The sequence below is a fragment of the Rana temporaria genome, chromosome 6, assembly GCF_905171775.1.
Source record: "Rana temporaria chromosome 6, aRanTem1.1, whole genome shotgun sequence".
NCBI classification, from domain to species: Eukaryota; Metazoa; Chordata; class Amphibia; order Anura; family Ranidae; genus Rana; species Rana temporaria.
The window spans coordinates 56,037,686-56,154,511 of record NC_053494.1 but is presented as its reverse complement, the minus strand read 5'-3'; the positions used below and the strand labels follow the sequence as shown (position 1 = coordinate 56,154,511).

The 116,826-nt window shown below is 45.1% G+C and overlaps 2 protein-coding genes across 2 annotated transcripts; both read right to left on the bottom strand.

Annotated features, from left to right (window-relative positions):
* Positions 1-22,231: 22,231 nt before the first annotated feature.
* Positions 22,232-30,265, bottom strand: LOC120943503. Its single transcript, XM_040356843.1, has 2 exons — positions 29,564-30,265; positions 22,232-23,273 (listed from the first exon to the last, which is right to left on the bottom strand). Exons 1-2 carry the CDS (start codon positions 29,603-29,605, stop codon positions 22,554-22,556), a joined length of 762 nt encoding a protein of 253 aa, XP_040212777.1. The 5' UTR covers positions 29,606-30,265; the 3' UTR covers positions 22,232-22,553.
* Positions 30,266-39,002: 8,737 nt separating this feature from the next.
* Positions 39,003-100,311, bottom strand: CRYM (crystallin mu). The gene is made up of 8 exons (XM_040356842.1): positions 100,095-100,311; positions 93,044-93,194; positions 88,478-88,540; positions 86,285-86,386; positions 77,240-77,423; positions 64,158-64,279; positions 55,878-55,962; positions 39,003-39,300 (listed from the first exon to the last, which is right to left on the bottom strand). The coding sequence occupies exons 1-8, from the start codon at positions 100,265-100,267 to the stop codon at positions 39,227-39,229; spliced, it is 954 nt and encodes a 317-aa protein (XP_040212776.1). The 5' UTR covers positions 100,268-100,311; the 3' UTR covers positions 39,003-39,226.
* Between the last annotated feature and the right edge of the window lie 16,515 nt (positions 100,312-116,826).

Below are 116,826 nucleotides of genomic sequence, written 5' to 3'. Positions count from 1 at the left end.
GAGTCCCCCTAGGTCACGCTCCGTAGGGAGAGAGGGGAAGCAGCCAATCAGGACACAAGGGATCGTGAAGGGTAAGCCAAGGTCGGGGCAATAGGCAGACGAAGACCAAGGGTCAGGGTTACAGGCAAACAGGAGTAGTCGGGGACAAGCCAAAATCAGTACACAGCGAGATTAACGTAGCACACGGCAATCAGGAACACAAAGCTAACAAACAACGTTGAACAGCAAAGCAGACCTGCAGTGCACTAGTTAATATAGAGTTCCTGGGATGGCCTGGGGTGGAGCCATACAGGGACGAGAGATGATAAAAGGCAGCCAGATAAGGAAGTCTGGCCTCTAATGAACACATGGAGAGGAGGTAAGCTGCCAGAAATAGTACACATCCATGACAGCATGTGACTGAGATGTTCTCTCTCTATTTCCTCCTTCTGAGGATTCAAAGCCAACATCCAGGGACAGGAAGTGGATACATAATATTATTATGGGTATTTACAAATTCAGACAGTAGATGGCAGAAAATCCCTACTCAAGTGTTGTAAATAGAAACAATCTGCCCTTCCTCAGGCTAGAACTACTGAATACACAAGATCAAACTGCACATCATATATAGAACATGTTTCCTTTTTCAAATCATCTACAAAGTAAAATAGATACATCAAAATACAAATGAATATATTACAAATGTAATATGCTCCAACATAATAAAACTGTACATAAACAAAATCATATATAAGCAAATCTCTATATTTAAAGAAACAAGTGTAGATCAAAATCTGTATTTAGACCACGGGGTTGTAGGCTATATAAACACTCAATCCAATACTCTTTCTTTTTGTTAAGCAATAATTTCCTATAACCACCTCTTCTATTCTGTGGTATATGATCAATCACCATGAACATCAGTTGTGGGATCAAATGAGAATATGAAAATGAGAACCATGTTCTTATTTGATCTTACAACTGAGGGTCATGCTAATAGACCATATACCAAAGAATAAAAGAGGTGGGTGACAGGGAATTCTTGTGTTACAAAAAAGAAGTGTATTAGATTGAAGATGTAAACATCCTACAATCCAGTGGTTTAAAATCCACATATGGTTCTGAACTTGTTTATTTAGATTTGCTTGTTTATACTGTATGTATATATATACATATATATATATATATATATATATATATATATATATATATATATATATATATATATATTATATATATACAATTTTATTATGTTGGGGTATAACATTTTAATGCATTGGCGTGTGGTGCCATTTCTCTTGTACAATTTTCTATGTTCTTTTTCATGCACTTTTTAGCACTATTTTAATAAATCCCTTGGATTATCTGAACCATTTGGAGCTTTTTTCTTTTTATTCATATTGTAGGAAAAATCAAGCTCCTGAAGATGTGATTGGGTTGTCGCAGACACATTTACCCACCCAGTGTGGGGATAATTCAATTCATAAGTGTGGTATGACCTCTTTAATCTTAGGGTCCACCTACTGGTAAGTGGTTTGTGTTGTTGGAGTGGAGAGTGAGTCACAAGAGGAGTATCAATTGCTCTGCTGAAGCACAATACAACGGGTTTGAAAATTCTTGAATTCATTATTTACACACATTTTTTACATAGTGTGTGGTGTGTATAGTTTACAGAAGAGCTACATTTATATGGACTTCATATCAGGGTCTTGTGTGTGCAGCTCCCATTAGCATTAGGTTCTTGTTCAGATTATTGCAAAACTAAGCATAGATTGTTGGTGTTTTCACAGTATAAAGCTGGCCATAGACAGATCAAAATGTGTGGCCATTCTGGCTCAACAGAAGTTGATAGTTTGATTGGCCCCTGTCAAAGGAGAATGTTTGAAAACTTTTCTCTATCAGAGGCTGCTGTGTATGGCCATATTTTAGTTTAGTCATGAATTTTGTAGGATTAGGGTTTGGGTTAGGGCAATGTTAGGTTAGGTTTCACATTATGGTTACTTTTGATTTTTTTTATATATATAATAATGGTGGTCTCTTTTATTTCTCTATCCAAACTGTTTAGGAAGTCTTATTTGGATTATGTGGTAATTTTTCAGTTAAACATGTTAGTTTTATGGTAATACAGGGACACTCAAAATGCAACAAACCTGCCCCTACAACCAAAATGCACGCATTGTTTTTGGACATTATCAGATATATAGCTAGATTCAGAAAGAGTTAAGCCGGTGTATCAGTAGATACGGCGTCGTAACTCTGAATCTAAGCCGTCGTACATTTAAGTGTATTCTCAAATTGAGATACACTTAAATGTAGCTAAGATACGACGGCCTGCGCCGTCGTATCTTAGCTGTCTAGTTCCACCGGCCGCTAGGGGCGTGAACACTGATTTACGCCTAGAATGCGTAAATCAGCGAGATACGCGTATTCACGAACGTACGCTTGCCCGTCGCAGTAAAGATACGCCGTTGACGTAAGGCGTTTTCAGGCGTAAAGTTAGTCCAACAAAAAGCTGGCCTAGCCAATGTTAAGTATGGACGTCGTTCCCGCATCGAATTTTGAAAATTTTACGTCGTTTGCGTAAGCCGTCCGTGAATGGGGCTGGACGTAATTTACATTCACGTCGAAACCAATAAGTCCTTGCGGCGTACTTTGGAGCAATGCACACTGGGATATGTCCACGGACGGCGCATGCGCCGTTCGTTAAAAACGTCAATCACGTCGGGTCACGATTCATTAACATAAAACACGCCCCCCTGTTCCTCATTTGAATTAGGCGCGCTTAGGCCGGCACATTTACGATACGCCGCCGTAACTTAGGACGCAAGTGCTTTGTGAATACAGCCTCTCTAACTTACGGCGGCGTAGCGTAAATACGATACGCTACGCCGGCTGAAACATACGCCGCCCTACGTGAATCCAGCTAATACTGAATAATGCGTAATTGGTGTTGATTTTTTTAAGCAGAACCTTTCTATACACTCTGTTCTGTCCTCGCTACATGTTTTCCTGTGTGTAACTAGACATGTTGCTAAACCCTCCTATTCTGCAAAAAGCCAGACTGGATATCATTTTGAAGCTTTATTAACAAAACAGAGTGCTTTCAGGGGATGCAAAGAAATGCAAGTCCCAGTCCAACATGGGCTCTGATAGCTGGCTCTGTCTCTCCAGTCTCTAAGATGCAGTCTAAGCTCCAAGGATGCACCTGTTTCCTTTTCTTAGACTGAAGGATGATGGAAACTTTACCTTTCCCTTTCAATCTGCTGTAATTTTCTATAAATGCAATATGACTACATGGAGTTGTTCTGTACACAGAATGTGTACTGACCACTCCCCAGAAACATAATTTCCTGCTTGTGTGATTGGCTCACCAATTTTTCCAGAAGTCTGTCTAAGATTTCAAGCATTCCCTGCAACAAAAATGACATTTTTGCTGAGATATTTCCAATAGGAACAAATCTAAAGGGATACAGGCCCAGCAGCTTTCCTCATTAGTGCCCTACAGCTGCCAAAGCTGAATGATAATTATGACACCACTCCCATTAGACCTACTAAGGCACAGAGGCACAGACAAACACACACGGATTTCTTCAGAATAATATAATATTATCCTTGCAATGTACATAGATCACCCAGAGGGGAATGTTTTTTTCTCACCAAAGTGGAGTTACGCTTGAATAGTTTCTAGAGTCTGCAAAACAGTCAATTCATTCTGTGCTCCATCTAGTGGCCAAATTGAATATTGCAGGCAGAACCTAATGAATAGCCTGCTGGAGGCAGAACACACGCTATAAAGATATCAAGTGTATATTTTCACAATAACATATGAAAATGAAAGCGTATTGTTTTTAACAATGCTGCAAAAGCAAAGATAAACATGTCCATGTTTAATTGTAATACATAAAACAGTTATGAATTATTAGTACATAAATCTGCTATGAACAAAATTATGCAATTTACCATTCAAAAAATGGGTTAATTAATAAATAGATGATACGTTTGCATAATATTGTCATTCAGCATGCTTATTTAACTTTTTTTTATTCCTCTGGCATAGGTTGAATGCTTAGTGCTGAAGACTTCATTTACCATCAGGTATTATTAGTACACCAAGATAAAAATTTCTTTCAATAGCAACATCACCCAAGTCCTGCTCACAGCAGTCAGTAATCAAGACATTTCAACTGCTATTGAATCTAAAACTGTATAGTTCTGTATATCCACACACAGGGCTGTTTATTTTAATACTAAGCTCAATAAAATGGAAAGAAAGGGCTGAAGGAAACTGGTAATAAAAGAAATCTATGGTCTGCAACTGCCGGTCCCCTCCTGTAAATGCAAGCTGTCTAGCTGTCATGCTAATTCAATGGGTATAGTACTTTGTGAGACACTAACCTTTAACAAATACCCAGATAATAGCATTGACTTTCAATTCTTTATTCTAGTTTCTAGCCTGTGATTGAGTTAGGCACAAAGGGCCAGATTCACAGAAGAGATACGACGGCGTATCTCCTGATACCTCTGTGATCCGCCCGTCCAAACTATGCGGCTGATTCATAGAATCAGTTACGCATAGATAGCCCTAAGATCCGACAGGTGTAATTGACTTACACCGTCGGATCTTAGGATGCAATTCTAGGCCGGCCGCTAGGTGGCGATTCCATTGCGGTCGGCGTAGAATATGCAAATGACTAGTTACGGTGATCCACGAAGTTCCGCGTGTTCGTCGCAATCCCGTACGTCGTCACTAGTCGGTTTTTCCCGTCGCAAAGTTACACCTGCTTTAACATGGCTTATCTTTAGATCAGCCATGTTAAAGTATGGCCGTCGTTCCCGCGTCGAATTTCCAATTTTTCTTTGCGTAAGACGTCCGGGAATACGAAACGCCGTAACGCACGTCGCAGTTCAAAAAAAACGTTGGGGCGCCGTAATTTTGCGCGAAGCACGTCGGGAAATTTTAACACGAAGCATGCGCAGAACGTTCGGCGCGGGAACGCGCCTAATTTAAATGGTGCCCGCCCCATTTGAATTAGGCGGGCTTGCGCTAAGCGCATTTACGTTACACCGCCGCAAGTTTACAGGTAAGAGCTTTGTGAATCAGGCACTTACGCTGTAAACTTGCGGCAGTGTAACGTAAATGGAATACGTTACGCCGCGGCTAAGTTACGCGGAGATACGTGAATCTGGCCCAAAGTGTGTAGAGTCAAAATTACTGCAGGTAATTCCTGATTGTGTGAACATTCACAAATAGTTATGACTATGGACAGCCTGTCATTGTAGTGTACAGGCGGGGCGGCTGCAGCTATCCTCACACAGCTTTCTATTCCAGCTACAGGAATCAGTAGAAAACTTTGCAGCCAGGAAAATGCAGTTTTCAATATTTGAGGGTGTCATTATGAATAATGACACCCCCATGTGTTTGCTAACATTATTAATGTGGGTGTGGGAAAGTATGCTATTACATGCAGTCCCCTACCTGCTTATAGTATGAACTTAGCCTTATATATCAGTGTGTCTATCCTATGTATTTATCTGGAGTCTAGAGATACAGAATAGTGAGCAGTTAATCTCGTGAACATTTTGGTAACTTTTAAAAAGCAGTGGTATAGCTATAATGCTTAAAAAACAGACACACACAAGTAAACATGTGCTTTACAAATGTGCATTATGCACCACTAGCTTTGGGAGTTTGAAGCCAATGGAGTTCAATAAAAATGAATGGGGTTGAAATGAAAGACCTGTCAAAATGACATTACTGCCTCTCCTCCATTCAGAGGGTTCTTGACTGCAGTAAGTACCATAGTCTGAATACCAGGGCCAGTATTTTAAAAATGGGTTATACATTTAAATCAGCCCCTTTGTCTTGTATTGAATGTAGGCTGTATTCCCACTATATGGTGTTTTTCAGAATTGTAAAACGCCAGTCACTGCAAGAAGTCACAGAATACAATTGTTTTCCGTGTTTCCCATAAACACGGCAATGCAGCCCGGAGGTGCGCTGGAGCGAGCTGCAATAAAATGCAGACATTCTGCATTTTATCGCATCGCACTGTACCGATAATAACAAAAAACAACCTATGCAACTCAAAAAAAAAAATGGCTGCCAACTAGTACTGTAAGCGATATCTCTTCACCTTATCAGCATAACCCAAAAAAAGACGGCGCTGCCATCTGAATACTTCAATAGATAATAGACATGTGCACACTGAAATATTTTGTTTCGGAATTTCGTTATCATCCGAAAAATACATTTATTTAGTTACTCCCGAAATTCGTTTTTATTTATTTTGTTTCGTTAAAAAATGCATTTGTCCAAAAATCTGAATGAATTGAGGTCGAATCTGTCATTGAAGGCTTATGGTGTCTGTCGAATGTTCTAAGAAGATTCGACGGAGCAGCTAAACTGTACGTCGAATCGTACATTTCCGGCTACAAGCTATAGTAGAATTCTAATGTTGTATGACTAGCAATAATTATATTTATAAATTATTATTACTAGTCAACCGACATTTGTATTCTTCTATAGCCTATGGGCCGAGCATTTGACCGTAAATGTATTATTGCAGCGTCGTACAGTTTACCTGCTTGTCGAATCTTCTTAGAACTTTCGACAGACACCATAAGCCTTCAATGACAGATTCGACGTTTGTATGTTTTTCGCTGCTTCGTCGAATCTTCGTCGTTAATGTCTACACCAGGGGTCTCCAAACTTTCTAACGAGGGGGCCAGTTTACTGTCCTTCAGACTTTAAGGGGGCCAGACTGTTGACATATGGAGTAGAAAAGGTCCCCACATCAGCGGGATAAATTGTGCCCCATCGTTGATGTAAGTGGGAGGAATTGTGCATTATTATCGGTCCCAATTGTTGATGCCATTGTGAGAAATTGTGCCCCATTATTGGCATCAGTGGTAGGAGTCGTGCCCCATCGTTGGTGTCATTGGGCCCAATTGTTGGTGTCATTGGGAGGAATTGTGTCCCATCTTTGGTAAATTATGCCCCAAGGGCCAGATAAAAGCAAGCAAAGGGCCACATCTGGCCCACGGGTCGCAGTTTGGAAACCACTGGTCTACACCAACAAGGTCTCTATAATGTCGAAACTTTTCTCTCTATGCCGAATCTTTCCTCTCTATGTAGAATAATATTGGACTAATAGAGTTAAGGTTAGGCACATTCGACCACAGGTTCCATAGACACAGATTGCTATTGTCAGCGTCATGTCGAAGCTCCTATCTATATCGAACTGTTGTAGCAACGAAAATAAAGCATTTTTTTATGTCAGATCGTTCGAATTTTAGATTCTGCATGTTCGTTTTGATTTGTTAAAACGATAACGAAAAGAATTAGGGGCGGAGCAGTGTAGGGATTGGGTTGGGCAACTGATGGCGAGTAACCCTTGAGGCCTGGCTAGTGGCTCAAGACTTGAAATTTTGAGCCCTGTACTAGGCATTAGAAGAACTACAGAGCATAGATGTCTCATTCACTCAAAACACTAGTAGTGTAACTACATGTGTGAAGAGGGCACAATAACACTAAAGTCTCTGTACTGGTTATTGGAGCATAAAGAAACTGATTTAGTATCAGTTTTTGTAGCTTTGTCATCTTTGAGCCCTAGACTTTATTCCTAGGTGACCGTTCTTTGTTTTGCTTGGTTTTTCCTGTACTTCCTGTCAGTAAGGGGCAGTGATTTGGTTCAGCAATTTGTATGTTTGTTGGGAGGTGCTGGTATGTTGCCTCCTAGGAGCACCTTGAAAGTACTACCAGCCATGATACTCACTATGGTCTCACTTCTGTCTAGGTTTGTACCGCCCTCAAACCAAGGGCTATAGCGTGTTCCAGAGCCCCGCACACTTTACAGAAGGACAGTGCCTTCTTCCCCAACTGGTAGCATGGCCTGTTACTACCTGTTTCCCTGTATATATGCCCTAAAAATGGAAGGTTACACACACACACATGTAGGGGAGACCATGTAACAAAATACATTAATCCCTGCATGCATCAGCCAAAACTTATGTCATAGACACCTGCCTACATTCTAATATTACAGGACTGTATGGCGTGGTTCCTGGGGTATCCATCTATTCTTATCTCTCTGCACCTGTACCATTAGGAGTACAAGTTAGCACTGGAATGCCTTTCCTCCAGGCTGATGGCCCCATGATGTACTCTGGCTGTTTACTGGTAAGTCTTCTCACGTCATTTGTGCCAATAGAATGAAAATTAATTTTGCACCTGTGTGCATGGGCCCTAAACATTTATTTATTGAAATTTTTAAGAATTTCATATTATTTATAAGCAACTTTTGAATATTTATAAAAAAATAAAATAACTGCCACATTTTTAAACATATCATCATACTCTGTGGCACAAACAATACTCCTTTACTGCTGCCAGCATTTATATTTTAAACAAGGTTTAGAACCTACAGAACAGAGATGTACATTATTTATTATGGCTGTCAATAAGGTATTATTGAAATGTTACTTATTAAAGTGGCTATATTCATGACGTGTCAGAAATGGAATTAATAAATATCTCTAGCTGTTTATTATATACAGAATAACTACAACATATTAATATTTGAATAAAAGGTCTGTGAAAGTTTGGCAGGCAGAGAAAACAGATACAATTATTTCATAAATACACTGCAGATAAATATCATGCAAACGTTTTTTTTTTTTTTTGCTGTACCAGAAAGTAAAAAAAGTTGTGAAACTTAATTATGAAATTATTTTTATTTTTTTTAAAACGATGATGATATGGAAAGTGTAATAACCTAAAACATTATTACATATTACAGAAGGCTTTACATAATAGATGCAACCATTCAGATATATGCGTCTTTTTGGAGAGGAACCCAAATTAGTATGTTTTTAGTGTGAAATGAAAACACATAAAATAAAACTTAGACAAAGATAATATGCAAACTGTGTCCCAAATTAAATCTGAATGCAGGAAAACACAGTTGCTACTTATTTAGACCAACCTTTTTAAAAATTCTTGCCCCAGAGGAACCTTTAGGCTACTTTCACACTGCTCCATTGAAAAAAAAACGCATTAAAAATGCATATGAATATCTGGTGCGTTTTCTAGGTGCCTGACTCCTAGCATGAACCTGGGAAACTTGGACATTTGACAAAAAATGCACTAAAAACTAAACTACAGTGCATTTTTGAAGTGATTCCCATTCAATTCAATGGGAAGCTCCCATTTCGGTGGGGTTTTTAAAAGCGCACCAAAGATGTTTAGAAAAATAGCACAGACACAGACAGTACACACACCACGTAGCTTTAGGTGCACACTGCAGAGGACACGGGCAGTACACACACCACGTAGCTTTGGGTGCACACTGCAGAGGACACAGGCAGTACACACCACGTAGCTTTAGGTGCACACTGCAGAGGACACAGGCAGTACACCACATGAGAATACTGAAGCTAGCACAATCACCTGCCTGCCAGGAAATTAGGAAGTGCGGATCTAGCTAAACTATACAGTGTATAAATATATATGAGAAGAATATAAATCGTGCTACCTCTAAAGCAGAAAACACTTATTGAAAACACAAAATTATGAATTTACAAATAGGTGATATATGATGGTATATATAGAACTCACTACTATATAAAAAACATTGGAGTTTGATGGCCACTAGGGTGCACTATACAGCAATCTCAAAACCCCTCAGTAATAATGAAAAAGTGATATAATGGTGACTAATACAAAAAGAAAAAAACATATTACATTTCGATCAAGAAACATATATATACAATAACTGAAAATAAAATATAGTTAAAAAAATAAAAATAATAAAATGTTGGAAATTGTGACAATAAAAGTTCATAAATATTTAACAGATGAGATGTCAAACACCCGTGTATTTGTGCCACATTTCAGATTGGTTGAAAAGCGTGTCCAAAAGAAAACAGTGATGTATCCTCCTTCCACGATCCCTTATGACAGGGGATCATAAACAGCATGTATTAGGTAGTCACTCCCAGTCTCGCAGTTCAGACATATACGGTCCTAATGGGTCTCATTCACAAGTAATTTCACCGGCATCAATGCCCACCCTGTCAGCTGATATTTGAGTTCTAGAAGATTCCACAGTTATCAGGTGATTCAACGAACCTGGGGCAGCTTGGCTCATCACAAATGGAGACGAACAAGGGCAGACCTGATAACTGTGGAATCTTCTATACTCTATATATATTATAAGTTGACTCACTGCTGCTTTTCTTTCCCCAAATGCCTTGTACGTTTTATACAAACACCCTGCTGATGCTGACGAGCTAGAATGGAGATCGGGGGATGGTGAGCAGGCAGATCGCCCATCTCATTACCGCCTGCAATGACACAAGTAATGTGTAATTAAGCTGAATTACACATTACTTGTGTCATTGCAGGCTAGCCCTATTTTTACAACCTATTTTTACAAGATGACTAGCCCTATTTTTACAACCTCTGATAAGATGACTGTATTCTACAAGCCCTATTTTTTGTGGTGTGGCACCATCTATGTGATATTAAAAAGCAGAGCGGTCACTTAATGTATGATTCTCTAATAAGTGCTATTGCTTCTACTCGTGTGCATCTTGTCGATAACAGAGGAGGAGGAGGGTGCTGTGATCCAGGGACACAGGGGGGGTACGGGTATGTAGTGGAATCTGATGTGTCACCTGTGATAAGTCATTGTCACTGCAGGCAGGGACTGGGCTGTATGGAGGAGAAATATAGACCATCTCCTGTACCATGCCCACAGTCTCTGATCATCTCCTGTACTATGCCCGCAGTCTTTGATCATCTCCTGTACTATGCCCGCAGTCTTTGATCATCTCCTGTACTATGCCCGCAGTCTCTGATCATCTCCTTTAGTATTTTTGGAGGGAGAGCCATGCGCACTTGCGCTGCAATCGTGATGCATCGTGGAATCGAATCGAATCATGGACTTGATAATCGTAATCGAATCGTGAGACCGGTGAAGATGCGCAGCCCTACTGAGCAACAGACCAGATCTGTTTTTCTTTAGCCCAGGTAAGACGCTTCTGATGTTGTTCCGCTTTTGGACTTATACCCAGAGGCAAGCCTATAATATTGGTTCCCAATAAAACACTTGCAGTGTTTAGGAGATATTCACAGGTGATGCATCTGGTGAAGATGGAAGCACTGTCAGTGGTTACAGTATGCCTCTGGAGGGCTTTGTTTTAAGATAAGTATTCCATACTTTGCTAGTATAAACCACCAAGGGCCCTTTTTTATATTTTTTAAGAGCGAGTTTACTACCACGTTAAAGTGATTGTAAAGGGTATCTTTTCTATTAACCACTTACCCCCCGGACCATATTGCTGCCCAAAGACCAGAGTACTTTTTGCTATTCGGGACTGCGTCGCTTTAACAGACAATTGCGCGGTCGTGCGACGTGGCTCCCAAACAAAATTGGCGTCCTTTTTTTCCCACAAATAGAGCTTTCTTTTGGTGGTATTTGATCACCTCTGCGTTTTTTATTTTTTGCGCTATAAACAAAAATAGAACGACAATTTTGAAAAAAATGAATATTTTTTACTTTTTGCTGTAATAAATATCCCCCAAAAATATATAAAAAAAAATTTTTTTTCCTCAGTTTAGGCCGATACGTATTCTTCTACATATTTTTCGTAAAAAAAAATCGCAATAAGCGTTTATTGATTGGTTTGCGCAAAAGTTATAGCGTTTACAAAATAGGGGGTATTTTTATGGCATTTTTATTAATATTTTTTTTACTAGTAATGGCGGCGATCAGCGATTTTTTTTTCGGTATTGCGACATTATGGCGGACACTTCGGACACTTTTGACACATTTTTGGGACCATTGGCATTTTTATAGCGATCAGTGCTATAAAAATGCATTAGATTACTATAAAAATGCCACTGGCAGTGAAGGGGTTAACACTAGGGGGCGGGGAAGGGGTTAAGTATGCCTGGGTGTGTTCTTACTGTGGGGGGGGTGGCCTCACTAGGGGAAACACTGATTTTCTGTACATACATTGTATGAACAGAAAATCAGCATTTCCCCTGCTGACAGGAACGAGAGCTGTGTGTTTACACACACAGCTCCCGTTCCCCGCTCTGTACCGAGCGATCGCGTGTGCCCGGCGGCGATCGCGCCCGCCGGGCACACGCACGGGAGTCGGGGGCGAGCGGGGGGCGCGCGCGTGCGCCTCCGGCGGCGCGCGTGCGCCCCTAGTGGCGGCTAAAAGGTAGGACGTCCATTTACGTGGTCTCGCCTAGGAGAGCCACCTTGTGGACGTATAATGACGGTGCGGCGACGGCAAGTGGTTAAAGTAATAAACATGTTATACTTACCTGCTCTGTGCAGTGGAATTTTACAGAGTGGCCTCGAACCTCCTCTTATCGGGTCCCCCCACTGGGAACTCCTGGCTTCTCCTTTTCTCGTGGGCCCTCATAGGAAGCAGTTTCCTATTGGGGTCCAGTGTGGCTCGACCCTCCCCTCCCCCGTTCACAGGATCTGATTAACAGCAGTGAAAGCCAATGGCTCCCACTGCTCCCTGTGTCATCCAATAAAGGAGTAAGAGAATAGAGAAGAGCTGCCAGCTGTGACAGCGCTGGATTAAGTGGTGTCAGCCAAGTGTTTGGGGTGGTGGGAATACACAGACAAGAAAAGTATTTTTTTTACCTTAATGTAAAGAGTGCATTAAGGTACAAAAAAACGTTTTGCTTTTACAACCACTATAATATTTGACATAGCAAGTGATGTCCACAACAATAAGGCATTAGTAGCTAGATTCAGAAAGAGTTAGGCCGGATTATCTACAGATACGCGGCATAAGTGTAAATATGCGCCGGCGCATTTTTGTTCCGTACCCACAGAACAAGATACGCCTGAAAATAGGCTTCCTCCGACCGACGCAACTTTTATACGCCGGCCTAACTTGGGCGTATATTTAGGCGCGACACATCTTTCGCTCGCATTGACTTCCTATTCAAAAATGCAAATGAAGGAGATACGCCGATTCACGCATGCAAGTGCGCCCGACGCAGGCTAAGCCTGGTGAGCGCAAGTCGTACCTCAGGCCTAAAGTTATTCCATCAAAAAGGTGGAATAACTTTGCACCAGACGGACACAGGTCAGCTGGAGAGCAGCTACAGCAGCGTTACGGACGAGCTGAGCAACCACACTTGCAGGACAACACATCTGTGTGCCAACATGCCAGCACTACTAATGGGTCCACCGACTCGTAGGAGGGCACGGGAGAGGATATACCGCACGCGCATGAACATCTTTGGCATGGGTGATTCTGAGGTGTATCGCATCTTCAGATTCAGCCCTGATGCCATCCAGGAATTAGCCAGAACCCTGCATGATGACATCACCAGCAAGACACATCGTGCACATGCAGTGCAGCCACTGGTCAAGGTACTGGCAACACTCCATTTCCTTGCCAGTGGCTCGTTTCAGCGTACAAGTGGAGTCATGTCTGGGATGTCACAAACCACCATGAGCAGATGTGTGCACCAGGTTATCCCCGCAAGAGACAGAGCACATATACCGCAATCAGAAGCATTGGCATTCCATCAACGTACAAGTGATAGCCGATGCCCAATGCCTCATATGGCACATCCGTGCCAAACACCCAGGGTCCAGCCACGACAGCTTCATATACCGTCAAAGCACCATCCCAATGGATTTTGAACAGAACGTGTATGGGGACAGCTGGCTGGTTGGTGAGTGACATGGGTGTCAGGCATGTCTGTCCCCCCCCATGATGCAGACATCACGAGGGGCACATGCACGACTAACATCCTCCTGTCTTTTCCCTTCCAGGTGATTCTGCATATGCACTTGGACCCCATCTCATGACTCCATACCGTACTCCCCAAACCCCAGGAGAACAAAGATACAATGCTGAACACAAACGTACCCGTGGAGTGGTGGAACGCACCTTTGGCCTCCTGAAGTCCCGTTTCCGATGCCTGGATAAGTCTGGGGGGACCCTGTTGTATTCCCCAAACTTTGTATGCCAGATCATCGGTGCATGTTGCATTCTGCACAACTTCGCCATAAGAAAGGGCCTGGAGATTGAGTTACGTGATGACCTGACCCCCGAACCACACAATCCCCCCCTAACCGAGGACCTAACCGCCTCACAGAAGACATGTTTGCACGTTAAACACACACATTAATCATGACACAAGGAGAATGCACGCATGCACACCACTGTGGTCCCTAGCACACACACCCCACATCCTCATCAAATTGGATTAGCCCAAAGTACACCGCACGGGACTTGGGAGCAGCAACACCACGCCAAGGCTCCAATTATGTCGCTGTACATTCATACACCATTCACACGGGTCGTCGGGATCACTTCTCCCCAACGACTGAGGGTGACAAACCTTACTGGCAGGAGTGTCACCCCCCACATTCACACACCAGTCACACTGTAGCAGCACTCCTCACTGTGTGCTTTCAAAATTAGAAAAAAGCATCACCTGAGCATAGTAAAAAAAAAACTCATCATCTGTGCATAGTAAAAAAAAGTATTGAAAAAAAGGCACTTATCTTGCCTGACGGCGGCTGCGCCTGCTGACACCTCTCTGGCTCCTCAGCTGCCTGGGTGGAGCCTAGGTTGGGTTGGTATCACATCTGGAGGTGGCTCATCCCCGGGTGGGCCACTCCTGGCAGGTGAGGGCTGCCTGCCCTCCATGGTAAGGCAATCCGGCTGAGGACCAGGTTGGTTTGGGCCTGCATCCTCAGCTGGCGGGTGAGGTTAGCCCGCTCATTTTGTTGCCTCCGTCTCCCCTCCTCCTGTATGGCAGCCATGTTTGCCTTTACAGCCTCAATATGGCTATCAACCCTGCCCACCATGTTGACAGTGGTGGCCTGCAGGTCAACCACACAGGTGGCCAGTGTAGAGCTGTTGCAACTCACATCCTGCACTGCCTCCCGGATTTGGCCAGCATTATGAGCCATCTGCTCCAGGTGCCCGGCTATCTCCCCCATATGCCGGGTCTGCTGGCTCTGGTCCAGGGTTATTTGGTCCTGGACATTAACGGGTACACCCCTCGTCTTCCGCCTCACCTTTCTTGGGGCAGAAGAGGCGATTGAGCGGCTGTAGGGTGAGCCCCTTGAGGTGGTTCCCCTGCTGGTGGGAAAAACAGAGGGGCTTCCCCTGATGGGGGTGGAGGTATGAGAGGGCCCAGCCATCAAAATGGACCCCTCTATAATGGGGCCGATTTGGCCAAGGTCCACAGACTCCTCCACCACCTCCTCAAGAGGAGAAGTGTGTACACTCCCCACCACCGCAGCATCTTGGGGGTCTTCCTGAGGCTGCTCCGCTGAAGATGTGGTGGGACGGCCACCGACACCAGATGGGCCCGCTCCCTCCTGCACATCTGTGGATGACACAAAGCAGTCACATGTTGGGGGACTCACACACTTGTCACATGTTCCCTTTCACCCCCACACATGCTACACACCAGATAGGGGATATAAAACACTTACCTGTCCTCGAGGCATCGTCACGGGAATCAAACCCCTCAACTCCCTCCACCTACTCCCTATGCAGACACCAGGCGACCCTCTCTTCCTCCGGGGTCAGTTCAATATCGCAGGGTGGTCCACCCCTCGTGCCACTCTGGTGCTTCCGAATTTTAGCAAGCTTCTCCCGCACACGAAGCCGCAGATCATTAATTTTTTTATTAATGTCCTTTCCGCTGCGGAGGACATTGCCAAGGGCATTGACCTGAGTGGCAATAATGTCCAGGATCTCTTGCTTCCTGACACGGGTGGTATCCCTACTCTCCGCACCATGGAGGAAACGATCATACTGCTCCATGCCAGCAATAATTATTGCCCTCTCCTGTGGAGAAAAGTTCTTCTTCCTTTTGCTGACGGGAGCAGACATCATAAAGGAAAAGAAGCAATACAATAACAAACAGCAAAATTACCTTGCTCGGGGGGGGGGGGGGAGCAGGATATAATGTTGCGTCAGACGGGCGCATGTCTGGGCGTATTAATGTGCTCGGCGCAAGCCAATAGGCCGGCGTACAACGGAAAGTTCGGCCGGCCTAGTTGCGCGCATGCGCACAAGGAAGCGATCAGACTTAGACATCACTGCGCATGCTCCGTTGAAGATAAGCCGGGCGTAAGCCACTGCACCACGCTCAGACAATCATTTGCATAAGTTCACACCCACTTACACTTACACCAGCTTACACCTTCAAATTTAGGTTCGGCCGGCGCAAATTGGAGAGCAAGTGCTTTGTGAATCATCTATTTTGCTATCCGACTTATGCCGGCGTAGCGCATATACGTTGCGTTACGCCACCACAAAAATGCGCCCATCTACCTGAATCTAGCTATAGGACTTCAATAACCTAGTGTCACCCATTATCCAGTACTTGTTGGGGCAAGGATGGGGACATATAGGTATAGCTTACAGGGCAATACGTATGCAAGATTTTGGGGGGAACAAAAGCACTGTGCAACCTCACCGATTCTTCTCTGATAGGGAAGGGAAAATGATTTGCATATGTGGTTCAACTATTCATTTTATATATTGCAGGGGGCCACAATAAACGATAGGCAGAAATCTTTCCACATATTGCATTTAGGCAAACATTTGCCCATCTAGGGTTAGCCTAAAACTACGGTTGGTTACACAACAGCGTTTTTTGGTAAGGTGACTGTGGTACTGAAATTCCCTCTTAATAATTTCTAGCAATTGGTGCCATTTGTCAAACTCGCCATGTAGCAAAGAAATTGCCATTAATGTATACCCATTCTAGCAACACTGTGTCCGCTTGTAGGGCAGAGGGAAAAATATAGATCTACCATCTGTTTTTACTGCCCCATGGCCGCAAGTGTAAAAGGAGCATAAGGGCAACATTGCATTCTCACATAGAGATCAACACAAAAACTTGCACTATTCAATCAGCTACAGTTTCTAAAACTTAGGGGCAGACTCTCGTCCAGCGGCGTATCTTGGCGGCAGCGGCGTAACGTATCCGTTTTACGTTACGCCGCCACAACTTAGACGGGCAAGTGCTGTGTTCTCAAAGCACTTGCTCCGTAAGTTGCGGCGGCGTAGCGTAAATCGGCCGGCGTAAGCCCGCCTAATTCAAATTTGGAACAGGGGGGCGTGTTTTATGTAAATGTTGTGTGACCCGACGTGATTGACGTTTTTCACGAACGGCGCATGCGCCGTCCGTGGAAATCTCCCAGTGTGCATTGCTCCCAATACGCCGCAAGGACGTAATGTTTTTGACGTGAACGTAAATTACGTCCAGCCCCATTCACAGACGAGTTACGCAAACGACGCAAAATTTTCAAATTTCATCGCGGGAACGACGGCCATACTTAACATTGGTACGCCGCACTTACGCCACCATATAGCAGGGGTAACTATACGCCGGGAAAAGCCTAACGTAAACGGCGTAACTTTACTGCGTCGGCCGGGCGTACGTTCGTGAATTTGCGGATCTAGCTGATTTACATATTTTGACGCGTAAATCAGCGTACACGCACCTAGCGGCCAGCGTAAATATGCAGTTACGATCAGACGGCGTAAGAGACTTACGCCTGTCGGATCTAACAGATATCTATGCGTAACTGATTCTAAGAATCAGGCACATAGATACGACGGCACAACGCAGAGATACGACGGCATATCTGGAGATATGCCGTCGTATCTCCACTGAGAATCTGGGCCTTAGTGTATAATATAAATGGGCTCTGAAGTAACTCTCATCCAGATGAAACTGGTTCTTTGAAATGTCTATGCACCACATATGATACAGCTGCTGTAACTGGCATCCCCTGAAGCTCAGGGGGCATGTCTGATGCCCCGTACACACAACCGTTTTTTCTGTCGAAAAAACTACGATGAGAGCTTTTCGTCGGGAATCCCGACCTTGTGTATGCTCCATCGGACGTTTTTTTGAGGGGGGGGGGGGGGGAGCAGGATCTCTCCCCATTCCCCGTCAGGAAAAAATCCTAGCAGGAAAACAGTTAGTCTGTAGGCTTTTCCGACAGGAAAAAAATGTGCGCATGCTCAGAATCAAGCCAACGCATGCTCAGAAGCATTGAACTTCATTTTCTTTGCTCACCATAGTGTTGTACATCACCGTGTGTATGCAAGGTAGGCTTGACGGGAAAATTGCTTGTGTGTACGGGCCATCAGACAGTCTAAGCTGGTCATACACTGATCGACATTCGACCCGTACAGCAGGGTTTTGGGGGATGTATGCACCAGTGTTTTCCAACAAGCACCAAAGGCAAATAAGACGAAGAAGTGAGGCTGGAGTTTTGCTTTAGCTATTCTAGGCACTGTAAGTATCTTTCTTTCAAAATGAAAATATTTAGACTGTTTTCAATTAAATAAAAATGCAAAAACACCATTATTGTTTCATAAATGGTATTTCAATTTTATTGCTCTTGAACACAATTACAGTTTTATAGAGATTTCCAGCTATCCATGACATATACACATAATGACTCAAACGTTGCATTTAATAAAGATAAACATGTTGTTCCAAAACAAAGCCAACTTATTAGTTCAACAAATTACATTTATTGAGGCTGCAAGAAAATTATGACTTTAATACAAATGGTAAAACAATTGATACATCTCCAGAAATAATAAACATAATAGCACACAAAAACAGAAACTAAGCAGGAGCATGTTGAGGGAAACATTTGAGAGCGTTTAAAGTGGAGTTTCCATCCCAAATTTTTTTTTAATTATTGTGCTCATTAGACCTAAAAACCTACTCATCTGGAAATGCCTGTTGCTATGCGGTCCCACAAAATCTGCCTTTGGAATCACTTAGGATTCTGACATTATCTCCCTCTAATGCTCCTGGGAAATGTGTGTCATTTCCCAGGATGCAGTGGGCTACCCAATTATCACTCCCCATCCAAGACTTCCAGGAAGTAAGTGCTTGTGGGCTTCACAATGCCCACAAGCAAAATGACAAAGGTGTGGACATAGTTTTATAAACTATATTTTTTGAATAACTATGCGGATTGTTATTATAAAAACGCAGGATGAAAGGACATACATTTAAAAAATGCTAATTGTGTGTGGAACCCCGCTTTAACTGCTTACTACCCCGCCTAGAAAAACGGCTGCCAAGCAGTAGTTTTCCCATTTTGGGTGGATGTGACATGCTGCTTGCTTGATCTGTCACCCACTGTGTCCACCGGACACAGCAGATGACAGATCGTTGTACCGGGCCAGCCCTTGTGTCATGTGATCGATGCGGCCACTCACAGGGATCACAGGTCGGTTGTACTCAATGAATGTCTTTCGGTCATAGCCATTCAATGTGTACTTTGTAATAATCACTGTGCTTAATCACAGTGATCACATGGTACAGACAGGATCAATCACAGAGCATTTGTATCATGTGATAGCTGTGAGCAATCACACTGGAAATGGATGAGTGCAATTCATAAAAATGGTTGCTTATAATAGTGATCATCACTGTTATAAGCAATCAGTGTAAAAACAAAAAAACACATCCTGATCACCTCCCCAGAGAAATAGAGTCACTATGGTAACACTGTACTGCTCTGGCAAAAAAAAGTATTCGTTTTAATTTACTCATACTGTCACCAGTTAGTATGCCTGATCACCATGAACCAGTCTGATGATGATGCTATACTGCTCTGGTGACAAGATAAATAAAAGTGATTTGTTTTTTTATTATTTACAGTATTCATACCCCTTGAAATTTTCCACGTTTTGTCATGTTTCAACTAAAAACAAATGTATTTTATTGGGATTTTATGTGAAAGACCAACACAAAGTTGCACATAATTGTGAAGTGGAAGGAAAATGTTAAATGGTTTTCATTTTTTTTTACAAATAAAATATCCTAAAAGCGTGGTGTGCTTTTGTATTTAGCCCCCTTTACTCCGCTACCCCTAACTAAAATCTAGTGGAACTGATTGCCTTCAGAATTCACCTTATACGTAAATAGAGTCCACCTGTGTGTAATTTATTCTCAGTATAAATACAGCTGTTCTGTAAAGCCCTCAGAGGTTTGTTAGAGAACTTTAGTCAACAAACAGCATCACGAAGGTCAAGCAACACACTCGACAGGTCAGGGATTAGTCATACACTCTACAAATCTGGCCTTTATGGAAGAGTGATTTTTTGGAAAATTAAGAAGTTACAGTGCCTTAAAAAAGTATTCATACCCTTTGAAATGTTCCACATTTTGTCATGTTACAACCATAAACGTAACAGTATTTGGCCTGTCCTGGAATCTTAGGGCCTCAAGAAATATGACAGGCAGTCAGTACATCAGGATGGCTCAAGTTTCACATATACATACCATAGTTTGTAGACTAGAACTCTCACACAGACTAAATATTCTAACATTGATTTGGGATATACTCCCGCCCGTAGACCCCAACAGCCACTGGCCAGGGTTGTCAGGAAGAGGCTCTATCCCCATCAACATGGGGGCAAGGTGCTTTGGGGTGGTGGGGGTACAGGGTCCCCCTGCCTCAAAGCACCCCTCCCCCTTCATGTTGAGGGTAGGTGGCCTGGTATGGTCCAGGAGGGGGGGCCACTCGCTCGTCCCCCCCCCCTTTTCCTGACCTGCATGCTCGGATAAGGGTCTGTAATGGATCTTGGGGGGACTCCATGCCATTTTTCTATGGCGTGAGGGTTCCCCTTAAAATCCATACCAGACCCGAAGGGGGAAAAACCCACACCAGTTTTTGTTTTCTTCATTTTGGCGAGGGGTTTCCCTTCAAGATCCTTAGCACACAAGCCGAGCCACAAGTCGGATCATCATGATCTGATTTCTAGTGCAACTTCTATTCAAATCAATGGGCTCCCATAGGGAACCAATGATTTTGAATAGAGGCATGAAAAATGCCTGATGAGGCTTAACGCAGCTGTATCCAGAGTTAAACCAAATTTAGCCGCTTTTACCAGCGTCGGGTGTTTTTAAAGCTCTCACGCTGTGCCTCAGAATGCACTGGTCTTTGTTTTGTTTTTTTTCAACCATAGAATAACATATAGCGAAAAATCAACAATGGATAGCAGCGCAGGTTATAGTATGATAATAAGCAATGCAAGTTCATACGGTAGTCCTTTGAGCATATACAGCTCTGTGTGAAGATGTACAGTCTATATTGGTGGGGCAGCCTTGTGTAGGGAGTTGAAGCCACTCCTGAAATGTAAAAGAGAGAAAACAAAGCAACAGGCGCCTCTTAGTAAGACTGTTTAAAATTTAATAGCATTAAAACACTCACATATAAAAATCTTATGTCAAGTGCAGGGGAGTCCAGTGGAGTCTGCAGTCCGGATGGTAGTGAGCTCTATTTCTCCATGTTGCCAGTGTCCTGTTCCACAGGAGATTTCCGGTATTCGGGCGGGATCCAAAACGAGGCTTGGAGCGCATCTGGACAGTTACAGAGAGGGCTGGAGTGCAGAGTTCAGTAAAGTGACTGTACTGCCGTAAAACAAAGCGTTTCTGAGCATACAAACCAAGGGAATACACAAGGTGCGCGCTCCTTTCTCAAGCTACGGTTAAGGGCGGTATGTGGTCTATTTTGGTGCCTTGATAGCACTGCCACCTAGTGGTGAAAATCGATACCACTAGCTGTGTTAACACAGGCGCAATATATCATTATGATAATGGGAAAAAAATAAAGTGTGTATACATGTATATGCTTCACTATAAACTTTTTCAAGAAATAACATAATATTGGTAATGGATATTATGATACAAAAGCAGAAAACATAATAATAAAAACATATCAAAAAATGACCATACACTTCAAATATTAATTAATAAGATTCAAATATCAATCAATAAAGCGAAATATTAATATATTAAGAAACCTAGATACCAAACGCAATGGCTATGTTATACACTAGAATATAAAATTAGCACTAGATGGGTACTAAGCTTAAATATTATGGCCCCGATTCTCAAAGGACTTACGACGGCGCAGCACCATGTACGCCATCGTAAGTCCTAATCTGGGCGGTCGTATCTATGCGACTGATTCTTAGAATCAGTTACGCATAGATATCCATTAGATCCGACAGGCGTAAGTCTCTTACGCCGTCGGATCTAAACTGCAATTTCTTTTTTGCCCGCTAGGTGGCGCTTCCGTCGATTTCCGCGTCGAGTATGCAAATTAGCTAGATACGCGAATTCCCAAACGTACGCGCGGCCGACGCAGTAAATTTACAACGTTTACGTTAGGCTTTTCCCGACGTAAAGTTGCCCCTGCTATATGAGGCGCAGTCAATGTTAAGTATGGCCGTCGTTCCCTCGTCGAAATTTTAAAAAGTGTCCTACATACATTAGTATGTAGGACAAATAAGGCCATAAACTACAAAGTCAGAACTACAATTATAGAAGTCCCATAGGATATAGGTTTTCCTTTTGTTGTGAATTGCTTCTTGCCATGTTTGACAAAAGAACAAGTCTTACACAGTGGTTTTCTACACTGGAACATGCCCCTTGAAGGAATCAAGCAGGCATGTGCCAATGTGGTCCCCTTTAGTGGCATTAATTTGCTAGGCACATTTTTTTTTTATATTCAGGGCTTTTCTATCAGTAATTCTAAGGTGGTCAGGTAGCAGAGGTCTAAGGTGTGGGTCTTCAAGCAATATTGGCCAGTGTTTCTTGAAGATTGCCTCCATTTTAGAAAAGTCAGTGTGAAATCTAGTGATAAAGCAGCCTGATTGGTGTGTTGTAAATAACGTTTATGGGCCTGGTCTACCAAAGATTCAGGATAGCCTTTATCCTTAAGTTTGTTTCTTAGTAGGCGGCTTTGGTAATCTGATGTTTTGGTGCAGTTTTCTCGTAGTCGACAAAATTGTCCTTTGGGGATATTGTCTTTCCATTTTCGATAATGACAGCCCTTATAATGGAGCAAAGAATTCCCTGTAGTAGGCTTGAAGTAATTTTTTGCATGTATTTCATTGTTTATATGATATAGGTCAAGATCTAAAAATGCTAGTTTATCTCGATCCGTAACAGAAGTAAAACTAAGGCCATATGGGTTGTTGTTACAATGGGAGACTAAATCATCGATGACATCACCCGCCCCATCCCAGATGATTATGATGTCATTGATGAATCTTTCATAAAAAATGAGGTGTTTGAGGTAGGGATTGTTTTGACAAATATGTCTATTTTCCCATAGACCCATGGCCAAGTTGGCGTAGGAGGGTGCGAATTTGGCGCCCATAGCTGTTCCCTGGACTTGCAAATAGTACTGGTCATCAAAACTGAAGTAGTTGTGTGTTAAACAGTAAGAGAGTGGATACCCTGCGCTGCCAGGTGTGCGTAAATGGTAGCTGCTAACACGGCTTATTCAAAAAAGCAAAACAACCAAAAAAATACGTATGTGTAGCGCTAAAATTAATAAATGAATATCAAAATACCAAAAAATGTGTATAGTAAAAAATAAAACACATATAACATTAATAAATGTTAGACACAAATTGTGAAACATGTGAGATTCCTCTGTAGCGAGGGGTGACAACAGTGCCAACTGGCACGTGAACTGATGCACCTAAGGTGGTATCAAACATAAAAACAAAGTCCAACAAAAACTCCTAAGTGTGATGATCCGAGGTATGTAGCAAAGTTCATCAACATCCACAAGTCATTCAAGTGAAAAGGTGAATAAATAGAAAAAGCGTGACTCCTTTAACGTGACAATCCCATCACCGGAAAAAGTGCAGGCTTACCGGAACTTGTTGACCACTGGTGGCATATGCCAAAAGAGGTCAGTCAAGGCTTTATATGACGATTGTCAAACAGCAATCCTTGGCAGGAAGCGTAGGTCCAACTGGTGGGTAGGTCCTTATATGGAATAGGTCCCCAGGAGTAAGCCGGAAGCTATACTGATGTTGGTATCCCAAAACCAATTGGCTCAGTGTGTTAGTGGTGCATAGAGAAAAATAAAGAGAAGTGGCCACATAGCGTAACTCCGTATAAAAGAAAAAATACGTGTTTATTCACAGCTAACAAACTTACATTTGGCTGGAAGTAAAAGAGCTCTTGCATGTAAATGGGGCGACAGTGGAGTCCTCCCGACGCGTTTCGTGGTCAAAAGCACATCGTCTGGGGTGTCTCTCCACTGCAGCCCACTCCAATATATGTGTAGTCCATGTAATCACATCCAATCGAATGAAGATCTGACTCACCCCAAACAATCAGCAATCACAGACAGCACATCACCTATCCAAGATGGCGCTGCAGTTTGCACTCCAAGCCTCTATATGAAACAGGAACCTGCAGTTTGCACTCCAAGCCTCTATATGAAACAGGAACCTGCAGTTTGCACTCCAAGCCTCTATATGAAACAGGAACCTCACAGAGAATATGGGTATAGTGTCTTTAACGTGGCTGTTACATTTGGAATGTAGTCATTAGGAGTGTGACATGGACATACTGAGTAAAATGAAACAAAATGAAATGCACTGGCCATTAAAATACTTGAAATGTATAAAATAAATAATAGTTGAGGCAAACTGTGAAAATTTACCATGCCACGGACGACAGATGCGACCGCGCGTGCGCCAGAGCCAAGCCTCGTTTGCATGTGCTAACAAGCACGGCAGAGCATAGTAACCATGTATTGTTTGTGTGTCGTGGATTACACTATGCTACCGCGCGTGCGCGATAGCCAAGCCTCACTCTGAATAGATAGAGGCTGCCGTGTAGTGTCCAGTGAGAGCGCGCCTGCAGACCAGGCCTCGCTCTGAGGAACCCAGATGTCTGGTAGCTAAAGTGTGCATGCGTGCGCGCCAAGCCTCATTATGAGAGAGGTCATCCGTGATTGGTCAGAGCGGCGCCCGTAGAGAGGAGTCGCATGTCCAATCAAACAAATGAAAAAATGGGGCACAAAAATAAACGGAGAATCACAAAAATAATGTCTATTGCAAAGCGCAGTATAAATGGGTAGTGTTAATACTCCCATCAGCGGCACATCAACTATAAGGGCCAGTCATAAAAATTAAATAAAAATAAAAACTTATAAAAATATCGATTCTGCGCTGGAGATGGAAATTGACATCCACTCCAGATCAGAAACAATTAGTGTTAAAAAAAAGAGTTTATTTAGAACATGCATTTAATATGTTAAAATTGCGATCTTGTATAAATAAATGTATATATAGATTATCGCTAAAAACAAATGTGTTAGAATCGCATATATAAAAAAAACAAAATATATCCCTACTACCTCATGTGATCAAAAAAATGCCTCATGTTTAGTGTGAGTCAGATCACCATATACATTGACTCTCATAGCATAAATGATTGTAAATATAACAGAATCCAGAATAAAACATTAAGCGCGTATATGATTATTGCGCGTATATATTGAATTTCCAAAGACCCAGAAAATAGAACAAATAATATGAATAGCTCATGACATATTAATAAAAGAATTTATATCCCATTCGACGTTCATTCCGAACGGGGTATATGTCTGAAGTTCGTATATCCAGAATGTCTCTAGGCGGGAGACCCCCCTAGTCATGGCTCCACCTCTCCATGGAGGAGAATATTTATCGATGACAACAAATTGTGTCCCTTTGGGGTTTCTATGATGGAATTCCCTGTAATGTCGGAGGACTGGATGTTTGGTGTCCCCGCCTATTATGAGTGCAATATGTTCGCTCACTCTGATCGAGAAAGTGCGGATGGTGCGACCGACATATTGCATGCCGCAAGGACACGTTAGTAAGTATACAATGTACTTAGTCGCACATGTACAAAATGTTTTTATAGTATACTGCTTGTTGGTAACCGTGGAGGAAAACTCCAAGATTTTTCTTGTGGTTAGAGCATTATGTTGACATACCTTGCATTTCCTGCAGGGGAAGAAGCCTACTAAATTATGAAAAAAAGAGCTTTTGACAGGAGGGTTTATTATATTTGGAGCGATTTTGCTCTGTAAGGAAGGTACGCCTTTAAAGACCACTTTAGCCTGTTCAGGAAGCAGTGGACCTAAAATTCTATCCCCTCTAAGGATGTTCCAATGCCTGTTGAAAATACTCTTAATTTGTTTATATTGAGTGGAATATGTAGTCAACATAGCAAATTTGAAACCCTCATCCGTAGGACGCTTGGACTTAACAGATATTAGTGACTTCCTGTTTAATGAAAGGACTCGCTGTAATTCTGAATCTACATCACTAATGGGGTACCCCTTTTCTAGAAACCTAGATTTTAAAATCTCTGCTTGGGCAAGATAGGAGTTATCGTCCGTACAATTCCGACGCAGTCTAAGGAATTGACTGCGGGGAACCGACCGGAGCCAAGATGGGTGGTGGCAACTCCCCGTAGGGATATAACCATTACGGTCGGTTGGTTTAAAATAGGTTTGGAAGTGGAACTTCTTATCAACTATGGTTATCTCCAAATCCAAGAAATGAATCTTAGTAGGACTAAACTCATATGTTAGGGAAATACCCCTATCGTTACTATTTAAAGAGTCAAAAAATGACTTCAATGACTCAGGGCTACCATTCCATAGGAGGAGGATGTCGTCTATATATCTAGCCCATAGGCCCAGAGATGGAACTGTCTGGGCATAGACGACATCCTCCTCCCACTTGGCCATGAAAAGATTCGCTACACTCGGTGCGAATTTGGCGCCCATTGCCACGCCCCTGAGTTGTAAAAAGAAGCGTTGATCGAACCAGAAATAGCTATGTTTTGTAGCGAAATCCAAAAGTTCGATTAAATAGTCGCTTTGAAACGAAGCGAGTGATTCTTCGCTACTTAAAAAGTGTTTTACCGCTTGTATACCTAGATGATGAGGAATGCAGGTGTACAGGGAGGCCACATCTGCAGTGACCATGATGCAACCCTCCTGTACGTCCAACCCCTCCAGAAGGCGGATGGTGTCGCCTGTATCCTTGATGTATGAAGGAGTGCGTTTGACTATGGGCTGGAGGTAAAAGTCTATATAACGGCCTATGCGTGAGGTGACAGAATCGATGCCGCTCACGATAGGCCGGCCTGGTGGTTGTGTAGGATGTTTATGTATTTTAGGCAAGTAGTATATTGTCGGAATTCTGGGTACTTTGGGAACCAAAAAAAGTTTCTCTTTCTTGTTGAGAATCTTAAGATCAAACCCCTTGTTAACAAGGGTCTGTAATTGTTTCTTATATGTGGCAGTAGGATTATTGGGGATTTCTTGATAAGTACCAGGTTCCCCAAGTATACGATGCATCTCTTGCTCGTATTGTGACCTGTCTAGAACAACAATCCCCCCGCCCTTGTCTGCCGGACGAATGATCAAATCCTTGTTATCACACAAAGAGCGAACGCCTTGGCTAGACAAGGGCTGCGAGGAGTGTCTCTTCTCTTTTTGATTTCTTTGTCCAACACAAGTAATCTATTCCTTTTTCTGGAAATGAGAAATCCCAGAAAGTTGGTACCAGCCTCATTGAAATATTTATACCATGATTCTAAATCTGGGTCTCCTTGTTGGGGATGGATCTCCCAACGGAGGCTCCGTGGGACCATTTGTTCAGAGATATATTGTTCCAGGAAGATCAAATCCCACTGGAGATGTATCTCTGAAGTCATGACATTTTTCAAACGCATGAATAACCCGCCAAGTTCAGTGTCATTGCCTGTGACGGTAAAGACACCGTCAAAATTCACGGTGCGGGATGCTCTGTACTCAAATATATCCATATCTCTGTGAATATATCACTGAGAAGGCTGCTGCAGTGTAGATTTTGAATAGAAAAAAACAGAAAGAGAGTGGATACCCTGCGCTGCCAGGTGTGCATAAATGGTAGCTGCTGACACGGCTTATTCAAAAAAGCAAAACAACCAAAAAAATACGTATGTGTAGCGCTAAAATTAATAAATGAATATCAAAATACCAAAAAATGTGTATAGTAAAAAATAAAACACATATAACATTAATAAATGTTAGACACAAATTGTGAAACATGTGAGATTCCTCTGTAGCGAGGGGTGACAACAGTGCCAACTGGCACGTGAACTGATGCACCTAAGGTGGTATCAAACATAAAAACAAAGTCCAACAAAAACTCCTAAGTGTGATGATCCGAGGTATGTAGCAAAGTTCATCAACATCCACAAGTCATTCAAGTGAAAAGGTGAATAAATAGAAAAAGCGTGACTCCTTTAACGTGACAATCCCATCACCGGAAAAAGTGCAGGCTTACCGGAACTTGTTGACCACTGGTGGCATATGCCAAAAGAGGTCAGTCAAGGCTTTATATGACGATTGTCAAACAGCAATCCTTGGCAGGAAGCGTAGGTCCAACTGGTGGGTAGGTCCTTATATGGAATAGGTCCCCAGGAGTAAGCCGGAAGCTATAATGATGTTGGTATCCCAAAACCAATTGGCTCAGTGTGTTAGTGGTGCATAGAGAAAAATAAAGAGAAGTGGCCACATAGCGTAACTCCGTATAAAAGAAAAAATACGTGTTTATTCACAGCTAACAAACTTACATTTGGCTGGAAGTAAAAGAGCTCTTGCATGTAAATGGGGCGACAGTGGAGTCCTCCCGACGCGTTTCGTGGTCAAAAGCACATCGTCTGGGGTGTCTCTCCACTGCAGCCCACTCCAATATATGTGTAGTCCATGTAATCACATCCAATCGAATGAAGATCTGACTCACCCCAAACAATCAGCAATCACAGACAGCACATCACCTATCCAAGATGGCGCTGCAGTTTGCACTCCAAGCCTCTATATGAAACAGGAACCTGCAGTTTGCACTCCAAGCCTCTATATGAAACAGGAACCTGCAGTTTGCACTCCAAGCCTCTATATGAAACAGGAACCTCACAGAGAATATGGGTATAGTGTCTTTAACGTGGCTGTTACATTTGGAATGTAGTCATTAGGAGTGTGACATGGACATACTGAGTAAAATGAAACAAAATGAAATGCACTGGCCATTAAAATACTTGAAATGTATAAAATAAATAATAGTTGAGGCAAACTGTGAAAATTTACCATGCCACGGACGACAGATGCGACCGCGCGTGCGCCAGAGCCAAGCCTCGTTTGCATGTGCTAACAAGCACGGCAGAGCATAGTAACCATGTATTGTTTGTGTGTCGTGGATTACACTATGCTACCGCGCGTGCGCGATAGCCAAGCCTCACTCTGAATAGATAGAGGCTGCCGTGTAGTGTCCAGTGAGAGCGCGCCTGCAGACCAGGCCTCGCTCTGAGGAACCCGGATGTCTGGTAGCTAAAGTGCGCATGCGTGCGCGCCAAGCCTCATTATGAGAGAGGTCATCCGTGATTGGTCAGAGCGGCGCCCGTAGAGAGGAGTCGCATGTCCAATCAAACAAATGAAAAAATGGGGCACAAAAATAAACGGAGAATCACAAAAATAATGTCTATTGCAAAGCGCAGTATAAATGGGTAGTGTTAATACTCCCATCAGCGGCACATCAACTATAAGGGCCAGTCATAAAAATTAAATAAAAATAAAAACTTATAAAAATATCGATTCTGCGCTGGAGATGGAAATTGACATCCACTCCAGATCAGATTAACAGTGTGTTAACAGTGTGTTAAACAGTACCTTGCACAGTCCAGGATGAAAGTAGCTTGTCCATGGCTCATATATGGATCTTCGGAGAGAAAGTGATCAAGTGCTGTTAGACCAAAAGTGTGGGGAATCGAGGTATATAAGGAGTTGACATTTAGGTATATTAGTCTTCCCACCTGTATGGTTTCAATAGGTCCAACAAGTGGGTTCCATTGCGAATATACAACTGTAAACCTTGAGCCAACGGTTGCAGATGGTGATTTATATATTTGGACAATCAAGAGGTAATACTGTCCATGACTGCAATGATAGGTCTCCCTGGAGGGTTTGTCTGGTTTTTGTGAATTTTTGGGATATGGTAGAAGTACGGGGCATGATAGTAGTTTCTACGTAGGAAAGAAGCTTCACTTTTAATGATGTTTTGTTGAATGGCGGTGTCAATGAGTTTATTGGGTTCCGTTTGGAATTCTGGTAATGGATTAGCGCTTTAGTTTGCGTTAGGTAGAGCTATCCATAAGCAAGCGATCTGCTTCCTTAACATAATCAAGTCTATTTTGGATAACGATTCCACCGCCTTTATCGGCAGTTTTAATAATTAACTGGTTTTGTGTTAAAGATTGAAGAGCTGTCAGTTCTTTGGGGGCAAGGCAACCAAGGTTAGTAGTAGGGTTGTCCCGATACCACTTTTTTAAGACCGAGTACAAGTACCGATACTTTTTTCCAAGTACTCGCCGATATCGAATACCGATACTTTTTTTTCAATGTCATGTGGCAGTTTGACAGATGGGGACTGATAGGTGGCACTGACAGGCGGCACTTATGGGCACTGACTGGTGACTGGCGCTGATGGGCACTAATAGGTGTCTGGCACTGATAGTTGGTACTTGTGGGCACTGATAGATGGCACTAATTGCACTGATAGGTGGCACTTGTGGGCACTGATGGCACTAATTGCACTGATAGGTGGCACTTGTGGGCACTGATATATAGCACTAATTGCACTGATAGATGGCACTTGGGGGCACTGATTGCACTGACAGGTGGCTGGCACTGAAATGATGCGAAAAATGACACTGAATTTATAAAAAAAAAAAGAAATGCTGCAACGCCCATCTTGGTACACCCTGCACTCCGCTGCAGCAAGCAGCAGCAGACATCTTGTTACACCCAGCCCATATAGCTCAGGCTGGGTGTAACAAGATGTCTGCTGCTGCTTACTGCAGCGGAGTGCAGGGTGTACCAAGATGAGTGTAAGGACGTTCAGCCGCTAACATGTTACACAGACCCCTCCCCCTACAGTGCAGACCCCCCTCCCCCTACAATACAGACCTCCCCCTTACAATATAGACCCCCCCTAAAATAAAGACACCCCCGTCCTACAATACAGATCCCCCCACTTCAGACCCGTAATGCTGTGCACCTCGGCAGCTCAGATGACCAGTGGGCGGCGACACAGGCTGAAGCCTGGCTTTGTGGGGGGGGGGGCATCCGTCGTCACACCCGGGACCCAGCCGTGGCTCTGACAAATCTGGGATGTGACTGTCTCACAGTCACACAGCCGAGCAGACCGCAGCCGCCTCCCCCTCCTCTGTGTATACTACAAGTGCAGCACTTGTAGTATACACAGAGAAGGGGGAGGCGGCTATAACATTTAAGTTTATAACATTTAAGTTTAGTACCATCTAGTGCCAATTTCATATTCTAGTGCAGGAGTCTCCAAACTTTCTAAACAAAGGGCCAGTTTACTAAATCCTTTAGACTTTAGGGGGGCCAGACTGTGGCCAGTGGGAGTAGAAAATGCCCCAGCGTCAGTGGGAGTAAACAATGTGTCATCGTTGATTTTAGTGGGGGTAATAGTTCCCCATTGTTGATATCAGTGGGAGGAATAGCACCCCATCATTGGTGTCAGTGGGAGGAATAGCACCCCATCATTGGTGTCAGTGGGAGGAATAGCACCCCATCATTGGTGCCAGTGGGAGGAATAGCACCCCATCATTGGTGTCAGTGGGAGGAATAGTGCCCCACCACTGGTGTCAGTGTGAGCATTGGTGCCCCATTATTGGTGTCAGTTGTGGATGGAATGGTGCTCCAAGGGCCAGATAAAGGCAAGCAAAGGACCGCAGTTTGGAGACCACTGTTCTAGTGTACAACATAGCCTTTGTGTTTGGTATCTAGGTTTCTTAATATATTAATATTTTGATTGATGTATTTATTGATTGATATTTGAATCTTATTAATTAATATTTGAAGTGTATGGTCAATTTTTTTTATATATGTTTTTATGGGAAGGCCGGCCGTAGGCTGGCCTGAATTTGTAGGAGGAGTCGGGGGGTTCATAAACCCGCCCTCCTTTCTCCTTCCCCACGGCCGGACCTTTTCGTTTTCCCCGACGTGACGTCATCAGCAAGCGACGTACCGGCTCCACGCGGCGGAGAGGCGGCTCGCACGGCTCCGAGGCTTCACGGCTCCTCGGCTCTCACGGCACTCACGGTCCCATCGACTCCAACGGCTCCTCGATCACGGCAGGTTCCCTTCTCCTCGCTCGGCCGCTACATTCAGGTATCGAGGGGAGGTGTTGTGCATTACTGGCAGCGCAGCGTCACATCGAATCGAAAAGGGGGGGGGGGTTTCTGTGGCTCTCTGGCTGCATGGTAGGTGAGGAGACCTTGGGTGAGAGGGGGGGGGGTTCTGTGGCTCTCTGACTGCATGGTAGGTGAGGAGACCCTGGGAGGGGGGGGGCGCTGTGCTCAGGGCAACCAGGGATTTCTGCAGTATTTTTTCTTACTTGAAGGAGACCATTTCATCTGCAGTTCATGCCTTTTATTCCCTGCGCAGGATGTTTCTGTAAAAAAAAATACTCCATGTGGTTTAAAATTTTTCATACATGTGTCCCAGTTAGGAGATATCTCTTGATCCTCCGCATCCCTCCAAGCTGCAGCTGGTTAAAAGTGTATTACTGGGACAGAGCCCTATAGGTGTCACTTTGAGGTCCTGGTCTCCCTGGGGTGAACCACTCCAGGTGAACGAAGTGCCTTTCCAGGTAAGCCAGCCGAGCGCATGCGTTTGTACGCTTTGATACGCCAGTCGTGGTACAATCTCCATTTCGTTTGTTATCTCTCTCAGTAAATATTGTCATTTTGATACATGTCTATCGTTTTCCTTCATGGCTATCGTTTCTTCTCTGTTTCAGGACTGTTTTCGTGCAGTCTCGTTCACGTAAAGTACAGGGTTTCGTGTCAAAACTGTTGCAGTGAGTGTCAGGCATGTCGTTTCATTTTGCAATTGTTCACACGCAGGGTGCGGGTTCCACGTCACTCAGCGGTCACGCAGGTGTCATCAGTAGAAGGTGGGGTGGAGTCGCACGGACCTTTGCAAAGGGGGGGGGGGTCGTGGTTCCACTGGGGAGTCATCCTCCACGACGGTGGGCTGGTACGGTTTGAGATGTTTCGTTCTTAATTGACTTGGTCGGTGGCAAGTTCTCCTCAACCGGCTGGTATGGGTCACCTTCTCCATCTTTTCATGCTTCACGTGGCACTTTCGTAGTACACTCGTTGTACCTGGTTCGTCCAGGAGGGACTGACGCACTTCAGTCCCTTGCATCTATTGTTTCAGGTACCAGACGCAAGGTTTTCCTGTTAGGTGAAGGACTTCCGGTAAAGGTAAGCCGGGATTCCGGGAACCTAACCCGATCTGTCCCAGGTCATCAAGGGTCTGCCTGCCACTGAGGGTCGCCTAAATCGTTTAGGTTGTAACAGGTTGAGTTGCTTCGTTTTTAATTGACTTGAGCAGTGGCAAGTCTACTCACCCGTTCGGATCCTTTTTCATCACCCATATAGTTACTCAGCAGCTCCTAAAGCTTGGGACCTGTCTCGTTTCAAGGTCCGGGGGGGGGGCCTGAGTGTTTCGTTTTTAATTTGTCTGCGTCGGCAGATGGCTCGGCCCTCCCAGTGGGGGGGGGGGATTAGGGTCGCTCCGATCCAGGTTAGGTGGGTTCAAGAGTGGGGGGGGGGATTAGGCGGTGTTTTTCTTTATTGGTCTGTGGAAGGCTCTGTCACAGTGTTTGTTTTCCATACATTTTCAGGGCATGTCGCAAGCGGCGGATATCGAGGAGTTCGTCTCGGGTTCCCCTGCTTCAGCTAGGGGGTCGGCGAGGGGGTCAGATCGGGGCTCCACGCCTACCTTGAGAGCCTGGACCGTGCCAAGATTGATTGCAGAGTTACGGCGCAGGGGCATTTCCCACCCGGCTTCGGCACGCAAAGCCGAGCTGTTCAGACTTTTGTTCCCCTCCCCGGCCAGTACAGACAGCGCGGAACAGGTCACTCTTCGGGCCATGGCCGCATCCCTGACGCAAATCCATTCCACCCTCAACTCCCTAGCGGGCTCTTTTCAGGACCTGAGGGCCAGGGTGGAAGTGCTGGAGGCCAGCCCAGTTCCTGCCCCAGTGGTCCCGGCTGTTCCGGAGGTCTTGGTAGTCCCCGAGGCTCCCACGATTCCTGGGCCTCCGCTATCAGGTACCAGTCCCGGTGTCCCTTCGGTCACCCCAGCGCATTTCATCCCGGCAGGCATCAGGAATGACATCCTTGATGGGAAGGACGTCAACCTGGCGTCCTTGTTGATAGCCACTCATGACATGGCTGACAACAAGTCCTACGCCTGTGGGGACGTTTCTGTGATTATCAAAGCCAGGGATCATAGACTGAACCGGAAGCTTTCTATCCCCGAGTTCGTGCTGGCGTTCAGCTTGTTTAGGGATGTAGTCTGCTCTGCGAGCCCCCTCAGAAGAGAAGAGTTGGACCACTATCTTTACGCTGTTGTGGAGTTGGGTCACAAATTCGGAGGCTCGGCGTTCTATGACTACCACCGTTCATTTTCCGCCAAAGCGGCCGCTTTGTGGGCCCAGCACCAGGTGGTGGCAGTTTGGAGCCGTGTAGATACGGAACTGTTCTGCCGCCATTTTGCGGGGTTGGGGTCACCGGTTTGCGCCACCTGCCAGTCGTCATCCCATACGGCCTATTGGTGCCCCAACTCGGAAGCTTAGGCCCTCCCGGGCACTTCCAGAGCATTCCCCCGGGTCTCTCCCAGCACCTGCGCAGGCACCCACTGTTGACGAATTGGGCCGGCCTATCCAGTATTTGGGGAAATCCCCTATTTGCAACAATTTTAACCATGGGGTCTGCAACTACGGTCAGTGCCGGTTGCTACATATCTGTTCAGGATGCTTCAGGGCCCATCCGAAGTCTACCTGTTCACTGAGGCTGACAAAAAATAGTTGACTAAGCCACATCAACGTTGGGTTGCTGCAGGACTGGCTGTCCTCCCACCCATCCGCAGAGCTAGGCCCTTTTTTGGTGAAGGGTTTTACTCAGGGCTTCCACACCAGGTTCATTACATTTCCACTGCAGACCTTCGAATGTCCCAATCTCAGGTCATGTTGCGGGGACTTGAGGGCGGTGGACACCTTACTACAGTCCGAACTGGACAAGGGTTTTGTCATCGGCCCTTTCGCTGTGTCTCCTTTCCAGGCTTGGAGGGTCAACCCGTTGGGTCTGGTCAAGGGAAAGTTCTCAAATAAAGATTAATCTATGACTTGTCCGCCCCTCATTGCTCCGCTGTTCCCAGCCTCAATTCATTAATTCCATCGGAAGAGTTTTCCCTTAAATATGCGTCGATAGATCAGGCCATCCAGCGAGTCATCGAGGTAGGGCAGGGCGCCTGGCTGTCCAAGGCAGACATAGCGGACGCCTTCAAACTCCTCCCGATCACGGCGTCACTCTGGCAGTGGCACGGGATCAAGTGGAGAGAGTTGTACTATTTTGCCACCAGACTCACCTTCGGGTCCAAAAGCAGTCCATGGCTTTTCGATGTGTTTGCCCAAGCGCTTGAGTGGATTCTCGTCCATAAGGAGCGATGTCATGCGGTCATCCATTATCTGGATGACTTCCTCCTCATCGAGAGTCCCCGGCGCGCCACCTTGGATTTGCAGAAACTACTGGCAGTGTTTTCTGCACTCAATGTGCCCCTGGCTACCAAAAAACTTGAGGGCCCGGCGTGGACTCTCACCTTTTTGGGGGTCATTTTGGACACCAAAGCCATGCAAGCCAGGCTCCCGGCTGACAAACTCGCCAGGATCAGAGAGTGTATTCACACCTTCTCGGTATCTCGGGTTTTTACCAGGGTGGAGTTGTTGTCTCTCCTGGGCATGTTAAATTTCGCCATGCGTATTATCCCGCAGGGTAGATCTTTTATTTCCAGGTTGTTAGCCTTGCTGCCATCAGCACCAGATTCGGACTCACGGGGCCCGGACTCACGGGACCCGCGTTGGCTGACCTCCGCATGTGGGACGAATTCCTCCAATATTGGAATGGGGTCGCTATGTTCATTCCTGGGGAGTCTTGCTCCTCTCCCCAGGTAGGAACTGACGCGGTGGCCACGGTGGGTTACGCTGCTATTTTTGGCACCCATTGGTTGGCAGGTCCCTGGCCGGAGGAGGTTTTGGCCATTCCGGGGTTCACGGAATCATCTGCCTTGTTTGAGATCTGCCCCATAGTGGCCGCAGCCTGGGTGTGGGGCAGTTCATGGGCAGGGCAGACAGTGGTGTTCTCCACGGACAACCAGGCCGCCGTGGAGATCATCACCAAGGGAAGGTCCCGGTCCTTGGTTATCATGTTCTTGGTACGCAGGTTAATCTGGTTGTCCCTGCGTCACAAGTTCCATTTCCTATGAAGGTTTATCAGTGGGGTGGAGAATGGTGCGGCTGATGCCCTTTCTCGGCTCAATTTCTACAGGTCCCGCATGCCGATGCACAGGCCACACCATCCCCACGGGCATCTCTGCTGATGCTGGACTAGACACCCTCTTGCGCGAAGCGGCAGAATTAGTTGGGGCGTCTCTGGCGAGCAACACCAGGAAGGCTTACGCCACGGCCTGGAAGGCCTTCCTGGTCTTTCAGTCTTTGCACCCCTGTGGCAACGGCATCGATGTCAGTTTTTTGTTGGCGTTTGTCACTCACTGCCACACTCGGCTGAGGTTGTCTCATGGCACCATCAGGACATACCTCGCCGGGGTGCAGCACCACCTGTCCCTGCAGGATCCCAATCGTCCTTCCCCTTTTTCAGCCCACATCATCAAGGCTGCATTAAGGGGTGTCCAGAGGAGGTGTCCTCCAGTTACCACTTGCCGTCTCCTAGTCACAGGGCACATTTTCCGTGGCATGTCCGGGTTGCTGGATGGGCTGCCGTTCGGGAGGTTCCTCAGTGGGGTGCTAAAAGCAGCCATTTACTTAGCTTTTTTTGGGTTCCTCAGGCCAGGCGAATTTTGCCGTTCCGGTCCTGGTTCCCGGGTCCTTACGGTCAGTCAGTTGGGCAGACATCCACACTGTTATAACTTACTTTTGACAGCTTGCAAGACCCAGCAGGTGGGGGCTGGCACCAATGTGACGTATTTCGAGACTGGCGGGTCGTGATGCCCCGTGATGGTACTAGATCAGCTCAGGGCGTTGATTGGCAACAAACCCATGGACAGTCCCTTGCTCCCTTTCCCGGTGGCTTCCCTCACGACGGCCCAGTTCGCCAGCCACTGCCGCACGTTGTGGGCTAGGTTGGGGTTGAACCCAGCAAACCGGTCGGGTCATTCATTCAGGATTGGGGCAGCCTCGGCAGCATCCCGTCAGGGGATCCCGGCCCACATCATCAGAAAGTTGGGGAGGTGGAATTCGGGTTGCTATGCCAGATATATTCCAGATCCGCAGGTTGAGATGGCTCGTGCTTTCATGCACCTTACTGATTAGGTTGTCATTTTCTTGCATTAAACATATTCATCATGTACCCCTGTGTCCTTTGCTTTTTTGGCCCCTTTTAGGCATACTGACCACGTGACCATTCGGCACACTCTCAGGTCTTGTTTAGGTTATCTTTCCATGTTCGCATCCTCAGTCCATGTGGAGACTCCAAGTAAAATGCGAAGGCCGGCCGTAGGCTGGCCTGAATTTGTAGGAGGAGTCGGGGGTTCATAAACCCGCCCTCCTTTCTCCTTCCCCACGGCCGGACCTTTTCGTTTTCCCCACCCTCCCATTCCCCCTTTTTTATTTCTTTTCATTTATTCATTTCATACTTGGGTATGCCCCCTTTTAGGCATACTGACCACGTGACCATTCGGCACACTCTCAGGTCTTGTTTAGGTTATCTTTCCATGTTCGCATCCTCAGTCCATGTGGAGACTCCAAGTACAAATTATGTTTTCTGCTTTTGTATCATAATATCCATTACCAATATTGTGTTATTTCTTGAAAAAGTTTATCGTGATGCATATACATGTATACACACACACTTTATTCTTTTCCGATTATCATAATTATATATTGCTCATGTGTTCACACAGCTAGCGGTATCGAACTTCACCACTGGGTGGCAGTGCCATCAAGGCACATAAATAGACCACATACAACCCTTAACCGTAGCTTGAGAAAGGAGCGTGTACCTTGTGTATTCCCTTGGTGCGCATGCTCAGAATCACGTTGTTTTACAGCAGCAGTGACTTTACTGAACTCTGCACTGCAGCCCTCTCTGTGACTGTCCGGATGCGCGCCAAGCCTCATTTTGGATCCCGTCCAAATACCGGAAGTCTCCTGTGAAACTGTACGCCGGTGAGTTGTCATATTATGCTGCCTATCGCAGAATGCTACGGAAGCCCAGCACAATCAAACTGCTTGCTTGATGCGTTCCAACCGCAAGTGCGATGCGTTCCAAAATATTTACGACAGTACACACCAGTGAACCCATCAGAATAAGTCACGGTGACTTGTCGGTATGATTCCCCTATCGAGATGGTTCTCCGCACCTCGGCCGCCATCCAGGCTCATTCATTAACATCCCTGTGGATTGGAGGATGTTAAAAAAAAGAGCCAGGAGGCCGAGCGACTGGCCACTTTCCTCAAATTCCACGTCGCCCTGGAGATTTCCGTCGGCAAGGAACCATCTCGAAAGGGGAGTCATACCGACAAGTCATAGTGACATATTCCGACAGCTTCACTGTGTACTGTCTTACATCTTTTGGAACGCAGCGCACTTGCGGTTGGAACGCAGCGCGCATGCGCATTTTGATTTTGCAGGCCACAACGTCACTTCCGTAGCATTCTGCGATAGGTAGCAGAATATGGCAACACACCGGCAGCATAGAGAAATAGAGCTTACTATCATACAGACTGCAGAGTTCAAATTCACTCCACTGGACTCCCCTGCGCTTGACACAGATTTTTACATGTGAGTGTTTTAATGCATTTGGCCATTAGATTTTAAACAGTCTTACTAAGGGGCGCCTGTTGCTTTTCTTTCTTTTACATAGAATAATATGGAGAGGCTTTTTTTAAATCACCCATGTGCACGAGGCCTTAGTAGTGGACAGCGCTGCGCTTTGTTATTATCTTCAGTTTGATGCATATGTGGGAACACATAGCATTAGCAGTAGTCCAAAATGTATAGTTTATTATTGTTTTATTTTATTTATTTATTTACAGACACACTTAGGAGGGTCACACATAATTGCGCTGAAGTTTCTAGATTTGAATGTTTTTAATATAATAGTTTGGGAATTTTTTCTCAATATTTCATTTAGTATATGAAGCAGAATTAATCCAGAATAGGAGTTACCAACAGGGCTTTTCAACAGCAAATTTTTCCTGGAATTTGAGAAATGTGTCTTTATATATTGGTGTTACTTTGCACCCAGCAATCATAGACAAGTTTTGCCGACACCGTGTCTTCAATGGCCATGCCTAAAATGAAAATATAAAATTAGATAGATAGATAGCTACATACATACATAACTTTTAATTATATGGAATCTCAGAACGCAGGTGCCTTTTAAATCTAAGAATTCTGATCAGCTCTCTTCAGTAGTTAAAAATGACTTAATATAACTCATAGAATGTTGAAATAATGCCTGGTAATCAATGTAGCCAAGAACAGTCCTCAATCTCCTACAGGTCTTTGTCAAGCAGCTTGTAGCAATATGTAAGGAAATCTCCGAGATCTGCCCTCCAAGCCAGTAATGCCCCGTACACACGGTCTGACTTTTGACAGGCCAAAAATCACATCAGAATTCTGACGGAATTCCATCGGAGTAAAAGAGAATGTTCTCCATCTAAACTCTGACGAAATTTCTCAGAATTTCAGATGAAAAAAGTCCGATAGGGCATACAGATGGCCGGAATTTCTGATTGAAAAAGTCCGTCTGACTTTTACGGGGCATAACCCCCAGAAACAAAAACAAAAAAAAGTCCACCTTAAATACAGGTAAGTGGTAAACAGGAGGAAGGTGAGAAAATTGTCAGTGACAGATACGAATGGTCTGCTAGCACAAAGAGTCTCTACATTGAAAGAGACATAGCATATTTGGTACTAGCAGTGTCAAGAACTTGGACATGTGACTGACCATTGCCCTTAATTTGAGCCTATGGAATGGGAATGGGACCTGGGAAGATGTGTGTCACTATTTGCCAAGCCTGTCCTGAAAGCACATCTAGAAACTGAGACTGGGAGTTAAATATGTCCTATTACTAGGTGGAGGCATTGCTAGACTCTAATCACCTTGATTCATGCCAGTCTGGTGAACCCTGCCAAGCATTGCTCAGATTGAATGGGAGTACTCTGTATACACAGTGGCCCGGATTCAAGAAGCAATTGCGCCTGTGTAACCATAGTTACACAGCGCAATTGCTTACTTGCCCCGGCGTAACGAATGCTCCTGATTCAGGAACCTCGTTACGCCAACTGCAGCCTAAGATATGCGCGGCATAAGGCTCTTATGCCCGCATATCTTAGGCTGCATTCTTGAGATGGCCGCTAGGTGGCGTTCCCGTTGTGCTCAGCGTATAGTATTAAAAAATTGCATACTAACGCCGATTCACAACGTAACGCGAGCCCTGCGTACGCAGTTTACGTCGTTTCCGTACGGCGTTTTTTGCGCAAGGAAACTTTCCCGACGTGAAATTTCGCGACGCGGGAACGACGGGTATACGTAATAGCAGGGGCAGCCAATGTTACGTATACCCGTCTTTCCCGCGTCGCGAAATTTCAAATTTACGTAGTTTGCGTAAGTGATTCGTGAATGGCGCTGGACGCCATTCACGTTCACTTTGAAGCAAATGACGTCCTTGCGACGTCATTTGCCGCAATGCACGTCGGGAAAGTTTCCAGACGGAGCATGCGCTCTACGATCGGCGCGGGAACGCGCCTAATTTAAATGATTCCCGCCCCCTACGGGATCATTTAAATTGCGCGCGCTTACGCCGGGCATTTTGCCGGCGCGCCCACGCAATTTACGGAGCTACTGCTCCGTGAATCAAGGGCAGCGCAGTAAATTTGCGGGGGCGCAGGGCAAAAACGTTGCCAAAAGGCATAAGGAAAGCAGACTGCTTCTGACATTTTGCATATGAAACAGTACATGCATATTTACAATGGCTCTCTAAATAAGGCAGTGTGTATTCACGGATTATGAAGTCATGCTGTAGGGTGAGACTAAAAGGACATCAGGACTTTTAGGACCCTGGGAAGTGTAACAATTCATGGGATAGTTGCACAGGATGCAGGATACAAGAGAGTTGGAGCGAGAGAATTTAATACAATATATAGCAAGGGGTTAGCTCGGTAGCGGGGTGTGTGACCCCCTTGGATGGGTTCACCACACACTGAATTTATACAGACAGGCAGTCGAAGACGGTTGAAAACAAAGATTTTGGTTTATTCTTCCATCTTGCTGGAAACAAGTGCAAGCATCCAAACAGCATAAACAAAATCAAACATAAAATAAACCCTGGCCACTTTGGGCGTCTACCTTCCACACAGGAACCTATCTATGGATTCTAGCACAGCCTACTGCTGGGTAGACAGTGCTGGTCATACAGCAGAAAAAACAATAGTCTTTTGATTTTTATCACACAGAAAAATCAATCCTCTCCTCACCTCCTCAGAAGACTTTCAGTACTGCTCTCTTTCACTCAGAAAGCCTCAGCATGCAGCAAATTAGTGGTAATCCTCTGGACTACTTATAGAGGCCTTAATTGCCTCTTTCTGAACAGCTGAAATTTTCCAACGGCCTTTAGCCTTTTCTGGCTACATTTGCAGCCGACGCCTAATAACAATTGGTGTATTGTCTAAACAAGGCAGAAATGTATGTCCCGTCTGTGACAACACCCACAGATTTACCTGACTTCCTGTCACAATATATTATATATATATATATATAATATATATATATATAAAAATAATTAAAAAATTAGCTGTCAGCTAAGAACAGGAAAATAAAGCTACAATTTACGCAGGCTCACCAAAATTGGACAATAGAAGATTGGACGTTGCCAGGTCTGATGAGTCTTGATTTCAGCTGCGACATTCAGATGGCAGGGTCAGAAATTGGTGTAAATATGAAAGCATGGATCTATCCTGCCTTGTATCAACGGTTCAGGCTGGTGTGGATGATATTTCTCACACTTTGGGCCCCATAATAACAAATGAGCATCATTTAAACACCATGGCCTACCTGAATATTGTTGCTGACCATGTCCATCCCTTTATGGAAGTGTACCCATGTTTCTGATTTTATAGTCTCATCAGACCAGAAAAGTTTTTCATGTGTTTTTTTGATGCGTTTAAAGTGGTCAGAGGAGACCGAAATTGAATTATTTGGCCTTAACACCAAACCATATGTCTGGCGGACATCTATTACAGCTCACCATCCAAATAACACCATTCCTACAGAAAAGCATGGACGTGCGCTAGCGGCTCATCTTGCTGGACGTCATATGACGCCCAGTCTGGATAACGCAACCACTTCCCGGCCATAATTTTGCTATATGGTGGGCAGGAAGTGGTTAATATAACAGCATAATACAGTTATTGCAAATTCATTTTTTAGTTTTCATACATCCGAGGACATAGTGGGATGAGTAGGGCTTCCACAGATTAAAGTTGGAAGGTAACAAAAAAGTGAGAGGGAGCTAAAGTAGAAAGGAGGACTCCAGTCCTGTCAAGCTTGCGCGCAAACCTAAGGCCCCGTACACACGACCAAACATGTATGCTGAAACTGGTCCGCGGGCCAGTTTCAGCATACATGTTCGGTCGTGTGTGGGCGCGAGCGGGCCGAATTCCAGCAAACATTTGCCCGCCGGGCCTTTTCCCAGCAGACAAATATTCCTGGACGTGTTTTAAAACCGTCCGCTGGAATCCTGCCCGCTCGGACATGTACGGTCGTCAGTACAGACCTACCGTACATGTCCAGGCGCCCGCCGTCCCTCGCATGCGTCGAATGACTTCGACGCATGCGTGGAAGCCTTTAAATGGCAGGCCCGCCCACGTCTCCGCGTCATCGTCGCGGCGGCGACGACGCGGACACGCCCCGCGTATTGTTTACGCGCGGACTTCTGTACGATGGTGTGTACAACCATCGTACAGAAGCCCTCTGGCAGACATGTACGGTGAAAACGGTCCGACAGACCGCTTTCACCGTACATGTTTGTTCTTGTGTACCCGGCCTTAGAGAACAATCATAGTTCTTTGCTGCTAGGTATTCTTCTCAATAATGCTAAAGCCCCATTTAAAAATAAAAAAAAATGGATAAGCTGGAGTTACAGATGGCTGAAAACAGTTTGGCTCAAAACAATGATTGTGGTGAATGGATGATGACTGAGGACGATGATAATAAAAACCTGGCTTTATCTGCAAATACTAGATGCAACAATACCGGTTATGTGTGTCTTCCAAACAACTGCCATATAATGAATGAAGAATATGGTAAGAGTAGAGGTGGAGGGCTTTTCATTTACATGTTTAATGACTGGTGCACTGATTGCGCAGTTATAGATCATTATTGTTCTTCCGATTTATTTACCGTATTTATCGGGGTATAGCGCACACCCCTAAAGTTGCCCCGAATTCCTGTGGAAATTTTTTTTTTCTTGTACTTACAGTTTTGGTGTCTTGCGCAGCGTCCATCGGCGGCCTCGTCGGGTTCGGCGTCCGTCTGCGGCTTCGGGTGTCCTCTTCGTCGGGTCCGGCTTCCTCCCCGCTCGTTTCCCGCACCGAGTTTGAATACTGCGCCGACATATACAGAGCGCACTACACTCGTGTATTGTCGGGCAGGCTCGGCTACTCTCGTGCTGACGTCCTGTACGTCCAGGACGTCAGCGCGGGAGGAGCCGAGACTGCCCGACAATACACGAGTGTACTGCGCTCGGTATATGTCGGCGCAGTATTCAAACTCGGCGCGGGAAAGCAGGTATCGGCGTATACCGCGCACCCACGATTTTGCCCTGATTTTTAGGGCAAAAAAGTGCGCCGTATACGCCGATAAATACGGTATTTTAAATAAAAAACATGTTATACTTCCCTCCACTGCAGTTAGTTTTGCACAGAGTGGCCCCAATCCTCATCCTCTGGGGTCCCTTCGCAGCTGTCTAGGCTCCTCCCCGCAAGAGCTAACAGCCCTCTGGGAAGCGCTCGCCCAAGGGGGGTTAGCTTACGCGCGCTCCCGTGTGATACAGTCAGCGGCCATAGCCACCGAGTGTATCACTCAGCCCCACCCTCGGCACGCCGCGTCATTGATTTGATTGACAGCAGTGGGAGCCAATGGCTGTGCTGCCAGCAATCATCCAAAGAAGAGCCGAATAGAGCTCGGTGAAAGCAACGCAGGATCGTGCCCAAGGAGATTCGGGTCTCAGGTAAGTAAAACGGGGGCTCGGGGGGTGGCAGTGACTGCAAGGTGTTTTTTCACCTTAATGCATAGAACACCTGTCAGTTTTTATTGCTGTCCATACCTGTTAGGGCGATTCACCCCCTCTATTGGTCATGTTAACTATTTGACAGTGAAAGTAAAAGAAAAGCCTACATTTTGGGCTGTCGTCCCCCCAGAAAAAAAAAGGGGGAGGGTAAATCTTCCAATGTGGATACTAGTTTAGGCCACCTGGGGGCCCCAAAAGTTTCCCTTACTTTGCAGGGATTTCCTCTTAATTCCTGTTTTGGCAATGGGATAGGAAGTGAAGGGAAGTCACCCAATGGGCACAGATGGCAAAAATAAACTTTACAGTGATTTTAGCCCTCCCTTACTCTATCCAAAAAAAAAAAATTCTTATAGATCTAATTGAACAGCGGTAACTTTAACGGCTATACACTGTCCATAATTTACCAGATGTAAATGTCAGTATAGCTCTTAACTAGCTTTTAAATGCCATAAACAAACAACATTGCGTTTATCCAGATGGAGTTATTATTGCCGGGGATGTTATTCAAGCAAATTGATATACTGTATTGATTAAATAATATTAATTTGTGAGGTTATTGAATAGAGTAAAAAACTACTGGATCAGATTTACTCAAATGTTAAATAAGCGTATAAAGCGCCTTCTTCACATTAGGCAGTGATCAGCTTTCCCTGCACCTTGTTCCAGCACATACTTTCCTTAGGGGGAACACAAAGCCGAACACAAAAAATTATAAAACATGGCTAGAGGGTGCACTCGCTCTGTTGCAGTATTTTTTTAACAGGAAATATTTAAAGCGGAGTTCCACCCACAATTTCACTTTTTAAATATAAATACCCCTGTAATACACAAGCTTAATGTATTCTAGTAAAGTTAGTCTGTAAACTAAGGTCCGTTTTGTTAGGTTGTTACAGCATTTAAATAGTTTATAATCTAGAAATAGACCGTGGCCATCTTAAGTGTGGGCATCATGAAGCCAGACTGTATGACTTCCTGGATTTCAGCTTTGCAGATCTCGCACATGCTCAGTGCACAAGCAATGTAATAGGTTTCAGTCAGGTTTGCAAGGACTACTGGGAAACATGATGCCTATCCCAGAAACCCTTGCAAATAGCCTAGGCAAATAAGGAGGAAGAACTAATGAAGGACTACAAAATAAAGGTATTTACAAGCAACAAATTAAATAAAAATTGTCCATTCTGAACACTATGAGATTAGAGCATGCAGCACAGACAAACATAAAAAAATGGGTGGAACTCCACTTTAAACAGAATATTAAATTTGAACAGAATTTAAATGATCACACAGAACCTGCATTGTGCTACATAAGAGAATTGCCTTGACAAAGTCATGGATAAATGTACAGTATCCAGGTCTTTCTCAACCAGAAACCCTGGATGACTAAGGGAGGTCCGGACTTTCCCAAGAGATAATAATGTCTTCAAGACCACAAATGGTTTGTATAATGTAGCTAGATCAAAACTTGGTATTAGAGAAGCAAAGGGAGCATACGGTGGAATGGAATAGTATTTTAACCACTTGACAACCGGGCCTATTTTGGCACTTCTCTCCTTCATGTAAAAATCACAATTTATTTGCTAGAAAATTAATCAGAACCCCCCAAACATTATATTTTCTTTTTTAGCAGACAGCCTAGGGAATAAAATGGCGGTCATTGCAACTTTTTTCCTCGCACAGTATTTGCGCAATCATTTTTTAAACACCTTTTTTTGGCAATTAAAAAATAAAACAGTAAAATGAGCCCAATTTTTTTGTATAATGTGAAAGATGTTATGCTGAGTAAATAGATACCCAACATGTCACGCTTTAAAATTGCGCACACTCATGGAATGGCGCCAAACTTCGGTACTTAAAAATCTCCATAGGCGACGCTTTAATTTTTTTTTACAGGTTACTATTTGAGTTACAGAGGAGATCTAGTGCTAGAATTGTTGCACACGCTCCAACGCACGCGACGATACCTCACATGTGGGGTTTGAACAGCGTTTACATATGTGGGCGGGACTTGCATGCGTGTTCGCTTCTGCGTGCGAGCTACCGGAGACAGGGGCATTTAAAAAAAAAAAAAAAAAGTAATTTTCTTTTTATTTTACTTAATTTTCTTATTATTATGCCGCGTATACACACACGATCATTTTTCGGCGTGAAAAATACGTCGTTTTTTAAAAACGTCATTTAACCACTTCCATACAGGGCACTTATACACCTTCCCGCCCAGACCAATTTTTAGCTTTCAGTGCTGTTGCACTTTAAATTACAATTGCGCGGTCATGCTACACTGTACCCAAACTACATTTTTATAATTTTGTACCCACAAATAGAGCTTTATTTTGGTGGTATTTGATCACCTCTGGGATTTTTATTTTCTGCAAAAAAAAAAAATTTTTTTTTTTTGGTTTCCGTTATAAAACATTGTAAATAAGTACGTTTTCTCCTTCACTAATGGGCACTGATGATACTGCACTGAGCGGCTCAATATCCTGAGGACGTCATATGACGTCCAGTCAGGATTAAGCAACCACTTTTCCGCCGTCAATCTATCATTGGCGGGCGGCAAGTGGTTAAAATGATTGTGTGTGAGCTACACATCATTTTTCAGGTTCTGAAAAAAAAAATTTGAACATGCTGCATTTTTTAACGTCGCTTTAAACAATGTCATTTTTCGGGTTGTAAAAAATTATCGTGTGTGGGCTAAAACGACGTAAAAAACCCGTGCATGCTCAGAAGCAAGTTATGAGACGGGAGCGCTCGTTCTAGTAAAACTACCGTTCATAATGGAGTAAGCACATTCATCACGCTGTAACAGACAGAAAAGCGCGAATCGTCTTTTACTAACATGGAATCAGCTAAAGCAGCCCAAAGGCGAATGGAACTTCCCCTTTATAGTGCCGTTGTACGTGTTGTACATCACCGCACTTTCCCAGATCATTTTTTTTTAAACTATGGTGTGTAGGCAACGTCGTTTTAATAATGAAGTTGGGAAAACGTTGTTATTTGGACATGCTGAAAAACAACGTTTTTTTTCATGCTGAAAAATGATCATGTGTACGCGGCATTACATTTTATTTTTAATTTTTATTTTTCTTGATCACTTTTATTCCTATTACAAGAAATGTAAACATCCCTAATAGGAATCAGTGCGACAGGTCCTGTTTATGGAGAGATGTGGGGTCAATAAGACCCCACATCTCTCCTCCAGGCTTACAAGCATGAAATCGGTAAAAAAAACATTCACCGATCCCACACCGACAGCCGCGATTGCGGCTTTGTTTACTTCCGGGTATCGGGAGTGACGTCATAACGTCGCGCTGGGGCCTCCGACATAGTCATCTCTATGCTTCCCCAGCCAGCACCGGCTGATTTGCTCTCCGGGCCCCCGATGGCACGGGAGAGCCCGGAGAAGCACCGGATGGTGGCGGGAGGGGGGGGACGTCCCATCCCGCTGCCTATAAGAATGATCAAGCGATGGAACTGCCGCTTTGATCATTCTTATTGTGCACAGAATCGCCGGCTGAAGACGGTGATATCTGAATGATGCCTGTAGCTGCAGGCATCTTTCAGATATCACTGCACAAAGTCAAGGACGTAATTTGACGTTCAGCGGTTGGTTAAAGATATGAACTTAGGCTGGTGTAGAATGGCATTGGGCATATTAATTATTAATATATTAATTATTTGTTTTAACAAAGATTTTAAAATTTTCCCTAACACCATCTATTATTATATCCTGTTTAAAGTCAACAGTTATAACTCAAGTTTCTTCAATGACTGGACAGATTGGTCTTACAATACAGTGCTTGTTTACCCAGGACTTTGTATCCTGATCCATATGCATACAGAGATAACAACATGTCTATTGGGGGCACTATTCCTCCCACTGACACAAAGGGGGCACTATTTATTCCACTGATACCAATGATGGGATACTATCCCTCTTACTAATAAGGGGCACTACTATTCCTCCTACTGACCACCAACCTTGAGGCCATATTTATTTTCACTGATGCTGGGCTCAGGACATTTACTGCCCCTGCAGGCTGCAATCTGGCCCTCCTAAAGTCTGAAGGACAATAAACTGGCCCTTGGTTTGAAAGGTTTGGAGACCCCTATCTAGACCATGGGGGAATGTTATGAAAGCATGATATTCATAGATTACAGTTGAGCCTTAAACACAATTTTTCCAGGTATATTTGGTAAATTGCAGAACTTGGGTGTCCCCCTATTTGTACTTGGATAAGGGACTCCCTTATGAACTGTTCAAAAATAGTCAAACTGGACCCTCGTTGTTCCTCTACTCTAATGCCAAGTACTTCATAAAGCTGTGTGTTGAATCTATAACATGCATTGTACACTGATGACTGGAGCCCAATTCATCATACCAATAATACACAATCACCAAATTTACAGACGACCCTACAGTGGCGGTTTATATTAAAAATCGTAGATGAGGAGGGTTATAGAGCAGAAGTTCAAAAATCGGTTATGTGGGGTTTTGGTAAACAATCTGAAATTAAATATTGTAAAGCAAAAGAGTTTATAACCGATTTCAGGAGATTCGGCCCCTCTCTATATTAATTGGGATTGTGCGGAGAAGATTAACACCTTTATGTTTTTGGGAATCCAGATTTCTAAGGACATATTTTGGTCTGCTAATAATACTGCAGTTGTTAGGAAAGGCAAGCAGTGACTATATTCCATAAGAGCTTGAGAAAGATGGTCTGGAAGGAAAACGTATTGCTTTTCCATACAGAGCGTACTAATGTACTTTATTTCCATGTGGTAAGCTGGTTGCTGCTCAGTAGTGGACAGGTGGATGTGCCCTGGGAAAAAGGGCGATTGGCTAGAAATAATAGGATTTGCACAACAGTTATATAAATTGGTGTTAACAGGAGTATAGTCTACAAGAAAACATTTTAAAGGGCTGGTTAGTGTACTTATATATATACCATTTTTTTTATTATTTTCTTTTTACGGTTTTATTAATTGGCGACAAACTCTCCTACATCTCACGTAAAGGTGGGTAACTCCTCCCACTTTTAGTTCTTTTCTGGGCACGTTGCTTGAGCACATCACTTTGTTGCATGTGCGGCCAACGCCTTCAGCCAGACAACCTAAACTTAAAGCGGTAGTTCACCCTCAGTGTCAACATTGTACCATAAAATCAGGCATTGTAGCGCGAGCTACAGTATGCCTGTCTCGAATTTTTTATCCCCGTACTCACAGTGTACTGGTACATTATAGATTCCGACTCCCGCTGGGAATGGGCGTGCCTATGGAGAGGGAGGATGATTGACGGCCGGCTCTGGCACGTCACGGTCCCCGAAGACAGCCGGAGTAGGTCTCGGCTCTTCACGGCGCCTGCGCACAGGCTATGCGCAGGCGCCGTGAAGAGCCAAGCCTATTTCGGCTATTTCCGGAGAAGCGTGACGCGCCAGAGCCGGCCGTCAATCACCTTCCGTCTGGATTGGAACGCCCATTCCCCGTGGGCAATCGGAATCGTCTATGTACGATTACACAGTGAGTACGGGGATAAAAAATTTGAGACAGGCATACTGTAGCTTGCGCTACAATGCCTGATTTTATGCTAGAAGAAAAAAAAAATTTCTTGTTTATAGGGTGAACCCCCGCTTTAACCCCTTCTTCACAAGTACAGTCCAACACCTCGACAAATTTTAGACTCTCAATATCGAAATAAAGTCTTAGTTCTGTTGCCAGAGGTAACAGCCGATCCCGGACGAGCCCCCACGTGTAGCACTACCCCCGAAGGAGCTGCTGGTTTGTTTTGGGTGGCATGTTACCTCTATTTCTTCGCCGTCTAGGGTACTTGATGAGAGCTGTAAAGAACTTCAATGTCCACACTTTAGGTTTCTTTTTCTGTGCTTTATTACCCAACGGGGTCAAAGAATAAAAGTGGTAGTTCAAGAGGTGGAAAGGGGTAATAGGTAGTAGGTTCAGGTGTATAACTTTCTTCGGAAAAAACTCCTGCTTCCAGCAATGTAGCTTTTGTCGCCACTCTAGCCAGAGTGGGTATTGGGCACCTGGATAGGCCTCTCTCACTAGCCTAGCAGCCAGAGTGTCACACGGAAACTTTAGCAAAGTCTCTGCCACAGACCTTCCCAAAGGTGGAGATGTACTCAGTCCAGAATCCTTCTCAACACAGGATAAGGCACCCCGATCTCTCTTGAATAAACTTTGGTGATTTCAGAACTGACAGGCGACCATCACTCAGCCGCTCAGTAATTGTGCGTCCTTCGATGAAGTTCAAGGCTTCTCCTAAAATACCAGCCTCGTGCTTGGTGCTCTCCCAGACAGGTTCTTCATCGAGCGGCTTCCACCCTCAGGACAGACAGCACAGGACCACTCTGCGAACATAGACCCAGTCTGACTACCAGGCCTACATAGTAGATCACAACCCCGGACCACCGTGGCCCCGGAGCCAGGAACACTCGAACACGCACCCCCTGCCATGAGGGTCACACACGGGGGTGGTGGGACGACAGCCAGCATCGGACACACAATGACGTTGACCACAGAACTAATGACGTCTGTCACTTAAGTACTCTCCCCCAGCATGCACAGCGAGGCGATCAACCCCCACTGATTGGCTGCTGAGGAAAAACACCCAATACACCCTGACTCGACTGCTGCCACCCTTGGCCTGGGGTGGTACCGACACCCCAGACAACAATAGTGGTCACTCACAGTACAGCCATGGCTGGAACAGAGGCCCAAAATTTGGTAAAACAATACAGTCAGAGGTAGTTAAATCTCTGACCACCCTCTAAATTTAAGGCAGCACCAGCTATGAAAGTAGAAAAGTAGCAGGGCGCTACATTATATATATAATTTTTTTTTTTTTTTTTTACGGTTTATTTCATAGTGGGACATAAGGTTTTGAGTGTTTGATGTAGGATTTTTTTGTGTTGTCTTTTTAAAGGCATTGTATAGGAGTATACCATTTAAATTTTTTTTCTGTATTTTGGTATAATAATAATAAAAAAAAAAAAAAAAAAAAAAAGAAGAAGAATTTTCTTTTCTATTCTTTAAATCAGTGTTCTCAGAACTGCTTTTAACCGGCCCTTGGGGCACTACTCCATCAACTGATACAAGACCCTATTCTGCTATCTGACACCAACAATGGGGCACCACTTTTCCCACTGACACCAATAATGGGGTAGTGTTTCTCCCTATAATACCAATGATGGGGCATTATTCCTCCCCCTAATACCAATTGTGGCAATGTTTACTCCCACTGATGCCAGCAAAGTTTCCACTCACACTGGCCACAGTCTGGACCCCCTAAAGTTTGAAGGACAATAACCCGGCGCTTTGCTATGAAAGTTTGTACACCCATGCTTTAAATGGATGGCCCTCAAAATTTTCCCCTATACTGTACAGGGATTTTTTTTGAAGGTTAAAGTGGAGGTTCACCCGAAAAGTAAATTTTTAACCTTAGATTGAGGCTCATTTTGTCAAGCGGAATTGGGTAGTTTTTTTTTTAATCTAAGCAGTACTTACTGTTTTAGAGAGCGATCTTCTCCGCCGCTTCCGGGTATGGGCTGCGGGACTGGGCGTTCCTATTTGATTGACAGTCTTCCGACAGGCTTCCGACGGTCGCATACATCGCGTCACGATTTTCCCAAAGTAGCCGAACGTCGGTGCGCAGGCGCAGTAAAGAGACGCACCGACGTTCGGCTTCTTTCGGCTACTCGTGACGCGATGTATGCGACCGTCGGAAGCCTGTCAATCAAATAGGAACGCCCAGTCCCAAAAAGACCATACCCGGACGTGGCGGAGAAGATCGCCCTCAAAAAAAACTACCCAATTCCCCTAGACAAAATGGGCATTAATCTAAGGTTAAAAAAAAAATTTCAGGGGGAACTCCCGCTTTAATATTATATTAAAATGCTATGGCCAACTGAGAAAATGTTGTGTTCGAACCTGCATTATAAATCACATTTTTGCTTATTAGCAGATTTATACAATCACATGTGTTACTGTGAGAAAGGTTCACATCCAGAAAAAAAGCTTGGATGAGCAAAATATGACAGCTGAATGAAATGTTCTATTCAGTTTATCTAAATAGAAGTGGCATTACAATCTCACTTGCCGTTTGATGATTACATTTTACCTTCAGCCACAAACTCTGTACAAACCCGAATCCTATCCACACATAATTACACATTTGCACTGTTTACTTTACTGATTGCCAATGCATAAAATGTTTACTTGCATAATAAAAAGGAAAGTTTGTGCAAAAGTTAAAACTTATGGATCGCATCGACTAATTATGAAGTCAAAAATTGCTGGCAAAGAAATATGTATAAAGTTTGAGTTCTGTTATTTACATAATGCATGGATTCGGCACACCAAGTACCTTATTAATTAAGGATTTAGAGGTGACATTATTGGATTAGGACTCATCAAAATCAGCATATAACTCCACTTTCAATTATCCAGGAGCTCTGAAATAATGAATATTATAGTCAATTTTTTCTTTAGCAGTCTTCTATAGTGCTAGTGCTTTTAATACCTTACCTGCTTGAAGACGGTTATGCTTAAAAAAAAAAAAAAAAAAAGAATCTCCGCCTAAAAAAGTTTGCGAATGCTTTAACCACTTATCTACCGCCATATGTTCCTGAATGGCAAACTCTGGGGCACCTTTGTTTCTGCAGTGCTCTTTATAAAATGACACTTTCCCTTAACTAAGGGAAACCGGCAGTGAAGCCTCGCAGCTTCAAAACTGCCTTCCCATTGCGCATGCGTGAGCAGCGCAGTCTTCTGGAACTGTTGATGTGTCCCAAAAGGCTGCTGGTGAAAGGGGGGGGGGGGTAAACTGCCACACTGTGGATGAAAATAGGAGCAGGTACCTGTCAAAACAGTTGACCTGCCCCTCTCCCATAAAACGAACCATGCCACTTTTTGCGATTTGGCATTGCATCACTTTAACTGACAATTGCGCGGACGTGGCTCCCAAACAGAGATTTATTTTGGTGATATTTGATCACCTCTGTGGTTTTAGTTTTTTTGTGCTATAAACAGAAAAAGAGCAACAATAAAAAAATAAAATAAAAAAAAAAGCAATATTTAAAAAAAAAAAAAATCGCAATAAGCATTTGATTGTTTTGCGCAAAAGTTACAGGGCTAGATTCAGAAACGAAGTACGACGGCATATCTCCTGATACGCCGTCGTATCAGGAGATGTGCGGGCGGTCGTATCTATGCGCCTGTTTCAGGGAATCAGTTAAGCATAGATTTCCCTAAGATCCGACTGGCGTAAGTGTCTTACACCGTCGTATCTTAGGCGGCATATTTACGCTGGCCGCTAGGTATCTATGCGCCTGTTTCAGAGAATCAGTTAAGCATAGATTTCCCTATGATCCGACTGGCGTAAGTGTCTTACACCGTCGTATCTTAGGCGGCATATTTACGCTGGCCGCTAGGTGGCGCTTCCGTATAGTTACGCAAGGAATATGCCAATTAGGTATTTACGCCGATTCAGAAACGTATGTCCCGCGGGCACATTTTTTTACGTTGTTTACGTTCGGCTTTTTTCGGCGTATAGTTACCCCTGCTATATGAGGCGTAGCGAATGTAAAGTATGGCCGTCGTTCCCGCACCGAGTTTTGAAAATGTTACGTTGTTTGCGTAAGTCGTTCGCGAATAGGACTGTACGTCATTTACGTTCACGTTGAATCCAATACGTCCTTGCGGCGTACTTTAGAGCAATGCACACTGGGATATTTTACGGACGGCGCATGCGGAGTTAAAAAAAAACGTCAAAACCGCGGGGTCAAGTGAAATAAAACACGCCCCCAACATCCTCATTTGAATTAGGCGGGCTTACGCCGCCACACATACGTTACGCCGCCGTAACTAAGGGCGCAAGTTCTTTCTGCATACGGAACTTGCACCCAAAGTTACAGCAGCGTAACGTATCGGAGATACGTTACGCCCGCAGAAAGGTGCGCTCATCTTTCTGAATCTAGCCCAAAGTGGGCTAGATTCAGGTACCTGCGCTTGTTCTTACGGCGGCACAGCGTACCGTATTTACGCTACGCCGCTGTAACTTACAGGAGCAAGTGCAGTATTCATAAAGCACTTGCTCCGCAAGTTGCGGCGGCGTAGCCTAAATGGGGCCGGCGTAAGCGTGCGTAATTCAAATGTGGAAGGGGGGGGCATGTTTTATGTAAATCTATGATGACCTGACGTGATTGACAGCATGCGCCGTCCGTGTACATATCCCAGTGTGCATTGCTCCCAAGTACGCCGCAACGACGTATTGGTTTCGACGTGAGCGTAAATTACGTCCAGCCCTGTTCGCGAACGACTTACGCAAACAACGTAAAAAATTCAAATTTCGAAGCGGGACTGACGTCCATACTTAACATTGGCTGCGCCTCCTAATAGCAGGAACAACCTTACGCCGAAAAAGCCTAACGTAAACGACGCAAATAAGTTGCGCCGGTTGTACGTACGTTTGTGAATTGGCGTATCTAGGTAATTTGCATATTCTACGCCGAAAACAACGGAAGCGCCCCTAGCGGCCAGCGTAGAATTGCACACAATTATACGCCGCCGTATTCAAGTTACGTCGGCGGAGGAAGCCTATTTTTTGAGCGTATCTGCCTTTGAGAATCGGCGTAACGATACGCCGGCGCAGATTTGAAATTACGTTGGCGTATCTGGAGATACGCCGCCGTAACAGGTACCTGAATCTAGCCCAGTGTCTACAAAATAGGGGGTAGTTTTATGGCATTTTTCATTATTATTTATTTTTTTACTAGTAATGGTGGCGATCTGACTGCGACATTATGGCGGACACATCAGACACTTTTGACGCCATTTTGGGACCATTGTCATTTATACAGCGATCGGTGCTATAAAATTACTGTGTAAATGACACGGACAGGGAAGGGGTTAACTACTAGGGGGCAAGGAAGGGGTTTAGTTTGTCTTAGGGAGTGATTCCAACTGTGTGGGCTACCAGTGACACAACACTGATCACTGCTCCTGATGACAGGGAGCAGTAGATCAGTGTCCTGTCCCAAGGCAGAACAGGGAGATGCCTTGTTTGTTTACACTGGGTTCTCCCCGTTCTGCAGCTTCGTGACATGATCGGGGGACGCGGGTCCCACCGACACGGTCACGGAGCTTGCGGCAGCCGTGTCATTTTGCCAACGTATATGTACAGGACACGGTCGGCAAGTGGTTAATTACTGTGATCTGGGCAGTTATCTGATGGCTCACAGTTTACAGAGTTGTTCTGATTAGCTCCGTGCCTCATGATCGCCGAGATGACCGATCACAATGTAAACATCTAAGAGCTTACATCTTCCTCTCACAAGGGAGGAAGGAGGAGCTTAGATCCAGAACGCTGTCAGAGGCAGATTCAGGATAGGGGGGGGCTTGAGAATGTGGGATATTATTTTTAAGTCTTCCACCTTCCTCTCCTGTACATCTGATCTTGATCCTCCATCTATGTATATTAACCCTTCACCACCCTTAAAATGAAGCTTTACTACTATCACTTTAAATCAATAATCTATCTATCTATCTATCACCTACTGACTTACCTACTGACTTAAAAACTGTTGTTTTCCCTGCAAGAACAGGTTTGGTTCCTTTCAGTATTTCACCAATTTCAGCGTAAATAGATGCCTAAAAGACAAAAAAGAGCATAGTTAGGGAATGTTGGGCCCTGCATCAGACTATAGGACAATGATATTCCTACCAAATGTTTACTTTCCTTTTGGGCAATTCCGATCGCTTTGAATCAACCACTATACTATACAAAGACCCGGAGACAATATTTCTGCAGCCCTGGAAAGACATTTTCCCTTTATTTTATTTTTCACAACAGTTTATTGCAAAATCACTGAGTGAGACAAGTTACTCACTCAGAGACTAATGACCAGAACTGATCATCAGTCACGGATGGACTATATTAGCTTATGACACCACACCAACTGCTACAAATACTGGAGCTGTTGACTTTTAACCGCTTAACGACCGCCGCATGTACATATACGTCGGCAAAATGGCACGGACAGGCAGAACGACGTGCCCGCACGTCGCTGCCTAGACGTGGGTCAGGGGTCCGATCAGGAACCCCCCCCCCCCCCGGTACATGCGGTGGTCGGTAAGCCTCAGGGAGCGATCCGGGATGACGCGGCTATTCGTTTCTAGCCGCCCCCTCGCGATCGGTCCCCGGAGCTGAAGAACGGGGAGAGCTGTATGTAAACATGGCTTCCCCGTGCTTCACTGTGGCGGCTGCATCGATCGTGTCATCCCTTTTATAGGGAGACACAATCGATGACATCACACCTACAGCCACACCCCCCTACAGTTGTAAACACACACTAGGTGAAACATAACTCCTTCAGCGCCCCCTGTGGTTAACTCCCAAACTGCAACTGTCATTGAAAATGACAATGGTCCCAAAAATGTGTCAAAAGTGTCCGCCATAATGTCGCAATCATGAAACAAAATCGCTGATTGCCGCCATTAGTAGTAAAAAAAAAAATTATTAATAAAAATGCAATAAAACTACCCCCTATTTTGTAAACGCTATAAATTTTGCGCAAACCAACCGATAAACGCTTATTGCAATTTTTTTTACCAAAAATATGTAGAAGAATACGTATCGGCCTAAACTGAGGAAAATTTTTTTTTTTTATATATTTTTGGGGGATATTTATTATAGAAAAAAAAGTAAAAAATATTGATTTTTTTTCAAAATTGTCGCTCTATTTTTGTTTATAGCACAAAAAAAACCCCGCAGAGGTGATCAAATACCACCAAAAGAAAGCTCTATTTGTGGGAAGAAAAGGACGCAAATTTCGTTTCGGTACAACATTGCATGACCGCGCAATTACCAGTTAAAGCAGCGCAGTGCCAAATTGTAAAAACACCTCTGGGCATTTAGCTGCATATTGGTCCGGGGCTTAAGTGGCTAATATAAAGGACACTTAACTGTCCAGGGAGCCCGTGATGTCGGCACCCGAGTCCGACCTGTCCATCGGCTCTGGGCGCAGGCGCCGGCATCCTTACTAAGGGAAACAGGAAGTAAAGCCTTGCGGCTTCACATAGCCTGGTTCCTACTGAACGTGCGCAAGAAGTGCTGTGCTTTCTGAATGGCCTGCTGTCTTCTGGGACCTGTGTGTCTCCTAGAGGGGTCGAAAATAATTTGGGTACAATTCCGCTTTAACTGTTGACAGTGAAGGGTTTGCTGCTGCATGGAATTGCATTATGTAAAATGTTTTTTTTTCTTGATCTCACGTTTTGTTCACTTTGAACAAGACTGATTATTTTTTTTACTTGCACCCCTTCTTTAACTGTAGCCTGATAATCTACACACTGATAAACATGGGAAATGGTCCTTTTCAATACACCTACAGAACTGAAAAAAATATTTCCAAGACTAAAGCATATAAAACTGGAAGCAGTTTTACGATACCCTAGGCTTTGTTTAAATATAATATGATTATGTTAATATTTTTCATTAAATATTCCTAACAATAAAGGCCAAATATGAATTTAGAAGCAGTATTAGCATAACAGGAGTTTCTGTGTATGTGTAATTTACATACATTTCCATAGAATGTAACTAGGTAATATATTTATGCAGTATTGATCCCAGGGGTACCACCACAACATTGATTTAACTAGTCATGTTTATATCAAAGGGTTCGATCTTATATGGTCCCGACATTGCCTTGCCACACTGCCAGTTTACGTATGTGTAAAGGATGAATGGCCTAGGGATAAAAAGGCTGCCAGGATAAGGTTCAGAAACGACTGCTATAAAACTGGCTAAATTGTTTAGTATGAAAATTAATGACACACCTTTGCAGGATGCACGCAGTTAAAGAGGCTGTAAACCTCAAGAAAAAAATAAATAAAAAAACACACACCTTCAAGACAAAAGGCATAATAAGCTAGTATGCATTGCATACTGGCTCATTATGAATTACTTACCTTAGAACAGGGGTGGGCAACCTTTTGAGCACAGTGTGCCGAAAAATATTTTCAAAGAAATTGAGAGTGCCGATTTTATAACAAAAAAATGTCAACTTCACACTTTCAATCATGAAAATAATTTTTTATAAAGTAAATGCTGTAAACTACTTGGGTAGTAGTGAGGAATTAACAAGCTGCACTCACGCCTTAGATCAGACCCAATTCCTGCAACTCCACACTTCAGATCAGTCCCAATTTATGCACCTTCACACCTCAGATCATTGTCCCCCTTGCACATCTGCCCCACCACTGTACCCCCCTGCACATCTGCCCCACCACTGTAACCCCCTGCTCAACTGCCCCACTAATGTTCAACCTCTCTCATCTGCCCTACCACTGTACCTCCCCTGCACATCTGCTCCACGCCGTACCCCGATGTCTCACCACTAATCACTCATCTGTCCTAACACTGAACTTATCTGCTGATCTGCCCCACCATTGTAACCCCCTTTATCATCTGCCCCACCACTGTACCTCCTGCAAATCTGTCCCACCCCTGTTCCCCCTGCTCATCTGTCCCACCAATGTACCTCATTTCTCCTCTGCCCTGCCACTGTGCCCTGCTCTTCTGCCCAACCACTGTAACCCCCTGCTCATCTGCCCCACTAATGTTCAACCTCTCTCATCTGCCCTACCACTGTACCTCCCTGCACATCTGCCCCACCACTGTAACCCCCTGCTCATCTGCCCCACTAATGTTCAACCTCTCTCATCTGCCCTACCACTGTACCTCCCTGCACATCTGCCCCACCACTGTAACCCCCTGCTCATCTGCCCCACTAATGTTCAACCTCTCTCATCTGCCCTACCACTGTACCTCCCTGTACATCTGCTCCACCGCCGTACCCCCATATCTCACCACTAATCACTAATCTGTCCTAACACTGAACTTATCTGCTGATCTGCCCCACCATTGTAACCCCCTTTCTCATCTGCCCCACCACTGTAACCTGCTCTTCTGCCCAACCACTGTAACCCCCTGCTCATCTGCCCCACCACTGTACCTCCCTGCACATCTGCTCCACCCGATGCATCCCCATGCTCTTCTGTCTGAGGCCCCATACACACGAGAGGATTTATCCGCAGATACGGTCCAGCGGACCGTATCCGCGGATAAATCCTCTCGAGGATTTCAGAAGATTTCTATGCGATGGCGTGTACACACCATCGCATTGAAATCCGCGCTGAAATCCTCTGGCGATGACGTGTCGCGCCGTCGCCGCTATTATGACGCGGCGACGGGGGCGACGCTGTCATATAAGGAATTCCACGCATGCGTCAAATCATTACGACGCGTGCGGGGAATCCCTTTGGACGGATGGATCCGGTAAGTCTGTACAGACGAGCGGATCCATCCGTTGGAATGGATTCCAGCAGATGGATTTGTTGTGCATGTCAGCAAATATCCGATCTGCTGGAATCCATCCCAGAGGAGATTTCTCAGCGGAAACAGATCCGCTGGCGTGTACACACCATAGGATCTATCCGCAGAAACCCATTTGCTGGGATTTATCTGCGGATGGATTCTATCGTGTGTATGGGGCCTTACTACTGAATCACCTTTTTTTAGCCCATCTGTTGACTGAAGGTCTCTGCAGGATAAAAAGGGAAAAAAAAGGAAAAGCTAAGGAACCAGAGGTCCCAGCAGGGAACTAGGCCCTTACTCCTGAAACACTAGGGGGAAATATCTGGCTTGCCTTTAGCAGAGAGGGGTTAATATCAGCTAGGACTGCCCATAGGCACTGCGGTGTTCTTTTTCTGCCTAGTGACCTACTCCTGTAGGTGGCGCTATAAACCTACGGTCAAAAATGAGAAGAGCAATGAACATAGGATTTTTTTGGACCAAGCTTAACCTCATACTAAACTACCCTGTAAAAGGAAAGAGGTCTATACTTACCTATTCTGACAGCGCTCCGGTTGGTCAAATTATGTCCATTGTGGCCAGCTTTAGTGAAGAGGAGAGATAGCCAATAATGGCTGCAGTGCCTAGGTGGTGACGGTACCCATTGGCTTACTATGGGGCATCCATTGTCAACCTCCCTGACACTAAAGCCAACGTTTGGGGGCCAATCATGTAACCACTCCGAAGCACCCCCAAAGGCAAGTATAGACATCTTTCCTCTATAGGGCAGCTAGAATTGGGCTTAGAATGGGGGGTTGGAATAGGTTTAAGTCTAGTTAGTATTGGACCGGACTTCCACTTTAGGGAATAGTAAGCCGTTTCGACACGATATACTAGCTGGAAGCAGTGCCTGCCATCTACTGGACTTTTATTATATTTACAGGTGCCTATATTTATATTAGGATTGTGTGGCTGGCCTGGGAGTTTCACACTTGGTTGCTACAGTTAAGAGCTAAAAGGTGTGGAAGGTTTTAGTATTACCATCCTTAAATATGGTTATGTACTTACTGTATTAGGACAGAAGTTACACACCTTAATCACTTAAGCCCCGGACCATTTTGTTGCTAAATGCCCAGGCCAGGTTTTGCGATTCGGCACTGCGTCGCTTTAACATACAATTGCACGGTCGTGCGACGTGGCTCCCAAACAAAATTGGCATCCTTTTTTTCCCCACAAATAGAGCTTTCTTTTGGTGGTATTTGATCACCTCTGCGGTTTTTATTTTTTGCGTTATAAACAAAAATAGAGCGACAATTTTTAAAAAAAATGCAATATCTTTTACTTTTTGCTGTAATAAATATCCCCCAAAAACATATATAAACATTTTTTTTTCCTCAGTTTAGGCCAGTGCTTCTCAAATAGTGGGGCGCGCCCCCCAGGGGGGGCCCGAGGCTCCATAAAGGGGGGCTTGTTCCGGACCGCGGGGATCGCGCCATTTAGTATCCGCTTCTGTCCCCAGCCTCCTCCGCTAGTTAGAGGAGTGGACGGCGGGAGGCGGGACATTTTTGAACTGGGGGACGGGACCAGAGAGGTAGCAGCCTGTCATGTTGGACGGCAGGTGATTGGCTGCTAGGAGGCGGTCCTAGCAGCCAATCACCAGTTCGCCCAAAAGTCTCCCGCCCCGCCCAGTGCTGCTGCGGCTTCACTTGATCAATGTCCCGCCTCCTGCTCTCCGCGCTGAAAAGTTACAGGTAGGAGTGGAGAGGGAGGAAGGGAGGAAAAATATATGGTAATGTTAAGGACGAGGAGTGGGGGCTGTGCTGTGGGGGGAAAAGGGGGGTTATGTGATGGGGGAAACTGTGTGCAGGATATGTGATGGGGTCATGTAAAGGGGGCAATACTGTGTGGGGGGATATGTGATGGGGCAATACTGTGTGGGGGGGATATGTGAAGAAGGGCAATACTGTGTGTGGGGGGATATGTGAAGAAGGGCAATACTGTGTGTGGGGGGATATGTGGATACAGTGTTATGCAGAGGTGTACTTATAACAATTTTATAGACAAATGATACTATTTACAGTCTCGCGGGGGGCGCGAAATGTTTTCTTGTTCCTAGGGGGGGCATGACAGAAAATAATTGAGAAGCATTGGTTTAGGCCGATACGTATTTTTCTACATATTTTTGGTAAAAAAAAAAATCGCAATAAGCGTTTGTCGATTGGTTTGCGCAAAATTTATAGCGTTTACAAAATAGGGGATAGTTTTATTGCATTTTTATTAATTTTTTTTTTTTTTACTACTAATGGCGGCGATCAGCGATTTTTTTTCGTGACTGCGACATTATGGCGGACCCTTCGGACAATTTTGACACATTTTTGGGACCATTGTCATTTTCACAGCAAAAAATGCATTTAAATTGCATTGTTTATTGTGAAAATGACAGTTGCAGTTTGGGAGTTAACCACAGGGGGCGCTGTAGGAGTTAGGGTTCACACTAGTGTGTGTTTACAACTGTAGGGGGGTGTGGCTGTAGGACTGACGTCATCGATCGAATCTCCCTATAAAAGGGATCACTCGATCGATGCAGCCGCCACAGTGAAGCACGGGGAAGCCGTGTTTACATACGGCTCTCCCCATTCTTCAGCTCCGGGGAGTGATCGCGACGGAGCGGCTATAAGCGAATAGCCGTGCCGTCGTCCCGGATCGCTCCCCGCGGGAATCCGACTGCCGCATGTCGCGGGGGGGTCCCGTTTGGACCTCCGACCCGCGGAAAGGCAGGGACGTACCTGTACGCCCATATGCCTGTATGTGCCATTCTGTGGGCGTACATATACATGCGGCGGTCGTTAAGCGGTTAATAGCGCTCATTTGTATTTAGTTACCTCTGTGATTAATCTCAATGGCCCAGATTCACAAAGGACTTCTGACGGCGCAGCGCCATGTACGCCGTCGTAAGTCCTAATCTGGGCCGTCGTATCTATGCGACGGATTCTTAGAATCAGTTACGTATAGATATCCATTAGATCCAACAGGCGTAAGTCTTACGCCGTCGGATCTAAACTGCAATTTTTTTTTTGCCCGCTAGGTGGCGCTTTCGTCGATTTCCCTGTCGAGTATGCAAATTAGCTAGATACGCGAATTCCCGAACGAACACGCGGCCGATGCAGTAAAGTTACGACGTTTACGTAAGGCTTTTTCCGGCGTAAAGTTGCCCCTGCTATTTAAGGCGCAGCTAATGTTAAGTATGGCCGTCGTTCCAGTGTCGAAATTTTAAAAAGTTACGTCGTTTGCGTAAGTCGTCCGTGAATGGGGCTGGACGTCATTTACATTCACGTCGAAACCAATGAGGTCCTTGCGACGTCATTTGGAGCAATGCACACTGGGCATGCGCAGTTAGTTTGGCGCGGGGACGCGCTTCATTTAAATGATACACGCCACCTACCCGTCAAATTTGAATTCCGCCGAGTGATTTACGCTACGCCGCTGCAACTTTACAGGCAAGTGCTTTGTGAATGAAGCACTTGCCTGAAAAACTTGCGGCGGCGTAACGTAAATCGGATACGTTACGCCGCCGCACAGATACACCCGCTGTACCTGAATCTGGCCCAATGTGTCCTGAAGAAGCCAACTGAAAATCAAGTTGACCCAAGAGGACTTATTTCCACAAGGCCACAGATTATTCTCCAAGCAAGAGTGAATTAAATGGACAATTATTGGGGTTGATAACTACCGTGTTTTCCCGAAAATAAGCCCGGGTCTTATATTAATTATGACAACAAAAGACACAGTAGGGCTTATTTTCGGAGTAGGTCTTACCATGTAATGTGCTGTCTTCCCCCCCCCCCCCCCCTGCCTGCCTGTCAGGAATCCCCAGTGTGAACTGAGTTAAAATGCTTGTAAAATCCTACAATCCACTCTGATACAGTATTATATAATGTACAACGTGTGTGTGTGTGTGTGTGTGTGTGTGTGTGTTCCTGTAATATAATTGTGCAAAATACCTTTTGTTAAAGCACCATTCTGCACTTCTGTGACCCGCTGGAGCTCTCTTCCCCACATTTATATTACAGAAACGCACTTATTGTACATTATATATACTACTGTAATAGAGTGGATTTTAGGATTTAGTATTTTTAACTAGGGCTTATTTTCAGGGTAGGGCTTATATTGCAGCCCTCCTGGGAAAAAAACGCTAGTTCTTATTTTCAGGGTAGGTCTTATTTTTGGGGAAACAGGGTAGAAGTTGGTATATACTGCCCATTAGCAGGAAGACTGTATACAAGGCAATTGATTTTAGGACCTTGAGCAAATCCAACTGATTTTATAAACTGTTTGTAATAAAACTTCATTATGGTTTCAAATATTGTAATGTGTGTTCCTTTCTGTACCAGTAAAGTCTGACAATTTTTTTTGTTAATTTGGGTATGCAATACGGATTTGGTATTCTAGTGCTTTTGTTATATTGTTTTACCTCCTCAATTTTTTTCCTTACCCCAGATAGAACTATATCTCCAGACTCCTTCTGAGCAGCATCCTTGGAATCCACGTATAGCACAGAGTTCCTCATGAGCAGGTCATCCAGCTCCCTCCAGTCAGGCCTACAAGCTCCGAGAGCTGAAAAAGAATATTGCATCATCTTATACAATGACAAGCAGGAATACACATATGCAGTATAATTTACACTTTGTATATTATAAATACACGCACACATAAACACTACTGTGCAAAAGTTTTAGGCAGGTGTGAAAAAATGTAAAAGGCTAAAGATTTTTTTTACCTTCATGCATCCCATGTATGAAAGTTAAAAAAAAAAAAAAAAAAAAAAAAAAATCTTCTGTATCCAGCTTTATCCCCCCTCCCCCCACTTACCTGAGCCCCACTGCAATCCTGTGTTGTGCATGAGAGCAGCGGCTCCCTCTGCTCTGTCCCTTCTCACAGGGCAGATTTATAGCCAGTGGCTATGGATGTAGGCAGTAGGGCTCGAGAAGAGTGCCCCCATAGGAAGCAGCTTCTTATGGGGGAACTAGATGAAGTGGAGAAGCCAGGAGCATGGGCAGGGGACCTGAGAAGAGGAGGATTGGGGCTGCTCTGTGCAAAACCAGTACACAGAACAGGCAAGTATGTTTTTTTTATTTTTGTAAAAATATTTTACCTTTAGAAAATACCTTTGCTTTCAGAAACAATTAATAGTTTATTTTTATCAAATAAAATGGAAAGTAAATCAACAGAGAAGAGAAATCAAAATTTGGTGTGACCACCCTTTGCCTTCAAGACCACATAAATTCTTCTAGGTACACTCGTACACAGTTTTTTTTGTTTGTTTTTTAAAGGGTCATGTAGGTTGTTCCAAAAATCTTGGCTAACTAACCACAGATCTACTGGATGTAGGATGCCTCAATCCTTCTGTCTATTCATGTAATCCCAGAAAGACTTGAGGATATTGAAATCAGGGCTCTGAGGGGACCCCAAACCATGACTTCCAGGACTCCTTGTTCTTTACGCTGAAGATAGTTTTGAATGACATTGGATGCATGTTTGAGGTCGGTGTCCTGCTGCAGAATAAATTTAGCAGAGTATGGCTGTTCTAGACCCAGTTTATAGCCTCATTCGCAACAGTTTCTGTTTCGGTAAATGACTGTCAGTACCTGGGTCACCTGCTGGTGGCAGTGTTCCCGGAGTCCAAGAGCGCAGTTCCAGTGGCCAACAATAGGCATCTCCTAGCAGCCAGCTTATCCAGGTAATCAGGCTGCACTGAACTGGGAAGCATTTAATCCCACCCTTAACTGAAGTTCAGTGCTTCAGTGTTCTTCCTTTGAGCCATGTCCCTGTTTGGTCCTGAGACTGTGCCTTCCCCTGTACCTGCTCCCAGTACCCCGCTCCCCTTGTTCCGGTCTCAGTCCTGGCCTTGCCCTGCTCATGTGTTCTCCCTCCATTTGTACAGTTTGTTAGGTGGTCGCTTGGCCTGCTACACTTTTCATCACTTCATTTAACTTTATTCTGCCCGATTTCTTAAAAGGAACAGCCCACTGATCTGGTTATCTTTGCTGAATACCTTTTGGTACATACACCTGACTCTAATCCTAAAAAAAAAAAAATATTTGCACAAAGGGTAGTTACTCTAAATATTCCTTTGATTTAGACTTGTCTTCTGTTTGCTTGCTCTGCATTTTGTAAATTGCTAAAAAAAAAAAATCAAACAATTAAAAATGTTTTTTTTTTTTTTTTTTAAAGCGTTTGAAAGCATTAGCTGGCTGTAACTGTGGATTGTATTGTCTAGATTCGAATTTGGGTATAGGTTATCTCATGAATCCTTTTATTGTACAGCACTTCGCAAGCAGCAATTGGAGTGTCAAAAGGGGTGTCTCATGATTTTGCTCTTGGTAGGGGGACCAGGCATGGCTGTCCCCTCTCTCCCCCCCACGTTTTGAAATTGAACCTATGGCTGGCCTGGTTTGTGCTAGTCCTCACATCACGGAATTCAGATATGGCGAGTTGCATGAGATGCTATATGCCGATAATATTCCATTGTTTTTGGACAACATTTCCGCCTCACTACCTGCAGTTATTTCCATGATCTCCAATTTTGGGCACTGCTCAGGTCTCACTATCAGTTGGACAAAAAAGCTTGAATGTTGCTGGATGACGAAGCAAAGCGGCCACTGCCAGTGACAGTCTTGTGATCCATCTCTACTGTCCAGACTTTCAAATATCTATATATCGCTGTATAAATGTCAATGGTCCCAAAAATGTGTCAAAAGTGTCCGATGTGTCCGCCATAATGTCGCAGTCCTAATAATAATAATTATTATTATTATTATTATTATTATTATTATTAAAAAAAACATAATTCTGTCCCCTATTTTATAGGTGCTATAACTTTTGCGCAAACCAATCACTATACGCTTATTACGCTTTTTTTTACCAAAAATATGTAAAATACGTATCGACCTAAACTGAGAAAACATTTTTTTTTAAATTGGGAGATTTATTATAGCAAAAAGTAAAAAAAAAGTTTATAGCACAAAAAATAAAAACCGCAGAGGCGATCAAATACCACAAAAAGAAAGCTCTATTTGTGGGGGAAAAAAAAGATGTCAATTTTGTTTGGGAGCCACGTCACACGACCGCGCAATTGTCAGTTAAAGCTGACATTTCGCCTGGGCAGGAAGGGGGTTATGTGTCCAGTAAGCAAGTGGTTAAACCAGCATAGATCAAATTAAATTGGCTCTTTACCGCGTGACCAGCTGGTCAAAAAAATGTACTGCAGTTTCCAGGTTCTCCTCCACAGTGTGCGAGGAGGAGATCTGGAAGAAAAAAAAAAAAAGTACAGTACAGTGCCTGATCTCCCCCCTAAATAAAGAGGACCTGTCAGCAGCCCATCAGAGTACGCAAGTACCCGTCACCAGCCCATTCAAACTGGGGTGGTTTTGTGGGCGTTGTCATGGTGCTCCAGGGCCTTCAAAAGTGTGATAGGTTGTCAGGAGACTAAAATCTGCAATTTATGCTCCTAGAATGCCCGATGGTGGTCCCTGCATGTTGGGCCTCTTTATGTGGCCAGGCTGTGTCACACATGAAGTATTGCCATACCCAGGAAGTTTAGCAGAATGAATTTCAGGGAGTAATTTTTGCTATGTACATGCTATGTTAGAAAAATCTTATGAATTGACAACTTTTTTTCTTTCCATGTTTTCCTAAAAATATGGTGTTTACTGCATCAATAGGTGCCAAAACTACGGTTAGGAAACATGGTAGTAATCGCATGAACTTAGATGTCTTTCTTAGGGGAAAGGTAATTAAATAATCAGCCAGAGCCTGTCAGCTGATGGTTCAGGAGTTGAAGCCACTTGTGGATTGGAAATACAATCTGTTGCAGAGAACACAGTAGCACACATGTGGCCTTTACGATCAGAATAAAATAAATACATAAAAAAACAAAACACACTGGTTAATTTGGGTCATACTCCTGCATGATCATGTAAAAAAAAAAAAAAAACACAACCCTCAGCAGAGGACCCAGGATAGAGCAAAGGAGGACTCCAATGAGGGAAGAATGCAGCAGGATTCAAACTGAAGATGTTGCCATTATCAGGGAACGTCCTGTGGGCAGTCCCCAGCATGTAGAAGCAAAGGTGCTAGTGCGTTGCCTGACCACAAGGACATCAATACAAAAAACAAATGTCACTGCCCCTACCTATGACTGGTCTAAAAAAGGAGCACTGGAAAGGGGCGCATAGACATACAAAAACAAACAACACAGAAGATTCAAGCTTAAACTTACCGACCAACCAGCAACCAACCAAATTCACCTGTCTAACAGTATGCGTTAAAAACAGGTTTAAAAGTTTAGGCGTAGAGGTTCAGTTGCACGCATTTGAATCTGATGCATAAAGAAAAGCTGGACCGGATTCTAAACCACCAAACAGCCTGCTTTCACCACAAAAGGGACCTCTATATTGCGAAAATATTACAAAACTCAGTGGGCCACCTCCTCGGGGGAATCTCACCCAGTCAACCATATGCCCCCCCCCCCCCAACCACCGAGTTTCCACACAAGACCACAACCCGGCTCTGATATCTCCAAACACAGCCGTCTCATCATTCTCTACTCCTTTCTTTCAGAATTCCTGCCCTAATTGTCCACCTACTTGCCAGTGAGTACCAAAGGAAAACACTACTTCTCTCCATGATCACCTCCTATCCACCAGTTTTAGTATATAAATATACTAGAATAGATATACATGTACGATTTAAACGTTTATCACGCATAGCCTGCCCTGGCCGAGCCATCGTCAAATGTTATATTAGATCATCTTGCTTGACCCCCCCCCCCCTAGACTTATAGATCAATGAAGGAATGTCGAGTATAATCTGTATTCAGCTTTATTACTATTTTGCATTAGATATCTGTACTGATTTCTTTCATATTTGTATGCAAAAATTACCAATACATTTTCATAAAAAAAAAAAAAAAGGAAGTTTGTTCTCCTACGACACTAGAAAAGAACTGAAGCAAGACGATTGTAGGTTATAACAGGTTGGCCTACAGTCTTTTTGCCAGTGTCCAATCCTCTTGTAGATAGCATAACCCAAAGATTTAAGGCTTACTGTGTCCCATGGACAAGAAATAAAATCGTTTTTGCATTTCATCTTCAATGGGCTAGTCATTTTTATCTTATTTGTGACTCAAGTTCACACAGCATGATATCCCTGATCCACAATGTTGAGGGGTTAAAGCTTACACCCACTGATAACCAATGCAGGAGGGAGGTTACATAGTACTGCCAATGGCCACCAATATGGATGGATTGTGGGTGTTAAAGGCTAAGCTAAAAAAAAAAAAAAATCTTATTTTCTACTCTGCAGCTGGAGTCTCAGTTCCTCCCACCAGTCAGTAACTGTCTGCCCATATCGGAGATGCCTGGAAGGAGAAATCAATGGACTGGACTACAAGAGCACTCACCAGCACTACTGGCTGGAAGGAGGAATCAATGGACTACAAGAGCACTCACCAGCACCCATGCAGTTCATTAAGACCTATAAGCCATCAGCCCAAAAGGCCAAACGGTACTTTTAGTTCATTCACAGAACTCTGACTGAATGACATAACTGTGTTTTTAAATTCTGACAGTGGGTGCAAGGAGAAGATCCCACACCTTTTTGAAATCATCAGCAACCAGAAGTTACTTTACCACTCTTATGCAGATGACAAACTATATTTTCGCATCTGCAACAAAAAAGAGATTTTTAATACAGCTTACCTGTAAAATCTTTTTCTTGGAGTACATCACGGGACACAGAGCGGCATTCATTACTATATGGGTTATATGGAGTACCTTCAGGTGATAGACACTGGCAATCTCAAACAGGAAATGCCCCTCCCTATATAACCCCCTCCCATAGGAGGAGTACCTCAGTTTTGTAGCAAGCAGTATGCCTCCCAAAATGGTCCCCAAAAGAGGGGTGGGAGCTCTGTCTCCCGTGATGTACTCCAAGAAAAAGATTTTACAGGTAAGCTGTATTAAAAATCTCTTTTTCTTTATCGTTACATCACGGGACACAGAGCGGCATTCATTACTATATGGGATGTCCCAAAGCAATGCTTACAATGAGGGGAGGGAGAACATCTCCAAGACAAAAGGATTTAATTTAGAGATATACTCAAATCATAATAAATCCAACTTAGTTGAGAAAAATAATCTTAAATTTTAAATTTAACTCAAAAAAAGAGGAGCCCCCGGAATCCGAGGGTCTCAAACTGCAGCCTGCAGCACTGCCTGCCTGAAGGCAGTATCAGTATTCCTTCTTACGTCCAACTTGTAGAATTTTGTAAATGTGTGGACAGAAGACCAGGTTGCCGCCTTGCAAACTTGAGCCATAGAGATCTGGTGGTGTGCTGCCCAGGAGGCGCCCCTGGCTCTAGTAGAATGAGCCTTTAATGATACTGGAGGAGGCAACCCCTTCAAGCCGTAGGCCTGAGTGATTAATTGCTTAATCCACCTAGAAATGGTGGACTTTGCAGCTGCCTGCCCCTTCTTGGGCCCATCCGGTAAAATGAACAGCACATCCGTTTTCCGGATCTTCTTTGTAGCTTTAAGATAGGCCTTCATGGCCCTGACAATATCCAAGGTATGCAGCAACCCTTCCTTTCTGGAAGTAGGTTTAGGGAAGAAGGATGGTAATACCAAATCCTGGTTCAAATGAAAACTGGATATAACCTTCGGTAGGAAGGAAGGATGAGGGCGTAGAACGACCCTGTCCTTATGAAAAATAAGATATGGTTCCTTACAGGATAAGGCCGCCAGTTCCGATACTCTTCTTGCGGAAACTATGGCGACCAAAAATACTAACTTCCTTGTCAGTAAAACCAAAGGAATTTCAGCCAACGGCTCAAACGGTTGTTTCTGTAAACTTGACAGAACAAGATTTAAATCCCACGGACAAAGCGGGGATTTAACAGGAGGTTTAATACGTAAGACCCCTTGAAGGAAGGTCTTAACCAGCGAGTGGGTGGCCAGCGGCCGCTGAAACCACACTGACAGAGCTGAGATCTGTCCCTTGATTGTGCTTAATGCCAATCCCTTATCCACTCCTAGCTGGAGAAAACTTAAAACTCTATCGATGGTGAACTTGCGAGGAAGCCAAAGTTTGGACTCACACCAGCCTACATAGGCCTTCCAGACCCTGTGATAAATCACCCTAGAGACCGGTTTCCTGGCTCTGATTAGGGTAGAGATTACTTTCTGAGACAGACCTCTACCCCTGAGAATCAGGGATTCAGCCTCCAGGCCGTCAAATCTAGATGCCGTAAGGCAGGGTGGAGGATCGGACCTTGCGATAGCAGGTCTGGCCTTAGAGGCAGAGTCCAAGGGTCTCCCACTACCATCCTTAGGATTAGTGAGTACCATGCCCTTCTGGGCCATGCTGGAGCTACCAGGATAACTGGTATGTGCTCCACCCGGATCCTGCGCAGCAGGCGGGGTAGTAACTGGAGCGGGGGAAACGCATAAAGCAGTTTGAACTGATGCCAAGGTCAAACCAGCGCATCGGTTCCGCAGGCCATCGGATCCCTTGAGCGGGACATGAACCCGTCTAGCTTCTTGTTGAGTCTCGATGCCATGATATCCACGTCCGGCACTCCCCATCTTTGGCAGAGTGCTTGAAAGACTTGTGGATGCAGAGACCATTCCCCCGGCCATAGAGTCTGGCGGCTTAAGAAGTCCGCCTGAAAGTTGTCCACTCCTGGAATAAATATTGCCGATATGCAGGGCACATGAGCCTCTGCCCATAGGAGAATCAAGCTCACCTCTCTCTGAGCGGCTTGACTCCTGGTTCCCCCTTGGTGATTTATGTATGCCACGGCCGTGGCATTGTCTGATTGAATTCTCACCGGGAACCCCTGCAATTTTGACGTCCAAGCCCTGAGGGCTAGTCGAGCAGCTCTGAGCTCCAAGATGTTGATGGGCAACTGCTTCTCTAGCTTTGCCCAAGTACCTTGGCGAGTGCAACCATCCAAAATTGCTCCCCAGCCCGTCAGGCTGGCGTCTGTGGTCACTATCTTCCAAGCCACTGGGCTGAAAGACTTCCCCTTCAGTAGATTCTGAGGGTCTAACCACCAACACAGACTTTGTCGGACTCTTGATGAGAGCGGCAACGGGATATCCAAGGCCTGTGGCCTTCTGCTCCATGCTGACAGAATGGCTGCCTGCAGGATGCGAGTGTGGCTCTGGGCGTATGGTACCGCCTCGAATGTGGCCACCATCTTGCCTAGTAACCTCATACTTAGGCGAATAGTCGGTTCCTTTTTGCTTAGAACCAGTAGGATGACTTTTCTCGATTTAGGACCCAGCCGAACCTCTCGAGGTATTGGACCGTGAGGGCCACTGCTCGCTCCCAGCCGGGAGACGAGTGATCTATGACTAGGAGGTCGTCCAGGTATGCTAGGATCGTGACCCCTTGGATCCTTAGCTTGGCTAGGATTGGAGCTAGGACCTTCGTGAACACCCGGGGGGCCGTAGCCAACCCGAAGGGAAGCGCCACGAATTGGAAATGACGTGAAGCCACCATGAAGCGTAGATATCTTTGATGTGGCTGATAAATTGGAACATGAAGGTAGGCATCCTTTATGTCTATGGACGCCATGAAGTCGTCCCTTTGGAGTGTGGCAGCTGCTGACCGCACGGATTCCATCCGAAATGAGCGGACCTTTAGGTATGCATTTACCATCTTTAGGTCCAAAATTGGCCTGACATCTCCATTGGACTTTGGGATGATGAATAGGTTGGAGTAGAAGCCCAGCCCCTGTTCCAGGACTGGTACCTCTACTATTACTTCCTGGGAAAGTAGATGATCTAATGCCGATCTTAATGCGGCTCCCTTCTCCGGATCGTTTGGAATCCTCGACTCCTGGAAATGAGGAGGAGGAAACCTTAGGAAATCTAGTTTGTAGCCTGTGGCCACGGAAGACCGTACCCACTCGTCGGGAATGCTGGCTTCCCAAATCTCTGAAAAGAGTCGCAGCCTTCCCCCCACCTTCGTGGGTGGGGGCGCCCCTTCATAAGGTTGGCTTGGGGGCTGGTTTTGCTGGTTTGCGAAACCACTGCCTTTTGCCTCTAACAGCCTGTCCTTGTGATCTGCTGTTGAAGCCGAAGCTTGCTTTTGCAGGAGGCCGTCGATACTGCTTAGTATTAGAGGGCCCCTGCCCAGGGGAATACTGTCGTTTAAACGCAGGCCCCTGAACCTTCTTCTTAGTTGGCAAGAGAGTACTCTTGCCGTTTGAAATGGTCTGAATGTATTTATCTAGGTCTTCTCCGAAGAGTCGTCCTCCATGGAAGGGGAACCCTACCAGGAGCTTCTTGCATGGGGGCTCAGCCTCCCAGCTTTTTAACCATAAGAGTCTTCTCATATGGATAAGGGATAACGATAAACGTGACGCTTGCTGGATAGAATCCTTGATTGCGTCTACCGTAAAACATATGGCCTTAGGGACATCCGAAAATTCTTCTGCCTGCTGAGCAGGAATAAGTTTAAGCATCTGCTTAAATTGATCCGATAATGCTTGAGCAACCCCAATCGCGGCCACAGCTGGCTGTACTACTGCCCCTGCAGCAGTGAAGGAGTTCTTAAGTAGTGCTTCCAAGCGCTTATCAACTGGATCCTTGAACACCTGTATGTTTTCTACAGGGCATGTTAACGATTTGTTAACACATGAGATGGCTGCGTCCACTGCAGGAGTAGCCCATCTTTTGGAAAATTTATCTTCCATAGGATATAGGACAGAGAATCTTTTAGGTGGTAAGAAGATCTTATCTGGCTTGTTCCAATCTTGGAACAAAACTCCCTCTAATAGAGGATGGATCGGAAACACAGCATTGCTTTGAGGCGCCCTCAGTGAGCCCAAAGCTGAAACCGTCGATACCTGGAGATCTGGTACTGGCAAGTTGAATGCCTTATGGACCAAGTCCGACAATCCTTGAATCCACCAGCTCTCCCTCAGGGAGACTGCCCCAGACTCCTCTGTATCCGGATCCTCGATCCCTGAACCTACTTGGTCCTTGTCCAAGAGGTCGTCCAATTCCCCTGAGGAAAGGACCTCCTCCTCTGAGGGTCCGCGCTCGGGCGACGGAGATCTATTCCGCTTACTGCCCCGCATAGCTGCGGCTATCATTTTTCCCATGCTTTTCTGCATCTCTTTTAAAGAGGTGAGTAATACCTCCTCCGTGACCATCTTAGGGTTGGACTGACTCGCGTCAGCTCCAGCCCCAGATCCCGATGGCCCCAAGGCTCCCTGTGGGGAAAGCAGCGGCATAGCTTTGTCCGAGACCTCAGACTCTCTGGGGGAATCCCCACCTCTTGTACCCTCTGACTTGTTTCTTGATGCCATGGTACAATACCGAGGTACACCTGCTACTTATTGGTACCTGGGACTTATAAATAGTTAAATGCCCAAACACCTGTTTGGGGGATAAAAAAATGCTTCCTCTCCCCTAGATGACACTTTTTTTTTCAAAAAAAAATCTTTTTTTTTTTCAAATCTAGGAAAGAAAAAACATTCTGTCCCCCTGAGTAGTATTGCAAGAAAAACTATGAGATGGAAAAGAAACAGCCTATTCCTAGGCTTGAAAACAGTTTTCTGAAGACTGCAATATTCTTTCTGGCCACTGTGTGTCCTCGGCGCCCCGTGCTTGCCGTTCTGGTCTTTCCTCCCCAGTTCCAAAGTATTGAATGAGCTATATGGAACAAACAAGGAAGGGCCGCCCCTTCCTTAAGCCACTGACCCGCCCTTCCCCCCCAGCAATCTCAAACAGGAAATGCCCCTCCCGACAGGGGGGGGGGGGGGATGGGGGGAAGGGAGCCTCTCTGCTCCAGCAAACTGCAGCCTGCAGCCTGGAACCACGAGGAGGTCAGCGTTTTGCCTGCTCTGAGGAGGAAGACTGAATGGAGCATCGCCTGGAGGCTTGCAGGTAAGCACAGCTCTCTGACACACACATACACTTTATACACAGGCCCCACTCAATGCTTTTCCAACACTACAAGGGAGGTCACATCTTATGGGGAATAATACATATAGAGCCATCCTATCTTTATGATATGTGACTGGTTTGCCAGATGCAGTGCATAACTTTAGGCATGTCCCCTGTGACCCCCCAGAAAAAACCTGCTAAGAACCAAGTTCCGCAAGTTTTCCCCTCACTTACCTGCTCCATGCCGCAGGACTTTGCCAAGCAAGAGGCCCAATCTTCCCCCATCTCGGTGGGGATGTCTAGACCTTCAGGCCCTGGGTTCCTATGAAGGATCCACTGTCCTGGGCCCATATAGCACTCTGGCAACAGAAAACATTAGGCACCCAAAGGTTTCTAAGTTCTGGGCCCAGGGTCCAGCTCTCTAAAAAGAAAAGCATTATGGGCTATACCCCAAGGGTTTGGGGTCCGGTTACTGACCACTTTAGCGCTGAGGCTTTTTTGGACAGAACCGGTTAGCTCACCTAATCCCAAGGATGCGGAGGCAAGCTAAACCATGACTAACACCTAAGACACTGGCGTAAAAACTGAGGTACTCCTCCTATGGGAGGGGGTTATATAGGGAGGGGCATTTCCTGTTTGAGATTGCCAGTGTCTATCACCTGAAGGTACTCCATATAACCCATATAGTAATGAATGCCGCTCTGTGTCCCGTGATGCAACGATAAAGAAAAGGATCATCATCTCGGACAAAAGAAATGCCTTTCTTTGATAGAAAAGTGGATGACAAAGAGTTACCTTAAACTCAATGGCTCAAAAACAGAACTTCTCCTGTTTCAGGCCAACCGGAAAAATCATCCCGCAACAACATGGACACCCCCGCCCATTCTGGGTCAATCCATCACCCCCAGCACCAAAGTCAAAAGTCTGAGTCATCTTCGACACCTACATGACAATGGATGCACAAATAGGGTCAATAGACAGCGGATTGCACCATCTGCTGCGCCTACTACGCAGGCTCACCCCCCTTTATCCCGAAAGAAGACATTGCAGTCGTGGTGGGGACACTTCTCAACTCCAGACTTGACTATGCAAATGCCCTCTATCTTGGACTCCCAAAATACCAAATCACTCGTCTGCAAGTCATTCAAAATAGGGCCGCTCGACTTGTGACTGGGAAAAAAACATGGGAATTAATCTCACCTTCGTTGAGATCCCTTCATTGGTTGCCAGTAAAAGACAGAATCACTTTCAAAGCACTCTGTCTAACGCATAAGTGTATTCTGGGAAATGCCCCCCAATATCTATGCGAGAAACTAAAAGCTAACAACACCAATCGCATTCTGCGATCCACCAACCCAAATCTATTCCAGATACCCAAAGCCAGGTACAAGTCCAAAGAACGAAGATTTGCGGTCCAAGGACCCAGACTATGGAACGCTCTACCAACCACAATCCGATTGGAGGTAAACCACCTGGCCTTCAGGAGAAAGATCAAGACCCATCTCTTCTGAGGGCCCAGGGAATGGATACCAAGCGCCCAGAGGCGATTCAGTTCGCATGTGTTGCGCTATATAAGTTTCTCACTCACTCACACCTACTGTCACAGGGAGGGGAGAGGCAGCAGGAGCTGGAACACGCAACATATTCCAAAAGTAAACTTAGGCCCCTTTCAGACGGACGGATAGAATGGTGCTTTTAGCTGCGGATTTTCTACCGCAGCTAAAAGCACACAATGTTTTCCTATGGCCCCATTCACACACAGCGTTTACGTGCGATTTCGTTACATGCGGTTTGGTGCGAATAGAAAAAATAGAATTGAATGCGTCCAGGTGCGATGTAGCGCAGCTATGTGCACATAACCGCAGGTAATCGCAGTCTTTTTTGTCAACTGTGGATAGCAGAAAAGCACAAAACATTGGTAGTGCTTTTTACTTCGGCAAAACAGCCGTCCGTCTGAAAGGGGCCTTATCCTTAAATTAATATTGTCATGGACCACCAAAGCAGAGGTTTCGATAATTTTCACTGACCGTTGTCATTTCATCTACTGACAGTACTGCTGGGATTTATTATTGTAACCACTGGATTGCAGCAGTTTCAATATAGAAATTCAGATGACTAAAATTAGGACTAAACCTAAAAATGTTATTTTAGGTAAAAGACTAGGACTAAAATTCAATTGAAATTTGATATCAGAATTAACAGTGGCCTACAAAACTTGCCTTTATATATAAAAAGGTTACTTGCATTCATTATTAACAGAGAACTGTTAAAGTTTTTATATTTAGGTAATAGGTCATTACAGCCAATCGAGTTTACAGCTTTTTTTTTTGTTTATAATACTAGAGATTTTAGTCGACTAAAATACAGCTAAAACTAAAATGGAATTTCAGTCAAATGCCTGACTAAGACAAAATCCAAATTTGACGTCAAACTGAACACCGACACCATTTCTGGAACTACTGCAGCCACCGACGCCAATGCTTTGCACTCCTATACTTTTATTGTAGGAATAACAAAAGAACAGTTACACCCGCATTCTATTAAAACCTGTAAAAAAAAAAAAAAGAAGGGGAAAAAAAGCATGTTATCAGATTCTTGGTAAAAGAACATGTACCATTGATATGTGCACCCGGCTTGACCCAGTCACCATACAGAACAGGCTCAGTGGACATCATAGCTGTGACAATTACATCAGCACCAGTCACTGCTTCCTGCGGGGTTGAACACACGCGTACGCTTCCTTCCACAGCATTTGCAAATTTTTCAGCATTTTCTCTTGTGCGACTCCAAATCCTGACCTTCAGGGTGAGAGGAGAGAAAGCAAGATATATTTTTAGAGTCTGGCTTATGCTTGAAAAAAAAAGTGATTTACTAGGTCACTGGGGTAGTAATGATAATGCTACAGAATACAGAAAAAAAAAAAAATCTTCCCAGATGTCATGTTCTTCTGTCTAGGAAAGATTACAGCTTATGCTTGGGTAATAGATGAAAATTATCCAGAAAAAATGAACTGCAGCATTTCAAAATTGCAGTTTTTAAAAATCTATTTCTAAAATTGCTGGGAAGACAGTGGAACAAATGCATCTAAACAGCACAAAGTTTTTATAAAAGTTTTATGCCGCGTACACGCGATCATTTTTCGGCATGAAAAAAACTTTGTTTTTAAAAAATGTCATTTAAAATGATCGTGTGTGGGCTTCACATCATTTTTCGGGTTCAGAAAAACGTCAATTTTTTTTTTTCGAACATGCTGCATTTTTTAACAACGTTTTAAACGTTTTAAAAAATGATCGTGTGTGGGCTAAAACGACGTTAGAAACCCCTGCATGCTCAGAAGCAAGTTATGAGACGGGAGCGCTTGTTCTGGTAAAACTACCATTCGTAATGGAGTAAGCACATTCATCACGCTGTAACAGACAGAAGAGCGCAAATCATCTTTTACTAACACAGAATCAGCTAAAGCAGCCCCAAGGGTGGCGTCATCCGCATGCAACTTCCCCTTTATAGTGCCGTCGTACGTGTTGTATGTCACGTGCTTTGCTAGAGCATTTTTTTTAAAACGATGGTGTGTGGGCAACGTCGTTTTAATGATGAAGTTGGAAAAACGTTGTTTTTTCTACATGCCGAAAAATGATCGCGTGTACGCGGCAATACAGTTTTATATATTTGTGCCACTTAATTATTTTAGCAGATGACCTGGTCTAATCAGCAGAACATAAGTATAGTATGTCTTTATATTTAAAGTGGTTTTAAAGGCCGAAGGTTTTTTACCATAAAGGGGAACTCCCCCCTAAAGTGGAACTCCCGCTGATCGGAACCCTCCCTCCCTCCGGTGTCACATTTGACAGGTATTTGCACCCACTTCCAGCCACACAGTTTCGGGTAAACTGCGAGCATGACGTCACCCCCCCAGACCCCCCCCCCCCACCGTTGTGTTCTGGGAACACTCGGCTCCCAGTACACAGCGGGAGCCAATCGGCAGGCGTAGCGCGACTTGCGCATGCGCCGTAAGGAACCGGGCAGTGAAGCCGGATCGCTTCACTTCCTGGTTCCCTCACCAAGGATGGCGGGGGGGCAGAAGAGTGATGAGCGATCGCTCGTCCTCTGCTGCGGAAGGCGCTGGACTCCAGGACAGGTAAGTGTCCTAATATTAAAAGTCAGCAGCTGCAGTATTTGTAGCTGCTGGCTTTTAATATATTTTTTTAGCGGACATCCGCTTTACTGCATCCTCTACATTAAAGTGTTTCTACACCCAGTAATATGAAAATAGTTAATCCCCCCCCCCCCAGCTTCTACGGGCCAGTTCACACCAGACGCAGTTCCGTGTGCTTTTTTTTCCTGCACAAAATGCAGTTTCTGCACTGGAAACGGACTGCATGGTGTGAACTAGAGCCAATTAGAGCCATTGCAATACATGGAAAACACTGCATGCATTTTCAGTGCAGAAAAAACCCCCGTTAGACTTACCGGTAACGGTATTTCCAGGAACCTTCCAGGACAGCTACTTGAGAGATGAATGGCTCCGTCCTCTACAGGAAACACAAATCAGATACAATTTAAAAGGCCCCTCCCATTCCTCTGACCCTTAGTTGTTCAGAAGATCAAGTAAACCTCCACAAAAAGTGCACTCGGCAGAGGAAAAAATAGAAAACATAAAAAAAAACACCACCACCAGGTAAACAAGGTCGACCAGTGAAAAGTGGAATAGGGTGGGAATATAGACGCTGTCCTGGAAATGTCGTTACCGTCAAGTCTAACAGGGGTTCCCCCCTCACCTTCCAGGACAGCTACTTGAGAGTATAGGCAAGATACTATACCTTAGGGAGGGACGACAGCCTGAAGCACTTTCCTACCAAAAGGAGAGGTCCTGGCTGGAAAGCATCTGAACTCTATAATGTTTTACAAATGAATGAGAGGAGGACCAAACAGCAGCTTTAGAAATGTCTTCCCAATATTGCCCCCGCTCTTTCTGTCCGTGACATAGCCATGGATCTCGTTGAATGAGCCCTAATTCTAGAAGGAGGGATACGACCTGACACTTTGTATGCTTCACAAATAGCTTCCCTAATCCACCTAGCAATAGAGCTTTTAGACCCCTTCTTGGGGCCACTGAACAATGCCAACAGCTGGGAGGAACTTCTAAACCCACTGGATTTCTCTAGGTAACGCAGAAGTCATCTCTTTACGTCTAAAAGACTAAGGGGCAGATCCACAAAAAAATTACGCCGGCGTATCTATTGATACGCCGGTGTAATTTCAAAATTCCCGCGTCGTTTCTTTGTTTTGAATCCTCAAAAGAAGAAGATACGACGGCATCTCGGCTAGATCCGACAGGCGTACGTCTTCGTACGCAGTCGGATCTTAGATGCAATTTTTCGGCGGCCGCTAGGTGGCATTTCCGTCGAAATCCGCGTTGAGTATGCAAATTAGCTATTTACGGCGATCCACGAACGTACGTCGGGCCGGCGCATTTTTTTCCGTCGTTTGCGTTCGGCTTTTTCCAGCGTATATTTAAAGCTGCTATATGGTGGCGTACTCAATGTTAAGTATGGCCGTCCTTCCCGCGTACAATTTTGAATTTTTTGCGCCGTTTGCGCAAGTCATTCGCGAATCACAGCCATTTGAATTCTGCGCCCTTACGCCGCGAGAGATACACTACGCCGCCGTAACTTACGGCGTGGATTCGTTGTGGATTCAAACTAAAAAAGATAAGTTACGGCAGCGTAGCGTATCTTAGATACGCTGCGCCCGGCGCAGATGTATGTGGATCTGCCCATAAATCTTTCCTCCGCATTCTTGGGAGAGGTACAGAAACTAGGCAGGATTACTTCCTGGAACCCATGAAAGTTAAAAGATACTTTGGGAATATAGAAAGCATCAGGCCTAATCACTACCCTGTCCTCTAAAATCCTCAGGAAGGGGTCTTTACAGGAGAGGGACTGCAGATCAGAAATCCTTCCTGACGTAATAGCCAAAAGGAAGGAAATCTTCAAGGAAATTTCAGGAAAGCCTCATGCAAACGCTCAAAAAGGAGCCCTTGTTAGAGCATTTAAACACTAATGACAGATCCCAAGGAGGCACATGTTTGATGACCTTGGAAGCATGTCTAGATCTGACTGAAAGGAACCTCCTGACTAAAGGATCTTCCCCTAGTTTCCGGTCTGAAAACAAAGACAGGGCCATGACCTGAACCCTAAGGGTGCTGACAGATAGTCCTTTCTCTACTCCTTTGTGCAAAAATTCCAATATACAGTGGGTGGAAAAAGAATCTAAACCGGATTTCCTTTGCCAGGAAATAAAACTTTCCCATATGGCTGTCCAGGATAGTTTGAATAACCTTCTCTGAACACCCTCTCAACTCTAAGATGCGCCGCTCAGCCTTCAGGTCTGAGGGCCTGTAGGCAACACTGGTCCCTGATGGAGTAGATCCTTCTGATCTGGTAGGGGCCAGGGAAGATCCACAGAGAGGGCCTTCAGAGAGGAAAACCAACGCCTCCTGGGCCACCAGGGGGCAATCAGAACCACTTCTGCCCAATCCTGAATAATTTTCTGAACTATCAGAGGTAAGAGGGGAAAAGAAGGGAAGGCGTAGGCCAGAGCAAAATCCCACAGGAAGGAGAGAGCATCTATCCCCAAGGACCCTGTTTCTCTCTCCAATGAGAAGACTGCGGGCAGTGATGTACCTCCCAACAGCTGGAACTGATGCTCACTCTGCTCAGTCCACCAGCGTATTCTCTGATCCCCTGATGTGGACTGCCCTGATTGAAGGGACATTGATCTCTGCCCAGGACAGAATTTGCTGCTTCAGAAGTGACTCCGAACGAGTGCCCCCCTTGCTTGTTCAGGTATGCCACCGTTGTGGCATTGTCTGAGAAAACCAACAGGTCTCTTGAATAGACCCTCTCTTGCAGAGCCAAGAGAGCTCTCCCTACAGCTAGTAGTTCCCTGAAATTTGAAGAGCGGTCTGCCTCCTCCGGCGACCAAGCTCCCTGGGCCTGCCAGCCCTGAGAGTGCGCACCCCAGCCCCACAGACTGGCGTCTGTGGTAATTTTTACTGGAGCATGTTGCGCCCAGTTCTTTTCTCCCTGCAGGTGTTCCTGCTGCTCCCACCAAGAGAGATTGAGAAAATCCTCTTGGCAGCTGCGCCAGCTGATCTAGAGAACCCTTCCTGCGATCCCAATGGCGTATAAAAAAACGCCTGAAGGGGTCTGGAGTGTAATTGGGCCCATGGCTGCAGTCATTAACCCTAATAACTGCATGATACGCAGAAGAGAAGTCTGCGGGAGCAATTTGAAGGCCTGCATGGAGAGAAAAAGTTTCAAAATGTTCTCCATGGGAAGAAAAATCTTTTGGGGAACAGGGTCTATTAGATAACCCAGGAAAAGTATGCTCTGGGAGGGCACCAGACAAGACTTCGGTGTGGTTGACTTTCCACCCCAGTTTCTGAAAGGTCCGCAAAAGATTTTCTGGAACAGGAGATATAACCCCTCCGTTTCCCACACGGAAACTAGATTTAACATGGCTTTCCGTCTCTCTTGGTCTCCCGGCAGATGGGTAAGAAAAAATCTCTTGGGGGGGGGGGGGGTAGGAGAAGACTCTTGAATTCCAACCTGTAACCCCTTTCCAATATCTGAAGAATAAAGGAATTGTCGGAAATCTCTGCCCATTCTTTGACGAAATGGGACAACCTTCCCCCTACCAGTATTCTGGCGTCACTGGGGATTCTTGGAAGGGGCTGAAGGAGCAAGAAGAGTCCCCCTCTTTTGCTTATCTTTGTTAAAAGACCACTTTTTCAACGCCTGATGCCTGTTTGTTTTAAAATTAACCTTGTTCTGGAAACCGCAAAAAGCCTTCCAATTCTGTGGCTTATTCTTTTGAGAAGAAGGGAACCGTTTACTCTTCTTAGAGGAACGTGCTAGGACCTCCACCAAGAAGGAACTGAATAAGAACTTGCCTTCAAAGGGAATGCCGCAAAGTTTGTTTTTGGAGGCAAGGCCCCCCTCCCAAGATTTAAGCCAGATAGCCCGTCTGGCTAAATTAATGAGCGCAGAAGACCTAGCTGCAGCTTTCACAGAGACTGCAGCTGCAGCAGCCAAGAAGGCCACTGATTTGGCAAGGAGTGGGAGAGACTCCCTAATCTCCTCTTTGGGGATGTCGGATAAGAGAAGATTATCCAGACGCTGAACCCATACATCCAAATTATTAGGCACACAGGTGGATGCTACAGCTGGACCCAATGATAAAGCTAAAGCATCCCAGGCCTTATGCAGCAAGGAGTCGGCCTTCCTGTCCATTTTCTCTTTAAGGAACCCCGAGTCTTTAAAAGACAGGTCTGGCCTCTTGGATACCTGTGATAGAGGGGCATCCAGCCTAGGTCATTTAAAGAAAATTCCCTCAAACTCAGACTGAAAAGGAAATCTTCTTTTGTGCCCTTTAGACTGGAACAACCTCCTCTCAGGTTCCTTCCACTGTGAAAAAAATCATATCCCTAAGTGACTGGTGCACCAGAAAAGTTCTCGATTTCTGCCCCTGAAGACCCCTATACATTTTATCCTGTACAGATTGGATTTGCTGTGGCATCTCAATCTGTTCCGAGGTATATATTGACTTGACAAACTTTTAAATATCTTCCACTGGAAAAAGATACTTAGAGCTACCCGCCTCCTCCTCTGATGCGGAATCCCCATCAGATCAAGAGCTTGGGATCTCCCCTTCTTCTAGATCAGAAGTATAGTGTGAACTAATGGTCTCAGACACTAACGGAGGAAGGGGTCTAGCTGAGCCTGAAGGCTCTTGAGCTGAACTAGATGAGGAAGGTCCTAGCCCTGCTACTCTCATTAAAAAGGACCGAAAGGAGCCTACAACCTCCTTCATAGAAGACATTAACTTTCAAAGAGGCAGTCTCTGACCTAGCCATAGATGGAATACAATTCTCACAAAATAGTTTTTTTTATAACTATCAGAAAGCCTGGCCCTACAGTTTCCACATTTTTTTCACTGGTTTGGCCTAGAAAAAAAACAAAGCAGAAACAAGTGTCATACAAAAAAAAAAAAAGGTCCCCTGCTGTATACCACAGACAAGGGCTTACTTGGAGGCAGTATATGGGACCCGAAGGCTGCCGCTGGTTCAATCCGAGCGGGTGCTCCATCCTCAGACCTGTCCTCAAGCTCAATAATGTGAGTAGAGGTTGGCCAGAGAGATAGGCTGCTGTCATCCTGATAAAATGCGCCTGTCCGGTGATTCAGCAGACTGTTGCCCCAGGCAGCATGTCCTCAGTGTATCACACCATGTTCCTTCTAAACACGGCACAGGGAAGTGCGTCATGTGACTTCCGGTTCCGGCGCCATCTTGTCGCATCACCGGAAGTCCTCCAACTCTATCTTGGTACACCTTGGGGGAAGCATGAGGACGACAAGGTTTCTACACAGGCAGAGCTGGGGAAAAACCTGAAGGAAGTTGCCACTACTTTCACCAGGTAAGCAAGTACCTCCAAAATAGGGAACCCTTCTGGCAGAAAGTACAGGGACTAACACCCAGGACTTGGCCACAACCAGTACTGGATGATGCCAGAGAAGGGGGGTCCGCCAACCACAGTTACCAGACCTAAGGAAAAAACGTGTCGGTGCTCCTGGAGGGTCTGGAAACACAAAACAACTGAGGGTCAAAAGGAAAGGGAGGGGCCTTTTAAATTGTATCCAATTTGTGTTTCCTGTAGAAGGAGCGGAGCCAATCATCTCTCAAGTAGCTGTCCTGGAAGGTGAGGGGGGGAAAATGCACACAAACCTGTACGGAACTGCGTCTGGTGTGAACTGGCCCTTAATCTTTTTACATTAAAAAGATCAAGGTGAAAAAACATCAGACGATTACCGGCCCCCCCAGCCCCCCATTTTACTTACCTGAGCCCTGGAAAGTCCTGTGCTCAATTGTTGCCTGGGTTTCTCGGCTCTTCATTGTATAGATTAATAGCAACGCAACCATTGGCTCGCGCTGCTGTCAATCAAATCCAATGACGCGGGTTCCAGGGCCGAGCCTTGCAATTGGTGGCTATTGATGCCGAATGCAGGACTCGGGAGCAGGCCCGCAAGGTAACCCCCTTGGGAGAGTGCTTCCCAGAGGGAGATATCTGAAGCGGGGAGGAGCCGAGAGACCCCAGAACAGGAGGATCAGGGCCACTCTGCAAAACTAGCTGCACAGCGGAGGCAAGTATGATATTTTGTTTTAAAAAAAAAAAAAAAAAAAATCGAACTTTTACAACTACTTTAAAATTACTGCCACTATATACCTTTTTGGCTGATCTGTATACAATGGTCACATGTTAAACTGCAGGGTTTGCCCGAGTTCTGAGTATTTAGGTAGGAGGAGATTACTACAGCCTGTGTCCTCATGCCATTATGGAAGGCAGATCATACATCAAGATGTGACATCCCACCCACTGTGTTCATTTTTAGTTACTGGGCATGGAGGGAGGGACTGGGCTGTCATTTAGGATCTGTATACACGCCCACATATGCAAGGGCAATATCATGTGACCTGAGAAGCTCAGCTCAACAAGGAAATATTCTCTCCAGCAATAGAGACCAAACTGAGCATGTGCAGCTGGGACCACTGACTGTTTTATCCGGCCTTGCCCATGGAGACCCTGAAGGAGGGGGGAGGATCTGTGCATACAGGATCAAAGCGCCTTTTTACACAATGCAGAGGATTAACCCCTTAAGTGCCACAGCAAGTTTAACAAGCATGCAATTCTGCCTATGCAGGCTGAATTTACAGTTGTGAGCTTAGTAACACTTTAAAGGTAAAAATTCTGAGTGCAATCCCCCCCCCCCCCCCCCCCCCCCCCATTTCCTTGATCCTGGTTGGAAGCAACACAGCACTTCTGCCTAGGCTCTTCCAGCATCACAGGAGTGTATCAGGTTAGTGGAGCTTTAGGACCCTTTAAAACTAGCAGTCCTGGATGCAATCGGTCTGCGTCCAGAGCCACTCATCTGTCCCTAATCACATGCAAAACATCAGATGTCCGTACACACACATGGCACCCATCATTGATTTATACAAGCATCCAGGTCTACTCTTGCCTGATCCAAACGCCTGCTATTCCATCACTGTATACCATTTCTTTGCACTTTATGGCCTTAATCGACCATGTGAACGAAGCTTAAATCAGATTGATCAATATAGGCAGCACCCCTCCTTTTTGCTCCAGTTTTAGGATAACAAAACATATTCGTTTAGACCCCCGGTGGAGGAAAACTCTATAAATTTGTGTTGCTTTGTGCACTTTTGCATTCTCCAATGCCAGTTTATATATATATATATATAAAAAAAAAATCCATTATTCTAAATTCAAAGAGTTAGAATGCCTTTGAACTTTTTAGCTGTTAATAAATGACACCAACACAATGAAATGCACTCCTCCCCTCTCCCCCAGACTTCCGATGTCTCTATTCAAAAGCAATATTGATATTTTGTGATGAAAATTACTCACTATGGCTCTTAGAGGGATTTTTCACATTTTGTTCCACTGAATCCCTGCCTGCCAGAGAAATGAAAGCTTTAATTGTATTTTCTTCAGCGCAGAGCTTAAAACGCAAGCAATTCTTAGCCCAGCTGATGCAAGATCATCAATTTCTGTAAATCATAATGATGGTTCTTATTTACCTCTTTGAAAGAAAACTGCTGTGTAAAGGCTTGGTAATGACTCCGTGCTTGAGCTCCAGAGCCCAGAATGCAGAGCACTTCAGCAGGCGAAGGCTTCAGCAGCTGAAATACAAACAAAGCAACAGCAGCCATCAATTCCTCTTTTTAATATGCAAACTAGCTACAAAGCTTGTACAGCAAACAACTTTAAAGCCATAGACATTAGGTGACAGTTTAAAGATTTAGTATTTTTTGGCTGGATGGGGTCAAACTATTTGAGAAAGAAAAGAAAAAAAACGGTTCATTTTAATGTTCCTTGGATACCGATTCTGAATGGGAGAAACTGGCTCATTATAATCAGCTGGTGCACTCTTAATGTTCTAATGAGAAAAGCTGCAGTGTATCCCTTTATAAGTATTTAACCGTTGACAAGTATCTGGATAAAACTGAAATTCCTATTGTAGTGTGTGCCTTACATTTTGGCCTGTAGACTTCCAGGAAATTACATTTGCGTGGGCGCTCCGTAAAAATGGCCGGCGTAAGCGCGCGTAATTTAAATGATCCCGTAGGGGGGCGTGGATCATTTAAATTAGGCGGGTTCCCGCGCCGAACGTAGTGCGCATGCTCCGTCGGGAAACTTTCCCGACGTGCATTGCGGCAAATGACGTCGCAAGGACGTCATTTGCTTTAACGTGAACGTAAATGGCGTCCATCGCCATTCACGATTCACTTACGCAAATAACGTAATTTTCAAACATCGCGACGTGGGAACGACGGGTATACTTAGCATTGGCTGCCCCTGCAAATAGCAGGAGCAGCCTTACGCGGAACCAGACGAACGCAAACGACGTAAAATGCGTACGCAGGGTGCGCGTACGGTTGTGAATCGGCGTGAGTATGCAATTTGCATACTCTACGCTGACCACTACGGGAACGCCACCTAGCGGCCATCGTAAGAATGCAGCCTACGATACGACGGCATAAGAGCCTTATGCCAGTCATATCTTAGGCTGCAGTCGGCGTAACAAGCTTTCTGAACACAGAAAAGTCGTTACGCCAGCGCAACAAAGCAATTGCGCTGCGTAACTATGGATACGCAGACGCAATTGCTAACTGAATCCACCCCAGTGTCTGCATCCAGGGCCGCCATCAGGGGGGGTACAGGCAGTACACCTGTAAAGGGGCCTGGATGGCAACCCCCTTTAAAGGGTCCCGGATGGAAACCCCCTTTAAAGGGTCCCGGAGGCCCCCAGATGGCAACCCCCCCTTTTTTTTTTTAAATAAAAAAAAATTATATATTTTTAATATATTTATATTTTTTACTAAAGGGACAATTTTTTTTAGGGGTCAAGGTGCCCAGGGCCCCAGATGGCAACCCCCCTTTTAAAAAAAAATATATTATATATTTTCTTTTTTTTTTTTTTTTATTAAAGGGCCCAGAGGTCCCCAGAAGGCTACACCACTTTATTTTTATATATATTTTTCTTTATTTCTTCTTTTTTTTGCTTCTCAATTCGTGGCATGCCCCCGCTTCTCAATTTCAGGCGGCAGCACCCCCCCCCCCCCCTCGGTTCTCTGCTCCAGGGGGCCCATGCCTGAAGCTGTGTAAGGGGCCCCATAATTCCTGATGGCGGAAGCTCAGATTGCAGGTTACCGACATGCCATACCTAAGCGTCAGTGTGAAGAATGGAGCCGGCGTTAGAGGAAGCAAAGCCGATGCAGCGCCGACTCCTGTCACAGGCGTAGCTAGACATACAAATGGCTCATTATATCTGATCTTTATAGCTTCCGATTCATAATTAGGGGTCAGAACTAGATTCTCCAGGGGTCATGGGCTGGACAATATTGGACACAAAATGAAATGATAGGAAAATAAATTTTTAATGAATGTATCATGGTCCTTTCAGACAAGCTTTCTGATCAGATCCACCTGAAAAAAACTGAACTGAAGCTCAATAGTCTATGGGCAGGCAGATATAAACAGATGCGGGCAAGTTTATATTTGGCTACCTTCTAGTCTGCGGGTTGGCGTGCTTTTGCATTCTTTGGACATAAATGGATATAAACAGATGCACATCCGTTTACATCCATCGACCAGGGAAGGAAAGATTGTTTATTTTTTGAGGCTTGTGTATCGCAAAGTAACTGGATTAGGGACTTGTCCGGACTTTAGATGTATGCAAAAGGGCAGAACAGTTACATAAACCTCTTTACCTTTGATGCAATTACAGACACAGCAGCTGTTCTTTTATCCGTGATTACTTTTCCATCGATTACCTAGATCAATAAAACAAATAAAAAGAAAAATAATTGTTTGTAAATTGCTTTATGCTAGATGAGATACTGGTGTTAAAAAAAAAAGGGAAAGGAGGAAGTAAAGTTGTATTTACTGAAAATAAAAGACCTTCAGCCGATTCATCAATTTGGATGAAGTGTTCAGGGACACAAGAACAAATGATTTCTTAACCACTTAAGCCCCGGAAGGTTTTACCCCCTTAATGACCAGAGCATTTTTTTTATTTTTGCGATTCGACACTGCGCCGATTTTGAAAGAAAAACTACTGTATATACTCGAGTAAAAGCCAACCCGAGTATAAGCCGAGGCACCTAATTTTACCACCAAAAAAATGGGAAAACGTATTGACTTGAGTATAAGCCTAGGGTGAGAAATGCAGCAGCTACTGTCACTTACATTCCTCACATTTCATCTTCGAGTGGAAAAGAGGGTCAACAATGCCCATTTGCACGCCTCACTTTGCCCATTGCAGCCTTGCCGATCGCCATACATGATTCTATACTCCTGACTGTGTACCCGATTATGGTGCAGAGTCAGACGGCGGGCAGCCATTGTGGAAAAGTCGCGCCCCCTCCTCGTTCTGTTTATCCGATTATAGTGTACTGCAGAGTCAGACGGCGGGCAGCCATGCTTGAAAAGTCACGCCTCCTTGTTCTGTTCGTGATAGGCGGAACACGCAGTTTCACAGCAGACACTGTGTTTAGTGCTCCGCCTATCACGGACATTCTTTCACCCTCAGACAAGAGGATGAAAGAATGTATTTATATTTTAACTATAAAAATATCTCACATTTATTTTTTTAAAACAAAATTTCTTCATCAGTGTAGCGCTACCCCCTCAGGAGCTGCTGGTTAGATTTGGGATCGGCATAATTATGTTACCTCTGTGATGTGTCTAGGGATGATGACCAACAGTCAAACTGAGGTAGATAGAAATAGGTTGGTGAAAGGAGAACTTGCAGATTCAGGCCTATGGATAAACTCTTGCTTTGTCGCCACTTCAGCCGAAGTGGGTAAAATGCCCCTGGACAGGTCCCTCTCACAGGCCTGGCAGCCAGAGCGTCACTTGGAACCACTGGGAAGGAACAAGTCTCTGCCACCGACTTGGCTCTATTAGAATTAAGATTAGTGATGAGACCTCTGCCACAGGCCTAATAATCGAAAACATGGATGGTAGAATGGATCCTCCCAGTCAATAATTTGCCTGAACCTCCCTCAGGTAGACTTCGTATCTTTGGGGTCACTGACTGACAGTTTGCAGCATACAACCTGTCAGTGTTCGGTCACCCAGATCCCCAATGGTTCGTATAAGCCCTGTTGGATCACCTGCCTCCGTGTTCACCTCAGACTAGGGTTGCCACCTCATCCCTTTAAAACAGAACACATATGAATTGCACAGGTTCTGGGGCTAATTGAATGCAGCTAAGGCAACAAGTGAGTTAAATTACCACATTAATCAGCCACAGAACATGTGTAATTAATATGTGTTCTGTTTTAAAGGCATGAGGTGGCAACTCTACCTCAGACCGACTCCCCAACGAACAGCACAACTCACTTGGGATCTTCTTAAAAAGAGATGGGGGACCCAGTAAGTCACTTGGGCCCCTTTGCAGCATCAGTTGCTCTGGGCCATGAGGGCCCAGAGTCAGGAACTCCGCCTAGCACGTGCACCCCGGCCTGGTAGGCCATATCGCCGGGGCCCGTGATGTGCGCACACCCTGAAGGTGGGTGCTGCACCTGGAACCAGAAACGGGCGAAGACCCCACAAAATGGCGTCTGCCACAGAAATACCCTCCACCAGCATGCCCCGCGAGGATAACACTCCTCTCATTGTTTGCTGGGGAAAAGCGGCTCCGCCTGCACCCCTCTGGCGCCACCTGCTATCCAAAGATGGAAAAGCATCCTTGGAACACATAATGACACCACAGGACAGTCCAGGGCTGGCAGCAGCCCAATTTAACAGATCAAAAATGAATGAGAGCAAATACCGTATTTTTCGCCTTATAAGACGCACTTTTTCTTCCCCAAATCTGGGGGGGGAAGTTGGTGCGTCTTATACGACAAATATATCTTTTTTTGACTCGCCGATCCGACCCGGGGAGCACACCGCCGCTTTGGCCTAGCTCCGGAGCGGTCGGCCATCTTGGTACACCCGGCGGCGGTGCGCGCTGAGCAGAGGGCTCGCGTGGGATCTTCTATTCCTACCAGAGCGATCTGCAACAGTGAGTTGGGGGCAATGTTACTGGCTATTATGTGGGGGCACTGTTACTGGCTATTATTATGTGGGGGCACTGTTACTGGCTATTATTATGTGGGGGCACTGTTACTGGCTATTATTATGTGGGGGCACTGTTACTGGCTATTATTATGTGGGGGCACTGTTACTGGCTATTATTATGTGGGGGCACTGTTACTGGCTATTTTTATGTGGGGGCACTGTTACTGGCTATTATTATGTGGGGGCAATGTTACTGGCTATTATTATGTGGGGGCAATGTTACTGGCTATTATTATTATGTGGGGGCAATGTTACTGGCTATTATTATGTGGGGGTAATGTTACTGGCTATTATTATGTGGGGGTAATGTTACTGGCTATTACTAATGTGGGGGTGGTGTGATGGTGATGACGAGTGGGGGGCAAATATTTTACTACAGTATTTGGTTCAGAATCTTTTTTTTTTTCTAGATTTTCCTCCTTTAAAATTGGGTGCGTCTTATATGCCGGAGCGTCTTATACGGCGAAAAATACGGTAACTCTCTCATTCCCCAACTAAATTTGACACTGAAAAGTACACAGGCGCTACACAAGTTTAGGCCGATATCTATTCTTCTACATTAGTTTGGTACAAAAAAAAAAATATATAATAATAATAATAATAATAATAATAATAATAATAATATATATTTATGTGTGTGTGTGTGTGTATGTATATATCTCTATATCTCACAATAACCGTATATGGATTGGTTTGCGCAAAAATGATAGCATCTATAAAATAGGGAATAGATTTGTGCCACTTTTATTACTGCATATTTTTTTTCTTTTTACTTGTAATGGGGTGATATGTGATTGTTATCGGGACTGCGACATTGCATTGCGGCAGACAGATCAAACACTTAACACATTTTTTGGGACCATTGACATTTATACAGCGATCAGAGCTAAAAATAGCCACCGATTACTGTGTAAATGTGACTGGCAGGGAAGGGGTTAACACTAGGGGGTGATCAAGGGATTAACCGTGTTCCCTATGAGTGTTTCTAACTGTGGGGGGTTGGGCGTTTACTGGGACATGACAGATCATGTTTCCCGACTACTGGGAACAATAGATCTCTGCCATGTCATCTGTCAGAACGAGGAAATGCCTTGTTTACATTTCCCGCAATCGCAGGCCGCCGGAGGACATGAGTCATCTTGACTCACGGGAATGCTTCCACAGCGGGAGAGAGTGCACACCACTAGCTGCACGTGTCTGCTGCTGTACAGATATGGCGATTCGTGCAGGAGAGCCATTGTACCACTGTCAAATGACACCGGACGGTCCTACAGTGGTTAAAGGATATGAAAAAAATAAAAAAATAAAACTAACCCCCCCCCCCCAAAAAACAAAGGAGAGGGAAAGAGCACACCAGTGATACTTTGCTTTTTGAATAAAGTTCTGCTTTAGACCCCTTTCACACTGAGGAGTTTTTTAGGCGGTTTAGCGCTAAAAATAGCGCCTGAAAAACTCCTGCCCTGGAGTGCTTTCACACTGAGGCGATGCGCTGGAGGGACCGCTCCAAAAAACCTGCCAGCAGCATCTTTGGAGCGGTTAGAGGAGCGTTGTGTTTACTGCTCCTTCCCATTAAAAACAATGGGACACCGCAGCTATACCGCCGGCAATGCGCCTCTGCAGAGGCGCATTGCCGGTGGTATTAACCCTTTTCCGGCCGCTAGTGGGGGTTAAAACCGCACCGCTAGTGGCCGAATACCGCCACAATTCCGAAGGTAGGCTCAACCACCTATTTTTACCCCCCCACACCACACGCGTAAAGTAGCCCGAAATCAGACCCAGTTACAATCATATTTCACTTTTTTATGTTTTAAACATGTAGTTAATTTTTCTGCTATTCAAATTTTTGTCAGTTAATGTTGCACATTATTTAACAATGACGTGATCTAGTGTGAATCCGAAAATCTGAAATAATCTGTCAAGCAAGATAAGCAGTTTCTTCTGTTTTTTGCTTTTTGGTATGCCAGCATGGCACCAACAGATAAAGCATTTAGGAATAAAAAGAAAGAAAAACAAACGCATTACGCACAGAGTTTAACTAGTTCCTAAACAAGCAACCTTCTAGTAATGCATAACATAAACTCAAAGTGGCAAAAACCCTTCAAAAAGAATGGTTACAGCTCCCCCTACTGGAATTTTTCCAATATAAGAATGATAGAAAAGCCATTGCTATATAAAAAGAATGACACATGGAAATGCATTCTACTTACTGCCTTCAAACTGCCATTTGATGGTTCAAATAACAGAACAGTTGCCTGGTGAGATGGAACGTCAGACGCGGTTTTATTCTCATAAAATGTTACTACCTTGGTTGTAAGGGCATCGTCCACGGTGCTGTAGGCGGGCATGACTCCTAAAAACCTGAAAAGATAAGAACATGTGTTAGTGTGAATTGTATATTAATCTTTTGCTAAATGTCATTTTTGCTCAATTTTTTCCAAATTTAGATTTGGTTTGAAAACAAGAAAGTGGAGAAAATCCTTATCCTGACAGTTCACAAAACGTAGAAGGATTCTTTCATGCTTTAGATGAGACGTTTTCTTTCTAAAAACCTAAATAAATATAGCTGGTAGTATTACACACACATAAATCAATGATATCAGGAGACTAGTAAATTATTACAGAGACCCCCCCAGGCTGAGCAGAAACATGAAGGAGCGAGGTCCACACTTCACTGTATTAGATATCTGGACGAGTCTAGGTGAAGAAAACTTGGGGCTAGATTCAGTAAGAATTTACGCCGGCGTATCTATAGATACGCCGCGTAAATTCAAAGCTGCGCTGGCGTATCTTCTTTCTGTATTCAGAAAGCAAGATACGCCGAAATTATGCTAAGATCCAACTGCCGTAAGTCTCTTACATCGTCGTATCTTAGGGTGCATTATTACGCTGGTCGATAGGTGGCGCTTCCGTCGATTTCAGCATAGAATATGCAAATGAGCTGGATACGCCGATTCAGAAACGTACGTGCGCCTGGCGGTATTTTTTACGTTGTTTGCGTAAGGCTTTTTCCGGCGTAACGTTGCTCCTGCTATATGAGGAGAAACCAATGTTAAGGATGGACGTCGGGCCAGCGCTGAATTTTGCGTTGTTTTTCGTTGTTTGCGTAGGTCGTTCGCGAATAGGGCTTTGCGTAAATTACGTTCACGTCTAAAACATTGACGATTTGCGGCGGAATTTCGAGCATGCGCACTGGGATTCTTTCACGAACGGCACATGCGCCGTTCGTTAAAGACGTAATTTACGTGAGGTCATGTCTTATTTACATAAAACACGCCCACCTCTTCAGAATTTGAATTCGGCGCGCTTACGCCAGCAGATGTACGCTACGCCGCCGTAACTTAGGGCGCAGATTCTTTGTGAATCCAGCCCCAGCCTCACTAAGTTATGGCGGCGTAACGTATCTCAGATACGCTACGCCCGCACAAACTTACGGCGGGCTTTATGAATCTAGCCCTTGATTTTTTTCAGTTTAAAGGGGTTGTAAAGGGAAAAAAATAAAATAATTCCCTAAATAGCTTCCTTTACCTTAGTGCAGTCCTCCTTCACTTACCTCATCCTTCCATTTTGCTTTTAAATGTCCTTATTTCTTCTGAGAAATGCTCACTTCCTGTTCTTCTGTCTGTAACTACACACCGTAATGTGAGGCTTTCTCCCTGGTGTGGAGAAAGCCTCTTGAGGGGGGGGGGAGGGGGCGAACAGGAGTGTCAGGACGGCCACTAACACACAGCTCCTTTCTCTATCTGCAAAGTAGAGAGTGTCCTGACCCTTCTGCTCGCCCCCTCCCCCCTCTAAAAAGGGAGAAAGCCTTGCATTACTGTGTGGAGTTACAGACAGAAAAAGTGAGGATTTCTCAGAAGAAATAAGGACATTTAAAAGCAAAATGGAAGGATGAGGTAAGTGAAGGAGGACTGCACTAAGGTAAAGGAAGCTATTTAGGGGAAAAAAATGTTTTCCTTTACAACCCCTTTAACTCCATTTTTAAGTTTTGGCTTTAACCCACTTCCATACTGCGCCTATTCTGGCACTTCTCTCCTTCATGTAAAAATCATAATATTTTTGCTAGACAATTACTCAGAACCACCAAAAATGATATGTTTTTTTTTTTTTAGCAGACACCCTAGGGAATAAAATGGCAGTCATTGCAACTTTTTACCTGCGCAATGGTTTCATGAATTAAAAAATAAAACGATAAAGTTAGCCCAATTTTTTGTAGAATGTGAAAGATGATATTACGCCGAGTAAAGATACTCAACATGTCACGCTTTAAAATTGCGCACACCCATGGAATGGCGCCAAACTTCAGTACTTAAAAATCTCCATAGGCAAATTTTACATTTTTTTTACAGGTTACCAGTAGAGGTTGACCGATATGGGTTTTTCTCTGGCCGATGCCGATATTTAGAAATCGAGGGCGGCCGATGGCCAATATATGATGTCGATTTTTTGTATTTTTTTGGTGGCACTGGCTCGTGGCACTGGATGGCACTAATTGGCACTGGAAGATGGCACTAGCAGAAGGCACTGATTGGAAGGTGGCACTTATTGGCACTGGCAGGTTGCACTGGATGGCACTGAAAGATGGTACTAGCAGATGGCACTGATTGGCAGGTTGCACTTATTGGCACTGGCAGGTGGCACTAATTGACACTGGCAGGTGGCACCAATTGGCAGATGGCACTGGCAGGTGGCACTGACTGGCAGGTGGCACTAATTGGCACTAGCAGGTGGCACTGGATGGCAATAGTTAACACTGGCAGATGGCACTGATAGCTTTAGTTGGCACTGGTAGGTGGCACTGGGTGGCGGCACTGGTATTGGCACTGGCAGGTGGCATTGGCAGATGGCACTGGATGGAAGGTGGCACTAATTGGCACTGGATGGTGGCACTGGCAGATGGCACTGGATGGCAAGTGGCACCAATTGCCACTAGGAGGTGGCACTGGTGCAAAAAAAAAATGGTGTCACCCCCCCTCAGTACAGACCCCCTCTCCCTCCAGTATAGACACCCCCCTCCTCAGTACAGACCCCCCCTGCCCCCTGTAGTACAGGCACCAGAGAGCGGTGTGTGTCCCATGAGCGCGGGCCCCTCCTCCTCTGTGGGTGTAAACAGAGAGGAGGGCCGCCGCGCTGGGTGTACCAAGATGGCCGCAGCTCCGGAGCTAGGCCGAAGCCGCGGCCTTTCCTGATGCGGTGACCGCGGCAGCAATCCGCGGATTGCCGCCACGCGGTCACAGCATCAGGAAAGGTCGCGGCTTCGGCCTAGCTCCGGATCCGTGGCACCGCTAGCGGCCATGTTAATTATCGGCCTAATTTGGATAAACGGCTAAATGCCGATATATTGGTCGACCTCTAGTTACCAGTTTAGCGTTACAGAGGAGGTCTAGCGCTAGAATTGTTTTACACGCTCTAACGCACGCATCGATACTTCACATGTGTGGTTTGAACGTCGTTTACATATGTAGGCTGGACTTGCATGCGTGTTCGCTTCTTAGCACGAGCTACTGGTGAACATCCCTTGTAATAGTAATGGTTAGTGACAGGTCCTCTTTATGGAGAGATGCGGGGTCAATAAGACCCCCACATCTCTCCTCCAGGCTGGAAAGCATGAGATCGGGGAAAAAAAAAAATTCACCTATCTCATGCTGACAGCCGCGATCGTGGCTTTGTTTACTTCCGTGAACCCGAGAAGAGGAGGATTAGGGCTGCTCTGTGCAGAACCATTGCACAGAGCAAGTATGTACGACAGGTTTGTCAATTCAAAAAAAGAATGATGGGTTTACAATCACTGAAGCTGCTGCTATGATTACTGCCCCAGGTGTCCTTTTTCACGGTGGCGCCTTTCTCTTCACACGCCCCAGAGCCTAGGATGGCAAAACCCTTCCCTGCTCCTCTGCCCAAAGCCAACACGCTGGCTAAAGACTGCACTGTCTACTGTTAAAGTGATTGTTATTTAAAAAAAAATAAAAAAACGAAGCTTCACAAGCATGTTATACTTACCTTCTTTGTGCAAGGGTTTTGCACAGAGCGGCCCGGATACTCCTCTTCTGGGGACCCTCAGCAGCACTCCTGTCTCCTCCCCTTCTTGAGTGCCCCCGCGGAGAGGCGCGTTTCATGGGGGGACTCATGTGGGCGCATTCCTGAGTCCTGCTGCTGCACCCATTGACAAAGATAGCAGGACTCGGCTCCCGTCTCACTGGATTTGATTGTCAGCAGCGGGAGCCATTGGCCATTTACAGAGCCGGAGTCCTCACCCCCGGAAAGAAAAGGGGTGAAGAACGGATGCTTCCTGCACAGGGGACAGCGGTGACATCACAGGCTTCAGTTTCAGGTAAGTGACACATAATGGGCTAGTATGTTGTTATGCATACTAGCCCATTATGCTTTACCTTTGCAGAGAAACAAAGAGGACTTAAAACCCATCAGGGTTTACTTCCTCTTTAAAGGGCTGGGAGGAAGTGGCAGGAAGAGGTTAAAGTACCGTATTTATCGGCGTATACCGCGCACTTTTTTGCCCTGAAAAACAGGGCAAAGTCGTGGGTGCGCGATATACGTCGATACCTGCGCTTTGTTCGAACCACTGCGCCGACATATACCGAGCGCAGTACACTTGGGTATAGTCGGGCAGGCTCGGCTCCTCTCGCGGTCACGTCATGTACGTCGTTTACGCGAGAGGAGCCGAGCCCGCCCGACTATACTACGCTCGGTATATGTCGGCGCAGTGGTTCGAACACAGCGCGGGAAGCTGGGATCGAGCGGGGATGGCCGCAGAAGGACCGCGGACCGGACGAGGCCGCCGATGGACGCGCTAGACGACGGGCAGGACGCGATGGACAACGGGCAAGACACCGACGAGGGGCATCCAAACTAAGTATTTTTTTTTTTGCAGGAATCTTCCTTCAAGTTCCGGAGTGCGCGCTATACGCCGGGGCGCGTTATAGCCCGATAAATACGGTATATCTTAGGCCCCTTATGCATCCCTGGTGGCCATGTGTGCCAACACATGATGCCAATGTGTGCCCACCAGCAATACCTGCCAGTGCCACCTATCAGTGCCCATCAGTCCCATTAATGAGTGCCAACTCATTGGTGCCACCTCATCCGCACCACTTTATCAGTGCAGCCTCATCAGTGAAGGAGAAAACTTACTTATTTACAACATTTTATAACAGAAATTAAGAAAGTGGGTTTTTTTTTAGCAACAAATAAAAACCGCAGGAGGTGATAAAATATCACCAAAATAAAGCTCTATTTGTGGGATCAAAATGATAAAAAAAAATGCTGTTTGGGTACAGTGTAGCATGACCGTGTAATTGTCATTCAAACAGCGACAGCACTGAAAGGTGAAAATTAACCTGGGCAGGAAGGGGGGGAAGTGCCCGGTATTGAAGTGGTTGTAAATCCTGTTACACCACCTGTAGGTACTGTAAATATCCAATATCTAGTATATTTACCATATACGCTATCGGCGCATGCGCACTGAAGAAACAGCTCACTCATGCCATTTCTTTAGCAACATGCCGTGACCGGTTAGTGACGTCATCGCGGCTCCGGCCAATCACAGCACCACAGCCCGCGAACCTGAAAATAACTTCGACAGACATGTCAGTGTACCGGGACCGCTGCCATGCACACTAGCGCATTATGCCTTAGTCTTACAGGGTTTGTTTTGTTTTTCTCTGGTTTACAACCCCTTTAACTTCTTCAGACCCGCGCTATAGCCGAATGACGGCTACAGCGCGGACCTGAAAATCCAACTGGACGCCAATTGACGTCCGCCCCTTAGGGCGTTCTCCGCGCGGCGGGGAAACTCTGTGTTGGCCACAGCCAATTACAGTTCGCCGAGAGTGGCCGTTTGCGATGCGATCTGTACGACCAATGAGAGATGATCTCATATGTAATCATATGAGAACATCTCTCATTGCCGTTTTACTCAGAGACAGCGGTGCTGTCTCTGGAGAGGAGACCGATCTGTGTCCCTTGTACATAGAGACACAGATCGGTCACCCCCCCCTCCACCTACAGTTAGAACCCAATGCAGGGAATACATTTAACCCCTTCCTCACCCCCTAGTGTTAACCCCTTCAATGCCAGTCACATTTATACTGTAATTAGTGCATATATATAGCACTGATCGCAGTATAAATGTGAATGGCGCCAAAAATGTGTCAAAAGTGTCTGATGTGTCCACCATAACGTCGCAGTCCAAATAAAAATCGCAGATCGCCGCCATTTCTAGTAAAAAAAAAAAAAATAATAAAAAATAATAATTCTGTCCCCTATTTTGTAGGCGCTATAACTTTTGCGCAAACCAGTCGCTTATTGCGATTTTTTTTTTTTTTTTTTACCAAAAATATGTAGAAAAATACGTATCGGCCTAAACTGAGAAAAAAATCGTTTTTTTTTTAAAATTGGGATATTATAGCAACAAGTAAAAAATATTGTATTTTTTTCAAAATTGTCGCTCTTTTTTGTTTATAGCGCAAAAAATAAAAACCGCAGAGGCGATCAAATATCGCAAAAAGAAAGCTCTACTTGTGGGGAAAAAAAGGACGTCAATTTTGTTTGGGAGCCACGTCGCACGACCGCGCAATTGTTAGTTAAAGCGACGCAGTGCCGAAAGCTGAAATTTCGCCTGGGCAGGAGGGGGGTATATGTGCCCAGTAAGCAAGTGGTTAAGATACAATTGGAACTTATGATTGCAAGTTATTGATCACATCTCTGTTTCCGTCATTTATCTGATCGAAGGAAATACGATCGGATTCACCAACAAAGTATCTTAGTGCCAGGGTTGCCAACTTTCAGTAAATTTACAAACAGTTTGTAAATTTAATGACGGTTGGCAACCCTGCGCTCAGTGCTGCCAAATGATGCCAACCGATCAGTATTTTCCCAACCTGGCCAGGCAACTCGATCAAATTTGATCTAATTCAAGTGTAAAAAACAGGCAACTCGATCAAATTTGATCTAATTCAAGTGTAAAAAACAGGCAACTCGATCAAATTTGATCTAATTCAAGTGTAAAAAACAGTTGTAGGTGCTCGATCAATCATTTTGATTACATTGCATGTCGATCGGATAATATTACTGAAGCCATCATAAAAACAGAACGAACGACAGCTACCCCACCTAAGAACTGGTGAGCTGCAGTAGAATCCGTCTTTGGGTTTATCACTGATTGGAGACGATTTGTGTCATTGATCGGTGATGTGTGTATCTATGGGAAGGACCCGTATGTCCGATCTCCTATACTCCACTTACCCGCTGTGCTTGGCTACTGACACAATGCTCCTGATTGGCTGCACCACCCCTCCCCCGGGGCCGCTAGAGAAGTTGATGAGCGCCCTCTCCAGCAGAGGGATCAGAGTCGGGTAGTCCAGGTACTTCTCCACTACATCCGCCCCCAGGAACACCGGCTGTCCGACATCGGCCATGTCTACCGATCACCTCCAGATCACAGAGTGACACACACCCCGCCCACAGGCTGCACTACTCTACACGGCCGCGCCCCCTTCTCGTCATTGGCCCACAACTTTCAGAAGTTTGTAAACCCGCCCCTTTCTAAAACTTTGTTCTGTGTCACTGTGATCGTGACTTCTCATTATAAGATAAAGGAGGATCTACCAGTACATGGGGGAGGGGCTACCAGCTCCCGATGTCACATCTGTACGGTGGAGAGTCACCTGCTGCTGCTCTCCCATTCTGTACCATTTTTTATACAATATATATATATATATACATATATATCTATACAGCTATATATATCCTTTTTTTGTTGTTTTTTATGGTTTTATATATATATATATATATATATATATATATATATATATATATATATATATATATATATATATATATATATATATATATATATATATATATATATATATATATATATATATATATATATATATATATATGTGTGTGTGTGTGTTCTTCATGTCGTGTTTTTATTGGGGGCTTAAAAGGTTTTCGTTTTTAAGCCTATGGAACATACAATGAGATTGGAACATACACTAGAGAATAAAACATACACTAGAGAAAAAAAAACACACTAGAGAACAGAACATATACAATTCTGCTAATAAATATCATCATCTTGCACATTGCTGGACCAAGATGGGGATCATAGGATGCATTAAAGCGGGGGTTCACCCTATTAAAAAAAAAAAAAAAAAAAATTTTATTCTAGCATAAAATTCGGCATCGTAGCGCGAGCTACAGTATGCCGGTCTTACATTTTTTATCCCCGTACTCACTGTTTAATCCTACCTAGACGATTCCGACTGCCCACGGGGAATGGGCGTTCCAATCCAGACGGAAAGTGATTGACGGCCGGCTCTGGCGCGCCACGCTTCTCCGGAAATAGCCGAAATAGGCTTGGCTCTTCACGGCGCCTGCGCATAGCCTGTGCGCAGGCGCCGTGAAGAGCCGAGACCTACTCCGGCTGTCTTCGGGGAGCGTGACGTGCCAGAGTCGGCCGTCAATCACCCTCCCTCTTGCTAGGAACGCCCATTCCCCGCGGCAGACGGAATCTTCTATGTACGATTAAACAGTGAGTACGGGGATAAAAAATGTAAGACCGGCATACTGTAGCTCGCGCTACGATGCCGAATTGTATGCTGAAATGTTGTTCAGCAGGGTGAACCACCGCTTTAAGGTAAGTAACTTTTGCCGTCAGAACTACTACCACTCAAAGTGGTTGTAAACCCACTTTTTTGACTTTTACCTACAGGTAAGCCTATAACAAGGCTAACCTGTAGGTAGGGAGAATATCTCCTAAACCTGCACGGTTTAGGAGATATTCCCCTCGCAATGCGCCGCGGCGCATGCGCAGGGGGAATCTACGGCGAAAGGACCGGCAGCCGCCGGACCTTGCCGAGTTTTAAATCTCCCGCGCGCACGTGCGGGAGTGACGTGATCGCCGCTTCAGCCAATCACAGTGCTGGAGCGGCGATACCTGGAAGACACGCCGAGGCAAGATGAAATCTCGCTCGGCGTGGACCAGGTAAGTTCTACACACCTCGTTCCGAGGTAAGTCTTTCGTAATGAGCTAATATGCGGTGCATATTAGCTCATTATGACTTTTGCCTTACAGGAGAAAAAAAAAATTTGATGCGGGTTTACAACCGCTTTAAGACTTTTGCGATTCGGCACTGCGTCGCTTTAACTGACAATTGCAGGGTCGTGCGACATGGCTTCCAAACAAAATTGGCGTCCTTTTTTCCCCACATATAGAGCTTTCTTTTGGTGGTATTTGATCACCTCTGCAGTTTTTATTTTTTACGCTATAAACAAAAATAAAGCGACAATTTGGAAAAAAAATGCAATATTTTTTACTTTTTGCTATACTAAATATCCCCCAAAAATATATAAAAAAAACATTTTTTTTCCTCAGTTTAGGCCGATACGTATTCTTCTACCTATTTTTGGTAAAAAAATCGCAATAAGCGTTTACAAAATAGGGGATAGTTTTATTGCATTTTTATTAATAATTTTTTTTTTACTACTAATGGCTGCGATCAGCGATTTTTTTCATGACTGCGACATTTTGGCGGACACATCGGACAATTTTGACACATTTTTGGGACCATTGTAATTTTTCACAGCAAAAAGTATAAAAATGCACTGTTTACTGTGAAAATGACAATTGCAGTTTAGGAGTTAACCACTAGGGGGCACTGTAGGGGTTAAGTTTTTACACACACCTCTCCCCGTTCTTCAGCTCCGAAGACCGATTGCGGGACACCGGCGGCGATCGGGTCCGCGGGTCCCGCGGGCGCGGTCACGGAGCTTTAGTGATGTCATAATCTCCATAGGGTAACAACATCTCTTGACCTTATAGTTATCCCATGGAGGCTACAAGTGGTCATTTCAGTGCACATTAAGCATGGATTATCTACCATTTTCATTATCAGGAAACCCGCCATGAGGAATGCCATGCTGCTGTTACATAAGTCATTGTGGGAATGTAAGGCCCCGTACACACGACAGAGTTTCACGACAGAGCATGCTTCCTGACGACGTGACATCATCACGAAACGTACGTCGAGGCTTACAGGTCACGCTCGACCCACCCACTTCCTGGTCCCGCTGGCTCTCTCTTCTCGGAGGGTGGAACGTACGCCAACAGCGTTCAGTGCGGCTCTGCACGGTTTCCATGCCGGCTACGGGACCCCATCTATTCTCCCATTTACATCCACGCCCTCAACCTCAGTGCCGGGGCTAGGCACCCCATCAAGTAAGAGGCCATTTGGCGTTTGTTTTCTCTGTTTTTACCCAATAAAAGCAATATTATTCTATGGCGATTTTCTCTCTTTTGCTTTAATTATCCCATGTGGCGTGGAGTATTGTTCTATCAAGACTACCGTGACTGAGGGATCTGGGTCTGGAATAATATCTTTATCTGCCTGATTGACCTCTTTTTAATTAAAGTGGTCCATTATTTGCGGTAAGGTGCCATCCATGAGCACTTTTGGTGGTCTTTCTTTATCTTGGTGAAGGTGGAAGATCCTCTGTTTATGGTTTTGAAGACTCACCACATATATATATGGACTTTATTTTTAGTTTTGGCATAATTATTCTTGTCTTTCCTTTTGTGCACTTCCACATTTTGAATTTCAAATATTATTGTGGTTTCTTTATATATATGGTCACTATTTATTCACATATTATTGATTCATTCACTCATTTATACTTGATTATTTTGATGCATACAATTTTATTATTTATTTAGTGTACACACACTATCAGCTAGCGCCTCTAAATTTTACTCCACTGTTTACAATTGCATTCATGCAATTTCACAGAGAGCAGCTTGGCTATTTACATATTGTTAATTTAATTTATTTTATTTATATTGGCGCGAGATTCCATTTCCAATAGATTACGGGGCCACACAGTATACACACACATACAGTATACATATACAGTATACATACACAGTATACATACACACAGAATGCACATACACACACTGAAACGGTACTGGAGAGGCGGGGCAGCTATAATCTTGGGATTTTTTTAAAAACACAGATTTTTACATACTGTCCATGGTTTTACTGAGGCTGGCAATCCTGATGGGTCAGCCCGCCCCTGGCAGCAATTTAGAATTTGTATGAAAGGTTTAGAGATTTAGCACTGGTATACACGCCGACCCTGACCTCCCTGGGGCCCTAAGCAAAATTTGATAACGGGGGGGGGGGGGGGGGATGGGCTTACTGCCGAAAATGACATGTCACATTAAAGTTGAGAAGCATGTCACATTAAAGATTAAAGTTGAGAAGCAGGGGGAGGGGGTGTTCTGCTGTCGGAAATGACATCTTACATTAAAGTGAGGAGCATGGGGTGACTTGTTACCTCTTCTCCCATGCAGCCAGCGAGTTGAGAAGCGTGGTGAGGGGCCGAAAATGACTTCTCCCCAGGCGGAGCCTCTAGTAATTTGGGGGCCCTCGGCAGCTTTGCGGGGCCCTAAGCGGCTTGCATAGTGAGCCTATAGGGCGGATCGGCCCTGTATACAGTTTTTGAAAGATAAAAAGTGCATTTTATTTACAATTATACAGATCAGACCAAAATGATTGACAAATGAGTTGGAAAGAGGGACAGAGGGACATTGCCTGAAATCAGGGACAGTTGGGAGTATGCAGTACCATGATGCAAGTACTGTGTGCTAGCCAATCCCTATAAAACCAAACAAAAGATTTATCCAGTGGTTGAGGTCATTTAAATTATTTTAATTGTACTTTTATAGTTAGACTTGAAATCATTTTGGCATCAGAAATTTACAGGCAAGCAGATATCAAATCATAAGCTTGTCCGAATAAATGTGTAAGGTCATGTGGGGTAATTGGAGAAGCAGCTAGTAAACATGGAATCATGGGTAAGGGCCATGTGACTGCACATTTGTATTCGGAGTGGGATAATTGTGTTGCTACCTTCGTGAGGAATAAATGAATTTCCATTCAGTGTATAGTGAGTGCACCAAGGCATCATTGAGTTATTTTGGCACTTTATCGTGGGAAGCTAGCCGGCCCGTTGTTCATATTCAATCTATTCAACTGTAGAGGGAAGACATTTTTTTTTCCAGCTGGCTGATCCTCTAATAGACTTTGATTTAGGAGTGACCCAAACTCACTCTCTCTTCACTGTCCTTGTTTCACATTATCCTGATAATCACGCACATGCAATGGATTCCATATCTGAAATAGTCTCATTTGTAAAAAAAAAAAAACAACACAGCTTGCTAGTATCTTGGTACAGTGGGGCAAAAAAGTATTTAGTCAGCCACCAATTGTGCAAGTTCTCCCACTTAAAAAGATGAGAGAGGCCTGCAATTGTCATCATAGGTATACCTCAACTATGAGAGACAAAATGTGGAAACAAATCCAGACAATCACATTGTCTGATTTGAAAATGATGGTGGAAAATTAAGTATTTGGTCTCCTCCACAAACAAGCAAGATTTCTGGCTCTCACAGACCTGTATCTTCTTCTTTAAGAGGCTCCTCTGTCCTCCACTCATTACCAGGGACGGACTGGCCATTGGGACTACAGGGAGTTTCCCGGTGGGCCGATGGCTCAGTGGGCCGGCTTCAGTGACAGCGGACCGCCGCCCCCCTCCGCTCCTCTGTCTCTCCCTTCCCGCAGCGCTCACCTCCTTTCCCTCCCTGCAGCGCTCACCTGGGGGGAACAAAGAAGCAGGGGGAGGACCAGAGGAGCAGGGACAATGACGAAGGAGCATGGGGGAGGGGACAGACAGCTGACTCAACAGCTATGGCCTTTCTCACTTCTGTCTAATCTTGTCCCATAAGGGGGGGCACCGAACTGATTCTTTGCCCCAGGTGAAATAATGTCTAGCTTCCCCACTGGTACTGCCTATAAGAGTACCAGCCGTTCTACTCTAATAAAGTAGAACGGCTAGTAAAGGGGGGGGGGCTTGGGTGGCCGGGCTGGGGGGGGGGGTGCGGGAGTTGTCCGGCAGCCATGGGAGAGACCTGTCATAGTGGGCCAGTCTGGATGAAGTCCAGGGCCAAATTTTTGTCCCAGTCCAGCCCTGCTCATTACCTGTATTAATGGCACCTGTTTGAACTTGTTATCAGTATAAAAGACACCTGTCCACAACCTCAAACAGTCACACGCCAAACTCCACTATGGTGAAGACCAAAGAGCCGTCGAAGGACACCAGAAACAAAATTGTAGACCTGCACCAGGCTGGGAAGACTGAATCTGCAATAGGCAAGCAGCTTGGCAGATGGAAGACACGACCACTGATAATCTCCCTCGATCTGGGGCCCCACGCAAGATCTCACCCCGTGGGGTAAAAATTATCACAAGAACAGTGAGCAAAAATCCCAGAACCACACGGGGGGGACCTAGTGAATGACCTGCAGAGAGCTGGGACCAACGTAACAAAGGCTACCATCAGTAACACACTACGCCGCCAGGGACTCAGATCCTGCAGTGCCAGACGTGTCCCCCTGCTTAAGCCAGTACATGTCCGGGCCCGTCTGAGGTTTGCTAGAGAGCATTTGGATGATCCAGAAGAGGATTGGGAGAATGTCATATGGTCAGATGAAACCAAAGTAGAACTGTTTGGTAGAAACACAACTCATTGTGTTTGGAGGAAAGAGAATGCTGAGTTGCAACCAAAGAACATCATACCTACTGTGAAGCATGGGGGTGGCAACATCATGCTTTGGGGCTGTTTCTCTGCAAAGAGAACAGGACGACTGATCAGTGTACATGAAAGAATGAATGGGGCCATGTATCGTGAGATTTTGAGTGCAAACCTCTTCCCATCAGCAAGGGCATTGAAGATGAATTGTGGCTGGGTCTTTCAGCATGACAATGATCCCAAACACACCGCTCGGGCAATGAAGGAGTGGCTTCGTAAGAAGCATTTCAAGGTCCTGGAGTGGCCTAGCAAGTCTCCAGATCTCAACCCCATAGAAAACCTTTGGAGGGAGTTGAAAGTCCGTATCCTGCGACAGCCCCAAAACATCACTGCTCCAAAGGAGATCTGCATGGAGGAATGGGCCAACATACCAGCAACAGTGTGTGACAACCTTGTGAAGACTTACAGAAAACGTTTGACCTCTGTCATTGCCAACAAAGGATATATAACAAAGTATTGAGATGAACTTTTGATATTGACCAAATACTTATTTTCCACCATAATTTGCAGATAAATTCTTTCCAAATCAGATAATGTGATTGTCTGGATTTTTTTCCCACATTTTGTCTTTCTTAGTTGAGGTATACCTATAATGACAATTACAGGCCTCTCATCTTTTTAAGTGGGAGAACTTGCACAATTGGTGGCTGACTTAGTACTTTTTTGCCCCACTGTATCAATAATGGGCGTCAACCAAAAATATCAAACTAGAGGTATTCTTCTGTCTGAACGTATCACTCCTATTGTAGATGCTGTTTTAATAAAATGTGCAAGATTTATATAACTCTCCCCCCCCCCCACTACGTATATGCAGCTTACACATGTAATGGTTAAGGCTGCATTCACACCTCCGCGACAAGATACGCCGCGTACGCGGCGTATCTTGCCGCGAGTGTGAAACTTTTTTTTTTTTTTAAACAAAGCCTTCCCATTGCTTTGTATGGCCGAACTCCAATGCCGCCTGAAAAAAAGGGTCCGGGACTTTTTTCAGGCGGCAGGCGTACGGCGTCTATGAGATGTGAACCATCTCCATAGACAGCAATGGGAATTCTCCCCTCCAGCGGCACGAGCGTCCGGCGTCGGGCGTTTTGTCGCGGAGGTGTGAATGGGCTCTAAAGGGTAAGTCCACTTTTGTTGAGACAAAAACATTCCCCTCTGGGTGATCTATGTACATTGCAAGGATTTTAATAACCTTTGTTGCAGATTCCTACCGTTTATTATTCTGAAGAAACCCCTGTATTTTTCTGTGTTGTCTATGTGGTAAAGTGAATCTGTATGGGAGTGGTTTCATAATTATCAATCAGCTGCTGCACCTGCAGGACTCTACTGAGGAAAGCTGCAGGGTCTGCATCCCTTCAGATGTGTTGCTATTGGGAGTATCTCACCAAAAATGATATTTTTGTTGCAGGAGATGCCTGATATTTGACTTGTATCTTAGTGCAGACTTCTGGGAAAATCAGTGAGCCAATCACACAAGCCGAAAATTATGTTCTGTGTACAGAATACAACCAGGTTGTCCTATTGCATTGCATTTTACAGAAAATGACTGAGCTGCAGATTGAAAAGGCAAGGTCATTTTTAATAACATTCAATTACAATATGATTTGTGTCGCAATTGTATATGCTATATCATTTGTTCTTTATTTGCAATTTTTTTTCCCCACAAAAGTGGAGTTACCCTTTAACGACTTAAGATCCGGACCTTTAGGCAGCTAAGCACGGCTCTCCCCGTTCTTCAGCTCCAGGGAGCGATCGCGACGGAGCAGCTATAAACGAATAGCCGCGCCGTCGTCCCGGATCGCTCCCCGAGGAAATCCGCCCGCCGCAAGCAGCAGAGGGGGTGCCGATCGGACCCCCGACCTGCGCAAAGGCAAGGACGTATATATACGCCCATCTGCCTGTCCGTGCCATTTTGCGGACGTAAATAGTCGTGCGGCGGGCGTTAAGTGGTTAAAGAGTATCTTCACCTGTTTATGGTAAAAACTAAGGGCTCTTTCACAAATGCGGACCATATGTCCGCTTTTTCATACATCCGTTTACGGATGAAAAAGGGACATTCATTGATCCCTATGAGATTGCCGCTGACACCCGATCTCAACCGGATCCGCAATCCTCCAATTTTGCAGACGGAGGAAAACCCTCCAATTTTGCAGACGGTCCGTGTTCATCAGATGCCCCCATAGAGGAGAGTGGAGATCTGACAGGGTGGTCCCTGCACAGTGTTCGGGGACCGCCCTGTCATCCCCCGGGATATACCATCACTTCCTGTCCCATAGCCAAACAGGAAGTGAGAGGAAATCCCTGCAAATTTAAGTAACAGAAGGTTTTTCACCTTAAAGGAGTTGTAAAGGTAAAAAAAAATCACCTTAATGCATTCTATACATTAAGGTGAAAAAACATTTGTGGATTAGCAGCCCCATAACCACCCCAATTACTTACCTGACCCCTCGAAAGTCCCGCGCCGTGAACGGGCAGGCTTCTCGGCTCATTCATTGGTTGATTGAAAGCAGCGCAGCCATTGGCTCGCTTTGCTGTCAATCACATCCAATGACACAGCGCGAATGATACAGTGAGCGGCTATAGCCGCCGGCTGTATCACTGGAACGCACACACAAGAACTCACCACCATGCAAGCTCGCTCGCATGAAGGTGGTGAATTCTTGCGGGGAGGTGCCGAGACACCCCAGAAGACGTGGATCGGGGCCGCTCTGTGCAAAACGAGCCCCCTTTTACTTACCTCACCCCTCGAAAGTCCCGGGCGCGTGCTTGTCATCCTGTTCGGTTTCCAGCCTGGCCGTTGATTGGCTAGGCTGGGCGGATTGATAGCAGCGCAGCCATTGGCTGGCGCTGCTGTCAATCACAGCGGATGACGCGGTGCGCCGGGGGGCGGGGCTGAGTGATACAGTCGGCGGCTATGACCGCCGCTGTATCACGGGAGCGTACTTGCAAAAGCTTTCCACCATGCGAGCTCGCTCGCATGAAGGTTGAAAGCTTTTGCGAGGAGGAGCCGAGACAGCCGCCGAGGGACCCCAGAAGACAGGATTCGGGGACACTCTGTGCAAAACGAGCTGCACAGTGGAGGTAAGTATAACATGTTTGTTATTTAAAAAAAAATAATCTGCCTTTAATGTTCCTTTAAGGTTAAAAAACACAAGGGTTTACAACCTCTTTAACCACTTAAGGACCGCTGCACGCAGATTTACGTCGACAGAATTGCACGGACAGGCAAATGGGCATACAGGTACGTCCCCTTTAATTTGCCGCTGTGTGGTCACGCGCGTGTTCTTCCTAGTGACATGTCACTGATCGAATGCTCCCTCTAATTGGGAGCAGCGATCAGTGACTCATAGCCACACCCCCTAACAGTTAGAATCACTCCCTAGGACACACTACAGGTTAACCCCTGCAGCGCCCCCTACATGTTAACCCCTTCACTGCCAGTGTCATTTTTACAGTAATCATTGCATTTTTATAGCACTGATCGCTGTAAAAATTACAATGGTCCCAAAATGGTGTCAAAAGTGTCCACCATAATTTCGCAGTCATGATAAAAATCGCTTATCGCCACCATTACTAGTAAAAAAAAAATATTAATAAAAATGCCATAAAACTATCCCCTATTTTGTAGACGCTATTAGCCAGATTCATAAACACTTACGACGGCGTATCAGTAGATACGCCGTCGTAAGTCCGAATGCGGCACCGTCGTATCTATAAGCGTATTCTCAAACTGAGATACGCTTCTCTGTTGCTAAGATACAACCGGCGTAAGTCTCCTACGCTGTCGTATCTTAGCTGCATATTTACGCTGGCCGCTAGGGGCGTGTACGTTGATTTACGCCTAGAATATGTAAATGAGCAAGATACGCCTATTAACGAACGTACTTGCACCTGATACGCTGTTTACGTAAGGTGTTTTTCCGGCATAAAGATAAACCACCAAAAAGATGGCGCAGCCCATGCAAGGTATGAACGTCGTTTGTGTAAGCGTACGTGAATGGGGCTGGGCGTAGGTTACGTTCACGTAGAAAGCAGTGAGTATTTGTGACGTGATTCTGAGAATGCGCGCACATGCGCCGTACCAATGGCCCTCATTTACATGGGGTCACGATTCATTACCATACAACACGCCCCCTACCTGCCTATTTTGAATTAGGCGGGGTTACGCAGGGCCATTTGCGCTATGCTGACGTAACTTAGGAGGCAAGTGCTTTGTGAATACAGTACTTGCCTCACTATGTTACGTCAGCGTAGTGCAAATGGGATGCGCTACGCCGGCATAAAGATACGCGCCTCTACGTGAATCTGGCCATATAACTTTTGTGCAAACCAATCAATAAATGTTTATTGCGATTATTTTTTATTTTTTTAACAAAAATATGTAGAAGAATGTATGGGGACCGTAGCGGGGGTTTCGATCTAAGGTGAGTTTATCATAATGAGCTAGTATGCAATACATATCAGCTCATTATGCCTTTGTCTTTTTTTTGGGGGGGGGGGGGGTTTACAACCACTTTAATGGGGTCACAGAAAACAATAAAACCTAACATGGGTTTTAATCCCTCTCCACACTATACAAAACAAAAAAAAAAACGTTGGCCTTTAGTTATACTTTGCGGCTAGTTTACCTGCGTGCGTGTCAGGAACGTGTGCAAAATCATGTGTTTTCTTGACATGCACAGAGATGTGCTCCCCTTTAGCAAATGTGTGGCAGTGCCTTTAATTGTAAGGCCTTGTTTAGACTGAAGCCTCTCATACACACGATCGGATTTTCCAATTACAAATGTGTGATGAAAGGGTTTTGCTGGAAAATCCGACCGTTTGTACACTCCATCGGACAATTGTTGTCGGATTTTCCGAGAACAAATGTTGGATAGCATGCTTTCAATTTACCGACAACAAATGCGTGCCGTTGGATTATCCGATCGTGTGTACACAAGTCGGTCGGAAAAAAGGGTGGCGCTAAAGAGCTGAAAAACCACGTAGTTTTGTATTTGTTGGCTGACAACGTTTTGCTGTCTCTATGCAGAACAAGTTCACGGCCAATGCCCTTCGGACAAAATTCCACGGCTTTGTCCGACGGAAATCCGATTGTGTATATGGGGCTTAAGAGTTGGTGTGCATTAAAAACATGCATTTGAGCCGCATTCTTAGTGCCTCTCCTAAGAGGGGTTTGGGGGTTTTTCCTCCATCTTACTTACCTAGGTGGATGCTACATCTGTCCCCCGGCGCCTCTACACTGAGAACCGAGCGATCCAACACCAGCCGATGGCTCAGTTCTCACAGCCCCCCCAAGCAGAGAGCTGCTGACTGTCAATTAGCATCTCACTGCTCTGCTCCTTCTCGCTGACTGGAACGCTGAGCTGTGGGGGGAGCGACGGTCTCAGCCACTTACTGAGAGGCTGAGACAGGCATCAGTCCAGGCACCTGGCGAATCCAGACTATATTGTCGGTGATGACGCGGTGCCGCCCTGGACTGATCTGTGTAATGTCAGTGCATACCTCCCAACTGTCCCTGATTTCGAGGGACTGTCCCTGATTTGGAGCAATGTCCCTCTGTCCCTCATTCCTCCTCATTTGTCCCTCATTTTGCTCTGATCTATATAGTTGTATATAACATGCACTTTTTATCTATCAAAAATTGTTTTCCAGTGCTAAACCTTCCATCTGATTTCTAAGTTGCTGCATTTGTAAATTCCAAAAGCCAATATAAAGGGCCAGATTCACGTAGATCTGCGGCGGCGTAACGTATCGCATTTACATTACACCGCCGCAAGTTTTACGGGCAAGTGCTTGATTGACAAAGCACTTGCCTGTAAAGTTGCAGCGGCGTAGCATAAATTCCCCGGCGCAAGCCCGCCTAATTCAAATGATCCGGGTAGGTGACGTGGATCATTTAAATTAGGCGCGTTCCCGCGCCAAAGGTACTGCGCATGCGCTGTCCCTGAAATTTCCCGACGTGCATTGTGCTAAATGACGTCGCAAGGACGTCATTGGTTTCGACCTGAACGTAATTGACGTCCAGCCCTATTCACGGACGAGTTACGCAAACGACGTTAAATTTCGACGTGGGAACGACGGCCATACTTTACATAGGATACACCACCTAGGGGGGAATGTTTATTTTTACGCCGCGTATCTCTTACGGAAATCTTTACTGCGACGGGCAAGCGTACGTTTGTGAATCGGCGTAACTACTCATTAACATATTCTACGCCGACCTCAATGGACGCGCCACCTAGCGGCCAACGTAAATATTGCACCCTAAGATACGACGGCGCAGGCCGTCGTATCTTAGGCATGTTTAAAGGGGTGGTTCCCCCTTAAAAACGACTTTTTCTTATTCCACTGCCCCCCCAAATTCCATCACGATTAAGGCTCTTATTATTTTTTTCATGCTGTACATACCTTAGTACAGCATATTCACCCGTGCATCCGGGTTGCGAGTCCCGCGGGAGTGGGCGTTCCTCACATGCTGGTGATTGACGTTTTGCCCAAAAACGAGCTCCCCCCGTCGCGTAAGCCGCGTCACGGTTGGCGAAAGGAGCCGAACGGCGAGTCGGCGCTATACTGCGCTTGCGCATCGCCGTTCGGCTCCTTTCGCCAATCGTGACGCGGCTTATGCGACGGGGGGGGAGCTCGTTTTTGGGCAAAACGTCAATCACCAGCATGTGAGGAACGCCCACTCCCGCGGGACTCGCAACCCGGATGCACGGGTGAATATGCTGTACTAAGGTATGTACAGCATGAAAAAAATAATAAGAGCCTTAATCGTGATGGAATGTGGGGGGGGCAGTGGAATAAGAAAAAGTCATTTTTAAGGGGGAACCACCGCTTTAAGTGTATCTCAGTTTGAGAATACATTTAGACATACGACGGGCTTAGATTCGGAGTTACGTCGGCGTATCTACTGATACGCCGGCGTAACTTGTGAATCTGGCCCAAAGAAATAGTAGTGGTAAAAAAAAGCACTTGTGGGTTTAACCAATCTTATTTTTTTGTACAATTCTCCTTTAAGGGGGCGTTGCAAGGGGTGTGTCCTATGCCTACATACTTTTGCTGATAGGTGTCCCTCATTCCCATCTCAGAAAGTTGGGAGGTATGTCAGTGGAGAGCGGACTTCTGTCTACTCTTTGCTGAAAACGGCTCACAGGAGTGCAAAACGAATTGCACTCCTGTGACCCATAAGAGTAGCCCAGGCAAATAAGCTCAGGCTGAAATGACAGAGAATAGGGTTGTTTACATGCCACGTATACAACGCAACTATCCTACATATGGCGATCAACAAGCCCACGACCCATTGAAGCGAATGGGGAAGTGCCGCAAATGTCCCACAACGTGAACAACGTGACAAATGGAAAAAGAAAATATGGACAGCCGCACTCCAAAAAACCTTGATGGTTGTCTTTATTTAAAAAAGGAAAAATGCACTACAAGTCACAGCATACAACACAGGAGTAATACAGCTGACGCAAATAAAGTCCACACACCGTGCACCCTTCACCAGTAGTGAATGAAATAGCTTACCTCCCTACTCTTATACAGACCCGGATGAATCACTATGCCAGTTGGCTGTTAAATGGATATCTGCTTGTCTGATCTCGATCGTGATATATACATGAAAGAACAATGATAAACGTGTGGTAGCTATATCTTCTTGCAGGCAAAGAGGAAACAGAAATGCTCAAAATGAGAGGTGGTTAGCTGTCCACTTACACAACTTACAAGAGTGTGTAGGGAGCATGTGCATATCTCCACGAGCGCCGAACTCGTATCCTTTTCTACTTCCAGCTGCCAGTTTCTCCCCTTGGTGTCAATCGAGCCGTCCGCTCATGGCGGGATATGAAAGGCAGAAGTGGAAGAAGAGAGGGGGGCACATCGCGTAGGGCATGCAGCAAAATGAATTTATTAAAACGAAAAATGATCGGTAAAAAACTCACATGGGGCAGTCTCAAGGCGGTCACGTAGCCACGAACACCGCGCTCGTCCACCGTCCGTCAGGTGCTGCTCCTAGTGTGTACTCTGTGTTCCCGACGCGTATTCGTCACATCACGTGACTTCATCAGGGGTTTTTTACCGATCATTTTTCGTTTTAATAAATTCATTTTGCTGCATGCCCTACGCGATGTGCCCCCCTCTCTTCTTCCACTTCTGCCTTTCATATCCCGCCATGAGCGGACGGCTCGATTGACACCAAGGGGAGAAACTGGCAGCTGGAAGTAGAAAAGGATACGAGTTCGGCGCTCGTGGAGATATGCACATGCTCCCTACACACTCTTGTAAGTTGTGTAAGTGGACAGCTAACCACCTCTCATTTTGAGCATTTCTGTTTCCTCTTTGCCTGCAAGAAGATATAGCTACCACACGTTTATCATTGTTCTTTCATGTATATATCACGATCGAGATCAGACAAGCAGATATCCATTTAACAGCCAACTGGCATAGTGATTCATCCGGGTCTGTATAAGAGTAGGGAGGTAAGCTATTTCATTCACTACTGGTGAAGGGTGCACGGTGTGTGGACTTTATTTGATCACACACCTTTACTCACCTGAGCTTGGTATTTCCAACACTTAAACACCTGTATATATTTGTCACTTTATATTTGCCTGCATGTTGGATCACACTCCATGATTGTTTACAAGATTTTATACTTTTTTAGTCCCACTCTATTTATTTATCTTTTGCCTACTTCCCTCATCCATCCCAGGAGTCCTTTTATGATACTTTTGTCTACTTATTATTGATATTTGGAGACCTTCATGTGTGTTTTCTTTTTACACAGTTTGGGTTAGACTACACCCAGCTCATTTCCAATTGTAGGTCACTTTCATTGTGTTATACACACCCCACCACCTCACTGGTCCACCATTTCTGTCCACTCACCCCTCCCTTACCTCCCCCATTCCAGGTTTCCACAGCGCAGACACTCCCACAATTTTCACAGTAACATTTCTTGTCTTGAGAGGACAACTTCTTTGGTGTTTGCTGCAGTATTTCACGCCCACTTACCCCACTCCCCCCCTTTCCGGCCCACTCCCCCTCACCCATATCCTATACAGCGCAGGAGTTTCACCCAGTACAATACAGCTGACGCGTTTCGCACTATAAATTAGTGCTTAACCACTTCCATACCAGGCACTTATGCACCTTCCCGCCCAAGCCAATTTTCAGCTTTCAGCACTGTCGCACTTTGAATGGCAATTACGCGGTCGTGCGACGTGGCTCCCAAACAAAATTGGCGTCCCCACAAATAGAGCTTTCTTTTGGTGGTATTTGATCACCTCTGCGATTTTTTTTTTTTGCGCAACTAAAAAAAGTCTGAAAATTTTGAAAATAAATTACGTTTTTATTTTTTTCTGTTAATTTTTTTGTAAATAAGTAAGTTTTCTCTTTCAATTACGGGCACTGAGACGGCGGCACTGATGGGCACCGATGAGGTAGTACTGACGGGCACAGATGAGGTGGCACTGATTGGCGGCGCTGGTATGCGGCACTGATGGGCACACATAGGCAGCACTGATGGGCACACATAGGCGGCACTGATGGGCACACATAGGCGGCACTGATGGGCACTCATGGGCGGCACTGATGGGCACTCATGGGCGGCACTGATGGGCACTCATGGGCGGCACTGGGCACTCATAGGCTGCACAGATGGGCACTCATGGGCGGCACTTATGGGTGGCACTGATGGATACTTATGGGTGGCACAGATGGGCACTGATAGGTGGGCACTGGGCATGGATGGGCACTGTGGAGTGGCACTGATGGACACTGTGGGGTGGCACTGATGGAAAATGGGGTGGCACTGATGGACACTGTGGGGCAGCACTGATCTACCCATGTTGCCAGTCAGTGCCCATTTGTGGGCACTGATTGGCATCTTTTTTTTAAAAAAAAGCTTTTATTTTTATATTTTCAAGACTTTTTTTTTTTTTTTTCAAGACTTTTTTTTTTATTTGCCCTTCCCTGGTGGTCCAGTGTGGCGATCCGAGGGGGGGCTGCGCTTATAAACAATCAGCGCGAACCCCCCCTGTCAGGAGAGCCACCGATCGGCTCTCCTCTACTCGCGTCTGTCAGACGCGAGTGGGGAAGAGCCATCAACGGCTCTTCCTGTTTACATCGTGATCAGCCGTGATTCGACACGGCTGATCACGTGGTAAAGAGTCTCCGCCGGAGGCTCTTTACCGAGATCGGAGATGCAGGGTGCCAGACTGACACCCCGCATCACCGATCGCCCGCGCGCGGCATGAAATACTGCAGGACGTCCAGTCAGGATTTCAAAACCACTTCCCAGATGTAAATCGGCCATAGGCCG

Coding starts and splice junctions, on each gene's coding strand:
- LOC120943503 (XM_040356843.1), bottom strand. CDS start 29,605: ATGAGCCATGGACAAGCTACTTTCATCCTGGACTGTGCAAGG. Junction 23,274..29,563: donor TCATCCTGGACTGTGCAAGG/TACTGTTTAACA, acceptor TATCCACTCTCT/TACTGTTTAACACACAACTA.
- CRYM (XM_040356842.1), bottom strand. CDS start 100,267: ATGGCCGATGTCGGACAGCCGGTGTTCCTGGGGGCGGATGTAGTGGAG. Junction 88,541..93,043: donor CAAATGGCAGTTTGAAGGCA/GTAAGTAGAATG, acceptor TTATTGATCTAG/GTAATCGATGGAAAAGTAAT. Junction 39,301..55,877: donor AACAGTTTTTAAGTCAGTAG/GTAAGTCAGTAG, acceptor TTTTCATTTTAG/GCATGGCCATTGAAGACACG.